The sequence below is a fragment of the Trachurus trachurus genome, assembly GCF_905171665.1.
Source record: "Trachurus trachurus genome assembly, chromosome: 16".
NCBI lineage: Eukaryota > Metazoa > Chordata > Actinopteri > Carangiformes > Carangidae > Trachurus > Trachurus trachurus.
This window is the reverse complement of record NC_139902.1, coordinates 28,250,400-28,394,578: the sequence shown is the minus strand read 5'-3', so window position 1 is coordinate 28,394,578 and position 144,179 is coordinate 28,250,400. Positions and strand designations below refer to the sequence as shown.

The 144,179-nt window shown below is 41.6% G+C and overlaps 6 protein-coding genes and 2 pseudogenes across 8 annotated transcripts in view; all 8 read right to left on the bottom strand.

The window, feature by feature from the left end:
• Nucleotides 1–46,098: 46,098 nt before the first annotated feature.
• hace1 (HECT domain and ankyrin repeat containing E3 ubiquitin protein ligase 1) lies at nt 46,099–84,683 on the bottom strand. Its single transcript, XM_083989926.1, has 24 exons — nt 84,369–84,683; nt 82,404–82,458; nt 82,202–82,291; nt 81,390–81,494; nt 78,852–78,927; nt 78,621–78,752; nt 76,492–76,574; nt 75,650–75,746; nt 74,805–74,906; nt 73,884–73,990; nt 72,963–73,113; nt 68,932–69,266; nt 65,987–66,055; nt 65,793–65,880; nt 64,897–65,008; nt 64,221–64,318; nt 60,741–60,828; nt 60,477–60,626; nt 58,797–58,993; nt 54,246–54,377; nt 50,262–50,360; nt 49,111–49,181; nt 48,898–49,011; nt 46,099–46,765 (listed from the first exon to the last, which is right to left on the bottom strand). The coding sequence occupies exons 1-24, from the start codon at nt 84,457–84,459 to the stop codon at nt 46,663–46,665; spliced, it is 2,745 nt and encodes a 914-aa protein (XP_083846052.1). The 5' UTR covers nt 84,460–84,683; the 3' UTR covers nt 46,099–46,662.
• Nucleotides 84,684–88,795: 4,112 nt separating this feature from the next.
• Nucleotides 88,796–89,798, bottom strand: LOC310999786 (chemerin-like receptor 1; annotated as a pseudogene). Its single transcript has one exon. The product of its transcript is annotated as a chemerin-like receptor 1 (transcript).
• Nucleotides 89,799–94,036: 4,238 nt separating this feature from the next.
• On the bottom strand, nt 94,037–95,050 carry LOC310999785 (chemerin-like receptor 1; annotated as a pseudogene). The gene has a single exon. The product of its transcript is annotated as a chemerin-like receptor 1 (transcript).
• A 6,006-nt stretch (nt 95,051–101,056) lies between these two features.
• LOC310999784 (chemerin-like receptor 1) lies at nt 101,057–102,085 on the bottom strand (the record flags this gene model as incomplete). The annotated part of the gene is made up of 1 exon (XM_083990338.1): nt 101,057–102,085. The coding sequence occupies one exon, from the start codon at nt 102,083–102,085 to the stop codon at nt 101,057–101,059; it is 1,029 nt and encodes a 342-aa protein (XP_083846464.1).
• Nucleotides 102,086–106,544: 4,459 nt separating this feature from the next.
• Nucleotides 106,545–107,558, bottom strand: LOC310999783 (chemerin-like receptor 1; the record flags this gene model as incomplete). Its single annotated transcript, XM_083990337.1, has 1 exon — nt 106,545–107,558. The coding sequence occupies one exon, from the start codon at nt 107,556–107,558 to the stop codon at nt 106,545–106,547; it is 1,014 nt and encodes a 337-aa protein (XP_083846463.1).
• Nucleotides 107,559–109,760: 2,202 nt separating this feature from the next.
• Nucleotides 109,761–121,642, bottom strand: popdc1 (popeye domain cAMP effector 1). The gene is made up of 8 exons (XM_083989945.1): nt 121,445–121,642; nt 119,209–119,444; nt 118,125–118,249; nt 117,642–117,829; nt 115,360–115,468; nt 115,048–115,215; nt 114,819–114,960; nt 109,761–110,546 (listed from the first exon to the last, which is right to left on the bottom strand). The coding sequence occupies exons 2-8, from the start codon at nt 119,432–119,434 to the stop codon at nt 110,419–110,421; spliced, it is 1,086 nt and encodes a 361-aa protein (XP_083846071.1). The 5' UTR covers nt 119,435–119,444; nt 121,445–121,642; the 3' UTR covers nt 109,761–110,418.
• A 1,713-nt stretch (nt 121,643–123,355) lies between these two features.
• Nucleotides 123,356–129,267, bottom strand: popdc3 (popeye domain cAMP effector 3). The gene is made up of 3 exons (XM_083989956.1): nt 128,603–129,267; nt 126,887–126,995; nt 123,356–123,983 (listed from the first exon to the last, which is right to left on the bottom strand). Exons 1-3 carry the CDS (start codon nt 129,106–129,108, stop codon nt 123,705–123,707), a joined length of 894 nt encoding a protein of 297 aa, XP_083846082.1. The 5' UTR covers nt 129,109–129,267; the 3' UTR covers nt 123,356–123,704.
• Nucleotides 129,268–140,437: 11,170 nt separating this feature from the next.
• Nucleotides 140,438–144,179, bottom strand: part of LOC310999493 (uncharacterized protein) — a 12,332-nt gene continuing 8,590 nt past the window's right edge. The window contains exon 3 of the mRNA XM_083989940.1: nt 140,438–142,390. Coding sequence (XP_083846066.1) covers nt 141,071–142,390 — 1,320 coding nt within the window. The 3' untranslated portion in view covers nt 140,438–141,070. The remainder of the gene's footprint in view (nt 142,391–144,179) is intronic.

The window sequence follows — 144,179 nt, the reverse complement described above, 5'->3', positions numbered from 1 at the left end:
TTGCGGCCTAAAATGCCTGATTTCGCGGCCACATTTTTAAAAAAGATTGCGGTGCATGTTGCGATGTTTTAAGCGCTTTTGTTGCGATTAAATTGCAGGAGACAGTGAAAATTGCAAAGAAAAAAGTTGCAGTTTTGTTCTGAATAATTAAAAATCAAAGGAAAATGTTTTGAAATGTCACAAAAGAATGTGAGGTCCTATTATACCAGCAATTTTCCAATTTTCAATTACAGAGAGTTGAAAGTTGTTTTACTTATAATTGAAATGTCTCTTTAAAAATGGTGGTAAAACAACTGTTTTGCCATTAAAACAGTCCAGTCTTTACTCACAGTGCTCGGTGTTGACGAACTGATGGACGGTTGTGTCTCAGTCGGACTTTGACGTTGTTGAATTTCTCAACGGTACGTTTTACAAAATGCTGCTTGTTTGCTAACACTGCTCGTAGACAGACTCCTGGCCTTGTGCATGTGGTTCATCTAAATCTGACAGGTACAGTAGATGGAAATCAACACAAGAGTGGACGAGCTTAGTGCGGAGGGTTTTAAACCAGAGGTCCTCAGGTCCTTCAGTGCGTTCTCTCCAACAGCTCCCAGATCTCATGTCGAGCTCGGCTTCATATCTATTAGCACAGTGAACAGGAGGGTGGAGGAGGAGGGGATTATGTGGAGATGCAACGACAGTCGAGGAATCAATCAACCTCTGTACCGTGACATTTGTGTGATCGGTTCAGACTCCACATGTAAGTAGCTGAATAACTCCCTGTAAGAGATCCATTGGTTCAGCGATGATTAAAAAAAAAGGGAACCCATGTATTATTTCTATGCCAAAGGGCGACAATAAGTCATTTGACAAGTGTTGAACGCAGATGCGCTGCATTCATATCACCAGCAGGTGGCGCCTCTCAGCAACAAGTTTAAAGGTATTTAGAAAAGAAAATTGAATTTGAGCCCACTATGGGTCATAAAATTAGTGTAATAACTCATCTATCAGACGATGTAGGCCAAACTTTGTGCAAAACTGTATTTTCGAGTAAATCCGGGGTGAAAGTGGGGTAGTTTTTTTTCCGCATTGGATAATGCAGGTGCACGGATTATGCGTCACGTTGCTCGCGATTCATCAGTCAATGATATTGGATCCGTCATCTGTCAATCAATCTTCTGAGAAAAATGAGGGGTACGATGGAGGAGACATCGACAAACTCTCCTCCGTCCCTACTCCACTCTCCTCCTCCAGATCCCTGCGGTCCATCACTTAGCCTCGCTAGCTAAGTTAGCAAGCTATAACGTAGCTAGCCTACTAGCTCACAGTTGGGTACGTTAGTTAAACACACTTGCACACACATACACACATACACACATACACACACCGAGCTCAGTCCAGCCCCAAACATTGAATATCCCGCCCGCTCGATAACAACCAATCAAATTTGTTTTCCTTACTCGGGTAAACTGCTCGCTATGTTTGTCCCTGTTGAGGAAAAACAATGAAGTCATGTAGGTACGGTGGAGCTGCAGCTTTTGAGTTCAGGTAGGCTTCAACTTTGTGGAGTTTTTTTGTGAGGAAGCCTACGTAAAAGTAAAAGAGTGAGATGTGAGAGACCCGATGATTCTGTGGATTATTAATGCAACAGTATGTTAATGTTGATAGTAAATGGCGTAAATGTTCATTTTCATCAGGCATCTCCCCATTTCTAATTCATGACATAATAAATAGGCCTACCTTTTCCTGTGTTAAAACCCAGATGGTTTCATCTTGTGCAAACACACTCTCACTCTCTCACACACATACAAACACACACACTCTGCCTCCAGCTCCGACTTCCACAAAACAAAAGACAAACTCATTCAACGCTGCAGCCTCTGACATCACAGCTTAATTCCTCAGTAAATACACAATGCAGCAACAACACCTGCTGTCGTCCTCCAACACATCTCACCAACAAAGAATCTCATTCACACGACTTCAACTTTAACATCCGTAGAGTCAAACACCCTGCGTCTACTCTACGTTCGGACGTGTCAAGGTCAAGCGAGAGTCTTTGGTTTGTTTGTTTTTACTATTATCAAAAGTTCAGACTTTCTTTTCTCACAGAGAAGAGGAAATTATCCGGCTGAGCCCAAGGTCGTCAGAATTTATTGCAATCCTTAATTAATTGGACTCTTCTTAAGCAGCTCTTTCGCAGTTATTTGTGTTTTCGCAGGATTTGTGGGAACTTGTTCCTGTGAAGTTGTGGGACCAGATCGAGCCTCAAGGTTTTGATTAACAAACTCAATATTGGACTTTTTTGTGCTTCTAATAACGATATATCAAAATTCCCTGCCTCTTATTCTCTGCTCTGCTCTGATAATTAGATTTTTTAGGGTTTTTTTTTTTTGTGCATGTGCAGGTGTGAGAGAGAAATTAAATTCAGCTTGAATCTCATGTGATAGCCATCCAGCGGGGGCTTTCGTAAACAGAAGATACAATGTTTTGCCACATCGTATGTACATCATTAATCTGCTCATTCGCAGCTAAACGGTAACTGTGAGCAAACCCTTAAATTGTTGCTATTTCTCATTTCACTCCACATCAGAGACTGGACGTATACGGAGGGTAATATCTCTCCGTCCTTCACTGGTTAGATTAAGTTTCTTAACAATCTGCTCCCGCTGTGGCTTCGAAAAGCGAAAGCTCCCAAAATTAGGTGTCATTGCAAATTACAGGCGCAGCTGAGGCCCAGTGCTCCCCCTCCTCACCCTCTCATCCCCCTCCTCACCCTCACACCCCCCATCCATTGGCTAAGCTCAGCCATCCAGGTGGCACCCACAGTAATCACTCCTGATCTGGCCCACAGTTAAGCAACGTAAATTGGTGCTGATGTAGTGTTTGTGTCAGGGGCTAAGCTGAGGAGCCTGAGGTGAGATGCATCATCACGCCCTCCCCTCCTCGTCGCCAGACTCCCAAAACAATCCACCTGTGTTGGGAAGACGAGTAAGAAAAGAGGAAGAGGAGGAGGAAGAGGAGGAGGAGGACAGTAGCTCCCACTAATGTAGAGGAGAGCGTCAACTCATAAACATTCACAAAGTATTATCTCTCATCCCTCAGGAGTCCTACTGAAGTCAATAAGGTCATTCATGACAAAAGGTATTGATATTATTGTAACTACTGATCAATAGTCCTTTTCTTCAGACAACGTAGGGGGCTTTCACACCTCCCTTGTTTCGTACAGACTTTTCCATTTGATCCAGACCAAATTTACAGGTGTGAAAGCTCCCCAGACCAAAGAGGTGGTCTCGGTCCGGATCTTTTAAAGGGGACATCTTATGGAAATATCACTTTTTGAAGACTCTTTAACATATATTTGGGCTTTTGGCTTGTCTTCTGGCCCTCAAAACAAAAAAAATCTGTAATTTTCAGGCTCCCAAAGTTAAAATCCATGTGGTTTTATGAGCTGCTTCCTCGGTTATCATTAGTTTTCAAATTTGCATAACCCCACCCCTACCTGGTACCAGTAGAAGGGGCGGGGCAAGCAGTGGCTCATTTGCATTTAAAGGGACAGGCACTGAAACCAGCCGTTCTGAACAGGGCTGTTTTGAGAGGATGAAAAGAGCCGTAATGTTTGATCCTTGGGGTATTTTGACTGAAGCATGTCACAGACATGTCTTTAAGACACCTGGGAACTATTTTAATTTGTGGAAAGGGGGCAAAATATGTCTCCTTTAATATTTAGTTGCAAATCTTTTGTTTTGTTTGACATCCAACAAACTATTGCATTCTTCTCCTTCTGTGGTGCTTGTCAGGGTTCCACTGCAGTTGTTGTTTGTTTTAATTTGTGGAAAGGGGGCAGAATATGTCTCCTTTAACAGGTCTCTCCTGATGTGGAGCCAGGGCTCCTTTCCTTTCCTGCCGGTGACGATGGAGCCTCTGCATGGCAAGGACGTTCATCTGAATCCGAACTAAGCTCCAAACTGTGCATGGTGCTGATGCTGCTGGAAGCAATGCAACAACAGTATAATTATTGTTGCTATATTGCGAATTTCATTCATTCATTTTCCTAGATTGCTTCTTTGCTAACAAGCTAATTTAAAGAGAGCTCTGGTGACTCGACTACGTCATACACACGCCTGGTTACAAAGGGTGACGCAGCATACGTAGATGATGAGGACGGGACGTCAGTGTGTCATTAAAAGTTCTTGCATTGATTTAGATTGAAACCAGAACCAACCGGATCAAATGTAAACCTTGGTTTGGACTTTCAGGTGTGAAATGAAACGTATTTACCTGACATGTTGCGACTGGCGTCTTCAGTCTTCCTCAGAGGCGTCACTGGATGTTTCTGTGACGTGTCTTCATCAGCTGATTCTCCGTCACAACAGACTGGCGTTGTGTGTACGCTAACGTGTGTTGACTAGCCAGACTGAGGCCACCTTTTGGTCGGATCATATTTCAGGTCTTTGGTCTGGATCATTAAATTTGGTTTGGATCAAACAGAAAAGTCCAAAAGTCTGGATCAAACGTGGTCGGCATGAAAGCCTCTTTAATCTTCCTTTCTATTAGATTGATCGGCGATGACTCACTTTGTGCATGTTGTGTCTTATTTGCCTCCTTCCTTTGCTGGGCAGAGTTTCTATTCTTCCACTTTAAGTTATTTCTGCTGCCTGGAGAAAGCTAAAGACTTTCACTTCACAATAATAAGTTCAAGCAAAACATTCTTCTTCTATTTGCACCATTTGGATCGTTATTTGCATATGGTAGTCGCACAGAGAAAGGACTGTTTGTTGTTTTTTCCAAAAGCTGTCACAATACACTCGACACCTCTTTATTTTTAAAAGCAGTAAAATGTTTTATTTTTGTATCTTTTTATGGTTGGCTCTTATGACTGCTTCAATTTTCCTCAGATGTCTCAGGCTCCAGTGTGTTTGTCTTTTTGTGTCTTTATACCTTTGATATTTAAAGTTCTGTATTTCATAGAAAACGCCGCTGCTCTGCAGAATCATGTCACCGATACAAGCTGTTAGGGAGGTTTGGAGAATCAGTCTCACAGTCACCGAAGCCCTCGCGCCCTCGTGTATCCAGAGCGGTGTCCAGGTGGAAACCCCCGCGGTGCCACTGATGAGTAAGAAGCCTCCCACCTCTCTGAAAATGACTGTCATTGTGATCCCGTGGAGGAGTGAGGGAGACCCCACGGCTCACCAAACACTGCTGGTGAGTGATCCTGTTGCACCAGAGAAATACCACCAAACTCCTGCATAGTTCAGAAAAAAGTCATTCACTTCACACAAAACCATGAAAAGAGCTCATAGCCGTCATCATGCTCAGGTAATGTTCACAATCACTTTCCTATCAGCACAGAGGATGTGAAGGAGTTCATGTCTCATACTGAACAGTGTAATAACAGCAGGACTGAGGGTGAAGCTGAGTCTGGATGGTTGGAGCTGATGTGCAGCATTGAATGACGAACACGACGCACAAAACGATGGTAGAGAGAAATTCTGATGCAATAAATAGTAGAGGTGGGGGATAAAATCGATACAACATTGTATTGCAATATTGTATCGACATACGGACCCCAAGTATCGATCTCAACAGACTAAGAAGTCTCCCTTATTAGAAAAACCACATTAACAAAGTTTTCATCTGGAGACATAATTTGCAGTTGAAAAAAGCTGAGAAACTCAAATATATTGCAATATTTTTAATATCGCAATAAAATCGTATCGAGACATATGTATCGCGATAATATCGTATCACAGGGCCTCTGGTGATTTACAACCCTAATAAATAATGATGATTTTCTATGTATATGAGATGTTGCATTGTAGACATTTTAAATAGCCTGCTGTCACTCACCTGTTGCTTCTAACACCAGACTGAGGAAGGTGTTTTTACCTCCAATTTCCAAGAGGCGTGACCGACTTGGAACGAGGTGATGCTAACGCAATTTATTGTTCTCTTTTTAGTGCAATAGCATTACAGTCTCTCAAAATTGAAGCGACAGCCAAATCAAACGATAGCTGACGACATGTTGCATGTAAACAAAAGCTGCTAGACGCTGTTTCTCTGTTGTCATTGCGTTAAGCCCACCTATGTAAAAGTTAATAATTGGTTCCACAGTTCTCCTGACCGATCTGCAAGACAAATGAAATAGGGAAAAACACAAAGGGTAGTTTACGCTGTGGTAACACTGACAATGTGGCAAAGACAGGAAGTGATGACACTAATCAAATCAAATCAAATCAAATTAACCTTTATTTATATTACTTTTTTCATGCATTAAGCAACACAAAGTGCCCACATTACACAGGAATCAATACAGATGTCAAAATAAAACAGGAAGTCCATAAATCAACAGTCCTCCTGTTTAATAATGTGTAATGATTAAGAAGTAACATCTCAGTCACCTCAGGATCGCTGCTGTTTTTCTGTTTTTGGATACCTTTTGCACAGTTTTAACAAATAATAGACTTATTTTTGTTCTTTCGTTTGCTCAAAGGATTGACTAAAAGAACAAGTACTGTATTACAAACTAAACAACTGCAGAAAATAACAGTGTTAAAACAGACTTTATCACATAGTTTATCTCTTTGACCTTGTGCTCTGTGCTGTTCTCGTTGATATCTGTGATTTCTTTGAGAGAGAGAAAAAAGCCTCCCTGCCTGCACCACCCAGCTGTCCTTTGGAAACAAGAGGTCATGTCATTATTGGCTCCCTACAGGACAGGAAACATCCAGACGAGCGCCCTAATCAGAACAGGACTCTGTGGCTCAATGATCCCTGTCAGGGGAAATAATTACTCCACCATCATCTTAATTAAAACTTGGCCCGGTAATTAAGAGTCATTGTTTACCTTTGCAGAGGCATCATTGATATGCATGTCATCGCTCAGCGTTCCCGGCTTTTCGTCGTTCCCTCCGCTTCGGGCTGTCGTTCTTCGTCTCTTATTTATATTCTTTTGCACTCAGAAAGGCGGCGCTGGCTGCAGGGGAACCTCCGACAACATCCAATTATCCCATATTTGCTGATTGTCCGTGAATAGATGGCAGCCAGAGCCACTTTGATGTGAGGAGCACCTTCCCAGGAGGAATGCAGAGGGACGGGGAAGGTAAATAAGGGTCAGAGATGATGCAGGCAGAAGGTCAGACAAACAGGAAGTGGAGCTGCAGGGAGAAGGTGAAAAGATGAGAGAGGAGGAAATAAGATGATGTTGTCTGACGTCCTCGTCTCCGTGACGTCTGTAGACCTGTTGCAAAAACCAACACGGGTACAACCTCAGTGGTGCATTGAAGAGAAACCGATTCTCCTGCTTCTCATGTGGCTGTAGCACCCAAACCCTTATATTAATTAATCATTTTTGTCACAATTTAAAGTCTTTGTTTTCGTATTTTGTTATTGTAAAGTCAAGATTTTAATTGACATCTAATTTTATATCAGTTAATCAGAAGTTTATTTATCAGGACAGATAATTAATGTCACTGTAACTGAACTGGGACTGAGTATGTTGATATTTGATTATATAGATTCCTTAAATAACCACGTTTTTGCTAATTGAAACATTAGATAAATATCTTTTAGAGAATTCATAATTATATTTTCTTAATTATAATTATATTATCTTTTAGAGAATTCATAATTATATTTGACCTGACTTGAATCACAAATCTACATGATATTATGTCTGTGGGACAATCTGCACTTTGTCCATCTCATCTTTTTACTGTAATTTTAACACGTTTAGCTGCAGCCTGCTCAGGTGTTTATGTCTTGATTATGTTGTATAACTGTCCTACAGTAACTTTGTGATTGGATTATGTTCCGTCTTTAGTGACTGTGAAAGACGTTAGACCTCCAGACTCTAATATAGAGGAAGATATTAGATGTCCAGTGAGACAAACGTGTGACAACAGCTCTTAAAGCGTTGAATAAATCTGTTTGTTAAGTCAAAGTGTTTCTGTGAGTTTTTCTCTGGTCGCCACAGAAACGAAACCGCGGGGCCCCGAAGGGACCAATTTCTGCCTGTTCCATGGGCCATGTCGTGTATTGGTGTTTAGTTTAAGAGGAGGACGAGGAAGGAGAGGTGACATTAGAGTAATTGCGGTGTTAAGACCTTAAACTGTTTGATGTCTGAACATCTCTACTGTTGATTTTCTGATATTGTGAGACTTTTGTCCTTCGTTAAGATGAACAGAAAAGAGATTTTAGTGATGACGATGATGTAACATTAATTTTGACAAGCAATTGCCCCATACTGAAAATTCAAATTTCAGTAGTTTGATTCGGCTTGTAGGTTTATTCAATGCTTCTGAAATTCCAACATGATTAGCTTGTTTGCTTAGATTGAACAGAGACAGCTATTTTGTCTCGTCTTTATTCGTCATTGCATCATTGCAGGATGAATGTACATAAACAAATAGGCTACTTATCGTCAGAATTGAGCTACAGGTGCTGAATCAAAAAGTTCAGTTTGATGCAACGGTCCAACTTTGGCTTCTTTCACTTTTTGAAAGCTCTTTAGCGTGTTTGGCTGACAATAAATTTGACAAAAAAATCTGTAATGTGCAGGCTCTCTATGTTAAAATCCATGTGGTTTTACGAGCTGCTCCCTCGGTTGTCCGGCAATTATGTAACTGCATAATCCCACCCCTACCTGGGACCGGTAGAAGGGGCGGGGCAAGCAGTGGTTCATTTGCATTTAAAGGAACAGACACTGAAACCAGCCGTTCTGAACAGGGCTGTTTTGAACGGATGAAAAAAGTGCTGCAATGTTTGATCCTTGGGGTATTTTGACTGAAGCATGTCACAAACATGTCTTTAAGACACCTGGGAACTATTTTAATTTGTGGAAAAGGGGCAGAATATGTCTCCTTTAAAACCAGGTCATCCAAATGAACAAGTTCAGGGTTTGTAAACAACTGTGGTCGCACAGGTGATCAGTTACCATGTCCGACAAGTTGATGTTTTTTGGGGCATTTTTTTCTTTTATTTGATAGGACAGTGTAGAGAGACATGAAGGCAGGGAAAGGGACTGGGGGGAGGACAAGTACAAGGATTATTTCGGTCGGAAGTCAACCCTGTGATCAGTACTGCAGGCATATGGCAATATGGGACGACCCCACAACCAGATGATGTTTAACGTCCCTGACAAGCTGCAGGTCGGATAGTTAGTTGCTTTTGCCTTTATTGGATGGGACAGTGCAGATATGACATCAAACAGAGAGAGAGAATGGTCAGGAGTCGAACCAGCGATCTCCTGCATGACGGCCAGAGCCCATATGGGACATGCTCACTAACCTCACCCCTGCAGTTCGGATGTAGGAGGTAAAATGACATGAACCATGTACTCTCATCAACTATCCATTGACTGGATTGCATTGTGTTTGCAGTGTGAATATAACAATATAATTGTTGGTGACGACAACATGATTTATCTTGCTTTTGTTAGGATTTAAACACACAAACACAAAAAGAATGAGTAAGGAAGTCGTGTTATAACGGGTCAGAATTTTTAGAACATTTTCTTTCTTTCTTTCTGTAATTTCCTTCGAGTTATATGAATGAAATCTACTTTGCTGCTGTGTTCAGATCTGCTGACTGGTGGGAACTCTCTCCTGTGTTGCTCTCTGCTGTTTCTTCTTCTGACTGCAGTTAAACAGATGGCGCATGGTGTTTTCATATGGAGCTCTGCCACCCGCTGCCCGGCACCCACAGACACAGGATGGGGGAGAGAGGGGAGAGGGAGAGGGGGGCGGGTATATAATCGCCTACACCACTGCAGCACCAGGCCATTGAGGTGGAAAATTGTCTTGTCATTTAATTTCCAAAAAAAAAAAAAAAGAAACCTTTGTTTTCATAGGATTAATCTGTCTGCTCCACTTATATTGAAAGCTCAGCAAAGTGAAGGAAGCTGTATCGGTGTGTACGTGATCTGTGGGACGAGTTTGAGAAGAAGAAGAAGTTTGAAATGATCAATTTCTTGCCTAAACTACTCAAAACCAAAAACTAACAAATGGTCCTTGTTATACAGGTTATGCACGTGACGTCACAGTACTCAGAAGTCGCTGCGGAACTCCCACTGAGTGGCAAAAAGACGAGTGACAGAGCCGCCAAAATTTAAAATCGATGAAAGTAACGGGGCGATTTTCTCCAAGACCATTAAAGTCTGGTATGTCTAACTTTGTAATGTACAGCATGCACGGTAAATTCATGCAAAACCGCTGATGTGCGTTCCTGTTGGGGCAGTTTTTCATCAAGCAGTCTCTGCATTTACCTCTAAAACAACTCTGTCTGGTAACGTTCAGTTGTTATCTCATAGCGTGGTGAATGTGCAGGTCACAACTTGTCCACCAGAGCGTTTTGGAGTTGTTGGATTGTGTATTTGATGAGTTTGATGAGGGAAACCAAGAAATCCCATTAGCCTCTGTAGCGTAGCTCTGAGCAGCTCACGGCTCTGCTCCGCTGTTCTAAAAATAGCTTGCACCGACAATTAAAGGTAACAAACCTACTGCTAAGACTATAGGGATTATGGCAATGGGCCAATTTGTACACTTTTTGATAATTAGAGGTGTATTTAAAGGGATATTTCAACATTTTGGCAAAGTTGCACAATTAATTCAAAATGGCCGACTTCCTGTTGGGTTTAGAGCAGAGATCCAAGAGGCTTTTTCGTAGCTCTTGATACGTTGCATCTGAAAACTGAATTTTGTGAAAGTATGTGACACACAGGGTGAGTATGTGTTTAGAATTAAAACCAATTAAAACACAAAAAATCTTAAATAACAGCTGACGTTTGGAGAGTAGAGTCGTCTGAGCTCGGCCAAGAGAGAAGATAAAGAGCTGTAGTCCATGTAAAGACTCTGTCTGGTCCCTTGTTGCCTCATTTAAAGGAAATGTATTTGACCCATGCTTATAAAACACAACATGTTTAATAAAAAATACAAACAGATGAAGATTGAGGAGCTCATCCTGCTCAACAGTGTCTCAGGACTTCAACCAGGCAGAGTGAGGGGGAACGGGGTTATACTTGTTAACCTTTCTGAAATGGCTCACGAGCCGAGCTTTTCTTCGCTGACGACCCGGGTTACGAAGTCACAATGATTTCACTTGGAAGCTGAACTGAAAGGTTGGACCGTTCATTCACATTAATTGCTCTTTGATGTCACTTATCAGCCGCCCTTTAAGATGCAGAGAGAGAGAGAGAGGAGCAGAGAGACGGAGGAGGAAGCAGGTCAGACGTTTGATGTCGGTGCTGAGCTTTCTGATGATGCTTTTAAGGAGCCTATAAATAACTCGAAAAAATAAGCACTTACAACGGCTGACAGGAATTTACATTGATTTTCCATGAATAGAGTCACATCGGTATATTTCATGCATTTAAACATGAATGTGGAGCTCATTCTTACTGTTAATGTATGTAGACTAGCCTATATATAAATAATATTCACCTCCCAGGTCTGAGTGATTGAGTTACGTAATTGTAGTTTTTGATTTAACAATTTCTTAAACAATGACACATTTTCTTCTATTGTTTATTATAATAACTTTGCATCAACAATATAGTCGTTAATGAAAATGGATTTTTTTCAATTTGATAATTTGTTAAATGATTTTTTTCCCCTTAATAACTGCCTCAGTCACTGCTTTACTTTGTTTTGTTTGGTTTTTTTTATTGAGTTTGTTCATTTATTCATTAAGTAATTCATCATTAATACAAATCTTGTCGTTATTCTGAACACTTTCACTTTTCATTCCTTCTCTCATACACACTTTTATACATCAATGTTTGGTTTTTAATCTTTTTTAATTAATTTATTCTGTTTATTGCTTTTTTTTAATGATCAGCAAACTAAAATTGACCAGGTGTGCACAACATATGTTCATTACTTATTTTTTTTTCATTCAACGATAATTAATTTTAAATGCAATTTGGAACTTCTCTTGTATTTTTCATTCATGCATTCATTCTCTTTCATTCAATTTGGTCACGACTCGCTTATGCGCACGCACACACACACACATGTACGAGCTGCTGCTGCTGCTGCTGCTGCTGCTTTCTGTGGGTCTCAGTGTGCAGTGATGTCAGCACTACTGCAGGGTGGCGACTGTGGGCGAGTGATTAGGTTTCAAGGCGAGAGCCGTCAAATCACATCAGATCTGAGACGGGGCATTATGCAGCCTTAATGGAGATTAAAAGCCCTCAGCGTCAGCAGCAGCACAGAGCAGCTCGGCCTCCCTCCGCTGCCTCCGTTCACCTCCGCTGCTTGTTTTTTTTTTTTTTTTTTTTTTTAAAGCTGACCAACAAAAAAACACTCAAAAACACACCGACTGCTGCTCCACATCAAGGCCGCTCTCTGAACAGGGTCACTCTCTCTCTCTCTGCGTCACAGCCTCAGAGAGCGCTGCATGCTTTTAGACCTCGAGTGTGAATGTGTGTGTCAATCTGTGTGTGTGTGTGTGTGTGTGTGCATGTGTCGGTGTGTTTACTGTCCGGGGGCTTCTTGGGAATTATCTGTGTTTGGACTTGTGGTAATTGTCGACATTAATTTCTTGCCTCCATCGCCTGTTTTTTTTATTTTGTTTTTACTTTTTTTTTTAATAGTGTTTGCACTATAAAACAGAACAAAAAAATGCATTAAAATCATAATCAAATTGTCGATCTTTCTATATAAGATATTGTTTTACAATGCTTGTTTACAACTATTTCCGGGTAGAAAACCAGCATGAGAATAATAGTGACGGACGAGAGTTTCGCTATATTTAACCATCTCATTTTTTAGCCTATATCACTGTTTCAACTAATCTGATGTTTGTAAAGTCTATAAAACCAATGATTGGACCAACATTACTATTTCTGTGTGCACGTTTTTGTACTTAGTCATGGTTATCGTAAATTGGCAGGGCTACTGTTAGGCTACCTGTTTAACTTTAATAACTCAGTGACTCAATAAACGGTCCATGAAAAAATATTTTTTCCAGCGGATATCTTAGTTACAACATGATTAAGCTAAGTGAAGTAGTTTCATGTCGTGTCCGACAACGGGAGGGTTTTAACAGCTGACGTCCTGGTGTTAGCTTAGCTACTGCCGTTAGTTTAGCTACCGCCGTTAGCTGTCCCTGTGGGAGCGTGCCTATGTTCCCTCAGCCCTATGTTCCCTCTGGACTCTCTCTACTTATCTGGACTCTCTCTGTCTATCTGGCCTGTCTAGCCTCTACCTGGTCTTTTTACTAAACTTAACCAACTCCTTTCTTCATTGCCTAAACCCAACCAATGGTGGGACCAAAGGGCTGTGGGAATAGGGCCTAATTTTCAGTGACAACAAAAGTTAGAAATGAGGGAACATAGGGCTGAGGGAACATAGGGCTGTGGGAACATAGGGATGACCCCGTCCCGGTCAGCTGAGCCACTGATGCTTTCTAGACACTGTGTGACGGCCTCCTGCCTGTGTATGGTTGTCTCTGCTTTGTCAAGCTGCAGGTGATGAGCTGGTGGGCGTGGCCAATTCCCCAACCTGTGTTAAGCTGGTCCTTCCTCCTGCCTCACTCTCTTCCTGACATCGCCTGGCTCCGGAGGGAGAGCTGTGTGCCGCTCCGCCGCAGCCCCTCGTTTTCTTTTGTGTTCTCTTTGTTTGCTTTGCCACTATTTTGTCCCTTTTGTTAGGGTAATAAATTATCATTTTGTTACTTTTACCGGCGTAGTTCCTTTTATTTGTCCGACCATGAGCCGGGTCGTGACAAATGTGGGGGCTCGTCTCGTTGTCCGTGTGCGCTAGTAAGCCAGAGTTGTGAATGAACTCACGGGAGTTTGTGAATGGAACCGCTTTGGCGGCGTTACTATTGAGTAGCGTGGGAACCCGGAAGTCGCGAGGGCTTGTGTGTGTGGTTTGTACGCCACGGTTTAGCTGTGAACTGCGTCGGTAAATTTTGGGCCATGGTTGTGTGGTTTCTCTGGGTCACTTGGCTTTTGTTGCTGCTTAAAGATAATTGTTTTGTCCGGGCATCCTGATCAGTTAGCCGCCGGGTGAGCAGATCTCGCCACTTTATTATTTTGCCTTTTTTGTTTTGGTCGGTAACCCTGAGGAGGGGGTGCGCTGGCTTGGGTTGTTGCAGCTGGCCAGTCTCGGTCAGATGTAATATCCTGCGGTTGGTGTCACTTCGAGCTCGGCAAGCCGACGAAGACTACGTGAGGTTTTGTAAGTATTGTGGTAGGTAGTTAGGGGTTGGGGTGTCTCGGCTTGTTTTTTTTCGTAGCTCCTCGTTTGGGAGTTACCTGGTAAGTAGCAGCAAAAGTAAGTGTCCTGGAGTTTTGTATTACTGTGTGTAGAGTATGGCGGATGTGGCGTTTTTTGTTCAGGCTCCGTCGGAGGAGTTGCTGGATAACTGCACGCGGGAACAATTGTTTAAAATAGCGGAGCATTATTGTATCGATATCCCAGATAGAAGAGTGAAAGACGCGACGATTCAGAATGTTTTGTTTGCTGCATTATGCGAGTTAGGTATATTGTCGGGTGCTGCGCGTCCTCCCCAGGTCAGGGTGGAGAGTTTGGCTCCACGGGCTGCGGGCGCGAGTGACCTCACGTTTGAGCAGCAGAAAGAGTTACTGTTGTTGCAGTTGGAGCATGCTAAGACGTTGAAGTCAGTTGAAATAGAGAAGCAGATTGCAGTGGAAAAACTCCGCTACCAGACGGAGCAAACGAAGCTGTCGGTAGAGCAGTCTCGGCTGGATTTGCTGAGGGCTGGATTTTCGGGTGGAGCCGCCTCGGGAGCGCAGGAGAGTTCCTCCGTTCGTCCCGGGGGCGGAGGTGAGTGTTTTGATGTGCTTGGCAATCTGCGGTTACTTCCGAAGTTTAATGAGCGGGATCCAGAGTCGTTTTTTTCTTTGTTTGAACGTGTGGCTGAGTCACGGAAGTGGCCTGAGTCAGCCCGCACGGTGATGCTCCAGTGCGCACTGACTGGCCGTGCACAGGAGGCTTATTCTGCTCTGTCGGTGGCTGATGGCCAGGATTATGAGTGTGTAAAGTCTGCCGTATTGAAAGTGTACGAGCTCGTGCCGGAGGCTTATCGCCAGTGCTTTCGTTCGTGGGGGAGAATGGAGAAGCAGACGCACCTTGAGTTTGCTCGTGACCTGACGGGTCATTTTGCGCGTTGGTGTGCCGCGTTAAAAGTGGAGACGTTTGAGGATTTGTCCGAGTTAATTGTGTTGGAGCAGTTCAAAAATTCCATACCTGAAAACATTGCACAACACATTAACGATCTCAAGGTAAGACGTGTGTCTGAAGCTGCTTCTGTGGCGGATGACTATGTGTTGACGCATAAACGCTCTTTTGGTGAGTGGTGCGCGCATAGTGACAGCCGTGATGGACCGTTTGCAGAGCGTGCTGAGGCAGCTCTGGGGAGTTATGTTGGTCGTTCAGGTAAATCCGACGCCTGGGAACGTAACTCGAGGGGTTTTGAAAAAACCTGCAGTTATTGTCATAAAAGAGGTCATTTCAGAGCTGATTGTTACGCACTTAATCCCAGGGTTCCCCAGGGGGGTCCCATGGCGCAGCCAGTGGGTGCTTGCTGCGCTGTCTCGTTGCCTCGCGCACCAGTGGTGAGTGAGGTGGGTGTGCCAGCTCGGGGTGAATCAGTGTCTGTGGGGTTGGCGTCTTTTCTGCCGTTCATTTCTGGGGGCCATGTTTCTCTGGTGGGGGGCAGGTTGAAGGTGCCAGTTAAAATACTGCGCGACACAGCGTCCTTTGATTCCTTCATTCAGGCTTCTGTGCTGCCTTTTTCCGCCGAGACTCACACAGGTTGTTGGGTGCCTGTTGTAGGTATGGAAATGAATGTTTTGCAAGTCCCTCTGCACAAAATCACATTACACTCTGATCTCTTCCAGGGCGAGATAGCTGTGGGTGTGAGGCCGGCGCTGCCTGTTGAGGGGGTCACTCTGATCCTAGGTAACGGTGCTGCAGGTGAGCGTGTGTGGGGTGATGTGGCCCTGTCTCCAGTGGTTTCCTCAGTTCCCCTGGTGAGGAAGCAGCCTGATGAGGATGAAATAAGTTTCCCCGAAGTGGTCACAGTGTGTGCGGTGACGCGGTCTATGTCCCAACGTTCTCCACCAGAGCCGCCTGAGTGTAGCGTGGGTGATGGTGAGGCAGTAGATGGGTTGTGTTTCTCCCTGTCTGATGTTTCCCTTTCAGTTACGCAGGAAGAGTTGGAGAGTGAGCAGCGAGCCGACGCGTCCCTGAAGGGATTGTTTGACATGGTGTTGCCTGCGTCGGAGGTAAAGAACGACTCTCACTGTTACTTTCTGTTGAAGGGATTGCTCATGAGAAAATGGGTGCCTCACGGGGACGATTTTGTAGGGGATCCCGTCCTCCAGATTGTCCTGCCTTCTAAGCTCCGTGAGACGGTGCTTCGCCGGGCCCATGATGACTCGGGTCACTGGGGGGTGAGAAAAACATACAACCGAGTGCTGAAACATTTTTTTTGGCCTAACTTAAAGAGGGATGTGTCTGAGTATGTGAAAACCTGTCATACCTGTCAACTTGCGGGGAAGCCCAATCAGGTGATTAAACCAGCTCCTCTGTTTCCGATTCCGGCTGTGGGTCAGCGTAAAGTCCGTCCCGTTGCAGAGAAAATAAGAGCTGTCCAGTTCTATCCTCCGCCCACTACTAAGAAGGAACTGATGAGGTTCCTGGGTTTGGTGGGGTATTACAGGGGGTTTTGCCGTAACTTCTCAGAAGTCGTTGCGCCATTGACTGGTCTACTTAAAATGCGTGTCCCATTTGTGTGGTCTCCTCTCTGTCAGCAGGCGTTTGAGAGGATAAAGTCTCTGCTGTGTGAAGCACCGGTCCTGGCCGCTCCGAGGTTTGACCGACCTTTTGCGCTTCAAGTCGACACTAGTCACATCGGAGTAGGTGGGGTTTTGTTGCAAGCCGATGAGTTGGGTTTGGAAAAACCAGTGTGTTTCTTTTCCAAGAAGTTTAACTTGTATCAATTGAACTATTCAACGATTGAAAAAGAGGCACTGGCCTTAGTTTGGGCTCTGAGAAACTTCAAAGTGTACTTGGGCTCTGGAGCGGTACCCGTAGTGGTGTACACTGACCACAACCCACTTTTGTTTTTGAACTCGCTGCAATGTCCTAACCAGCGTCTGATACGTTGGTCGTTATTTCTACAGTCACATTGGCTTGATATTAGACACATAAAGGGTGCGGAAAACGTCGTAGCCGACGCACTGTCTCGCGTTCCTCAGGATTGAGGTTTGAGCTAAGACTTTAGTGCTGTTATGATGATCTCTTGCTCTCCTGTTCACTCTTCTGTCGTCCTTCCCTCTTAAATTGCTTCCCACTGGTACCAGGTTGCTGAGGTGGGGGTGTGGAAGATGCCCGTGGTGAGCTGTGTGGTTCTCAACAGCAGCTGGTGTTCCTGTCCTCGGATGTGTGTGCCCTTGTGTGTGTGCCTTAAACATGGTAAACTCTATACGTGTAAAAAAAAAAAAAAAAAAGTAAAACTTCAAAGTAAGTAAAATGTATATATTTGTGAAGAAAACAAACAAACTTTGCAGTAAGTAGGATGTGTATATATTTGCGAAGTTTAAATAAAAAAAAATAAAAAAAATTGGTTTTGGTTTAATGATGAGGGGGCCATTGTCGGGTTCGGGGTTGGGCCCCGTTTTTCAGGGAGGGGGGTGTGACGGCCTCCTGCCTGTGTATGGTTGTCTCTGCTTTGTCAAGCTGCAGGTGATGAGCTGGTGGGCGTGGCCAATTCCCCAACCTGTGTTAAGCTGGTCCTTCCTCCTGCCTCACTCTCTTCCTGACATCGCCTGGCTCCGGAGGGAGAGCTGTGTGCCGCTCCGCCGCAGCCCCTCGTTTTCTTGTGTGTTCTCTTTGTTTGCTTTGCCACTATTTTGTCCCTTTTGTTAGGGTAATAAATTATCATTTTGTTACTTTTACCGGCGTAGTTCCTTTTATTTGTCCGACCATGAGCCGGGTCGTGACAAATGTGGGGGCTTGTCCGGGATTCCCCAAAACTGAATAAATACCACACATAGCAACACAAAATACACACACAGAAATAGTAATGTTTCTTCAATCATTTCAGATTTGTCTAAATGGTGATAGGGCGCGAAAGACATGATAGGCTATATATAGCTAAACTCTTGTTTGTTCGTACAGTAGCTACGACTGTTCTCATTCAAATTACGTGCTGGTTTTCTACCTGGAAGTAGTTGTAAACAACAAGGCGATTTGTTCTATATTAGATTCAGCATTGGTCAGCTACTGGCAGCCTGCCCAGCACATTTTGATCTATTCTTATTAACTTTTTTTCAGATCAAAACAGATTTTGCCTTTTTATTATGAGGCTGAGTGAATCAGTGCACAGCTCCATAAAGACGTAACAACAGGTGACAATGGAGGTGACCAACTATCTTAAAATTACATGTGCAAAAAAAGTTTGATTCTGTTTTTTTGGCATGTTAACACCAGGTGTGAACACGGCCTTGGATTATATTCTGGCTGCCAACTAATGGATATGAAAAAATAAAAAAAATAAATGGCGCCAAGGCCGATCTCTGAGTAATCTGTGGAGCTGAACGCCACCCAGCCTGTGACTCATTCTTACCTTGAAGCCAACTCTCTTTATCCCCCCTCAGGTAAATGCCACTTTATGACAAGTTTGACAGACCTTGATAGATCTCAGTCAAAGCTCCGACACTCAGGTGCTGATTTCATTTTTATATTTGGCTTGAAGGAGAGTTTTCTTTTCTTCTTCCTCACACATCTTTATCAATGGTAGTCCTCAGCTTTGTGCAGCTCGTTCTTACAAAGTGAAGTGACAAATGTGGACGGATTCAACTGGTTCTAGTTGACAAAGATTTTAGAGTTTGGACGATTTCTGTCACTACATGAATTTATTTTATTGTTAAACGTATAATATTGAACTTTTTACATACAAGTGAGTATGTGCATATTTGGCAGCTATGGAAGGATTTCATAACAAACCAACTTTTGCAAATTTTCCCCAAACTCAGCGTTGATGCCGGTATCATGTCTGTATGAACTGTGTGAGATGTCAATCAAAGTTTGATGGATCAGTGTGTGATGATTGCAGCTTTTCACTGCAGGATGCTCCCAGAGACTAATCAGAGTAATCACTTTCATTAATGAGTCCTCCATTCGGTCCAAACCACCGAGCAACATGAAGCCTTGTCTGTGTGTGTGTCTGTGTGTGTGTCTGTGTGTGTGTCTGTGTGTGTGTGTGTGTGTGTGTGGTCTGGTTTTATTCTGTCAAAACAGATGAGAGAGAAATCAAAGAGTGTCGAGACTCCAGGGAGCATGAAAGGCTGAAAAGTTGTTCTCCTCGTGCCTTCATGGGTTCTCTCCAGCTTCTCCAGCTTCATCCAACACGATGAAAACATGAACATTAGGTCGACTGGAGACTTTTAATTGCCTGAAGGTGTGAATGTGAGAGTGTGAGGTTGTTTGTTTCTCTATGTGACAGAATTGGCGACTTGTCCTCGCCTTATGTCAGCTGGGATCGGCTCCAGCCCCCCACTTCACCTCACCCCACCCCCACATGGACCCTGCATGGACAAGCAGCACAGACAATGGATGGATGGTTAAAGGGATACTTCACCCAAAAATCGATAATTCCCCATTTTTCTACTCACTGTCATGCCAAGGAAGGGTTTGGAGAACTTTCTGAGTCATCAAAACGCTTTAGGAGTTCCAGGGGGGGTCCGGCTGGCAACAGGTTTTCATATAATGGCGTCAGATAGAGTTCACTTTTGAATCGTCCAAAACACACACTATGAAACATCCAGATACCTCCATACTGCTCGTCTGTACTGACCCAAGTGTCCTGAAGCCGCCACATGAAAAAGTTATTGGGAAAAAAATAATGTGATCTCTGTTTTTATCCTTGTTGTGGTAGTAGCTCCCAGTGGCTCTGTTGATGTTTGTGCACATGTGAGATTTGCTGCCAGATGTGTGATGTAAACACAGAAGAACATCTCGCAGCAAATCTTGTGCAGCCACTGGGAGCTACTGCTACAAAAAGGCTAAAAACTGAGATCAAATACATTTTTTCTGTACAACTTTTTCATGTGGCGGCTTCAGGACACTTGGGTCGGTATGGACGAGCAGTATGGAGGTATCTAGATGTTTCATAGTGTGTGTTTTGGACGATTCAAAAGTGAACTCTATCCTCCGCCATTATATGAAAACCCGTCACCAGCCGGACCCCCCCTGGAACTCCTAAAGCGTTTTGATGACTCTGAAAGTTCTCCAAACCCTTCCTTGGCATGACGGTGAGTAGAAAATTGGTGAATTATCGATTTTGATGATTATTGACTTGAAATCGCTTAATGAACCTCGTCCGGTGACATGGAGAGCGTTAACCTGCAAGAAGATCTACCTCTACAGGTTCATCCCATGAGGATGGAGCAAAGCCCGACCAAAAGAAGCACCTGCAGCGAGTTCTGCAAGATGAAGTGCAGCACTCAGGGTGTAAACCAATGTTGAGATACAGAAGCCAAGCCCAAAGCTACCCCATAGTGTGCAGCACCTCCAAGAACAAGAAGCTCCATCATCCATTTCAACATGAATGTGCAGCTCATTCTATATGCAGGCTATATGGCAAATTCACCTCCAGGTCTGAGTGATTGAGTTACATAATAATCTGTAGTTTTTGATTTAACAATTTCACAGACAATGACACATTTACTTCTATTGTTAATCATAATAACCTTGCATTGTTAATGACTATTCATTTTTTTCAATTTCATGATTTGTTGATTGATTTTTTTGTCCCTTAACTCTTTGACTGCCAGCCATTCTCACAGCAGCTTCCTCCAGCTTGCCAGGCATTTTCCAGCTTTTTGACTGATTTCCGTAGACCCACCATCTATTATGTACTGTTACTACATACACATTCAACCCATCAAAGGAAAGATTAGGGTCTCTACCTTCCAGCAAAAAAACCTGTTTGTTTCTATCTTGTTCCAGTCTTGTGAAATTGGCGGTTGAATATAGGTTACTTTAGCCCAAAATGCCATTTTGGCACCCAAATCTTGAGAAAAAGAGGTTTTTGTGTCTGCCGTCATTTTCAGGTTTACTAGTACAATTTGCTCCATTATATTTTGCTTTAGTGACGCCTCAACATCTGTACAGTTGTTCTCTTGTAAACAACAACAAAATCAACACTGACAAATGACTTTTGATGACAAAAGACAAAACATTTAGCTACTGACACACACTACTGCAGCCTCTTTTCTTTCTTTTCTTTGAGTTTCAACTTTTTCTTTCCTTTTTTTTTAGTGTGTGTGCGTACGTGACGTATGCGTGCGTGTGCATGTAGGCCTACGTGTGCGTGTGCGTGTGTGACTGTGTGTGTGCGTGCGCTGATCAGTTCGACAGGTTTTTGTAGCCGAAACACTGCACTTTAGATCAGATCCAGCTTCCTCTGGTCAGCAGGCAGCGGTCTCACTCACTCTCTCTGTCTCACACACACATCTACACACACACACATCTACACACAGCCTACAGCTCTGGCTGACGTGCCCCCTGAACTCAGCCACAGACAGTCTCTGTACGCTCACAGACACTCCCACCATCTTTAGCTCTCCTCGTCACGTTCGCCGGTGCCGTCCGCTCCGCTCCTCATCCACACTAGATCGCGGGATTTTCAAGCTGCTATCCGAGTGATTTCTCGCAAAATCTGGCGACTTTCCAAACGCTCTTGACGACTAACGACGAGCGATCAACGAGGTTGTTGTTACTAACGTTTGTGCTTTGTATCACGGAGCTGCACGGAGCTTCGACGAGCTGCCGAGCCGCCATGAGCCCCGCCGCCGCCCCCGAAGCTCTCACCTGCGGCCAGAGTGTCACGGAGCGGCGCCGCTGCAGTCAGACACCCGCTCCGCTCCGTGAGGGGGGAAAAACACGCTATATTTTTTATATCTCTCAATCCAAATGTGTTTTTCTGCACTTTACTTTGATGATACAAGTCTGATCTTCACAGAGGAGTAGGGCAAGACATTCAACATGGCGTTGCCATTAAAAAAACGCTAAGACGAGTTATCTCGTCTTTGGCAGACTACGCTTGGATTCGCTAAGACGAGATAACTCGTCTTTGGCAGTGAAAGAGTTAATAACTGCTTCAATCAATCACTGCTTTGCTTTGTTTTGTTTTCATGTTTTTTTTATTATTATTACTGTAAATTGTTCATTTATCCATTAATTCATTAATCCCTTGTATAGATCTTGTCATTATTATATAACACACTTTTGTGCAGCACCTCCAAGAACCAGAAGCTCCATCATCCAGCAGGATAGACAAAATATGAAGATGGGTGATTTTCACAGCTGCAGCAGTTGTGAGCTATGGAGCAGAGAAGACCTGGAGAAGGAGAAGTAGAAGAAGTTAAAGCTTCTTTCATCAGGAACCAAGAGCAAAAAAAAAAAAAACATCCTCCACCATCTTTCACAAAGACCTCCGTGCCCCTCCAATCACTACACGAGAGCGGAGGAGGAGGAGAAACCAGCACTTTCTGAGCTCTTCAGCATCCTCAGGAGGAAGCTTGTGACCCCGCCGAGGGCAGAGCGGCACAGAACGGAGCTGTAAAACCTATAGTTAGTGGATCCTTCACATGCTTCAAGGAGGAAGTAGGTTGATGCATCTCATGCATCATGCAGGGAAGTCTGCAGAAATCAAAGAGCCCTTCTTGAAATCCTCAGTGCAAAAAGTTGGATTATTTTCTTAACATGCATTTCAATACAGATGGCCGCATGCACGCTCTATAATGTCATCTATAACACATTCCATCAATATAAGTAACTTATTCTACATATTTTTTGGACTATTTCACCATTTTATCTCACATCATAATCCACAGAATTGGTGTGTTATTCTATAATCCATCTGTTTTTATCTAAGACACCCTGAATTATGATAAAAGATATATAAAACTTAAAGGGATAGTTCAATATTTTGGCAAATTGGCCCATTGCCATAATTCCTATAGTCATAGCAATAGGTTCATTACCTTTAATTGTCGGTGTAAGCTATTTTTAGAACGGCCAAGCCACAAGCTGCTCAGAGCTACGCTACGGAGGCTAATGGCATTTCTTGGTTTCCCTCATCAAACTCATCAAATACACAATCCAATGCTATGCGACGGAGTTGTTATCGAGGCAAATTCATGCAAAACTGCTGATGCACGTTGCCTTCAGAGGCAGTTTATCAAGTTTCATCAAGCAGTCTCTGCATTTGCCTCTAAAACAACTCTGTCTGGTAACGTTCTGTTATTATCTCATAGCGTGGTGAATGTGCAGGTCACAACTTGTCCACCAGAGCGTTTTGGAGTTGTTGGATTGTGTATTTGATGAGTTTGATGAAGGAAACCAAGAAATCCCATGAGCCTCCGTAGCGTAGCTCTGAGCAGCTCACAGCTCTGCTCTGCTGTTCTAAAAATAGCTTGCACCGACAAATAAAGGTAACGAACCTACTGCTATGACTATAGGGATTATGGCAATGGGCCAATTTGCACAAAATGTTGAACTACCCTTTAAAGCTCAGGTGCAGTATGATATTTTTATTCTCAATCACTGTTCGAGTTCATTCATTACAGCAGAGATTCTTCTTGAATGGAGCTGTGCATCTTTTAAAGCCTTTACATTATAGATGGTTTGTAGCCTTAATGTTTCTCGGGGCGATCGGGTGTTGTGGAGTCATTCTGTCAGAGTTAATCAGAGTTAAGTGTTTCCTTAGCTCAGTTTAACCTGCAGATGTTTCTCAAGACTTTTGTCGCCACAGAAGGAAATAAATTAATGATGACTGACATTAAAATGAGTTCTGCAACGTCTCACGACAACGTCCTTAACGGCTGAAAGTAAAACAGAGAGAAAAATCTGTCAAACAAGCAGGAATTATTTAGGATAAACTCGAAAAAGACAGAGAAAGAAAAGTGTCAGACTGTCACAGGAAATAATTATGTGAGATGAATGAGAGGCAGGTAGTGTAACTGTACTCTGATTACTGTTTAAACTCACCTGTGTCGCTCTGAACCTTCACCTCATGACTATTTTATTTTTTAACTTTATTTACTTATGTAACAGAACTTAATGAAACTCTCCAAACTTTTGTGACTCTCTGTGGAGGAGTTACCTGTAAATTCAGTTTAATTATTATGTCTCATCACCACCGTCGGTTTGTTACGGAGCAAATCTGGACTATGAGGTGAATTGTAATTACATAATCAAATATTTCATTGTGTTTGCCATTCTTGCTTTTTAATTGCTTAATTTTCTTTTATGCCATTTACTTACTTAATCTTCTTTTTATACATTCTCCACTGTTTTCCTCACTGCAAATTGCAAATTGTTGAGTGTAAGATACTGTTTCGTCAGTGTTTTTAATTCAATTTGAGTGCGTTTGTGTGTGTGTGGATGTGAAATGATTCTTATTTTATTGTAAAGCACTGAAAGGCTGCTTCCTTTTGTATAGAAAGTGCTCTATAAATAAAGTTTGATTGATAAACCAGTGATATGTCCTGTTTGTTTTGCAGAGATAAAACACAAAATTTGACTAAATGCACTGATTTAGAGAAATAAGATGCAGACAAAACTTTAAATAATGTTTCAAAGGCACCAGTTTCGATATCTAAATGACAAAACTGCAATTTACATATTAGTTTTTGGCGACACCGACCCATCAGCATCATCTGTACTTTGGGAAAATACGTCCATACACATCCTCATGGAGCTACTAACATTATTTTTGTCCATAACCTTTCAAAGCCGTTATTAAAAACCTAATCACAATGTTTCCTTTGGGGTTTTGTGCCTAAAACTTAAGCTAACGCACCAATAGCAAATCAGGAAAAGGTCACATGGGTCATTTTTGAGTCAGATTGTGCTGCTTTCATGCTAAAGGAATATTAAAGTAGAGTAAATGTGTTCCTCCCTATGGAAAGTCCAATTACTTCTAATACTGATACTGTAGTATATGTAATAAATGAAACAGGTGGGAAACACTGATCTGGTTTAGTTTAAAAAAAGAAAAGAAAAATACAATATGGTCTGGATATACGGTGTTAATTATGTGTGTTGGTCCAGTTTAGCTCCCGTGTTCATTACCTGTTATTCTCCGTGTGAGTTCAGACGTGGCTCTTTAATTATCCAGGGGGTGAAACACATCAACCAAACGTCCACGGGACCTCGCAGACCACAGAATGTGTTTCACCTGTCCGCCACTAAATTAATTATCCAATTACTCTTTTCCCAGTGACTGTGCTGCCCAGATAAACTTCCCGGCTATTTACAACAGACTGCCCTGCAAAGATAACAACAGCGAAAAAAAAAAAAAGAGAGAGAGAGAGAGGCCAGTTGCCGCATAATCACCTCACATAAACACACAACTCCAGAGACTGACAAAAACTCCCAAGACCTCTGTTTTTTTTGTGTTTGTTTTGTTTTCTTGAGGAAACTGATAATAGGGTAATGAGGGAGAAAAAAATAGTGAGAATAAAACAAACTGGAGGTGATTTAACTCACTCAGGTCCATCTGGAGCCGGGCGGTTTATTGCACCGATCCATTTTGTTTTTTATCTCACACAAAAAAGCCATGAATGATGAAGGAGAGGAAGAGGAGGAGGAGAAGGTCTCTGTTTCTCCACCTCCCACATCCAAACCTGCTGCTCTATAATTCCTCCTCTGGGTCAAACTCTGGACCGACCTCAGCCACGACCTTCCAGTCTCTTGCTGCTCATCAGTGATATTTCATCTTTGTCCTTGTTTGTCTGCACATGGATTCGCTCTCTGTAGTTCTTCAAAAATACATTTAAAGGTAGTAGGGGTTGGATTTATTACATCTTAATAAACCATCCAGCATCCAGCTCTACATTGCCACCTACTAGACTTCAGTGTGGTACATTGGATTACTAGCGTTGTCTTTTCTCTGATCGCGCACACGTTTTTAGTGCATGAAAAATAGTACGCACAGAGGAGGGTCAAGTCAAGCCAGCTTTATTTATAGAGCACATTTGAAAATCAACAAACATTGACCAAAGTGCTTTACAGTTATATGCAAAATGAAGAAAAACAACGACAAAAGAATAGAAAAAGAGAGAAAAAGATGGCGCCGTAGGCTACTATGCTGAATCAAATGGAAAAGAGATGAGTTTTTAGCAGTGTTTTGAAAATATTAATAGTCACCTGTTTGTTTTTTTTACTTTGTACCTACAGTATGTGGTGTGTCCTCCTAGAACAGGTGTGAGAAGGCCATATTTACATGAACCTTTAAATTGGGACAGGCCTTGTGACACTGTGATATAATCGGCCTTCAAATATTTCGTCCCTGTGTTTCTTTGCATGGTCTCATTAATGGTACTTTTATTGATAATTTAAATGTCATATTTCCTATACATATATATACACATATTTTTAAAATATGTTTTTTAGTACTCAAGCACTTTGTCACTGGTCACTTTTATCACGTTAAGTCTTTGTTGTGTGCTGTCGTGTGTGTCGACTCACTCCACTGTAAACTGAATCTACCTACTGTACAGGAACGAATAGAGTCACCTTGACCTTGTTTTCTCTGTTTTCTCTGTCTCATCACCAACGTCTATGTGAAGGTGGAGGATGAGAAGACATTCCCCCACAGGTGGAGCCTCCGTCCCTCCCCATAGCTTCAGGTTTTAACAGGAAACATGTTAGCACACTGCTGTTTCAGGACGTCTTGATGTTGGTAAAGTTTCACATCTTAAAAGAGAAGAACTGACTTCACATGCTAAAGAAAAGAAAATATGATGAAAGTTCAAATAAAAAAGAACAAACAGGATGAATTGTAAATCGAAGTTGGAGCTCTGCCAGGAAGATTTGGCCTCAAAGGTTCAAACCGTTTGCGATTCCTTGACACGAAGCTGGAGCTGTAAAGATCAAAATGACCCGCAGGCCCGATGAAGAGTCGACGCCCCGAGGGCCGAGCTCCGCAGACCAGGACCGGAGGGGATGGAGGGGGAGGAGGAGAGAGGAGAAGGGGTGTGGGTGTCGGCGTGTCGGCGTGTGCAGCAGCAGCAACAAAGCAGCTCAAAGAGAAAACATCAGAGAAAATGTCAAACAGAGGTGCAGAGAGTTCACATTCAGAAACACGATTACTGTTTTGAACTGCTGACTTCTCCAACACCAACCGTCACTAATGTGTATTCATGAGTGTCAAGCAAAAAAAAAAGAAAAGAAAAAAAGGGAGGCAAGGCCGGGGTGTGGGAGAATCTATACACACCTACACACACACACATTATAGAGTGGTTAATCTGTGCTTTGATGGGATGACCCTTTCATGGTGCTGTGAGGCAGATAAAAAAGAAAAACCGGAGGGTGACCCTGACCACGACCCCGGCCTCTCCTTTGAGACCGGAGGCGAAAGGAGGAAGAGGAAGAGAAGGATCCATGCATAAAGAGAAAGCCCTTAGGTGTTCGCTGCACCTCTCTGCCCTTCATTGTCCACACACACCGTGGTCGAAGGTCAAGGCCGTCTCCGAGAGCCACGGGGAGCCTCTCTTTCTTTCTTTCTTTCTTTTCTATAACAGTTTTCATTCAGTCTCTTTCTTTCTTTCTTTCTTTCTTTCTTTCTTTGCTATAACAGTTTTCATTCAGTCTCTTTCTTTCTTTCTTTCTTTCTTTCTTTCTTTCTTTGCTATAACAGTTTTCATTCAGTTTTTACATGCAGTCTCAGCCACAACGTACCCTGAAGTCCTCCCTGTCTTCTTCTTGTTTGTTCTTGAGAAGTTTTTCATAAAACACGGCATCGTTTCAAGAAATGCGTAACGTTTTTGCGCACACAAAACCACCGAAGACGACTCAAGACACTGTAAATATTCAATTCAAATATTTATTATTATATATTTATATTCAAATAAAAAAACAGATGAACTATCTGTTTTTTTATTTGAAAGGGACAATACACATTAATGAATATAGATACAAGATATATATATACATGTAAATGTGTCAGAGTTAGCAAGCCTGCTAATTTACATCCGCAGTCCCTCGACAGGTAATAGACAAACGGACAGAGGAATAACAGGTAGAATTAAAAAGAAAAGAAAATACACAAAGGGTTAAACAGTAATTCACAACAAATACACATTCATACGTAGACATAGAGTGTTTATGTTTTCATTGTGTGGCGCTGTAACGGTGCCACACAATGAAAACAGAGAAGGAGACGTGCAGCATGCTGTACATAAACAAACTCCAAACACAATCAAGTCGACTAAACGTCCAGTCATTCAGATGTAATGGACAAGTTTCAGGCAAAGTAAACTGAGAAGGATTTTCCTCATGATGCTTTTTGTGTTTTGTTTTTTTTCTCTATATTTATTTAATTTATTTGTTTCATTGTGTTATTGATTGTGTTCTTATACCTGATGAAATTTAAATATATTTTATACAGTGAGCCAAAGGCAATTTTCCACCATGGTGGATAATAAAGATTTATTGGAGCGGAAGACTTTTCTGTAGAGGCCCTGAGAAGTGAGTCTGTTGTTGTTACGTGGCATTTAGCAGTGTGGCTCAGGTTTTGTTTGTTTTTTTCAGGGTTAGGGTTAGATTGGCAAGGCTGTGACATCATCGTTTCACAAAAAGTTGGGTTTTAGTTAACTGGGGTGAGATTTTGAAGAGACTTTGAAGACCCTGTTGTCAAAAGAAAAGAAAAAAACGTTTAGAGCCCCGAAAATATCGTTTCCATGTGAACGAAACGCCGAAACAATAATAAAAAAAAAAATGTTCAAGGATACTCCTAAACCCGTCTCTGTCTCTGGCTTTAAGTGTTTGGCTGATGCAAAGCTTTGGATTTCTGCCCCATCTCCATTAAAGTGCAGTGTACAGATGTTTCCTTAGGCTTTTTTCTATGAGTTCCATTTAAAGTCTTTTCGGTTTGGTTCAGTTTTTCTTTCTCTGTGTCAATAAATCAAAATGGAAGTCATACATGTAAATCTAGGGGCCGTTTGATCCCACTTTCTGTGAGGACTTTTTTTTTCATCTTCTCCTTGTTTCTGCATGTGATGGACAGGAGACGCACATGGAGGTCCGAAGAGCTGGTGGTGGACTCAAACTCTCCTCTGTCACATTAGCGGACAATGTGATCGTAGACCAGGGTGCATGTAAAGAGAAAAACTTGCTTTATCCACCACAGTGTAAAAGACTATAATGATTCATGTGAGATAAAAGACCAAAGACACTTAACATGCTTTTCATGTTCCATGACTTTATCAGAGATTTATTAAATGAACAGACGACACATGTGAGTCTCCTTTGGCCCAGTGTGGAGTTTAGTCATTAAGATAAGAGTTACCATGGGATTACTACCATAAAATGTTCGAAAATTAAATCTGATAAAAACTTAAACACTCGCTGTTATTCTCATACCTGTATTTTCTCAGTAGTTTCTACATACATGTATCTGAGTGCTATATAAATATTATATAACCCTCTCTTCTTTCTTCGTCTCTCGGTTTCAGGCCCTAAATCCACAGGACCCTTTTGAACAGGCAACAATTAGACAGGCAAATGCCATTTTAACAGATAGTTCTCATGTGTTGTGTAGAGTGAATCTGCTCTTTTGAAGTCTGGGAAGAGATATAGGCTTCTCTTGTGCAGGTACAATCGATACAAACATTCCTTTGTGCCTGTATCAACCAGCTTCTCAACAGTATGAAATTAATTTGATGTTTCTGGATATGTACTGTATATGCATGCGAACATATGTGTATATGGAAATGAAGGTGTACGTATGACTCAATCTATGGATACATGAGTGAATGGATTAATGTATGTTAGGAGATTATGTTGTCGAAATGAATGTAGGCTATATGTATGTTCCCAGTTAGTGTCTGTATGCATTTGAGTGCTGGTGTGAGTGGATATCTACATCAGTATGAGTGGGATTATCCAGTGTTGGTCTGTCAGTCCCGTAACCTGATGTATGTGTGTAATGTATGTTGTTTTTACTGTATGTTTTTTCTTATGTGTTGCAACTCGTTCCCTATCTTCAATCTAATAAAGTAACCTTAACCTTAACGCTCCAGTATGTAACTTATTTGGCTTTTTATTAGCAAAAACCAAATATTGCTTTCATAAATACGTATTTCACTGAAGTTGAATCACACCCACATACAAATGAAAGCTTTCTCGTACCTTAGAATAAGTTGTTACTACTTGTTTATCCTGTTACATGCAGCATCTGTTGTCTGTCTGACCTCTGCCCGATTTCACGTGAATGCAACATCAAGAATACGTTCCGATATGCAACCGCACCGCTAGATGGGGGGAATTCCTACATATTATGCCTTTTAACTTAGATTATCTACCTTAAAACTTCAACATGTTTTTGGTTTTTAATTGAATAATATTTCAGCAGCTTTAAAGGTTTGTCAACGGAGAGGGAAAGGTGGAGGATGAGGAAGGAGGAGATGAAGAAGGGAGGAGGCGGTTTGGGTTTCCCTGAACCAAGAGGAGACACTTCTCCTCTTTGACTGTGAGCAGATGGAGCAGCAAGAGATATTCAGTGTTATCCCCGCTCCACTTTCTCTCTCTCTCTCTCTCTCTCTCTGGCTGCCGTGGCTCAGAGTGAATTAATGAGTGAAGGCAGCTCATGTAACGAGGATGCCAGAGCACGTTAGGGCTGCGGCCTGATCCTGGTGCAGCAGCAACAGCAGCAGCAGAGAGAGTGGAGGTCTCACTCAGAGTGTGGAGTTTTAAAGGGTAAAGGCTGATACACCTGCAAACACTCCACCTGTGTGCAAAGTAAACTCCTGACGACAAAACGGGGGTTCGTTTGGGGCCACAAAAGGAAAAAATCTTTGATCTGCACTTCGAGCAGACACAATAAGGAAAACTGTGATTTTTTTATTGTGATATTTGAGACTGGTTTGAGTATTGGAGTTGTTTTTGAGGCAAATGCAGAGACTGTTTGCTGAAAAACTGCCCCCGATGAGAACACGCATCAGCTGTTTTGCATTAATTTACCTCTAAAACAACTCTGTCTCGTGTAACGTGGTGAATGTACAGGTCACAACTTGTCCACCAGAGCGTTGTGGAGTTGTTGGATTGTGTATTTGAAGAGTTTGATGAGAAAAAACAAGAAATTCCCATGAGCCTCCGTAGCGTAGCTCTGAGCAGCTCACGGCTCTGCTCCGCCGTTCTAAAAATAGCTTGCACCAACAATTAACTGTAAAGAACCTACTAAACTATAGGGATTATGGCAATGGGCCAATTTGCCAAAAAGGTTGAAGTAACAGTAAAGATCTGGGTTGGGTTTTGCACAGCTAGAGTTGCATGTTGCATAAAACAAGGAATAAAGAGTGATCCCAAAAACTAAAGGAGCTAAAAAAAAAAAAAAAAAAAACATTAGGTAGTAATGAAGTGGTTGCACTGACAACACACAATAAAAACTGAAGCTGAAATGTTTTATTGAAGGGAGGGAGAGGTCAGAGGAGAGCAGACAGACTGGTCACTAAGGTAACCACCACACGCCCAACAGCAGAACATGATGTCTGGTTGTCTGTAGCCTGCTCCGGTTTGTCCCGAGGGAGCAGATGGGAGGTCAGAGTTTGAATCCATGGTGCTGCTGCTGGTGGTGGTGGTGGTTTAGCGTAACGGTGTGGTGTTATTGACCACCAGTATTGATCATCTTCATCACCTCATTAGCACAGTTCACCACCTTCTCCTCTTTCTACATGTCACAAAGTCTCAAACCGGTTTGATCCACAAGGTGTTGAGTTCAGTAGGACTTAGACTTGTGTGTTTTCCTTGTTACCTTGTAGGACTGTGACTCCACCATACTACACCCACCTCCCCTCCTCCCCCTCCTCCTCCCCCTTCCACTGTGGCCCTCTGGTCTCTGAGGCCTCGCTGCTGACTGAATTAATGAGTGAAGGCAGCTCATGTAACGAGGATGCCAGAGCCCGTTAAGGCTGCAGCCTGATCCTGGTGCAGCAGCAGCAGCAGCAGCAGCAGAGAGAGCAGAGGTCTCAGCTGGAGAGCAGCAGCCTGGTGGGGGTTGTTGAAGGGCTGATATCTGCAGAATGCATCAACAACAACAAAGGTGGTTCAGTGGTGTATCAGAAAATATATCGACGCTCAGGATGCATATGTTGCACCAGGAGGTGGATGAGCAACAACATAACAACATAAACCATGAGACTAGGTTCCTCTTTTTAAAGGGATAGTTCAACATTTTGGCAAATTGGCTGCTCAGAGCTATACGCTACGGAGGCTCATGGGATTTCTTGGTTTCCCTCATCAAACTCATCAAATACACAATCCAACAACTCCAAAACGCTCTGGTGGACAAGTTGTGACCTGCACATTCACCACGCTATGAGATAATAACAGAACGTTACCAGACAGAGTCGTTTTAGAGGTAAATTCATGCAAAACCACTGATGCGCATTCCCGTCAGGGGCAGTTTTTCATCAAACAGTCTCTGCATTTACCTCTAAACAACTCTGTCTGGTAACGTTCTGTTATTATCTCATAGCGTGGTGAATGTGCAGGTCACAACTTGTCCACCAGAGCGTTTTGGAGTTGTTGGATTATGTATTTGATGAGTTTGATGAGGGAAACCAAGAAATCCCATTAGCCTCCGTAGCGTAGCTCTGAGCAGCTCGTGGCTCTGCTCCGCCGTTCTAAAAATAGCTTGCACCAACAATTAAAGGTAACGAACCTACTGCTATGACTATAGGGATTATGGCAATGGGTCAATTTGCCAAAATGTTGAACTATCCCTTTAAGATCAGCTTGTGATGAGTTGAAGTTGCATACACTGTAAAAAGTGTCACCCAAAAGACACTGTGTACTTTTGAAGCTCAGATTGAGCTGCTTCTCCTTCGTGCTTCCTTTCCCAACAAACATGGAGCACATCCAAAAAATGGGCAAAGAGGACGAGGGTCTGGAGCCGACACTTTTGAGCATGTTGGTTTAAAGCTCTCGAACTCTCTCCCGAAATCACATCCTCCACATGTTTTAATTGATTGAGATCTCCTGATTTATTTTGAAAAGTTCCTGTGTCTTCTTCTTCCGTTTTCCTCAGACCAGTGTTTTGTTTGGTAATTAAAACCCTTTTTTAGTCTGTGTTCCCACGTCATTTTGCATGTTTTCCCTCCATGTACCATTCTCCCTGTGAGTCCTTGGTTTTTTCTTTTGGTATTTTCCAGTTGCTTCCTGTTTTGTGTTGCACTTCTGGTTTGGAGAACATTTGTATTTCTGTTTTGTGACGTCCAGGACTGAGACCCACAGTGACCTTGTTGTTATAGAACCGATTGGAGACCTTTTGCATTTGCCCCTTTTCTGCTCTTTTAACTTCCTTTGTCACACCAGATTTATTTAGCTGCACAGACCGGCTGTAAACATGTTTATCTCTTCTGTAAAGTTGGACTTTTTATCACGACAGTCTATGGGGACTGATTCTCCAGCGGTCATTAGAAGATCCAGCATCTCACTTGTTTAACATAACACATCCTCTGTCCATCCTGGTGTCAGTTCAATGCAGGTTTTAACATTTCTCCTTCACAAAATCTGCCATCAGTTATGAAGCAACAGTAAAGTCTGGCACCTGAAAAGTGCAGACCACCGTCCCATTATCGGCCCGTCACCGGGCAGTGAAGCGATTGTTTCCGACTACTTGCTGACATTTAATTTTCACTGCCTCTGTTGTGTTGCATTTCTTATCAGTTTCATTGTAATAACACTGAACCTGAGCCTTTAAGCCTTTATTCTCAACCAGCCATGATATCCTCCTCTTTTTTTTCTTCTTTTTTCTCCTCCACAGTATAAAATGATCAGTGTTTTCCCCCACATCCCACCAGCCCTATTAGATTTTGACCACTGCAAAAAAGAAAAATTCACAGTATCATTAATATCATTGTGCTGCTTCTCCCAGACCGTGTGGGCTGCCGAGTGTTAGATAATAAAATCTGCTGCTTCTTAACACCAAGATAAGTTGTAGGTTGTTTCCCCAACTGCCGTAACATCTCCCAGAGAAAGGCTAATGTTACCTCTACCTTTTTTCTCTTTTTTAGCTGCTAATATTAAGATCCTGTGTAAATAATTCCTGCAGAGCTGGTGCTTCACAGGGAAACCTGACTTCTATTCTTCACTCCACTCATTTGTTCAGTGAATGAACATCAGCTACAGTCTTAAAGGGGACATATTATGGAAATATCTCTTTTTGAAGGCTCTTTAACATATATTTGGGTGTTTGTCTTGCCTTTCGGCCCCAAAATGCGAGGATTGACAAAAATAATCTGTAATGTGCAGGCTCCCTAGGTTGAAATCCATGTATGAGCTGTTCCCTCAGATGTCTCCCAGTGATGTAATTAGTTTTCGAATTTGCATAACCCCACCCCTACCTTTGACTGGTAGAAGGGGGCGGGGCAAGCAGTGGTTCATTTGCATTTAAAGGTACAGGCACTGAAACCAGCCGTTCTGAACAGGGCTGTTCTGAGAGGATGAAAAGAGCTGTGATGTTTGATCCTTGGGGTATTTTGACCGAAGTATGTGACAGACACCTTTAAGACACCTGGGAACTATTTGAATTCATAGAAAAGGGGCATGATATGTCTCCTTTAAACTTTAAACACCAAAAGCGTCTTTTATTTGTACAAGTTCAAAGTATTTCTTATATTTATATTTTCTCATATTAGTTCTTATATTAATACTTCAGCGACAAGTCCACCTTGCAACAGTTGATCAGTGTTGAACAAAGCATTGTCAAACGGGGCCACCGTCCAGACACAGTCCCTGAAGAAGGCAGTGAAAGTCTTTCAGCTGTTTGCACCTCCGCAGGATGTTGTGCACCCAGATATGACAGCGTTTGCTCCCTCCACTCCCATTGTTGTACCTGGGCCAAGGGCAACAAATTAATTTGACCAAGTCGTGCAGCCATGCAACATTGTCACTTTGGTGTGTACACAGCTTTAGACTACACTCAAATTGTTCCTGTAAACATAGATCTGGAAAAATTACGTTAAATTATGTTTCAATTTTCAGGTGAAACTGTTAAACTGTGGAAAGAGGAGGGTGACTATGAGGAGCTGCGGCTCTTAAAGCTGATTGGGAACGCTAACGAGTCACCTTCTGTGATAATGAGACGTTTCTATTGGATTTTAATGTGCAAATTCTCATAATGGAGTCAGTAAACACGCTGCCTATCTATAAGCTGCAGAGGATCGATCAGTGGTGCAGCCGAGGGAGGAAAGAGGAGCAGGAAGAGCCTGGTCATTCAGTCGGAAATTATTCTACCTTGCATGAAAATAATCTAGTTTTGCATCCTCGCCGACACCGACACATTAAAACTCCCCTCATCTCGTTGTCTGGATAAACAAATCCTGATACTACGGTGGCCTTGAGAGCTCAACACATGCAAATACACAAAGACACTGCAAATGTAAGTTTCTATTTGAGCAGATGAAAGCATCAAATAAGCAACTGCATGATGCACAGATGTCCTTGTGTGCTCATATATTCATCATTTGTTATGAACTGTCACACATCCTCCCATGTGATCAGTGTGTTCTTTGTCATATAAAACCTACTGTTTGGATAAAGAGGAGCCACGGGGAGAGTTCAGGCTGCCACCAAAATTAGTCCCTCTGTGTTTATTTGTGTTTAGTATGCTAATGACCGTTGGGAAGAAACAGTCTCTGTCTGAGTCTGGAGGTGTGTGTGTGTGTGTTTTCTCACACACCTGTGGCGACTGCCAGAGGGCAACAGTTCAAACAGGTGTTGAACAGGATGTGTGGAGTCAGAGGAGCTTTAGGCTACTGAGCTGGAGGCTCAAAGAGAGAGAGAGAGAGTTGTGGTGATCGAGGACCGTGGTCGTGATCTCCTTCATTTCCACCTGTCCACTCCTGCACCTGTGGCCAGCTTTGGTACTAAACTACAGTACTTTACTTTTACAGTACTCTGGAGATTGTTTCCATTACAGGATAGTTCCACTTTTAGACTAGGGAGTTAATATAGACTGATCTGTCCATTTTGAAGGGATATTTCAACATTTTGGCAAATTGGCCCATTGCCATAATCCCTATAGTCTTAGCAGTAGGATCGTTACCTTTAATTGTCGGTGCAAGCTATTTTTAGAACGGCGGAGCAGAGCCGCGAGCTGCTCAGAGCTACGCTACGGAGGCTATTGGGATTTTCTTGGTTTCCCTCATCAAACTCATCAAATACACAATCCAACAACTCCAAAACGCTCTGGTGGACAAGTTGTGACCTGCACATTTACCACGCTATGAGATAATAACAGAACGTTACCAGACAGAGTTTTTTTAGAGGTAAATTCATGCAAAACTGCTGATGCGCAGTCTCTGCATTTACCTCTAAAAAAAACTCTGTAACTCGTAACGTTCCATTATTATTTCATAGCGTGGTAAATGTGCAGGTCACAACTTGTCCACCAGAGCGTTTTGGAGTTGTTGGATTGTGTATTTGATGAGTTTGATGAGGGAAACCAAGATATCCCATTAGCCTCTGTAACGTAGCTCTGAGCAGCTCCTAAATATAGCTTTGCCAAAGTGTTGAACTATCTCTTTAATATAGACTAATCTGTTCATTTTAAAACATTTATTTATAAAAATGTGGTCATTTCTGTACATAAAGAGCCCAGAAGCAGCGCTGCTGTTCTGCCCAGCACAAACACGAAGCTTCACTTTACATTCAGACACTAATTATGGTCCCATAGGCGGCTCTTCACATCTCCAGAAATATTGGAGAAAAATGTCAAAAAAGGCGTTATTTGGATAAACTGACCACATATTGGGGATCTTGAAAAACAATAAAACTTAATAAAGTGACATATAAACAGCGCTACATTGGGAATTAAAACTGCTTTTAGCCTTAGAGAATATTCATGCATTATGACACAATGCAGTGTCTAGTGCCTCGCCCTCTTCACCACTATAGCGACACAAGTCTTTAGTTGTTCTCCACTGTCTCCTGCACCGGGCTGAAATGGACACTGCAGAGTTAAGTTAAAACAAAAGGCTTGGTAAACAGACATGATGCCGACGCGTTGATGCCAACTTCTCTGCCAAAACAGCCACGAGCATGAGAAACATGTTCCACTGGCACTGACTGTCTTTCATGAACACACCAGCAGCAGCAGCAGAGGTCTAGACTATGAAAGGAGTGGACTGGGATGTGACCTGGAAGATGTAATACACTCTGATTGCTTTGATTGTTGAGGGATTTCAGAGTGATTGGGAAATATTTCCTTTTCTCTTTAAAAAAAATGTCCATTTCTTCTTCAAAGGTAACTTCTTTTCTGTGCAGTGAAATTCCCCCTTTTAAAGCCACAGTCCTTGTTTTACTGCTCTGAGTGTGTGTCGGTCTCACACTCACTCTGGCACATTACACACACACACAAACACACAAACACACAGGTAATGACCTTCATCCTGCCACCGGGACAAAGCAGCAACAATTTCAGCCTCATTGCGTTGAGTGATATTTGAAGCTGAGGGAAATATCTGTGCAATGAATATAAACCTGAGTAAATGTGTGTTTGTTTGTGTGTAAACAGGTAAAGAAGAAGGCTGAGGAATCTGCAGAGAAGCTGTTTGGATGTTCAGACAATGAACCCATGTGTCTGGTGGAGCTAACCTGAGTTCAATTAATGACAGTAATCGACCACTGGTGACATGATCATTGAAATTTACATGGTAAATGCTATATTTCTTCTATTGAAGAATATTTAACTTATTTATTATAAACAGTTATCATCACCACTCAGAAATTATGTAATGTGTGATCAGGTGTGGAAAGGAGTGAGACATCTTTTCCTCTGAACAATCTTTGATGAACAACTATCACTGTTAGTTGGATTTGTATACTGTAAATGTGTGGTGACTTGCCTTTGTATTTGTGATGCACAATGACTTATATACAGTAGTAGATGGAGTTATTATATGTTATTTAGATGTAAATTAAATTCATTTAAAGGGATAGTTCACCCAAAATTCAAATTTCACTCATTATCTACTCACCCTCATGTAGCTTCCGCTACAAATAAGCTTAAAACATAGACTTATTTAATTTTTTTCAGAACAATTTCTCATGTTGGGGCTTCAATACAAGAGGGACATTACAGACAAGCACTATGGAGGTATTTGGATGTTTTTTGGTGTGTCTTTTTGGACAAAGAAAAGTGAGCCCCGTTCTCAACCGTCATATGGACATGCAGTGCTGCACGGAGCCCCCCTGTAACTCAGAGAAGGCACAGAGGACTCTGAAACTTCTCCCAGCCCTTAGTCGACATGAGGGTGAGTAGATAATGAGTGAAATTTGAATTTTAGGTGAACTATCCCTTTAAAATAAAATTATTTGCATACACTCCCAAATATCATGGATAATTCTTCAGTCCATGTGAGTATATTGGAAGTAAACTATTAAACAACTATTTTAGTCACTGCAATCTAGAAAAAAGTGCATAATGTATGAGATAAATATCCCATTGTAGTGCAAGGTGTGTGCACATAAGACAGAGATAATGCTTCCTTAAAACAATAGTCAAATACTGGACTGACTTCAGTGTATTTGCTGGTCAGTCACACAACTGCTTTCCACTGCCTCAAGATAACAATGCACCAATGATCCACCTGAACACACACATACACACTTACACATACACACACCTCATTTCAAGACTAAGATGCTCCCACACAGGTCTAATAAGTGTGTTTTTTCCACCAACGTGAGGCGTGAGCCCTGAAATGTGCTTCAAACAGGCCCCCAACTGTTTTTTTTACTTTTTCTTTTTTTTCTTCTTTTCTTTCTGGCAAAGACGATAAGTAAAAAAAAAAAAAAAAAAAAAAAAAACCTTTGACATGAAGGTTTCCTCCACAGGTTTGACTGTGATAACATTTTGATAATTTTAATCCCTTTAGTGAACAGTTAATTATGCGGAATTCTCATGAAAGGTTCTACCTGGTCCCCATGGCAACCCTGAACCCCCCCCCCTCCCTCTGCACTCATTCTTAAATGGAATGTTTGCCATGGCAACAACTTCTTCACAACAGTAGTCTGGTATCGCCATGGTCACAGCTTCACAAGTGCAACCACAAACATACAAGTGATGCTTTTGTCATAATGTTCTGGGTTTGATTAGTTTGGCTTTTTACACATATAATTGATTATTTGATTAGTTTAGCACGTTATTGATTATTAGTTTATTTTCAACTGTCTTTTTTTCTTGTAGTTTTTGCAGTTTATTTGGCCAACAGTTATGTGAGGCTGTAGCGATGAATGAACTGGATCAGCCAATCAGCAGCTGGGAGGTGGAGCTACAGGTGAGGATAGGTGTTAGTTTGTCATAATGTTTCATAAAAAATAATATCCAGGCCAGTTTAGTTTAAATAATGTCAAAGAATTAAACTATAAACAAAGATGAAGATGAAAGAAAGAAACAAGAGTGAGCCCTAAATGGTAACATGATTTGTTGTTTACACTTTGTGCATATAAATCAAATGTTAATGGAAGGAATGATTTGTTTTTCCTTTCATTTCTGTTTTTCATTTGTTTTTTTTGTCTTTCTTTAAAAAAGAATCTTAATGATAATTATGGTCTTTCGAATGTATGAAATTAAAAAAGGCCAAGGACACCGGTCGAGATGACCTTTGACCAAAAATGTAATTAGTTTGTCCTAGAATGGAAGTGAATTTTTGTGCTAAATATGAAGAAGTTTCCACAAAGTTGTATCACTTTTAAGAACGGGATACATTTCCAACTTTATTTATTTATTTATTTGTGTGTTTTGTTTGTTTATTACCTCCATGTCTGACTATTTAGGTTACTTATCACTTTAGTTGCACGTACAACAACTTAGCACGTAGGCCTACTGCACCTTAATCAACTGTATATACTTGTCCATACTTATTTGTACATAGCATTACTTTATATTATCGTTGTATTTATGTATATATTTTGTGCGTTATATACATACCTGCTGCTATAACAGTAATTTCTCAACCTGGGATCAATAAAGTTTATCTTAATCTCTATATAATATATGAGTCATACCGAGACTTCCACTTTGGTTCATTCACATTAAAAACAAACCTGCAGCCTCTGCAGAACCAGTCGACTCGGTGTCTTTTCTTTATCACTTAATGAACTTTGCTCACAAAGAAAAATAGTTTCAGTCGCTAAAGGACATCGCGCACACACACACACACACACACACACATAGGAATATTGAGGCGGTGTGTCCCGCATACGGCCGCCTGATATAATGGATGTGATTTATTAACCTGCTTAATGTAGTCCCTCATTAATTAAGTTTTAATAGAGTCCTGGCCTAATTAAAGAGTGGGTATCGATATGAGGCCTTTAGACGCATTAAAAAGAAAAAGGAGTGTGTGTCCATGTGTGTGCGTGTGTGTATGTGTGTGTGTGTGTGTGTGTGTTATGATGTATCACATTTTGACTTTTAGAAACCTGAAATAAAAACAGTCCGATGATGTTACACCTTCCTCACTTTGTCCATCTGCTCCCGTACAGGTGAGATCCAATCCCCGATTCAAACGCCTGAACCTCTGCTTCTTTATCTTCCGCTGTGTGTGTGTGTGTGTGCGTGTGTGTGTGTGTGTGTGTGTGTGTGTGTGTGTGTGTGTGTGTGTGTGTGTGTGTGCGTGTGTGTTTTCTGATTGCTCCATGCTTTCATGACAGAGATAGATTGACTTCTCCAACTTTCCCCCTGTGGAGTTATTGCCTCTACATCCACATACGCTGATTACATCTGTTCAAGCCTGCGCTCTCACACAGAGGTGCACTGCGCGCGCACACACACAGACACACACACATACACACACACACACAGGTTGCTGCTGAACAACAACAACAACAACCTGTTAATTCCAGCAAAACCACCTCGTCCTGCAGCTTCCTCCTCACTCTACGTCTTCTGACTTTGTCCTCACACTTCCCTTTCTCTTCATATTACAAAACAAAACATTGTCCTTCTGCGTCAAATTGACCCCAATCTGTTCCCTTCCTCCATCCTTCCTTCTTTCCTTCCTACTTCTTTCCCTTTGTCTATCCTTCCTTCCTTCCTTTCTTCCTTGACAACAGGACAACAGGAGGGTTAATCTACTCCTTTTACAGATTATACTGTATGTGTGCACAGATGCAGGTGACGTGTTCACCACTGGTGCAAACTGGATGCAACGAATCAGGGCGTGTGTGTGTGTGTGTGTGTGTGTGTGTGTGTGTGTGTGTGTGTGTGTGTGTGTGTGTGTGTGTGTGTGTGTGTGTGTGTGTGTTTTTTTGTGTGTAAGAGAGAGAGAGAGATGCTTTGTTTTGTAATCGAGTGTTTTTCAAACCTATGTCGAGGCTGCAGCTCACTCTTTCATCTCAGTGCTTCTGGTTCAACAGCACCATGCTGGGCAGGTGACAGGTGTATTGATGTGGTCTGAAGACGTCACAGCTTGAAAAATAATAAAATTAGTAGTAATGATATTGATGTATTTGCTATTCCCTTGTTAGCAGAATAGAAATGCATGCAGTTTCAGTTTCAGTTTCCTACAAAACCACAACAATGCTGATAATCCTAATGAGTTTGGTCTCTATAACTGAGCCACCCACTAATCTGAATATTATTTTAACTAGATACACAAATTAATTGATACTGGATCTGCAATCTGGGATTAAATCTCCATTTGGTGTGTGTATGTGCATGTGTATGTGTGTGTGTGAGAGAGAGATACTGTCGCCTCTAACTTCATCATCGTCATCATTTAACGAATGCACACAGCTGAAGACACAGCACAGTCTTTTGTCTTTAATGTAAGTGTATGGTAATTTATTCAGATAATGCAGCAGTTATCAAATCAGGATTTCAGTGCAGAGCAGCAGCTTAGAGAAGCTTTGGAAGTTTACATGTCGTCTTAATGGGCTGCCATTCAGTCGCTATTTAAAACCGATAAAAATATATTTAATGAGTGCAAGAATTTTAAAATAATTAATGAAGGTATTGACGACCAACAAGGATCAAAATATCCCCATGAATCTCTGAAAGCAGAGATGTATAAAGTGCATGTATTAAGATTCAAATATTCTGAGTGATACAGTCGGCAAAATTGATTTTTGTGTGGATTAAATAAACTCACCTGCATGTCAATACTAAGTTCACAACTTCATTGAAATAAATGGTTTATGATAACTGTTCATATTAATTTAACTTAAAGGATACTGTACTGTGTAATTCATTGCACAAATATCAAATGAAAAATGATTTTCAATGTATTTTAATTAAACAGTGGGTGCAGCTTCTTGCCGCTCAATCCAACTACAGACCCAGATGTGAAGTGAGAAGTAGTGACTCATATAAAACCTTGATTATCTTTGTTATCGTCACTGTTTTTAAAAAATAAAACAATGATAAGTGACATAACGAGTCCACACCATGACAGATTCAGGGTTTCATACCCTGTTTTTAGAGACTTTTTTTTACTTCTTTCAAGTAGCAGTAGCAGTAGTAGTAGTAGTAGCAGTAGCAACGAACCTAGTAATAGCAGTAGGTTCGTTACCTTTAATTGTTGGTCCAAGCTGCTTTTAGATCGGGGGAGAAGAATACCGAGCGGCGCAGCTACACTACGGAGGCTAATGGAATTTCTTGGTTTTGCTCATCAAACTCAGCAAATACACAACCAAAAAACTCAAAAACGCTGTGGTGGACAAGTTGTGACCTGCACATTCACCACGCTATGAGATAATAGCGGAAAGTTAAGAGAAGTGAAGCAAATACTCGGAACTACTTTCTTCAGTGAACCACTGGTCGGAGGGACACAGTGTGCGCACCTCAGCCAGTGCCGCGGACGTATCTGCAGTAAACAGGCGCTTTTGAAATCACTCCGCCGAGCAGCCGTCTAGAGTGTAAAGTCCGACTTTGCCTCTAAAACAACTCCATCTCGCAACTTTCCGCTATTATCTCATAGCGTGGTGAATGTGCAGGTCACAACTTGTCCACCACAGCGTTTTTGAGTTTTTTGGTTGTGTATTTGCTGAGTTTGATGAGCAAAACCAAGAAATTCCATTAGCCTCCGTAGTGTAGCTGCGCCGCTCGGTATTCTTCTCCCCCGATCTAAAAGCAGCTTGGACCAACAATTAAAGGTAACGAACCTACTGCTATTACTAGGGGGATCATGGCGATGGGCCAATTTTCAAAAATGTTGAACTATCCCTTTAAGACACCTGGGAACTATTTTAATTTGTGGAAAGGGGGCATAATATGTCTCCTTTAAGATTAAAAAGAAACTGAATTTGAACAACACAATTTTGTCTTTCTTGAATACATGTTGATCGTTTCAGATTGGAAACGATAAAACATTTCAAGGAGAGCGAAATCAAAGCACATGAATTCAGGTATAAAATGACATTGAGTTTAGCTGCTCAATCTCCGTCACAGCCTCTAAAAAGCTTTTCTGACCTTGCGGTGGATAAATATATTTCTGCTTCGAGGCTGGTGCTGTTGAACTTTGCAGCCGTTGGTGTGAGCGGTGGCCGGTCTGACGCTGTGACACCGGGGCGAGCAGCAGCGAGGCGGAGGTTGCAGCCAGTGTAATGTGCTGTCAGGACGGAGCTGCAGCAGATGTTGGACTCGCTAAACACTGGTTGGGGGCCATTTAGCAGCAGTAGACCTGCTGCTCTAAACTGGTGACCCAACACAGCACTCACGCTGTGGCCACATATGTCTATCCAGGCAAACACACACACACACACACACACACACACACACACAGAAAGCTGCACATCAGCTGCTGCTTGTACATCCTCCTCCTCTTCCCTGCACGACCGTGATGACACATGTTTTCCTCGTGCAGCTTGAAACCAACTCAAACCACCAGATAAAATCTCAAAGCACAACATTTATTCATGGTAAACTATATCATTTGACACGTTTATAATAATAATGCTCCATTTTCAATAAACCACAAATCTGTTTACAAAAGATTTTACGCGAGCAAGGCGTTCAAAAAAACAAAAAAACAAATCAATACTGCTCGATAAATGCTATTAAATGTACATATTATGTCCCTTTACAAAGTGGAATAAAAGAAAAGTGAGCTATAGAAGATACATTCATGACACGACCCAACCCCCCATTCAAAAAAAAAAAAAAAAAAGTTTCAGCATCTTTGTGAAAGGCCAAAAAAATATAAAATAAAAGTCCAGCGTTTTAGTGTTTGGCACCGAAAAAAAGCCCAAACATTGATAGATATGGGACAAATAACACACAGCCATCGTTTAAAAAAAGGAAATACAGATAAAATACAGATGACAGCAGAAAATACTGACAAAGAACCTACAATAAGCAACAGGACACATGCGACTTATAATACAGGGATGGAGTGAGTGTGTGAACGAGTTCAGACATAATGGGGGGAAAATATAAAAAAACAAAAAAAACAAACACAGTTTGGCCAGTAAACAGTATTTCCAATAACTTAATCAATATTTAAATACAGTCTTCGCTTTATGTCCTTGGCAAACACACAATCAATCCAAACTTTGATTAAGTGATATTCAACTTATAATTGATTATCCAGTATAAGAGCACTGTATCTTATTTAAACTTAATTATTCATTGTTCTGTGTTTCCCTCCAACGGGAGAGAAAGTTTATGCCTGTTTATGTTTTTGTATGTTAACATATACTGTATATGAGATGGGACAAGGCAAAAAAACAAAACAAAAAAAACTTATTTTAGAGAATAAAACAAGTTATTATTTGTCCTTGGCATTTATTTTAACGTGTTCACTGGTGGGCCACTTCCTGTATCTGCACTCTTCTTACCAATAGTCAAAGTCTTTATTGTATTGATATATATTGGTGCATATACTGGTGGGTGGGTTTTCTCACTCAAGTGTACACTCATGGTCAAAAATGTTGGCACTTTTGTTTTTAGATAATGCCCCCAGATCATTTCGTCCTAAAAACTGTTGCAACTACAAAATGTTCTTGGTGTATTTCTTTGGTTTGCAATGGAACAACACAACTCCCCCCCAAAAATGCTTCAAATCCAAGTTTTGAAAAAGGTGCCAATTATTTTGTCCAGTTCATTTTTTGGAAATGTCAGATTTAACTTTTTTTTCCTCCACTGCAAACCAAAGAAATGCACTTCTGAAGGCCAACACTTCTGTATTTGCAGTGATTTTTAGGACGCAATGGGACATTATCTGAATAAAAAAGTGCAAATGTGCCGATATATTTTTGACCATGACTGTATATTTTATGTAAATGGAATTATTTTCATGATGATTTTAAACGGTGTCACCTTTCTTTGCTCCCATGCAATGATTTTCCCACAATAAGTTATTATGAATTTGAAGTACTTTGACCTTAAGTGTCTGTAGCGTAACAACTCGTCGACGGCACCAGGAATGATACGGAAATAGTTGTTCCTATGACTTGCGGCCGAGCAGCAGCAGCAGCAGCAGCAGCCGAGAGCTCGACTCTGCCCTTGTGTTATAATTGGTCTGGTTGTTGGCGGTCGTCATCACGACAGAGAGAGAGAGAGAGAGGGGGAGAGAGAGGCTAACTCTGGATTATCATCCTCCTCCTGTTTTATATAATACAGGACTTGAGCTGCCACTGACTCAGCAGAAACACACACACACACACACACACACACACACACACACACACACAGCACTAATGGGAAAGTGAGTAAATGGAAACATCGATTGGGAATCAATGGTAAAGCTAGCAAGCTAGGCTAGGCTAACCAGCTTATTAACTATAGGAACTGAAGTGCCAAAAGGTCGAATGTTGGAGGGAAACACTGATTAAGTCACTAATGGTTGAAACTCACTTTTAAATTCATAGGGAAATAAAAAAAAAAGAAAAAGAAAAATCAGTAAATGAAATTAGTTTTTCTCATATGAGTCAAAAATCTGGTGTAAAGAAAAAGGTTTTGCCAGGTTAAAATGTCCAAAGCTCCTTAATTCCTTAATTAAACCTGTAAGGGGGGGAAAGTTTTACTCCAGGACCAAAAAAAAGAGTTGATGTTCCCTTTTCAAGTGATTTACAGTTTCTCCATCATGTTGGATCATCTGAGAAGTTTAAATTTAATTAAAAAAAAAAAAGCTGATGGACACAGAAAAAACTTGTTTTACTACACCATGTGATAATAATATTGATTGCATGTTTCAAACTGATTAATTCTAGTTTGTTGGAGTATTGAATTGAATAAATATTTGACATTCAGTAAATGTGCATGAACGTAATGTATTCATTGTGTTTTAAAGTAGAGATTTTTATAAATGCTGTTTGGTTTTGTTTTTAGTTTTTTCATTTTCTTTTTCTTCTTTTTTTTTCTTTAAATAAATGTATGCATGAAAATAGTCAAATTCTTTTTAAATATTTGCATAAATATCCAGATACCAGCTTCAGTTTTAAAGTAAAAAAAAAGAAAAAGAAAAGAAAAGAAAGAAAGAAAAAGCTCTGGCACAGGTTTGGAGTGGAGGAGATCCAGTTCTGCTCATTCATAACAATCTGGATTTCCTGTTTTGTTTTGTTTTGTATCAGTGCCCGATTACAAAAAGAGTGTCTGTGGTGGAGGAGGAGAAGAGGAGGAGAGGAGGAGGAGGAGGGGCAGCAGCAGCAGGAACCGAAGTGATAATGGGAGTTGTTCTTGTTGTATCTTTTACGCCATGGTGTAGCCGTAGCTCCCACAATGCAACGCTACCAGCAGCCGGTCTCTCAGGGTCTCCTGACTCGGGTACTCGGGTAGTTTCAGCATGTTGATGCTGTGGATGTTGGAGAGAGGAGAGAAGAGAGAGAAAACAAAAAGGGGGGGGGCGTGGGTGGACATGGTCAACGCTGAGTTAGGCTACACAGTTGTTATTATGATGATGGAGGAGGAGGAGGAGGAGGAGGAGGAGGAGGAGGAGGAGGAGGAGGAGGAAGAGGAGGAGGAGGGCTGGTATGAATATTACACCACATGCACATTGTGCTACTATGCAGAGATCTCCAAGTGCCATCGGTGTAAAAGTCAGAGTGAAGCTACCTGGTGTCAACGAGACTGGAAGAGACACACTGCCCTCTAGTGTTCACTTTAGATACATCACACAGTATCAGACTATTCAATCAAAAAATGCAGTTGGGACAGGAAATTTATCTGGTCCAGACATTGTTTTGTTTTGTTTTGTTTTTTTAAGCAGCAGCAGCAGGTGATAAGAACACGTTTCTCTTTAAAAATCTGGTCACCTTTGACACAGATGCATCAAAAAGTGAATGAAACCCGGGACTCTCTAATAACTTATGTGAACAATTTACCTCATCTGGAACAGGAACTCTGAATGATTAAACCTGCCCTTGAACAAATTATGTAATAAGAAGTATTAAGTGCACTTGTTGTTGTTTCTTTCCTCTTGTCTTTGCCTGTCTATTGTCTATGACTAGTTTGTCACGTTGATTTGGGGTTTGATCTGTCTCTGTCTATTGTCGGGACTGTTTGTTGTAGTTATTTGTCAAACAGAGAATATGATTGTTTTATATGTTAATTGGAAAATTACAAAAAAGTGTAAAAAAAAAAAAAAAAAAAAAAAAGTGAATGAAACCAAAGAATAAAACTTCAACTGAGCAGAAACAGAAAAATTAAACATTTTGGTCTTAGTATTCAGAGTCTGGGCCACTCTGAGGTTGCTATTGGGGCCACATGTGAATTTGAATATAGGCCTGGTTTAGACTTAAACCTACAACTGTGTGTCACTGCCGAGCTGCTGCTGCACCGAGACTTTAAAGATCCAACAAAGAGTCCAAAGAAACAAAACAGGGAACATTTTCTACTCCTCAGTCTGTGCTGCTGCTGTTTATCACAGTGATAGATAATCACGTCCAGGTTTAAACTCGGAGAGAAAAGAGGGAAATAACTGGTGTTGTTGGCTTATAAAATACAGTGTAGACCCGGGGTGTGTCAAACATACGGCCTGCGGGCCAAAAGCGGCCCACCAGAGGGTCTAATCCGGTCTGCAGGTGTGAAAAGACTTTTTTTTTCAAGAAATTTCAAGTTATTTATAACATGTTTTGTAAAAGGAAGGTTCATTTTCACTAAAACAAAAGGAAAAACCTCAGAGCTCTAGTTATGTACAGGTTATTGTGGAGTTATTTCATTGGTCCGGCCACTTGAGATCAAATTGCGCTGAACTAAAATGAGTTTGACACCCCTGACACCCACTGGTCTGGTTAATGCTCCCACATTAAAACATATTAAAGGTGTTTTAGAGGTAAATGTGCCTAAAGTGAAATTATTTGCTACAGTTATGATAAAAAATATGAGACGAATATTCAACAGTTCTTTATAGATCCAATCAGCTCCTATATTTTCACTTGAAAAAAAATGGAATGGAAATAATAACTTGAATCTAATTTCTTTTCATTTTTATACATTTTTACTTTTTTATTTAGTTGTCTGGATCGTGTTGATCGTGTTGACTGTTTTCAATTGTTTTAAATGTTTTATTTTACCATTTTATGTTTGAGCTTTACTGACTTTACCTGTAGAATTGCAGGTAAAATAAAAGTAACCTGAGCCTGAACCTGAACGTAATTTCATATAAGAGTTACAGGAGAATAGAACCAGTACAACTGATATTGTATCTCGTTTCTCTTTAGTGAAAGTGTGTGACTGAAAATTGTCAATTTGTGTATTGTAATTACACAGCAAAGACACACAAGGGAAAACGTCTCTATGGGGAACTAATGTCTGACTAGAAGCTACGACGTCGTTCATTAGAGTTCATGTTTGAGTCCCAGTGAGTGTCTGAGGAACATCTGTCAGTAACAAAGACCGGGAGTGGATCTGAGTCGACAAACACAGGAGGATGAAATAAACAAAAGGGTAGAATAAAGAAAAAAGAAGAGGAGGAGGGTTTGTTACCAGGTACTAGAGGTAGGCAGTAGGTTGGAGGTGAATGGCACGGCAGCAACTGTGAACTTCTGTAAACCGCTGCCCCCCATCAGGAAAGCAAAGCCCCCATGAGGAACTCTGGAGCTGAGGGAGAAGGAGAGTAAAATTACCAATCGACATAAGGATTTCTTTTTTTTTTTTTAAATCTCATAAATCATAGTGTGAATCCAGAAGCCGACGAACCTCCCAGTGACAAACTGAAGCAGAAGAACTCGTTCCTCCTGCGTCAGACTCTTCACCACCTCCCAGAACCACTGCAGAGGAAGGAGGAGATGAAGATGAAGGAGATGAAACACTGCTGGAGAACTAGATCTCCACAGAAAACCATATTCTTCATAATTTTTTAGAGATTTTCTTTAAGTTGTGAGACTATTTTACTATATTCAAAATATAATACGTGTTGCTCTGAACTTAAATCCAGTTCATTCACTTCCAGGTGAATCAGAAAATAAAATATCAAACTATGATAAACTTAAAACTTAAAGTAAATTCAATTAAATCCAAAAATGAAGCAATTTTATTACGTATTTTATTCCTCATGACCCAAAAAAATGTCAGTTTACTGGTTGGTCTAGTCTGAAACTTAAAATGTTTAATATCGGAGGAAATAAAGACACTTTTGTTCGTCATTAGTTGATAAATGTTGATTTTCTAAAACAAATCCAAGAATGCCACAAGGTAAAAATCCTGTTGCTTCGGTTTGGAAAACTCTACTGGCAAATATCAACATCAACATCCAAACAAAAACCAGGATGAGTCAAATGAGTCTATATATAATTCAGTGCATGTCAAGCTGAAGGAGGAGGAAGAAGAGGAAGAACGAGAAGGGAGGAGGAGGAGGAAGAAGATGAAGAACACGTAGAAGTAGTAGAAAACACAGAAGAGGTAAGAAGAAGCAGAGGAGGAAGGAGGACAAAGAAGATGATGAACACGTAGAGAAGGAAGGAGAAGGAGAAGTACAAGAAGGAGAAGCAGAAAGCGTAGAAGTAGTAGAAAACGCAGAGGAGGTAGAAGGAGTAGAAGTACAAGAAGGAGAATGAAGGAAGAAGAAGAAGTACAAGATGAAGCAGACAGCGTAGAAGTAGTAGAAAACACAGAGGAGGAAGAAGATGAAGAGCACGCAGAGAAGGAGAAGGAAGAAGAATAAGAAGACGAAGAAGTACACAACGGAGAAGGAAGAGAAAGAAGTACAAGAAGGAGAAGCAGAAAGCGTAGAAGTAGCAGAAAACACAGAGGAGGTAGAAGAAGGAGAAGAAGGAAGATGAAGTAGAAGACAAAATAGTAGAAGCATAAGAAGCAGAAAGCGTAGAAGAGGAAGAGGAGGAAGAGCCCACCTGGATAACCGGCTCCTGGGGGTCGTAGCCGCTGGTGTACTCTGTGTTCCTGCACCAATCCTGCACATCGATCTCTGGCATCCCCGACAGCAGCAGCTCCTGCACACACACACACACACACACACACAGAGAGAGAAGACAACAACAAATAAAGAGCTGCAGGTTTAAAGGAGGAGAAAACAGCTGATAACACATTCATCCATTAGCTTCAGCATCAACCGTAACACGGTGGCGGTGGTCGACTTCCTGCAGGTCGGGACTCAGGGCTGAGCTGCTGTTTGACACGACCACACACACTGATCAACGTGACCATAAATAAGTGACCATCTTTCATATAATACTCAATTTTTTTGATTTTTCTCACTTAATAACAATATTTTCTGTCATTTGAATGATGCTTTCTGTTCTTTGACTACATCATATAGCATCGTATAACTCTCAAAATCTGTATGAAGTCGACACAAACAAACATGGACCATAGTGAACACGGTGAACAGGAAAAAGTCTCTGACCCGCCAAAATAAAACTAGGAATGTACAGCTTAAAAACAGAGGATGTTTTATGTTTCGTTTCACTAATTTTTTCATGTTTCCAGACATGTGAACAAGGATTTAATCATTGTTGTTGTTGAGTGCATCAAAGCAACTGAAAATAAAGTGTACGTGGTCAAACTAAAATCTGGCTATAGCACTGAATTAGTCAAATTGTCAAGTACAGACATCCTGATTTAATTGGGTCTTGATTTAAATCATAATTATGTCACTTTTAAATGTTTTATTTAGACATATTAACTCGTACTGCTGTTTTTCCTGTCTTTCCTCACAATATATACACATATATTACTTATATATTGACATATTTTACATATATTTATATCTAAGATCCAATAAACGGCCGAAACAGCTGGACGCAGCAGTTTGTATCCAACATTAGTCAAACAGGGGAACACTCTGCTTTTGTTAGTTTCTAGTATTAGTATGTGGGGCAGCAGGATGATGTATGTAGGATGAAGTTATAATAAACCACAGCGTGTGTGTGTGTGTGTGTTCATGTTAATTAAAGAGTGTGCAACTCGACTGCTCACTGATGTATTTCTATTGCGTTTTTTTGGACAACGGAGCCCAGAGGAATGAGATGTATGAGGCTTTAGACTACAGTATTTTATCTTCTACAGTGAAGAGAGAGTCAAAGTTTCTCCTGCAGTCTCCATCTTACAGGTGAAATATGCAGAAATATGTCTATCTATCTGTTATTTTTACTTTTTTGTAATAAAAAAGCTAAATAAAAATGTTGTGCATGATTAAAATGTTTTGAGGATGGAAACCTTGATGCAGCATTTGTTCAGTGTGATCACATCCAATGAATTAAATTACAAGATTCAATTTCTTACCAATTTCAAAGTGACCAAACAGCCACATCTTTTTTCTTTTTTTTTCATATCACCAGAGGAACCGTTTTCAAGTTCACGTCTTTCTCAGCAAACAAGATAAATTTAATCAAATCTATTTCTTCTCCCTCTGAACATGATGTCACTATGATGATAAAATTAGAGCATGTTGGACGTTTCAGTTGGAGAGTTTGTATGAACAATATTCTCATATTCATGATACTGTAGATAAATAAACTGTATTTATTCATGTTGTTGAAGATTTGACAGAGCACGAATGTCCAGTTGATTTATTAGATTTTGGTCGTCAAAGGTTAAAAATCAAAGGTCATGGTGACCTCACAAATCACAGTTTTGTGGTATTTCTTGTGGTGTCTCTCTCTAAGGAGTACCGAAGCCACTCTGACAGTCATTACAGTCTAAAGTCTTCTTCAAAACGTTTTCACTGATGGATTTCAGAAGGTTTTCCCATCAGTTTTTTCCCATTTCCTCTCAACCTCCCTCAGATTGAAACATCCTGGAAAGACATTACTATCCGATCGCAGAGCGCCTGCTCTCTCCGCCACAGAAACACACACTTTTTCCTTGTTGTGATGATTTCTTTACAAAAAATAAACAGTCAGAGATATTATGGACATTACCACTGCACTGCTCCACCGTTTATTTTTGTAAAGAAATCATCATCACAACAAGGAAAAAGTGTTTGTTTCTGTGGCGGGGAGAGCAGGCGCTCTGCGATCGAATAGTAATGTCTTTCCAGGATGTTTCAGAGTTCGGCGATCGGAGGTGAGTGGCTACATGCAAAAACACAAAGTTTATACTGTTTATACTGTTTATACTGTACACTATATGAGTTCAGTGGTGTCTCGTAACGATTCTAGTCATGTACCATAGATATTTGATTGTTTTTTGAGTGTTTGTTGTGGTTGAAAGAATTGCCCCCATAGGTTAGCATTGTCGCTATCCCTAGCGCCAGGTAGCCATGGTGTAACTCCGGTTTGCCTGTAGCAATTTTAGGGGTCAAAAATGACCGGAATTCTCCTTTAATGTTAAGCTAATGTAATTATAACTATAGAAAGGGGCAGGTATCATACGTTTTTCTTTTCTGCTCCATTTATGGTGTTACAGTATGTAGATAAAGAAAAAAAAAAGAAAAGTTAACTTATGTAATCATGTTATGTAGTATGAATTTAATGGAATATGAAATGAAATGAGATGAGAAGAGATGTGCACATGGTGGCAAAAATGTCAGTTTTATGTTTGTTTTTTATCCATGAAAATTTTATCTAAAACACGATCAAAATAAAACATGACTTAATAAAACTAGAATTAGTTTTATTGTTTTCCGAGGTCACTGTGACTTTTTGACCTTCGACCATTAAAATCTGATCATTTCTCCCTCTGAGTCCTCGAGGCTTCACTCAGATTGTCTATATATGTGTGTGTGTGTGTGTGTGTGTGTGTGTGTGTGTGTGTGTGTGTGTGTGTGTGTGTGTGTGTGTGTGTGTGTGTGTGTGTGTGTGTGTGTGTGTGTGTGTGTATATATAAGGACGGACGACTGAAAAACATAACGCCTCCAGCTGTGGAGGCATAAAAACAGATCCCACTAATAGAGTTGGAGATAAGGGAGGAGCTTCAAGGTGACCCCCACCCCCCACCCCCCCTCCACACACACACACACAAACACACACACACACACACACACACACACACACACACACACACACACACACACACACACACACACACACACACACACACACATATATAGACACACACTCAGCACCAGCATCGCAGCAGATAGAGCTAATAAATCCCTGAATCAGAGCCGAGAACGCTGGTCGACACGGGAGGGAACAAAGACAAAAACCAATGTTTGAAAGAAGATGGAAGGAAAGGTAGAGAGAGAGGAAGGTCAGGAAGAGGAGGAGGAGGAGGAGGAGGAGGAGGAGGAGGGGGAAGATGAGATGGAAGAAGAGGGGGAAGAAAAGTAGGAGGAGGAAGGGGAGGAAGAAAAAAATAGGAGGAGGAGGAAGTGGAGAAAGAAAGGTATAGGCGTAGGATGACTAAGAGGAGGAAGAAAAAAGTAGAGGTGGAAAAGAAGGAGGAAGAAGAGGTAAAGAGAGGGAGGAGGAGGGGAAGGAGGAGAAAGAGAAAGAGTAAGAAGAGGAGGAGAAGGAGGTGGGAAGAGGAGGAGAAAGAGAAAAAGGAGGAAGAGGAGGGAGGAGGAGGAGGAAGACAAAGAGAAAGAGGAAGAGGAAGAAAAGGAGACTGAGCAGGGAGAGGGGAAGGGGGAGGAGGAGGAGGAGGAAAAAGAGGAGGAAGAAGAGGAGGAAAGTGAGGAGAAGAAGGATGAGGAGGGAGGGGGGGATGAAGAAGAAGAGGAGGAAGGAGAGGACAGAGAAGGAGGAGGAAGAGGAGGGAGAGGAGGAGGAGGAAGAAGAAGAGGAAGAGGAGGGAGAAGGAGAGAGGAAGAAGAAGAAGAGGGGGAAGAGAAGGAAGAGGGGGAAGAAGAAGAGGAGGAGGAGGAAGAAGAGGAAGAGGAGGAAGAGGGAGAGAGGAGGAGGAAGAAGAGGAGGAGGAAGAGGAGAACTCACCAGCTCGTACTCATCAAACAGCTGGATGAGCGAGGGAGGGATGAAGGTGTGGAAGCCGTGGAGGAAGGCGTTGATCTGAGGCTGGATGGCTCGAGTCATCCTCAGCTCCGTCACCAGCTGCACGTACTCGGCCTGGAGACACACACACACACACACACACACACACACACACCCGTCAGTATCAGTGTGTGTGTGTGTGTGTGTGTGTGTGTGTGTGTGTGTGTGTGTGTGTGTGTGTGTGTGTGTGTTATCGATCAGACGGCGCCTCCTGCTGGAGCCGCTGCAGCGCTGCTCCCTCTAATTAGGGCTCCAGGCAAAGAGCTGCAGGAGATCAATCGATGAAGAGGACGGAGAGGAAGGAGGAGGAAGAGGAGGAAGAGGAGGAAGAGGAGCGGCCATTAGAGTCACCTCCAGGCTCCCGGGCTCCAGGCTCCAGGCTCACAGCGTCACCGTGACAACGCAGAAATACTTTTAGAAACTTTTGTAAAATATTCTCACCAGACTGTTGGAATATACAAGTGTCAGACCGGTTCTGACCGGTTAGACCAGTCCAGTCCGGTTAGACCAGACCTGACCAGTGTTCTACTGTTTTGTCTTTATGTAAAGCACATTGAGCTGCCTTGGTATGAAATGTGATGCCTTGCCTAGTGAGACCAGATCTGCCCAGTTAGACCAGATTAGACCAGTTCTGCCCAGTGAGACCAGTCTTGACCAATAGAGAGCCTAAGCGGAAGCAGGAAGTAGCGTCGCCATGGGACCTCAACTCGGAAAAAGTCTCCATGTAAGTGAACGGGACTGAAAGTTTTATTTCGTGATCCGATCTAATTGTGCCATGAGAAACAAATATGACCTCTACCTGTTTAAAACATCACGTTTCATCCGAAAAAATCAGCAGTTTATCGTAAAACGGCAACGGAAGAATGTATTGAAGTGTGAATGTGTGAAGACGCTCTACAGACTTCTGATGCCCCACAAAAAATACGTCACCAACTGACACGGGAAAGGGCGGCATTTGGTGTGTGACGTCACCTACGCGACTTGTAGTCTTTCTGGTTACGGATAGAATTTTATTCTACAATAGTTTTACAACAAACTGCTGATTTCTCTTCATGAAACGTGATGTTTTAAACAGGTAGAGGACATATTTTTTTCTCATGACTCAATTCAATCGGATCACAAAATAAAACTTTCACTCTCGTTCATTTACATGGAGACTTTTTCTGAGTTGAGGACCCATGGGGCCGTTACTTCCTGCTTCCGCTTAGTCCTAAACAAGTAAGACCAGTCCAGTCCAGTCCAGTCCAGCTGTGGTTCAACATCAGTGTTTCTCTGCCAGTGACCTGACATTACTTCTTATATTTTGTGTCCATCTTGAATCCTCCTCCTCCTCCTCTTCTCTCTGACCCTCCAGACGTTTTTTCCGTCGAGGTCGAGGAGACGAGGTGAGTTAAAGGAAAAGGAGAATTATTTTGGCTCTTTGACTCTTTGAGTGCAGCCTGCGTCCGGCGCTGCCTCAGGCTGAAGACTTGATCTCAGACTGAACCGTCCTCCAGAGCCGAGCACTTCAGACATTCACCGTGTGATGATGGGTGTTTTCATCAGAAACTCGACGCTGCGTCTTTATATCAGGACGAGACCGGAGAGAAACATGAGGACGGAGCGAGCGTAGAAAACACAAACAGCTGCACCGTTCATACACGCCACGTTAGTGATCAATGGTCACAAACAGAAAGAAAAAAAAACGATTATCAGCTGATAGCAGGAAATAATTCATGACCTCAAAGAGCTCGATATCAGACCGAAAGCAGCAAGTAGAAAATGATCTGCCACCACATCTCCAAACCTGCGCTAAGAATTTATGAATGTGAGCTTCTTTCTGTGTTTATTTTTTATTATTATCATTATTTGGGGGGGAGTTTTTCTATGTTTGTTGTTGTTTTTTTGCCTTTTATTGATGTTGGCAGTGAAGATAGACTAGGAAAAAGGAGAGTCAGTGAGAGAAAGTGGATGATTGACCTGCAGCAGCACGACCGGGAGTCAAACCAGCGATCTCCTGCTTCGAGGCTCAATAAAGCCAGAACAGACGTGTGATATCCACTCACACAACCGAGCAGCTGTGAGCTCAGAAAGTTGAAATCGGAGAAATCATTTCAAAAGTGAAGTAAATCATTTGAAAGAAAGTGTTTCTGACTGTGGTATTAAAAAAAATCATCTTTAAATAAAAATCTAAAATGTAAGAAAGTCTAAAGGACACACTGAAGGTTTTATTTTATTTACAGTGTGCAGAGAGAGACTGAATCCAACAGGTGAAAGGGGAACTGCACAAGGATTTTCAACAAAGACTGAGGAATCCACTTCATATTAGTTGCATTAAAGGAGACATATTATGAAAATATCACCTTTTGAAGGCTCTTTAACATCTGGCCCCCAAAATGTGAGAATTGACAAATAAAAATCTGTAATTTCCCTCAGTTGTCTGACAATGATGCCATTCGTTTTTGAATTTGCATAACCCCACCACTACTTGGGACAGGTAGAAGGGGCGGGGCAAGCAGTGGCTCATTTGCATTTACAGTAAAGGGACAGGCACTGAAACCAGCCGTTCTGAGCAGGGCTGTTTTGAGAGGATGAAAAGAGCTGTGATGTTTGATCCTTGGGGGATTTTGACTAAAGCATGTCACAGATATGTCTTTAAAGGGATAGTTCAACATTTTGGTAAATTGGCCCATTGCCATAATCCCTATAGTCATAGCAGTAGGTTCGTTACCTTTAATTGTCGGTGCAAGCTATTTTTAGAACGGCGGAGCAGAGCTGTGAGCTGCTCAGAGCTACACTACGGAGGCTAATGGGATTTCTACGTTTCCGTCATCAAACTCATCAAATACACAATCCAACAACTCCACAACGCTCTGGTGGACAAGCTGTGACCTGCACATTCACCACGCTATGAGATAATAACAGAACGTTACCAGACAGGGTTGTTTTAGAGGTAAATACAGAGACTGCTTGATGAAAAACTGGCCCCAACGGGAACGCGCATCAGAGGTTTTGCATGAATTTATAGGGGCATAATATGTCTCCTTAAACAAAAAGAAAAAAGAAAGAAACAGTGGAGGAAGAATTAAAAAATCTGGGTTGGGTCCTGGACATAAAACAGGAAACTCGTGCTTGGAGTTACAAGCGTCCATGCTCTCATATTCAAGTCTCTGACTGTTTCTGTTGCTGCTGCAGAAAGAAGCCGGAGAGAGGAAGTCGTGACCGTGCAACTGAAGACAACAATAAAATGAGACGAGAAACTCCAAATCAGCGTCCGATGTGTGCAACACAAAACAAAAACAAGAATACTAGAGATTTGACCATGACAGTGGAGGCTCGACCACAACATGCAAACCCTTGGAGAGTAATAAACTGCTAATAAAAAGGAAACCAGAAACAAAACAGGATCCGCTCAAGACCGCAGACACCAAACATCTCATCTATCAAACCTCAGATAACATCAGCCAGACAAAGATCCTGATAATCAAAGAGCTGAAGGGTGCAGAGCTTCTTCACTAGATCAATAATAACACCGATCACCCAGCACAAGAATAAAATCCAGGAAAAAAAAAAGCCCAACAGTCCAAATACTGTATTTTAGGACTTGAATGCAAGGATAGTTCACCCAAAATTCAAATTTCACTCATTATCTACTCACCCTCATGCCGACTAAGGGCTGGGAGAAGTTTCAGAGTCCTCCGTGGCTTCTCTGAGTTACAGGGGGTCTCGGCGTAGCAGTGCATGTCCATATAACGGTTGCAAATGGATACCAACTGTCTTCGTAACAAAAAGACACACCAAAAAACATCCAAATACCTCCATGCTGCCCGTCTGTAATGTCCGTCTTGTATTGAAGCGCCTAATTGCGAAATTGTTCTGAAAAAAATTAAATAGTCTATATTTCAAGCTTGTTTGTAGCGGAAGCTCCTCTTCCTGGTCCGTCCAAATCTCGCGCAATTTGCGCCAGCGTCAGTAATCGCACTGACGTCGGCACAAATCTCAAGACGGACATTACATACGAGCACTATGGAGGTATTTGGATGTTTTTTGGTGTGTCTTTTTGTTACGAAGACAGTTGGTATCCATTTGCAACCGTCATATGGACATGCACTGCTACGCCGAGACCCCCTGTAACTCAGAGAAGCCACGGAGGACTCTGAAACTTCTCCCAGCCCTTAGTCGACATGAGGGGGAGGAGATAATGAGTTCAATTTTGAGCTATCCCTTTAAAGAGACAGGCTGTGTAATAACAGCACAATATGTTCTTACAGCAAAAGGTGTTTCAATTTTATGACCAAAAACTCTTTTTCTCAGATTTCTAGAGCAGCAGTTACCAAAGTCTTTTTGTTTTTCTCTTTACAACTGAAGTTAACATGAGAAAAAAGTAAAATACTGATGAAACATAATTTTGTGAATCTGAACAAAAAAACCTCCAGTAGAAAAAAAAATACTGTTCAAATGTGTGAGTTTGATTCATTATAACGAGTTTAAACCACCAGCTACTGTAGCACTGACCTTGTTGCCCTGGGTAACCAGGATGCTGGTCCCGCCCGGTTTGAGCGGCACCTCCTCCATCGCCCCGAACACGTCCGTCTCCACGGAGAAGGTGAGCTCCAGCCCCAGGTCGCTGATGTCGTTGTCCAGGATCCACTGCAGGTTCTTGGCGTACTCGGGATCGATGGACGACACGTCCTGGTAGTTCACCGGGATTCCTGCACAACACACACACACACATTTCATATAGTTATAATTAAAGGGATAGTTCAACATTTTGGCAAACTGGCCCATTGCCATAATCCCTATAGTCTTAGGAGTAGGTTCTTTAATTGTCGGTGCAAGCTATTTTTAGAACGGCGGTGTGATAATAGTGTTTGATAATAATGCAACACAAGATAATTAAAGATGCTGAATAGATGGATAAATAATTTATTTATGATTTATGGAGAAGTGTTGGGGTTAAATAAGCATTGCTTCTTCTCACATCTTTTCAAATATTATAAAGAATATAATTACTATGCTTTTGTTTTCTATTGATTTTCTATGCTTACGTTATTTACTGTTCAATAGTGCTTGAGTGTGAGCACACACGCACACATGCACGAACACACACACACAGAGATCCAAGCACTTTATTAACTCATAAGGCTTTATTTATTTTTTATCAACTTATTTTATTTATTAGCGATAGGTTACCTTTTTGTGTGCCTTGTCTTGTATCTGTTGCTGCTGTGACAAAGTGAATTTCCCCCTTGGGGGATTAATAAAGTTTTATTCTATTCTATTCTAAAAATGAACTTGTGCCTTACTTTTGCTTACATGTTCAAAATAAAAAAAATAATAATTTAAATTCAATTTAGCTGCATTAAATCATACTTTTAGATTATATATTATAATCATAGAAAATGTCATTTGTTGCATAAGGAACAAATTAGGGAATAGTTATTAATACAAGTCATGAAGCGGCAGCTGAGTTAAAAGTCTCATAAGAAACCAGGAAGTTGGTTTTCAGAGAGAGAAACAAACGTTACATGAAATTAACGTGAAAACGTCAATTTCTTAGAAGTAACAGCTCAGTTAGCAACATATCTTCTTACAAACTTAGTGACAAACACTAAATATTATAAATATTAGCCTTGATGTGAACTTTGATATTTCAATAAATCACAGATTTTTCAGACCTGTCTCAGTTTACTGTGTCGTCTACAACAATTTATAACTAATAGAAAAATTATCTTATTATGTAATGTTGCTTCACTTTCTCTCTGAGGCGAATAACAGAGTCATGCAGTGAAATACCGTTTAAGTTATGCATTTGAGAAATGCCATTATTTGATAAGTATTTTTCACTGTTGTTGCTGTTTTTTCATGGCCTTCTCCTTTGTGACAGGAAATAAATGGGTACGGAGAGGAAATAACTGCAACTGAATGGATAAAGAAAAGTGTCGAGGCTGCAGTGAAACTATAAAACATGTTGATGGGATATTCTGAGTCTTAATAATGTGATAAATTTAACCTCCATTTTAGATAAATACGACTCATTTTATAGGTTTTCTGACATTCTCAGGCGCCTCAGGTGATGTAAAAATGCAAATAATGCTGAATTAAACACCAGGACTGTGCAACATGCATCACAGAATATCACTATCTGTACTGTACACAGTGGTTTGTGTTGTTGTGTGTTTGTGTTGTTTGTACCCAGTATGTGTTTGTAGAAGGAGCGGGTGAAGTAGATGTTGACCAGCTGCCGGTGGTACAGCGCCAGACCCAGGATCTGACCCGCGAACCGGAAGTAGTTCAGATGGTCCGGGTTCACCGAGGAGTTACTGTTGGGCTGGAAAGTGGTTCCTGTGGATCACACACACACACACACACACACACACGCTCCGTCATTACACACTGCCACAAAGTCCTGTTGTTTTACACTTAAAGTTGTTGCAGTAAAGAGAAAACGTGACGTACCATCGGCCGACTGGGTGAACAGAGCGTAGTCTGGGTTGATGATCTCATTGGACAAGATGTCAAACCACTCCCGAACCACACCTTGACCCTGAAACACACACAACACAAGATAATCAGCTGAAACAGCAACAACACACATATCTTATTTGCAATGAAAACTATAGTCCTTTTCTTATCAAATAAACATTAAGTCATAGTTCAACATTTTGTCAAATTGGCCCATTGCCATAATCCCTATAGTTATAGCAGTAGGTTTGTTACCTTTAAAGGGACAACGAGGAGTTTTGGAAAAGCGAAGCGTTTTCTCACTACATTTATGAGCCTCCGCGCGCACCGTAGAATTCTTCGACCGGCGCAAGACAGACTCATGTTTTCATTAATCAAGAATTAAAGTCAGAGGTTCGAAGACGATCAGATACTGTCATAGTTCCGACCATAACAGCGATTCGGCGGCGTTATTCTCAGGACTCGCCACGAAACCGAACGTAAAGAAATGCTGGTCGGCTCGACCAGCATTTCCGCCACCACTAATAATAACAAAATAACGATAGAGACAGAACGATATATTTATCGAAAATGGGTCCATTAACAAGTGTGGGTAACGTAGATTCATCCACATTAACGTGAGACTTTTTTATAACCAAATAGAAACTCCTCGTTGTCCCTTTAATTGTCAGTGCAAGCTATATTTAGAACGGCGGAGCAGAGCCGTGAGCTGCTCGGAGCTACACTACGGATTTCTTGGTTTCCCTCATCAAACTCATCAAATACACAATCCAACAACTCCAAAACGCTCTGGTGGACAAGTTGTGACCTGCACATTCACCACGCTATGAGATAATAACAGAACGTTACCAGACAGAGTTGTTGTAGACGTAAATGCGTAAATGCGACGTAAATGAGACTGTTTGATGAAAAACTATTGTCATCATCAGTGTTGGGAACGTTACTTTTAAAAAGTAAATAGTTATAGTTACTAATTACTTCTCCCAAAAAGTAACTGAGTTAGTAACTCCACTACTTCACTATAATTGTAACTAGTTACCAGGGAAAGTAACTATTGCGTTTCTTTTTCTTTCTTTTTTTTTAAGTTTAAATATGTCGAAGAATTTTGATTTTTTTTCTCTCATTTTTAAATTGTATTTTATTGTTTTCATATATTTCACTGATCGCAATTATGGAATGCGAGTGTGTGTTTTATTGAAAGCGAGGCTGGTGTGCCTATGAAAATAGGTTACAGTGGGTTTTTTAAGTGCTGTGGCTACAAGCAAATCTCATATTGTCTCTGTACAAAGACAACAAAGACCTTTTTAAATGTGAAAACAGCGGAGACCTATTCAAGATTTGCGTTTAATAACAGGCGAAACATCGAAATTAATTTATTCATGGCCACATTAAGTGAAATTATTAACTTTACCGATTATCCATCTGATTATCTGTCCTGCTGCGAGCGCACAACAGGGTATCTGCGGATCCTTAAAAAGTCTTAAATTCATGTATCTAAAATTAAGGCCTTAAAAAGTATTAAATTTATTAGAAAATTCTAAGATGGTCTTAAATATATAATACACAGCATCATAAAATATGTATGCACTTAAACTTTTATATGAAATAACAGGGTATGCGCGCGGGGTCTTAAAAAGTCTAAAATGTGAAAATCTAAATTTTAGGTCTTAAAATGTCTTAAATTTGTTGAATTATTGTGTTCAAGTCTTAAATAATTTTAGACAGGTCTTACATTTTCTTATGCCCACCATGGGCGAGCATTTCACTCGCATTTGCCCCTAAAAAAAACAAACATGTGTGAACCGGAAAAATCACAAAAAGAAAGAGCACACGATTGGTCAAAAACTACAAATCCCACAATTATCTGGCCTCAACAATAACAGTAGTTAGTGTAAGTAAGGGAGAGTGGAGCTGTAGGTGAAAAGAGGAAACAACGCCACCTCTGGTCCTGTTCTATGTTGTTCGTTCACACCGTCACCGTTTATTCGTTACGTCCGCGGTGTAAAAGGCCGTGACGCAAAGACGCGATTAGGCGCGAGACGCAATTAGGCGCGAGACGCGGCAGACGCGACTTTTTTTTTTTTTGCGACGCTACACCCGATTCTTTTATGGCGACGGGACCTTCGCGTCTTCGTCCTTTTCGCGGGCTTCCCACCAAACACGAGGAACGCTTTTTTTTCGCTCGAGTTTATACGCGCGACCAAACGCGAGATACGCGAGAAATGCGATTTATCGCTCGTTTTGACTTTGTGTAAATTCGCGTCTTCACGAGCCCGCCCATTTTCACTACAACAACAACATTTCTGCTCTCACCAACCATGGTTGAGGTCACAACGCTGCTGTAGCTGCTCTGGAAGAGTTCCAGCTGATGAGCTACAGAGACTTTAGAGTCAAAGATTTTTGGATTTAATGAAGAAGCTGCACAGAGTCAGGTGAGCAGAAGCTCAGGACAAACACTTCGCTCCGGGACATAATGTAGCTACACCTCACATGTTCTTGTCTTTTACCTCAGGGAGATTAAAGTAGTGTCTGTTTCCACTTTCCCTCCGATCTCGGCAGCTTCCCTCTGCTAGTCCGTGTGTGTGAGGCTAAACTGCGTGCGTGTGTGGTTTGTGTACAAACTGAACACTGCCTCTGATTGGCTTAGCATGAAACCTTACTCTGCCTCAACCAATCATCATCACTTATGCAGTTGTCTCGTCCCTCCCTCCTCCCCCCTCCCCTCACCAAAGGAGAGGAGGAAAAAACAACAACAGTTTAGCAGCTTCTGTGTCTGAGATGAGCCAAGTCGGAGGACAACGGCTTCACTGAGTAGTTTGTAACGCGCCTCATTTAATTGTCGGTAACGGTAACGGCGTTGTAACGGTGGAAATAGTAATTAGTTAGATTACTCGTTACTGAAAAAGATAACGCCGTTAGTAACGCCGTTTATTTTAACGCCGTTATTCCCATCACTGGTCATCATTAATCACAGTTTAACATATGAATTTGAATTATTGTCCAAATATTAATTAACTAAAGGTTAAACACATTTCTCTTTTCATGTGCTTGAGCTCTTTTTTTAAAGAACTTCTGTCTTAGTTTTGGATTTGCACTTTTAGTCCTCTTAATTGTCTTAATACAAACCAATGCTCTATTTTAGTATAGTTTTTATTTTATTATATACTGTATATATTTTTTTTCTCTCCCTCTCTTTCCCCTGTACTTTCTTTTATTATTTTTTTCTTGCTTTTAATTGTTTCCAATTTTTATTAGTTTGGGTTTTATTTTAATTTAAAAAAATTGTTAATAATATTTTTATGTTGTTGGTTTTTTTTTCCAGTTTCCAATTCTCACTGCTAAATGTCTTGTTTTTATGTAAAGCACATTGAGTTGCGCTGTATAAATAAAGCTGCTTTGACTAAAACTGCATTTAGACTCCGACACAGGTCAACAGAAAACAACAGTTTTATTCCTGTGAATCTGTAAACTCACCATCCCTTCCTCGCCGTGGAAACGGACAGCGATTCCCTGTTTGAGCTTCTCGTTGGTGGATTTGGAAACCATCTCACAGCTGCTCCTGAATATGGAGTCTGTTGGTGACAAAGAAAGAAATTAGAGGCGCCAAACCTTCACAGACTAGAGGGAACAGAGTGAATAAAGCAGTCTGGGTTCACGCTCTGCTCTCTATTGTAAAAAATAATAAATGTTATATAATAATTATAATAACTTTAATTTATGAAGCGCCTTTCAAAAAACCCAAGGTCGCATTACAGTGAAAAAAAAACAAAAGGGAGAAAACTAAAAGACTAATTAGGAAGAAGCGGAGAAAAGGTGAAACACTTTAGAGTTTTTTTAGTCTGGAATTTAAATAAATAAATGAATAACAATTATTATTATCTTTTTAATTTATATTGATATAACATTTATATAATCATTTTATTATTATATGACTTATTCTCAGCATAGCCTTCCAATATTAATCTTGACTGACTGTCTCTCTAGTTCTCTGTTCCTTTGTAACTTCACCTTTTCTTTAAAACTGGCACAAATCAACTTATTCCCTAGTCGGTGGACAGGTGTGTGTGTGTGTGTGTGTGTGTGTGTGTGTGTATGTATGTGTGTGTGTGTGTGTGTGTGTGTGTGTGTGTGTGTGTGTGTGTGTGTGTACCTCTGTGGATGAGCAGGATGTCGTTCTCGTTGACCGGGCGATGAACCATGTCCGAGTCCGGCTGACCGGCCAGCAGGTGCTCGTAGAACCACTCGCAGCGATCCTTAAAGGGCTGAGAGAGGAGAGAAGACAACAATGACTTCATCCATCCCACATTTATTCAACTCATTATCACGTCTCTGAGCTTTTAACAACTCAGACTGTGGATTTTTTTATTTATTTATTTTTTATTCCAGCAGCTCAAAAAGCCTTTAGAGCCGTCGCAGAGAGACGGAGTCGAGGTCTATTTGCATAATATACTGTATGCTTTTGTTCTCTAAACACTGGAGGAAGAGTGAAGGATTAATGTGGAGGAGAGAGAGAGTCAGAGAGAGGCTGGGAGATGAAATCTAATTCACCAGGTTAAAGGGATAGTTCACCCAAAATTCAAATTGCACTCATTATCTACTCGCCCTCATGTGGACTAAGGGCTGGGAGAAGTTTCAGAGTCCTCCGTGGCTTCTCTGAGTTACAGGGGGTCTCTCACAAACAAGCTTGAAATATAGACTTTTTTTTTTTTCGGAACAATTTTGCATTTCGGGGCTTCAATACAAGACGGACATTACATACGAGCAGCATGGAGGTATTTGGATATTGTTTGGTGTGTCTTTTTGTTACGAAGACAGTTGGTATCCATTTGCAACCGTCATATGGACATGCACTGCTACGCCGAGACCCCCTGTAACTCAGAGAAGCCACGGAGGACTCTGAAACTTCTCACAGCCCTTAGTCCACATGAGGGTGAGTAGAAAATGAGTGCAATTTCAATTTTGGGTGAACTATTCCTTTAAAGTATCTGCAATTAAAACACAACGAGGCTCCGAGGCTGAAGCGTCGCTCCGTCACTCTGACCTCACCTGGCCCTTAATGATGTGCATGAAGCGCGACATGAGCTCCGGACACTCCAGCAGGAAGTGGAAGTGGTTGAAGATGATCTTTGGATTCCTGACGAACAGAGGAAGAAACAAGGGAGGAAGTGAGAGAGAGCAGAGAGACACAACTGCAAACAAATGGAAGTGTGTGTGTGTGTTTGTGTGTGTGTGTGACTCACCTGGTTACGAAACACTTGAGCACGTTGTCGTGTTTGCAGACGAACTCGATGAAGCGAGGGGACGTCATCCTGAGGAAGAAATACATTCACTTTTCATTTCTGAGCTCGACCATGATGACAGCGGTCCTGGTGGCCGCCGTTTGTAAATGAGTGATGTCATTGCTCAGAGGTTGTGATCTTTTATCTTATCTTATCTCCTTTTATCATGTAGACTCACTTTTACTTATTTTCTTTATCTATTTAACTACATCCTATATTTTAGTTTTGCTCCTCCTGGTCTCAACTTGCTGCTGTGTTGCTTCATCTCCTCTGGTTTTATGGCACTTGTTTGTGTTTCGTCTTCTGTGGTTCACTGGAGTCCCAAAGCTTTAAAAAAAATGACCCTGTAACACTTTCTAGATGTCAATGATTTGTTTTTTTCATCTTTTTTTTGAATTTTCATTTAGATAGCTACATGATGTGTTGCTGTTTAAGATCTTTTAATCTATTTCACTTCACTGAAATTGGTTCTATTGAAGTGATTCCTTGATTCAACAGGTAGTGGTGGTAGTGACTGGACAGTGAAATTAAACTCAGCTTTCCAAAGAAATTTGGTTTATCACAGTTAGTTCATGATTTAACAAGGTGACAATTACTTTTTCACATAGGGCCTGGTAGGTTTGGATCAGTTTTTCCCCTTAATAAATGAAATCGTCATCTAAAAACTGTATTTTATATTTATTTGTTATTTAAGCATGCCAAAAGTTCATTCTGAATTTGGTTAAGCACTGCTTTAAGTACGCTGCACATGCTGCTTGGAACGCACTGCAGAAAACTTTAAAGTTAAAGGAGCTCATCAACCTTGCATCTTTGAAAACCCGTGTGTGAGAGACACTGGAGCGGCTACATATAATCGCCCTTGCTCTTGTTTTAATGTCAATCCGGAGTCTTAGTCCTGTTACTTTTATGTTGCATGTATTTTATTCAGTTTCTGTGTCTTAATTGTTGCAGCTTTCCCATGCTGCTGTCTTGGCCAGGCTTCCCTTGGAAAAGAGGTCATTGTATCTCAACGGGACCTACCGGGTTAAATAAAGGCTAATACATTTTTAAAAAATTGGTTTATCCTTGTCTAATATAAAAATTTGTTTGATGATCCTAAACATTGAAGTGTGACAAATATGGAAAAAAAAAGTAAGAAATCAGGAAGGGGTCAAATACTTTTTCACGGCACTGTATAGTGTTCTGTGCTGTGAACTGTTTATTGAACGACATCTGTTGCTCGTCTGTTAAGAGTTTTTTCGTGAGAGTTTTTCCTCAGTCGATGTTGAGAGTCTAAGGACAGAGGATGTTGTTGTAATATTGTGTAAAGGACTTAAAGACAAACTTTTTGTAATAAATACAAGCCACACAAATAAACTAGTCTTGTCTATTCCTTGTTGTACCGACATTAGAGCAGCAGCAGCAGAACAGGTTGTAGAGACTGAGGTGCTACTCTGTTATAAATCAGCAGAAGAGGCTAATAATAATAATAATATATAACAATAATAATGTATAATATAACACCACTTCTTGTAGTTATAGATGTAGATGTAGATGTATTAGTCGTGTCTGTGGAAGTCGACCTGCACACTGAGGTCTTCATAAACTGTCAGGGTTGAAAACGTTATTATTCGCTACAGCTTTTAGCTAAATTCAATATATCATTTTAATTATTTTAATCATTCTAGTTGCTATTATTGTCTTTTACTGTCTTATGTGTTTATTTTTCTTTTAAATGTATTTTTCTGTTTTGATTTTAATGGATTTCTATGCCTCTGTAAAGCACTTTGAATTGCCTGGTGTATGAATTGTGCTATACAAATACATTCCCCTTGCCTTACCTATTATATTACAATAATATATAATAATTTTGTAAAGTTTTGTGATTTTTTTTCCTTTCGTTTTGTATTAAACTGACAGTTTACTGTTTTCCTTTATTTTATTTAGCTTATTTTTTACTTTATATTATTTTGGTAAATCATATTTATGCTTATTTTTGTTATTTTTCATTATTTCCCTTTGCATTGTCATTGTGTGTTACTGTATTTCTCATAGGTGAAGTTTTAAGATAATCCCACAGTGGGTTCCTACTTTTCTACTTTTACTTTTCTCTGATTTTTTTATTTTATTTTATTTTTTTTACAATTATGCAGATAAATAACCAAATAAACCAATAAGCTTTTAATATATAATTTCTGTGTGTGTTTTATATTGTTTTCTATGTTTTATACTTTGCTGCTTTTAAAGCAGAAGTGAGTGATATATTTGTGTTATTATAAGTCTTAAATAGTTATATCTTCCGACAGCAATCACTTACATAGAGTGTTTGGACTGAAACACGGGTCTCTCAGTCCCTCTGCTCTGCTCTGAGCTGAGGAGAAAACATTTATCGTATCCTACAGTTTTTATCCAATGAGGAGAGAGAACGGCATGCAGGGCTGTGTGTGCAGCCAAGGAACGCCGTGAATGTGGCGACGTAGCGACGAGGACTGTTATGGTGCGTTCAAGGAAACTCGTATTTTTCCGACCGTGAAGTGGTACCAGTTCGATCTGGTACGAGTTCACGGGTCAGAAGTTACGAGTGGCCGTTATAGTGACTTTCACCGGTAAAACAGGTCGGAAAAACACGAGTGGGTTGCCTGGAACGCTACAAAGTCGTAAGTTGTGACTTGAAGCTGTAATTTACGATTTCAAAATCCTGCCTGGAACGCAGCATTAGCGAAAACGACCGGACCACTCACTTCTGCTTTAACTGAATTTATATGTTTTGTGTTCTTAACTGAATTTATTGTATGTAAAGTGTCTTTGAGCTTCTGGAAAAGCGCTTATAAATAAAATGTATTATTATTATTATTATTATTAATAATCAATAATCGAACCAGCTGCAGTGATCAGTATATCTTGTGTTAGCGGTGAAGAGCACGAACCCTTGTGGCATCTGACAGGAGCAGCACATGTAGAAGGCCTGGATGACGGCGCTGAGGCGGCTGGCCGTCATGGAGATCACGTCCTCCCCGTCGACGCACGCTTCCGTTTCCATGACGATCTGCGGGTCCAGCAAGGCGGCGGGGAGCTTGGGCGGCGAGCCGGAGCCCGAGCCCGAGCCAGAGCTGGAGTGGTGTTCAGCCTCCCGCTGCTTGAGGAGCAGGGAGGCGATCTCGCTGCTGGAGGACGAGGACGACGGGTTCTTCCTGTCTCTGTCCAGCTCGGTGGAGATGAGAACCAGCCACTCGTCCAGAGAGTGCCACAGCAGCTCCAAAGGCTGAGGAGGAGGAGGAGGAGGAGGAGGAGGAAGAGAGGGACGGATGGGAAGAGGAAGTGGAAGAGGAAGAGAGAGAAGGACAGGAAGAGGAAAGGGAAAAGGAAGAAGAAGAGAGGGACGGACGGGAAGAGGAAGAGGACAGGAAGAGGAAAGGGAAAAGGAAGCGGAAGAGAGGGACGGACAGGAAGAGGAAGAGGTAAGAACAGAGAGGAGAAGCTGTGACCTGCAGGTTCCATAAAGCTTCATGAACACTTCTCAAAGAAATAGAGACACAAAGCTCAGGAGAACAAACTTTATCCAAGTCATGAAATCTTTTAAAGCAGCTGTTCTGAAACTTTTCAACATCAAGCATCATAAAGATGTATATGTACAGCTGGGAAAATAAGTATTGAACGCATCAATAGACCTGCATAGTGAGCAGCATAGAGGTAATGATGGTTAAATGCATTACTCATTGATTTTTTTTACATACTGTACAGTATGTACCTGCTAATTGCAGGTCTCTCTACAACTCTCTGTCAGTCTCCTCGGCTCTTGGACGACTCTTCTTAGTTTTCTTTTGACTCTGTCAGAGGACCTGGTTGTGGCCAGTTTATGGTGAAATAACGTTCTTTTATCTTTTTAGTTCCAGATTAAAGCAGAAGTAAGCGGAATGTTTGTGTTAATATAAGTCTTAAATAGTTCTATCTTCCGACAGCAATCACTTATATAGAGTGTTTGGTCTGAAACACGGGTCTGTCAGTCACTCTGCTCTGCTGTAAGCCGAGGAGAAAACTTTCCTTGTATCCTACAACCTTTATCCAATGAGGAGAGAGAACGGCATAAAGGGGCGGTCCTCTCTGTGTGTGCAGCCAAGGGATGCGCGTGAATGTGGTGACGTGGGGACGAGGGCGGGGACTGCTAACTCTATCGGCTGACAAGAAGTTAGCCAAAACCACCGGATCGCTTACTTCTGCTTTAACGGCATTAACGGATAAAACGGTGCATTCAGACACGTCTGTAACCGATGCATCAGGATGTTGTGCAACACAAGTTTCTGAAGGTCTGGAGAAGCTCTTTGCTTTTCCCCGTCATGAAACGCCTCGTGTGACACCTTGGTGATGAGAAACCTTTTCATAGGCGTCAGTTTGGACTAAACCAGCTGTTATTACTTTGCACTGATAGGGGACAGGATGACTTTCTAAACACTGTGAGACTCCAGCTGCTTTCTTGTCTTTTCAAACCTTTTTGCACCTCCTCCTTTTCTTCATGTGTTCAATACTTATAACTTCTTCCCTGTGTCATTTCACTCATTTTCACTCAACTTCATTTATGGACATAAACGTTTGGATTTCTTTGTATATGTGCATTACTTCACTTGGGTTGATGCCGACATCTGGTGAAAGTTTCATGTCAGTAGCTCTATTAGAAATATATTTTCTAAGAAAAATGTTGTTCAATACTTATTTTCCCCGCTGTATATACTGTAGCTATATAAGGTTATTGATGCAAAAAAAACAAACATATATGAGTACAGGTATGCATTAATATATATTCATTCAATATAATGTTTAACCAACCATAAAGGAACACGACATCTCCTGCAGAAACATCTACAAAAAAAATTGAGGTAATTATTCATATTGTTCATTATTATCTATACCAAAGACATCCCCCTTGTTGTTGTTCCAAATATTAGATTTCGGGTATTGCATGGGCCTTAATTAAAAAGGTACTTTATTGCAACACATGTCACAAAAATGGCACAGGTAAGTATATATACATGTACATGTAGGAGCAGGGTTAGAGTTAGTGCCAGCCTTTTACTCTCTGAAGATCTAACAGTGCCAGTCAGAGTAATAATGATCATGTTAATTACTATAGTGATAAAAGTTATTATAAGATAAGATCTGTGCAGCCAGATTACATCGTGCATCTCCGTCTTCATGAGCCAGCAGCGTTGTAGCAGCAGCAGCAGCGTCGAACGCACACTCAGACATTTGTTCATGTTATACTGTATGTAAACTTGCAAGTCAGGAAGCTTTCAGAGGCTCAGAGAGTTGTGGACGACACAGATCTGATCTGAGACACTGATGCACCGTCCGATCCGCCGAGTCAGGAATAAACACCACCACCACCACCACCATCTTCTCCCACGTGTGTCGTAAACGCAGCACAAATAAATCATGTCGGAGTTTTTTTCTGGTGTCAAGAGTCAAACATCTGAGTCATACCTGAGCCTGAGCATCCATCTTACTGACCAGGAGGAGCTGATCGCCCCCCCAGGCCTGAAGGAAGCACTAGAATCTCTAAGTGAACTGAGAATTGATCTGCGTAACAGACGACCAGACCGGACTGTACTGAACTGAACTGAACTGGACCTTCCCTGCAGCGCTGAGGTCACCTGAGGCTACACTGCATCCAACCACAGATGAATAATGCAGAAAAACCTCATGCTGCATGAAAATATACATGCTCAAGAACACAACTAAGACCAATTTTGGTATTTTAAACTAAAGAATTCCTTATTTTATAAGTCGTTTTTTATTAAATTACTCAAACAAGAGTGTTCTGATCTGTGCAAACAACCTGAGACCTTCAGAAACAATGTTCTGCACAGGTGGAAATAGTCAAATTATAAAGAATGAGTCTTAAAAAAAGCTCCAATTTAAAAATAATCTTTTGCAAAATGCACATCTTTAATTATACTGTTGATATCTCTGTATGTGTCTATAAACACAGAAACTTCGAGAAAAGCCTGTTCTCTATATTTTATCTCGGGTGCCATCATTGCAATAAAATTGTGTGCAAACTGTGCCGATAAATATCTGTCCCGATAGTTATCATGCATGTCAAAGAGAGAGAGGAAACCTCACAAAAAAACAAAAAATAACCCAAACCACCGCGTTAACAGAGGAAGATGATGAGCAGCTGCTCAGCGAAGTAAAATGAGCTGAGTGTTGAGATGAAGATGGACATGCAACGATGTGAATTTTGTTTATTTAACCTACAAGTATTATTTCTTCAGAGATTAAGCCATAACAAGCCTTAAAGGGTAGTTCAACATTTTGACAAATTGGCCCATTGCCATAATCCCTTTAGTCATAGCAGTAGGTTCGTTACCCTTAATTGTCGGTGCAAGCTATTTTTAGAACGGCGGAGCAGAGCCGTGAGCTGCTCAGAGCTACGCTACGGAGGCTCATGGGATTTCTTGGTTTCCCTCATCAAACTCATCAAATACACAATCCAACAACTCCAAAACGCTCTGGTGGACAAGTTGTGAGCTGCACATTCACCACGCTATGAGATAATAACACAACGTTACCAGACAGAGTTGTTTTAGAGGTAAATTCATGCAAAACCACTGATGCGCGTTCCCGTTGGGGGCAGTTTTTCAGCAAGCAGTCTCTGTATTTACCTCTAAAACAACTCTGTCTGGTAACGTTGTGTTATTATCTCATAGCGTGGTGAATGTGCAGGTCACAACTTGTCCACCAGAGCGTTGTGGAGTTGTTGGATTGTGTATTTGATGAGTTTGATGAGGGAAACCAAGAAATCCCATGAGCCTCCGTAGCGTAGCTCTGAGCAGCTCGCGGCTCTGCTCCGCCGTTCTAAAAATAGCTTGCACCGACAATTAAAGGTAACAAACCTACTGCTATGACTATAGGGATTATTATGGCGATGGGCCAATTTGCGTGTGTGAACCTCAGCACTCACCTTGAACACCTGGCTGCGCGGCGTCTTGTTGCCGTTGTAGCCCATGTCGTTCCCGTTGTTGGGCGACGACGGCCCGAGACGAAACACGTGACAGAAAATACGAACGATTCTCAGGAGACTCTTCATCTGAGCCTCGTAACTGCTGGACAGACTGAAGAGAGGAGGACGGAGAGGAGAAGAAGACGACGAAGAAGAAGAGGGATGTCAGAAGAAGTCAATAATCAATCTACAATAACAACTTGAAAGATGTGATATTAAAATGTTTCTAGGATCAGACTCTGGTTGTGCACACTGTCAGAGAGAAAGTGAATAATGATGATTTCTGACTATAAAGATGTGAATATGTAGATTTTTTTTTTCTTTTTAGATGTCTAAATCGTCAAAAAACAAAAAAGAAAAATAGAAAAAGGAAGCACAATAGATTTAATCCAGGCGTTAACAGAGCGGTCGTATCCAACAGTCTGTCAGCTTATTCAACAAAACGTATGTGAATACTAAATATATAAAATACATAGAAGACAGACTGTGATAATATTAATCCTCTCTGTTGGAGAAATTGCGGCTGTCACCTCATGAACCATTATCATTATTCTTGGAGATGCCAAAACATCCAGACTTCCTCCTCTCTGGATATCTAGAGCTTTATTATTATTATTACTATTATTCTATCTCCTGTGGCTTTGTTTTTCCCCCGAAGATGAAAAGAAGATAGACTACGAGTCGATCTTAATGTATATTTTTCCTTCTTTTCTCATGCTTTGTTTATTTTATTTGTTTATCTATGGGTGAAAAATGAATAACAAATGCGTTCTGAAGTGGAAAACAGAAAGAGGAAATGGATATTTTGTTTACAAAGAGATGCAGGAAGAAAAGTCAGATGAGTGAGGAGTTAAATAAATGAATGTGTGTGATGGATCAGACCTGAGCAGCTTGTGTCCGTTGGTCGTGGCCACTTCAGCGAGACTGGTCAGGATCCTCTGGTAATGACTGTCGCTCTGCTGGGACACATGCTCCAGAACCTGCCTGAGCTGAACACACACACACACACACACACACACACACACACATAGGCTTACACACTCTCTAAAGGAAGTGCACATGCAGGCAGGGCCGTTGCTAGGAATTCTGGGCCCCCTTAAAGAATACTAAAGTGGGCCCCTCCCCCTAACTTTTCCTTTTTTTTTCTTAGACTACGTATGTATTATCGTTTTTTATTTAGCCTACTTTGTTTTGATGCTAGTGCAGCATTACACTGCAAAAACTCAAGTATCTTAGCAAGAATATTTGTCTTATTTCTAGCCAAAATGTCATTTCTAGTCAAAACAAATCTCATTATACTTAAAATAAGACTCATCATATTAAAAGTAGCTTGTTTTTAGACACTTTTTACTTCTTTCAAGCAGATTTTCACTTGGAATAAGTAGAAAAAATCTGATAGTGGAGCAAGTTTTTCTTCCTTATTACAAACACAAAAAACTTACTTTCACTGGTAGATTTTTCTATTTATTGTGAATTTAAGTGAAAATGATCTAAAAACAAGTTAATTTTTAGGTTATGAGTCTTATTTTAAGTGGAAAGAGATTAGTTTTGACTAGAAATGAGACATTTGGACAAGAAATAAGACAAATATTCTTGGAAAGATGTTGAGTTTTTACAGTGTACTATGAGTATTAGTCAGGGTCTTACGCAGAATAAATCAGTCATACAAAGATTAGACTACTGGGGTTTTTTATGGGCCCCACTGGGCGCTGGGCCCCTAGAATTATCATCACCTTTCTCCCCTATACAACGGCCCTGCATGCAGGATTTATCAATGAACACGGAGGAGAAACTCGGCTCTACCATGTTTTCTTTAATCTCGTCGTTCTGCGTCATCTGGATGAGCGTCTGGAAGAGTCGTCCGTGGTGCTGGATGAGGATCTCGCAGGTTTCTCCGTATCCTCCCTGCAGACAGGAGGAGGAGGAAGTTAAAGGGATAGTTCACCCAATATTCAAATTTCACTCATTATTCTACTCACCCTCATGTCGACTAAGGGCTGGGAGAAGTTTCAGAGTTATCCGTGCCTTCTCGGAGTTACAGCGGGGCTCCGTGCAGCACTGCATGTCCATATGACGGTTGCGAACGGGGCTCACTTTTCTTCCTCCAAAAAGAGACACCAAAAAACATCCAAATACCTCCATAGTGCTCGTATGTAATGTCTGTCTTGTATTGAAGCCCCGACATGAGAAATTGTTCCGAAAAAAAATTAAATAAGTCTATAATTTTAAGCTTGTTTGCAGCGGAAGCTCCCAGTGTCTCAGTTCACTGCTCTTCCTGTGTCAGTGCAAATCGACCGGCGGAACAATTTCTCATGTCGGGGCTTCAATACAGGAGGGACATTACAGACGAGCAGTATAGAGGTATTTGGATGTTTTTTGGTGTGTCTTTTTGGACGAAGAAAAGTGAGCACCATTCACAACCATTATATGGACAAATACTGCTGCGCCGAGCCCCCCTGTAACTCAGAGAAGGCACGGAGGACTCTGAAAATTCTCACAGCTCTCGACTGCTCTCGACAGTCGACATGAGGGTGAGTAGATAATGAGTGAAATTAGAATTTTGGGTGAACTATCCCTTTAAGAACACGACACAAAGAGGGGAAAAAAAAAGAAGGGAGTGACGGGTGAAAAGGTGATGAGCTGCTCACCTGCACGCACAGATCCAGAGGAGTGATGCCGTTTTTGTCGGCCACGTATTTGGCACCGCGAGAGAGCAGGATCTGAGCTGTGTCTCTTTGGCCGTGGCTGCAGAGAAAAAAGTAAAATATGAGCATTTTAAGATATTACAGCACATTATAGGGACTCTGACATGGGAATTAAAGGGAAACTATGCAAGACCTGTCACTATTTTGCTGTTTTGGTCGTTTTTTCTACACGGAGCATCACCTACTGTTGTAAAAACCCACTGCTGCTAATCCTCCGTCCTCCCGGCCCGGCCATGTACATTTGTTTTGGCAGAGAGCCTCCATTCTCCCTCCTCATTTAACCATCACAATTACTCTGGAGTAATTTAATTAAGGTCATCATTATTTAACTCCCTTTTTAAAGGCGAACTATGCAAGTCTGGTCGCTTTTCCTCTGTGCTGCTAACCCTCCTCTTGGCCATGTGCATTTGTTTACAATGAAGCCGGTGAGAAAAGGAATCCATGGAGCGGTGGATAACATACTGTATACTGGTAAGATGTCACAATGTGTATTTTCTGTAGTCTTATTTGTCATAAACAAGAGATTACTGGTTACGGGACACCGGGTCAGAGGCTCTGATCTTGCACAGGTTGTTTCTTTTTTTCGGGCCAAGAGACGCTAGGTGGAAGACAGAGAGCCTCCATTCTCCCTGGAACAAGTCATTTTACCATCACAATTACTCCCAAGCTGTCTAATTAAGGTAAAAAAATAAAATGCATAGTTCCTCTTTAATAACAGGGGGAAACACAGTGTCCAAAAAAAGGAAGTAGTTATGACATTTAACACTAATGACCATTGACCACACCTGCAGGCGAAGTAAAGAGGCGTGGCTCCGGAGACGTTTGGCCGGTTGATATCGGCTCCACTGTCCAGAAGACACAGCACCGTCTGAGAAGGAAAACAATCAAATACAAAATATTCTTAAAGGGATAGTTCAACATTTTGGCAAATTGGCCCATTGCCATAATCCCTATAGTCATAGCAGTAGGTTCGTTACCTTTAATTGTCGGTGCAAGCTATTTTTAGAACGGCGGAGCAGAGCCGCGAGCTGCTCAGAGCTACGCTATGGAGGCTAATGGGATTTCTTGGTTTCCCTCATCAAACTCATCAAATACACAATCCAACAACTCCAAAACGCTCTGGTGGACAAGTTGTGACCTGCACATTCACCACGCTATGAGATAATAACAGAACGTTACCAGACAGAGTTGTTTCAGAGGGAAATACAGAGACGGCTTGCTGAAAAACTGCCCCTGACAGGCATGCACATCAGCAGTTTTGCACGAATTTACCTCGAAAACAACTCATTTTGGAGTTGTTGGATTGTGTATTTGATGAGTTTGATGAAGGAAACCAAGAAATCCCATTAGCCTCCGTAGCGTAGCTCTGAGCAGCTCGCGGCTCTGCTCCGCCGTTCTAAAAATAGCTTGCACCGACAATTAAAGGTAACAAACCTACTGCTGCTAAGACTATAGGAATTATGGAAATGGGCCAATTTGCCAAAATCTTGAACCATCCCTTTAAATTATTCTTATAATAAGTACTAAATTGCACGTTCCCACTCCAGAGACTTCTGCATATACTTTTCAAAAGGAGGAATTGTGACTTCCCTCTTTTCTCCCGTGGAGCCGAGCTCTGTCAGCAGCTACATGTGAAGCACATTAATGGCCGACGCTTCGGTCACAGCAGGTGATTCAACCACGAGGCTGCGTCATCGTGGAGCAGTTAAAAGCTGCAGCTCAGGGTGTGGTCGACACAGAAAGGAAACACAAAGGAGCAGATGGTACCGAGCCGAGCGGCTTTGTAATCTGCACAATGTGATGAGCATTTGTTGTGTGTGTGTGTGAATTGAAGTCAACGCTTTGTTGTTCAAAAGTATCGACTCATTCGTTCTGATCCACTTTGCTGTGTCGTCCTGTTTTATCCAGTCGTTGTTGCATATGGGATATCTGGATATCTGCTGCAACTCTTTCACAATAAAAGCCCCATTAAGAATCAAGGGAGTTCCTTATTAACAGTCCTCGGACACACACACTTCAGGGCTATTAATTTGAAATGATGACAGGAAGCGCTGAGTTTGCATTTGCTGCACGATGCAAAATCTCACTGTGACTCTCATTTGACTCTCTAACTCATTTCACCAACTTTGACAGGGTAAAAAATAAACAAAGGAGCAGACTGATACGAGGAGGAAGTGAATACTTCAGTGTCTCTGAACAAATCCTGTGCAAGAACGGAGAGATGATTTGTTTTAAGCTGATACCTGGCTGGCCAAGAAGTGGTTGAACCCTAACATTAGCCAGCTAACGGTTTATTATTAGTTTAATTTTTGTTTTAGCTTCATTTATTTGCACCATAAAAATCAAGGACAATTACAAAAACAGAAATGAAACAAGAATAGTAAATGCAGGAGAGGTTAAAAACGCTACATGGGCTTATACAAAATACCTCCTTGAAAAACACGCAAAGATTCAAAAACAATTCAGTTCCTTATTATAACAAAAAGAGTTGAAATAAAATTATAAGTATGTATAAGTGTAAAATTATTGTGTATGAGTGGTTGAGCATGTATAGATTCACCTGGAGCAGGATCTAACGATAACTATACTATAGTCTTGATATATCAGATAGGCTTTCAGTCTGGACTTGAAATTAATCAGGGATGAAGATATTTTTGTTTTATAAAAATTAGAATTAGATGTAGTTTTGGCTTGAAATATGGCTCGATATCCCTTCACATTTTCATTATCTACTGTTTTTTATGTTGCTAATAAATTATTGATCCATTAACTGGAGAGAATTTGTCAGAAACAGAGTCAGTTCGTCCTTTTGGTGACATCGGAAAATGTCCACAGTGTGAATTTTCTCCACAGCCATGTGAATATAAAAAAAAAGACTGTATATACAATGTGTACTACTTGTTAATCGTCTGACCGTTTTGTGTCCGTTCTGACAGGCGACGTGTAGAGCCGTCTGTCCCATGGCGTCCTCCACGTCCACGTTGGACACGTGTTGGACGAGGTCGTGGAGGAGCTCCGTCCTCCCGTTCACCGCCAACCAGTGGATCTGCAGCACACGGTCACAGAGACACAGGATCATCATGATTGATCATCACCTCGTTACCGCTGCATCATTAGTGCAACGATGGGAAACGGGTTCACTCACGGCCGTCAGCCCCTCGTTGTTGCAGATGTTGACATCTGCGTTGTATTCCAGCAGTTTGCCCATGCACTTCTTCTGTCTGAGGGGAAACAGGGAAGGAAAAGTGTCACCACAGACCATGAGTCAGTCACACCGCAGCTCGACTCACACTCTGTCACCGACTATTTAAAGACTCTCTCAGATCAAAACCAAGTGTTTGTTTACACGCAGAATAACAGGATTTCTCTCAAATTTAAGACTTTTTAAGACCTTTATGAATGAAATTTAAGACAAAAACGTATAATAGAAATGCAGAGTCACAGAAAGTACTTGCAAATTGGCTGCAATATATAAGTTGTGTGTTGGGCTAAATACATTTATAAAGCACAATGAAATGTCACAGGAGCATTTTATTGAGCATTTGAGGTGGCGTTACATGGGCATAAGAAAATTAAGACCTGTCTAAAATGATTTAAGACTTGAACACAATACTTCAGTGAATTTAAGAGTTTTTAAGGCCTAAAATTGCGATTTTTATGACTCTGCGGAAACCCTAATTAAGTTTTTATGCAAGACATACAGTATGATGAATACAATCTCAGGCACAAACCGAGCAGACAGCGTAATCACACACCGAACCAGCCACAATGAGACTCACGGCAAACACAAAATAAATACAATTTATCCACTACAGACATCATTTTTGCACTTTTACTTATTTAAATGTCTGTGTATAAAATATATTTTGGCAGCTTTATCTGTCTTTTATTCTTTAATGCCATTTATCTATCTTATTTATTAATGTATTCTTTATCTTTTTTGCCTTGACTGATTCCTTTACTGATTCTTTTAAAACTCTTTAACTCTTTTTAAATGGCTTAATAAAGTTCTTGAATCTTGAATCTTGAATCAATACCCAATAATACTGTGTCAGCTGCTGCCCAGTTACTGATTTAATAGACTTAATGATTAATTTACTTACTTATAATATCTATGGTTAGTCCGACTTTAAAGGAGCTATGTGTAAGAAATGTATGGCAAGTACAATAATCATAAAATCACCAAATATGTCACCAGAGACTAAGGAACACTTGAACACTTTGAAACACTAATCTAACTTTGCAGCCTTCAAATCATGTTGATCTTTTGATTTTGTGTTGTGGCCTGTTGTTGCGCCGGCCACCGCTATCTCCTAATCACCAAGTCGGTAGCATTTCGACATCCGGGGTTGCAAGTTACCGCTGAGCTGCAGCTACAATAAACATTGTGGATTAATGTCTGATGTTATGAACCTTAAAAGACCTCGCTATGACTCTCAAAAACATCTTGACAAATAGAAACAAAACTAGAATCTGCACCGGAGGAGATGCATTTGAAAGATGGAGACGCCTGAAAGCGGAGAAGAACTTGAGGACAGATGCCCGAGTGTCTAATTTTCTCCTGGACGCACACCTACAGTAGCTTTTTGCACAATATTTTGTTTTCCCAGTGCATGTAAACAGTTTATACGCTATTTATTTCCGTCTGTTGCTACATCGTCGCAGCTCCGGTGGCGTAGAGAGTGTGTGTGTGAGTGAGTGAGTCACCACCAGAGCCACAAAGCTGCAGCAAGGCAGAGGTTAGTGTGTGGCTAATATCTGGCAACCTCACGTCTGAGGGAGGAAACCAACGCGCTGCGGTGGTTTGAATTTGTCTGCAGTAACAGTTTTGGCCACAATCTTACATAACGCTCCTTCAACAATTACAAATAACTTCTAGTGTTTATGTCGAAAAGGAAAATCAACATCTATGGAGGGAAAAAAGCAATGAATTATAACCAAGAACAACTCCACAACATCTGTCTGACATGGAGGTGAATGTGTTGTAACAATGTAACAAGCTCCAAATATGTATTTGATGAAGATTGCAACTACTTTTACATGCATATATTTGTGATTTTTTTTTATATTTGTGTGTGTGTATCGGAAATATGTTTATGAATCTTATTTTTTATATGTGAATTTTATTATTTACTTAGACTATATGGAATGAAACTTATTTGTCTGTGCATTGAAAGTGTATTTCTATTTTTAAGTCACATATATATAAATCCCCAAATACATTTGTGAATTAATTTCTGTGTGCATTTATTAACTATGAGACTGTTCTAGCTCCATACATCAATGGCCTGCCAATCTCAAAACGTTTTTATTTAGAAAGGCTTTTAACACTGTGATGCTGTCACATCTTTTTGTTTTGCATGTTTTGATTTTGTTTCATGTTTTAATTTTAAGTTTGTTTTATTCTTGCTGTGTTCTTAAGTTTTAACCTTTATTTTATATCTTCTGTAAAGCACTTTGATCTTCATTTTAGATGCTGTAAAGTGCTATATACTGTAAATAAACTTTGATTTGATTTAGATTTTGAATCTTTACTGTCATTTACAGTTGTGTTTTATCTTCTTCAGCCCCCTCCCTCCTACAAATTCATACCAACGCTGACTCAAACGTGAACACAACACCACCATGTAAAGAGTTATTATTACACATGATGTATCTAGTATTAATGAGCTCCTCTTCCTACCCGTTCCGGGCAGCGAGGTGCAGCGGCGTGCAGCCTGAGATGTCCTGGTAGTTCGGGTTGGCTCCTCTCTTCAGCAGCAGAACGAGACACTCCACTGATCCACAGCTGCACAGAGAGAGAGTGGTCAATAATAAAAATAATAATAATAAAAACACTGTGTTGTCATCTTGTTTCCTATCTACCCCCCTGAAAAATGTCAAATAGAGCCTTGAACATCTATTTCTCCATTACAATCTAAATATCAGATATAAATCCTGTGTTTTTCACAACTTTCACAACTGAGATGAGACAATTATCCTGCTGATAATAATAACTGTGAGTGAGTGGGAGCACAATTTAATTTATTTTTTAATTTTTATTTCTAAAAATGTTATGTTTTATGTTGTTTCCAGTTCTTACTGTTAAATGTTTTGTCTTTATGTAAAGCACAATGAGTTGCCCCTTGGTATAAAATGCACTATATAAATAAAGATGCCTTGCCTTTTCAAAAAATAAAGTGTTCTGAAAATGTGTGAAAACATGTTGGCGTTGCCTTCGTTGACTTAAATTGAGCAATAATGTGCATTATCTTTCATTTGACCTGTATGTACCAAACTATATTTTTCTAGATTTCCTCATCTGCACACTGCAGCTGCAAATAAAAAGTGTTGCGAGGTCATGACTCTCCAGTGACTAATTACTATAACAACACAATATATGTACAGTATTAAACACCTGGAACGATTTTCAATTAGCTGTACTTTACCAGAAGTTCATCAGTGTAATTTCATGCCTTTGATCTTCAGCTCATGAGTGTAAAAACATAATCTCACTTGGCAGCGATGTGCAGCAGACTCCTCTTCACTCGTCCAAATGCATAGTTGACATCGAATTTGGAGTTGAGCAGCAACTCGGACACCGACCTTTAACACACAGATACAGGATGGAAGAAAATAAAGATATATAAGATATATATAAAACAAAGATAGATTCACTTCGGTAGCGGACAGCATGTAAACACACCACCGTGCTCACCTGTGCTGGTCGGCCATGACCATCGGCATCAGTGTGTAAACTGCAGTCTCATTGTCTGTGGAGGACGAAACAGAAGAGAGAGGAGGAAAAATATAAATTAGATCAATACTGTAACAACTGATATTATCAGTAGAGATAAATTAACTGATTAAATGACTGACAAGAAATAAAACGCAGCATCAGTCATTCATTAGATCATCTCAAAGAACGGTGATTGTCGACTGTTTTAACTTAATTTAATTTATTCTAATCAAATAAAATAAGACGTCTATTTGCTTTTCACAGATTAAACAATTAACTGATGAAAGGAGAAAATAAACAGCCTGGTTTAATCAATACTGAAAATGATCATTGCTGTAATTATCATCAGTGTGAGAAAAAGACTTTGTTACCCTCTCACGATCTTTTTAAATGTCTATTTTTGTATATTACTCACTATTCCTGTATGTTTTTGACATTTTTTAAATTCTTAAATCCATAAACACTGTTTTTTTACTGCGGATATGAGTCATATCTGAGTGTCACAATGAGGCGTGTTGTTGGACAGTGAACTCCAACCTCACACAGTCCCGACTCCTCCTCCATGTGGTCTGGTATGCTGCTGCTGCTGCTGTGTTTTACTTTGGTATGTTGAGCTCCACAGCTGGAACTACTGTACTGTATGTGGAAAAAACTGGGTGTGTATCACAGTTATCGGTTTCCTGTGGTGACGACGGTGGTGGTGGGAGTAAATGGTCGTGTCTTTATCACAGCACACATTTTTTTCCTCATGTTACAGCAGGAAGAGCAGGTAAATAAGTACTGTACATAGGAATGATGACTCAATGTGAGGTATGTGAGGAGAGATAACATGTTGAGAGGTTTGTCGCTCTAAGAAACAACAGCAGCACATAGAGGATCGAAATGTGTGTTTACAGAAATAAAAATATGATGTTTATGCTCCATGATTCACATAATAATCTTACAGTGACTAACGTGGATTAGCACAAACTCTCACAGGATTCATGGATGTTGATGGAGAGCGTCCTGTGCCAGATGTTTAAAAAGGCACAAGCTGCTTCATCATACAGATGTGTTTTGGAGAAGTAACACAATGGGTTTTTTCACCTGCACAGTTAGATCTCTCATCGACCAATCACTGTGGCTCCTCCTGAGTCATCATCATCATCATAATAATAACAACTCCAGTTTCAACTTTATGTCCCCATGAGGCAAGGGAGTAGGAGTGAAATGAATGATTCTTGCGCCTTTATTTTGAAATTCCACAGACCTAAAGATATAAAGTGTATAGTAAATAACTAAAGGTCTAAAAATAATTAGTTTGAGGTTCACACTTAAATCCTGCTTTTGCGTAAACCAATAGGGATTTAGGCTAATGTTCTTTTAGTTTTCTAAGATATAAGGTGAAAGCTGTATAAGGCTTTATAGATAACAGGGAGATGATGTTTATTAATAAAATAAGATTTAAATGTCTGGTTGAGGTTGAGAAATAAAGTTGTCATACAATATTTTAGTTGTTCTTTGTGATTTCATATGAATGGAAGTGATTATGTGTTCACGCCATCATCTTATATTGATCACTGATGATCCCTGAATCGTGACAGACTTTGAGATATTGATAAAGATTGAATCACTATCATATGAACTGATATAGGCCAATATCATAATAAAAACGTATGATTCCCAGCCCTCTTTGTACATGAATCCACTTCCTGATCAGGGAAGACATGTTTTTCCTCATGCCAAGTCAAACTGAAACTCCTGAAACTCCCAATAATAATAATTATAGCAATAATAACACACCACTAATACTAATCTATATAAACATGCATAGATTAGCGTGTGACTAAAGGCAGACAGCTGTAAATGTGTAGCCTATATGTAAGTGTAGCAGCATATAGTGCAGTTATGTGACAGCTCTGGTGCGTTCACGTCCCGCTGGGAAACCGCAGCATCGCTCGTTACCTTCCGGGAGTTCCACGGTCCTGGCCCGGCGCAGGGAGCGGGTCAGCCGGCTGAGCTGAACGTTGAGCTGCTCCATCGCCCGTTCCATCATAGGTGGACGGTCCTCCAGCACCGCGATCTTCCTCCTCCTCCTCCTCCTCCTCCTCCTCCTCTCGGGAAACAAAAGCCTCCACCCGCTCCGTCGGGGGGTTTATTTGTCCCTTCCGTGCTCCTGTTGGTCCCGGGCGTCGTCCATCGGTTTACCGGGGCAGCGGCAGCGGCGGCGGAGGAAGCAGCGTCTCTGTGACGGACACTGATTTTACAATACACTTCTGGTTTTTCTGACACACACACACACACACACTCACTGTGCTCGGCTCATTCACCTACAACGGCCCATGGCTGCGACTTCCTGTTATGATTACGTCCGCGCTCGATGCATTGTGGGTTTTGTAGTTCTTGTTCCTAGCCTACTTGTTCCTTTTTTTTTCATTCTTTTTTTTTGTTGCTTTATTAATAACAATAATGTACAGAACAGTACTGTTTTAGTTAAAATCACTGATTCTTGAGAGTAAGAGTAGTGACAATATCCATGAAAATGAATCACATTTTCTGATTTAGCTACAGGGTTCCTACACATTTGAAATTTCCAAATTCCATACTTTTTCCAGACCCTAATTTCCAGACTTCTCTGTAAAAAAAATTCAAATAATTTGTGATATTTTAAGTAAATAGATGTGCATAATATTTAAAAAAAAAAAAAAAAAAAAAAAAAGCATGCAATTTATCTTGTTTTCATTATTCGGAATGTGTATGCCATTATGCAACCAAATAATTTCCAGAAGATTGTAGCTAAGTACAATAGCACATACAAAATAGTTAACCCAAATAACTTTAGATAAGACCAAACCAAGATAAGATAAATAAAATAAATATATTTCCATACAATAGTTTCCATTTTCCATACTTTTCCAGACCTGGAAATGTATAAAATCAAATTCCATACTTTCCATACTTGCGTAGGAACCCTGGATTTAGAATAGGCTACTGTCACAGCCTGGCTCTTACAGCCATGACAAAGAGGGAGAGACCACCGTGGCAACAATTAACAAATGTTTATTTAACAATAAATAATAATATACTGTAACAAAGGACCGGATCATGGGGTGTGGGTGTCAGTAAATAGGTATGTAGAGCATGTTGTGTGAGTGTGAGACGTGTGTGTGTGGGGTGTTGTAAGGTGCATAACACAAAGGTGCAACTGCAACAAAGTAAACTAAGGGCACTGCATCGCTGTCACCGGTACCTGCAGGAGAGGGGAGAAGGAGAGAGAGAGAGATCACAATCAGCAGGCCTGGCTTTATACGGCAGGCCTTAATCGGGAGGGCGTGACCAGCGGTATGGCACCAGCCCACCACTGGGGACGCCACACTACTTAAAGCAGAAGTAAGCGATCCAGTCGTTTTGGCTAACTTCCTGTCAGCCGATGGAGTTAGCAGTCCCCGCCCTCGTCCCTACGTCACCACATTCACGCGCATCCCTTGGCTGCACACACAGAGAGGACCGCCCCTTTATGCCGTTCTCTCTCCTCATTGGATAAAGGTTGTAGGACACAAGGAAAGTTTTCCCCTCGGCTCAGAGCAGAGCAGAGTGACTGACAGACCCGTGTTTCAGACCAAACACTCTATGTAAGTGATTGCTGTCGGAAGATATAACTAACAAACATTCCGCTTACTTCTGTTTTAATTATTTGATTAGGCCAGTGCCCACAAAAGCACGTGTCCTCTGACAAGATCATATTATTTTAATTTTATATGAAACTGTGAAAAATGCATAGGAAGAGTATAGGGAAAAAAGACAAAAAATAAATGATCAATAAAAGTCCTAATAGACTATGATTAAGATTATGATTAAGACAACGTCATAAGAAGAAATATAAATAGCCTATATAGCCTATACACATCATATAATGTGAGTTTATTTATTTACGAATATAAATAGCCTACGTCTCCTGATATTATTAAAAGTGCCTCAGGATGTTTAGTCTTTATCCCAGCAACGACTCCATGGAGAACCTCACATGGGTGAGATGTTTTTTTGTCAATTTTCGGCTTTTCACATTAGTGCGCACTTAAGTGGTGGGTACAGCCCTTTTTATGCGTACTGGAATGCAATTGCTGCATAAACTAAGCTGCCATCCCACACTGCCCAACATGAATCCCTGAACTACTGTCTACCACTGGTCCAGCTACATCATGTGGACTGAGCTATGCCTGATGTACCATATATAATATATCTTTGTTACTGTTTGAAATGACATCTGAACATGCACAGTATTTGCAGCATTTTATACGATTTGAGGGTTGATAAGCTATTTTGTGGGCTATGCCGTCTTTGCCACTGTCCACTTGAACCACAGAGAATGCTGCCTTTGTAGATCTAAGTAAAAGAAATCTAAAGTAGGATTAGCCTAACATAGTGTTGCCACATTGCCTTTCACAAGTCTCTGTTATCTGCATGTTCCTTCCTCTTTAGATTTAAAAGTCAGATTTCCACTGAAATGTTGAAAGGTGCTATTTTTTTTTTTTTAGCTCAATACAACTGGGCAGTTGAGCAAACATCAGTGTTTTCCCACCACTACTGGTTATAGTTTTCAGACATGTAAAATTAAACTGCGAAATTGAATTCTTGAGACCTTTTCACACCGGGGACGTATTTTTCATGAAAATTATTCACGTGTCAATTTTTTTTTTTTTTTCAAACGCTGGTTTTCATTATGAATCCTTTCACACCGGCCGCGAATGTTGAAAAAGGGTCCTATGTTCCCTGTTTTCCCCAAAAAGGGTCCTATGTTCCCTGTTTTCCCCAAAAAGGGTCCTATGTTCCCCGCTGTTGCTGGTCGATGGACTCTCTTGTCTATCTGGCCTGTCCAGCCTCTACCTGGTCTTTTTACTAAACTTAACCAACTCCTTTCTTCATTGCCTAAACCCAACCAACGGGTCAATTAGCCTACACTTCTCACTCAGAGTCACAACTCAACTTCTCACTCAAAAATAGGCAAAAATCTGCAAAGTCACAACTCCACTTCCAGGTATGGGTACAAAAATGGCATGTTCCCCGGGTCCTTTTGGGGAAAAGCGGGGAACAGAGGACCCTTTTTCTAAAATAGGGTTCTACAGTATGTTCCCCGGTCCGGACACAGCGGAGAATATGTCTTATTATTGATGTGTCTCATTCTAAATTGGTCGGATAATTCATTTAAAAAATCAGTCAATCAAAAAAATAAAGAATTTACCTTAAAAGTTACACGGTTAAGGAAAAGATTTTAAAAATTTGGTAAAACAAAAATTACTTTATTTCCATATAAAGCTTTGGTCCTGGGTCTGCAGCACAGTTTTGAAATTATATTGTACAACAGCTTTGTCTGCTGGTAAATTTACATTAATAAAGAAGTTCATAATAATAATCAACATCATGTGATGCAAATAAAACACAAAATAGATTACAAATAAGTTTTTATAAACAGTTTCATCTTGGTTTTGGGGTCCCCCCGGAAGAGCTGGAGGAAGTGTCCGGGGAGAGGGAAGTCTGGGGATCCCTGCTCCGACTGCTGTCCCGCGACTCTGATCCGGATGAGCGGAAGAGAATGGATGGATGGATGGATGAAACAGTTTCATTTCACAATATTCACATCTGCAGTCTCACACATAAATATGTGTACATTTCAAGTAAGAAGTTAAGTTGGACCTCTTGAAACAGGTAAACCATACAGATGCTGCATCAAAAAACGTAAGCACCAAAGTAGAGCAGTCTTCTATCATAAAATGAACACATATGCATGTAAGAATATGTCGTAGTACTTTAATTGTGGTAGATGTGGCTGATGGAGATAAAAGTGATAAATTCATGGTAGTCAACAAACCAAAAAAGAAGAAAAACAAGATCATTTTACCAGTACATTGTTTTTATTTGATTAAAGACAGGTTAATATTAAAAGTACCAGAGTCATACAACATGTAGGGGCCTACTATTTTGACAAATTAATTCAAAGTTGATTCAATTGCAACAAGCTAAAAATGATGTCTTATGTACAAAATCACCACATATACATTAACATTGTCAGATCACAGCAGAACCTGTACATGCTGAGAATGGAGGCCAGAGACATGTCTCCTCAAGAAAAACAAACAAACAAAATGTGGCCAAAAAATGATCAAACCAAGCTAAGTTTAAAGTACAGCTTCTTCTTTACACATAATATCATATAGTCAATAACATATGTTTATATAACAAGGCTGACAGAAGTATGTTTAGACATTAGTAACATGTTTATCAAAGCTTGCAGTGGCTATAGGCAAAGGAAGTAGATTCTGTGGTGTTGCCACACACACAGTGAGAAAATATTGTTTGCACAGCGAAAGACTGAAAACTGTGTGAGCACAAGAGCATCATTCTTCCTCCTGGAAGACAGTCTTCAAATCATTCAGGATGGATTTGCAAACTTTATCTTTGAAATCTTGGCCTATGAACGCATACAGCAGTGGGTTAATGCAGCTGTTGAGACAGATCAAGATGGTGGATATAGGGCGACCAATAACAAGAACATAGCCGAATGTTGGACTGTCTGTAAAATGAAACAACCCCATTAAGCCCATAATGTGAAAGGGAGCCCACAGGAGCCCACAGGAAAAAAGTGATGATAACAGCAGCAATGATCTTAAAGGGGCGTCTAGAGCGCCTGGCCAGGGTGCGGTTCCTCCTGAGACGATGGATGATCACAGCATTAGAGGAGACAATGACAGTGAAGGGGAGAAGGAATCCAAGGAAGAGGCGGGTGATGTTCATGGCCCAACGACGTAACATCTCCGAATCAAACACATCATTGGAAAGAACAAAGACGTCTACACAGTACTCATCATCAAAAATTGACACTGTGTCCATGAAGATGAACTCTGGAGTGCTGTAAATCAGAGCCAGGACCCAAACACCAAGACTCACATAGGACGCCTTGCGTACAGTTCGGTGGTTCTGGGCCCAGACAGGCCACACAACAGTTACACATCTGTCCACACTGATCACCACCAGGATGTAGACACTGGCAAACATGTTCAGGAAGGGCACAGCACTGTAAACTTTGCACATGAAGTTGCCGAATGCCCAGTGGAAATCCAGGGCTGCATGGGTCACATGCAGGGGCAGGAAGGCTGTGAAGAGGAAATCGGCCACAGCCAAGTTGAGGAACCAAACTGTTTTAACTGTTTTCTTCATCTTGAACCCGGTCAACCAGATAACCACTCCATTCCCCAGCACACCAACAACAAAGGCCAGACAAAGACCAATGATGAGGAAGATGTCGAGAGACTTTCTCAGCTCAGCAAATTCATCAATATACATTAAAGCATTAGAGGGGCCATTTCCATCATAAAGATCTGTTGAATTATTGATCTCCATCCTTGTCTTGAACCTAGTCTGTGACAGAAAAATGTAAAAATATTAATTTTCATTTTTTTCTAAATCTTAATAAAAACTTTGATGCACTGCCTTTAATTACATCAGTTTAGAGAGGAGTCGAACCGTTTCTCTTTTTAAAGACATACCATAATCATGGTATCTGTTTATCTGTCATAGTACACTGTATCGGTCTGTATTTGTCACTGATGCCTTCATTATCTTGTTTTTCAATACAATCTGTACACATTCATCTTAAATTCATGTAAATTCAAAGGAGACAATATAGCAAAATTACCTTTCTTAAAGTTGATCAGTGGGATGAGGTTATGTCTTCAGCTGTGGTAACTCAGACTGAACTCCGTCAGGGTTAAAATCTCATTTATGTAATGTTGAAACCACAAGGAGGCGGGACTGTAACACAAGAAAAAAAAGGTTGCAATAAACGATGCAACTACAATTCTTGTCAGGATAACATAGATGTCTTATTATCAATGTATCTCATTCTAAATTGGTCAGATAATTTCAGTCAAACTTTTTGAACAGAAAGTTTCTGAGTTTGAACGGACTGTGGCCCACCTCACGGCATCTCCCCCTCATCAGCAGGCTGAACACAGGGAGAAGATTGCTACTCAACAGCTCTGGTTCAAAGAGAGGCCATGGGTGAGCCACTTTGTTCCTCAACTGGACATTATCCGGGGTAAGCTCAACCGTTTTCAATGCACTGGTTCCGGCAACACTCCCGAAGCCTCCAAGCCTTCCCCTCCTAAATCCAACGCCCTGCCCAAAGATTCTGGTTCGGAGCAAATTACTCTTTTTGAGTATTTTCGGCATCAGGTTTTAAAGACCCACCTGCCTAGCCACAACCCAACTGCCACCAACTCCCCGAAGCCCAGCAGAGGCGTCTCCTCTCGCTACCGTCAGAAGCCTAAGCCTCATCCCCAGCAACCCCAGCCTCCCTGTGCCTTGTTGGCGGTCCGGCCGACTCCTGCACCCCATGTCCAGTCGGTGGTCCGGCCGACCCCGGTTCCCCGTGCTTCGTTGGTGGTCAGGCCGCCTCCAGAACTGCAGCTTCCTCCAGCACCTCCTCCTGAGCTGCAGTCGCCCTTGGACGTCACTCCTGTTCCGGCCCAGCCAGGGGGCTCATCCACTCCTGTTTCCAGTGTCAAGCTGGTGGTTCAACCGGCCCCTCATTCCTGTGTCGAGCCGGAGGCCCGTCCGGTTGCTGCCTCCAGTGTTGAGCAGTTGGAGTGCTTGACGCCTGTATCCAGCGTCCGGCCGGTGGTCCGCTCGACTCCTGTCGCCAGTGTCCAGCCAAAGGTCTGTCCGGCTCCCGCCACTAGTGTCCAGCTGGCACCCCAGCCCATCTCTGTCCTGAGACTCCAGTCAGCGGCCAGCTGCCCCCCTGGTCCCCAGTCCCGCAAGTGGCATCGCCCGTCTGCCCAGCCTCTGGGCCGACCCCCAGACTCTCTGTGCGCTTCTGTCTGGCCTTCAGACCGACCCCCAGACTTTGCCTGACCTCCTCGCCTCCCCCCAGAATCCCTACACCCCTCGGCTCGGCCCCCAGAACGCCCTCCAGATCCCCGTTCCCCTGCTCTACCTGTCATGTCGCCTGGCCTTGCCCCTAGTGAGAGAGAGACTGCTTGCTGAAAAACTGCCCCAAACGGGAACGCACATCAGCAGTTTTGCATGAATTTACCTCTAAAACAGCTCCATCTCGCAACATTCCGTTATTATCTCATAGTGTTAGAGTGTTTCAGCACGGACTGCCCCAGGTGGGGCTCAAACCCTGGTCTCCCGCATGGCGGGCGACGAAGCAAACCGTTTTGCCAAGACATCAGTGATCGCTTACCAAACTGGTTTGCACGTCCTGTATGGGTGAGTGAGTGCACCCGGACCCTCTATTACATCTGCATGTCTAGTTTGACAAGGGACACAAACTGATCAGACAGTGAGCTCCTGTATGTTGGATATAGTGAAGTTGGTAAGACGACAGTGGCACAGCAGGTGTTGAATAGTCTACTTACCAGCCCATAAGGCTCCATTGTGAACCCAGAAATGTAGAGTATCCCAAAGTTTTGTGTTAGAAATATATAGTATGGGGCCCCAGCATTCAGAAACTGCCGGATGCTAACTTATAGGCTATTGTTGGGCAATTAGCATAATTAGCATAGTTAGCAAATGTAACTGAGGTCCGTGGGTATAGCCACAGTCTCAAGGTACCAGTGAGGAGAAGTGACGACATGTGGCGGTTAGCGGTACTGAAATTAAACTCACTCGCCCATAAAAAAAACATGCTAACCCACTTGCCAAGTGGTCATTAACCTCTTGGCGAAACAGTTAGCATCGCCACCCGTGGCGCGAGAGACCCAGGTTTGGAACCCACTCAGGGCAGACCAGTCAACATCACACATAGTATATGGGCAATATTTCGACAACTGTTTGGATTATCTGGAAAATATTGGAGTGGTTTTAGGGGTTTTAACCGCCAGTGGGCCTTTTTGATGGATTTTAAGCCAATTAGAGGATGCTGGTTGGACATATAACTCATGTATTTGAAATAATTCTAAAAAGTTGCCTATTCAATTGATACAGCATAATGTTGCTGTTGTTGTGTTGGAAGCACCACTGCCCTATAACTTGTGCATTATTTACCAACTTAACAACTCAGCCAGCATGCGTATGGCTCAGTGGTTTCCAGGCAACGACTCCAGCTGCTCGTCACAAGGCCTGTCCGCAGCCCGACCTCCGATAATCGGTTAAAGATGAAGGAATGATGTCCTTCTATTTTGCGATTTAGTACAAAAATGAATGGAAATATCTTAAATTGCAAGAAACCAATTCGATACACCAATATGGTCGCTAAATAGCACATGACATCATTACGCACGCCTTTTTATTCGCATTAATATTTTTATCGATCTTCAGATAATTCGATTGACAAGTATTGATTGTGGCTAAACCAACCTCAATGATGCCAGGAAAACAGATCTAAAGAAGGATTGTATCTTTATTATCTCTTACTCACATCAAGTGGGTTTTTGAGTCCTGGCTATCTGCATGTTTCTTCCTGTTTGCACTCTTAATCAGATTTCCACCGAACTTTAAACCTCACACACAAGATTATATTGAAAATGTTTAGAAGGCCCTAGAGTCTAGACCCTAGATGTCTTATTATTAATGTGTCTCATTCTAAAATAAATTAAATTGGTAGGATAATTTCAATTTAAAAAAATAAAGAAATTTACCTCAAAAGTTACACAGTTAAGGAAAAGATGTTAAAGATTTGGTAAAACAAAAAATACTTTATTTCCATATAAAGCTTTGGTCCTGGGTCTGCAGCACAGTTTTGAAATTATATTGTACAACAGCTTTGTCTGCTGGTAAATTTACATGAATAAAGAAGTTCATAATAATAATCAACATCATGTGATGCAATAAAACACAAAATAGATTACAAATAAGTTTTTATAAACAGTTTCATGTCACAATATTCACATCTGCAGTCTCACACATAAATGTGTGTAGCCTACATGTCAATTTTTATGAGAAGTTAAGTTGCCTGGCAGCAACCCGATGGACCTCTTGAAACAGGTAAACCATACAGATGCTGCATCAAAAAACGTAAGCACCAAATAAAGTAGAGCAGTCTTCTATCATAAAATGAACACATATGCATGTAAGAATATGTCGTAGTACTTTAATTGTGGTAGATGTGGCTGATGGAGATAAAAGTGATAAATTCATGGTAGTCAACAAACCAAAAAAGATTAAGAAGAAAAACAAGATCATTTTACCAGTACAATGTTTTTATTTGATTAAAGAAATATTAAAAGTATCAGAGTCATACAACATGTAGGGACCTTCTGTTTTGACAAATTAATTCAAAGTTGATTAAATTGCAACAAACTAAATGTCTTATGTACAAAATCGCCACATATACATTAACATTGTCAGATCACAGCAGAACCTGTACATGCTGAGAATGGAGGCTAGAGACATTATAGTAATTATTATCCTCAAGAAAAACAAACAAACAAAATGTGGTCAAAGAATGATCAAACCAAGCTCTACTTTACACATAATATCGTAACCTGTGTTTATATAACAAGGCTGACAGAAGTATGTTTAGACATTAGTAACATGTTTATTAAAGCTTGTAGTAGCTATAGGTGGTGAAGTAGATTCCTGTTTTCAGGAGAAAATAGCGAAAGACTGAAAACTGTGTGAGCACAAGATCATCATTCTTCGTCCTGGAAGACGGTCTTCAAATTATTCAGGATGGATTTGCAAACTTTATCCTTGAAATCTTGGCCTATGAACGCATACAGCAGTGGGTTAATGCAGCTGTTGAGATAGATCAGGTTGTAGGGAAACCAATATCAAGAACATAGTTGAATGTTGGACTGGTTGTTGAATGAAACAACTCTATTAACCACATGATGTGAAAGGGAGCCCACAGGAGCCCACAGGAAAAAAATGATGATAACAGCAGCAATGATCTTAAAGGTGCGTCTAGAGCGCCTGGCCAGGATGCGGTTCCTCCTGAGACGATGGATCATCACAGCATTAGAGGAGACAATGACAGTGAAGGGGAGAAGGAATCCAAGGAGGAAGCGGGTGAGGATCATGGCCTGACGACGGAACTCCTCCAAGTCAAACTCAGATTGTGTGGAATTATTGGAAGGAAAAAAGTTGTCGAAACACGCCTCTCCATCAGAAACTGACACTGTGTCCTTGAAGATGAAGTATGGAGTACTGTAAATCAGAGCCAGGACCCAAACACCAAGACTCACATAGGACGCCTTGCGTACAGTTCGGTGGTTCTGGGCCCAGACAGGCCACACAACAGATACACATCTGTCCACACTGATCACCACCAGGATGTAGACACTGGCAAACATGTTCAGGGAGGTTAAAGCACTGTTAACTTTGCACATGAAGTTACCGAATGGCCAGCGTAAACCCAGGGCTATGTAGGTCACTGTCAGGGGCAGGAAGGCTGTGAAGAGGAAATCGGCCACAGCCAAGTTGAGGAACCAAACTGTTTTAACTGTTTTCTTCATCTTGAACCCGGTCAACCAGATAACCACTCCATTCCCCAGCACACCAACAACGAAGGCCAGACAATAACCAATGATGGAGAAGATGTCGAGAGACTTATTAAGCTTATCAAAGTCAGACAAGGAGTCATCATCATGAGCATTAGAGGAGTCATTTCCATCGGAAAGATCTGTTGAATTAATGATCTCCATCCTTGTCTTGAACCTATAGCCTGTGACAGAAACATGAAAAAAAAAATTCATTATAAATTTTTTCTAAATCTTAATAACAACTTTGATGCGCTGCCTTTAATTACATCAGCTTGAGTGGTCAAACCATTTCTCTTTTTAGAGACATACCAGTATCTGTTTATCTGTCATAGTACACTGTATCGGTCTGTATTTGTCACTGATGCCTTCATTATCTTATTTTTTCAATACAATCTGTACACATTCATCTTAAATTCATGTAAATTCAAAGGAGACAATATAGCAAAATTACCTTTCTTAAAGTTGATCAGTGTTATGTCTTCAGTTGTGATAACTCTGAACTCCGTCAGGGTTAAAATCTCATTTATGTAATGTTGAAACCACAAGGAGGCGGGACTGTAACACAAGAAAAAAAAGGTTGCAATAAACGATGCAACTACAATTCTTGTCAGGATAACATAGATGTCTTATTATCAATGTATCTCATTCTAAATTGGTCAGATAGTTTCAGTCAAACTTTTTGAACAGAAAGTTTCTGAGTTTGAACGGACTGTGGCCCACCTCACGGCATCTCCCCCTCATCAACAGCTCTGGTTCAAAGAGAGGCCATGGGTGAGCCACTTTGTTCCTCGACTGGACATTATCCGGGGTAAGCTCAACCGTTTTCAATGCACTGGTTCCGGCAACACTCCCGAAGCCTCCAAGCCTTCCCCTCCTAAATCCAGCGTCCTGCCCAAAGATTCTGGTTTGGAACAAATTACTCTTTTTGAGTATTTTCGGCATCAGGTTTTAAAGACCCACCTGCCTAGCCACAACCGACTCCGGCCGACTCCTGCACCCCATGTCCAGTCGGTGGTCCGGCCGACCCCGGTTCCCCGTGCTTCGTTGGTGGTCAGGCCGCCTCCAGAACTGCAGCTTCCTCCAGCACCTCCTCCTGAGCTGCAGTCGCCCTTGGACGCCACTCCTGTTTCGGCATCGGGGGTCCCGGCAGACGCCACCCCTGTTCCTGCGTCACATGATGCAGCACCCAGCTCTCCCGTGGAGGTCAGGGTACCGAGGAGGAGACATAGGTGGCGAGGACGCCGATTCCTCAGCGTCCCACAGCTCTGATGTGCCAGAGCTCGGGGTTTCCTGTCTCCAACCTGGTGGCGAGCAGTCCCAGGTTCCCAGCCTCCAGCCAGGGGGCTCATCCACTCCTGTTTCCAGTGTCAAGCTGGTGGTTCAACCGGCCCCTCATTCCTGTGTCCAGCCGGAGGCCCGTCCGGTTGCTGCCTCCAGTGTTGAGCAGTTGGAGTGCTTGACGCCTGTATCCAGCGTCCGGCCGGTGGTCCGCTCGACTCCTGTCGCCAGTGTCCAGCCGAAGGTCTGTCCGGCTCCTGCCACTAGTGTCCAGCTGGCACCCCAGCCCATCTCTGTCCTGAGACTCCAGTCAGCGGCCAGCCGCCCCCCTGGTCCCCAGTCCCGCAAGCGGCATCACCCGTCTGCCCAGCCTCTGGGCCGACCCCCAGACTCTCTGTGCGCTTCTGTCTGGCCTTCAGACCGACCCCCAGACTTTGCCTGACCTCCTCGCCTCCCCCCAGAATCCCTACACCCCTCGGCTCAGCCCCCAGGCCGCCCTCCAGATCCCCGTTCCCCTGCTCTACCTGTCATGTTGCCTGGCCTTGCCCCTAGTGAGAGAGAGACTGCTTGCTGAAAAACTGCCCCAAACGGGAACACACATCAGCAGTTTTGCATGAATTTACCTCTAAAACAGCTCCATCTCGTAACATTCCGTTATTATCTCATAGTGTTAGAGTGTTTCAGCACGGACTGCCCCAGGTGGGGCTCGAACCCTGGTCTCCCGCATGGCGGGCGACGAAGCAAACCGTTTTGCCAAGACATCAGTGATCGCTTGGCAAACTGGTTTGCACGTCCTGTATGGGTGAGTGAGTGCACCCGGACCCTCTATTACATCTGCATGTCTTGTTTGACAAGGGACACAAACTGATCAGACAGTGAGCTGCTGTGTGTTGGATATAGTGAAGTTGGTAAGACGACAGTGGCACAGCAGGTGTTAAATATAGTCTACTTGCCAGCCCATAAGGCCCCATTGTGAACCCAGAAATGTAGAGTATCCCAAAGTTTTGTGTTAGAAATATATAGTAGGCTTATGGGTCCCCAGCATTCAGAAACTGCCGGATGCTAACTTATAGGCTATTGTTGGGCAATTAGTATAATTAGCATAGTTAGCAAATGTAACCGAGGTCCGCAGGTATAGCCACAGTCTCGAGGTACCAGTGAGGAGAAGTGACGACATGTGGCAGTTAGCGGTACTGAAATTAAACTCACTCGCCCATAAAAAAACATGCTAACCCACTTGCCAAGTGGTCATTGACCTCTTGGCGAAACAGTTAGCATCGCCGCCCGTGGCGCAGTAGACCCAGGTTTGGAACCCACTCAGGGCAGACCAGTCAACATCACACATATATGGGAAATATTTTGACAACTGTTTGGCCTATCCGGGCAATATTGGAGTGGTTTTAGGGGTTTGATTATGCTGAATCAATTTCTGACATTTTCAAAATTCAAAATGGCTGTTTAAACCGGAAGTGACCATATTTTAACGGCCATTGGGTCTTTTTGATTGATTTTAAGCCAATTAGAGGATGCTGTTTGGACATATAACTCATGTAATTGAAATAATTTTAAAAAGTATTCAATTTATTAACTAGAATGATACAGCATAATGTTGCTGTTGTTGTGTTGGAAGCACCACTGCCCTCCAACTTAAAACTCGGCTAGCGTGCGTATGGCTCAGTGGCTTCCAGGCAATGACTCCAGCTGCTCGTTACACGGCCTGTCCGCAGCCCGACCTCCGATAATCGGTTAAAGATGAAGGAATGGTGTCCTTCTATTTTGCAATTTAGTACAAAAATGAATGGAAATATCTTAAAGGTCATAGCTACAACTTTTTTGTCAAAAGGATACATTTTTCAAAAATAATGCATCCACAGAATGTCTAGAGGGGTGCAGAATAAAAGTATTAATTTTACTGAATTTTTTCTAAAAAGTATATAAATAATTGTTCAATACATTTTGGCGGGTCCCATGGGCAACGTCGGCATGGAATGATCTCTGTGGCAACAGCATTAGAATGTTGATGTCATGTGTCAACTGGCCATAGATTCGGGCTTGTTTGGAATGTCTCACAGCCGCCATCTTGAGGAGTAGTTCCTCCTGACAAGCAGTCAATAGTCAGACCGGTCAGAGGGTTTGACAGCTGTGAATCTGGCAAAATGCCAGCCTTTTGTGCCACGTACGGATGTTCCCATGAAAGAAACGCCAAAACGAAGAGACATGGAATAACTTTTCTCAAGTAATAAGTTGTTTTATATTATATTACTGTTATGAACTTGTTGAATTTGATGTAGTTAAGTTATCTGACATAAATGAAACTAACGTAACGTATCATAGGATGGGATATGTGTTACATTTAGTGCATATACCGGTAGTTAATATATCAATAGTTTGTTATTTTGTGGCTTATCAGCTGTTTCCCCCGGCTGTGGTAGTTGTGAGTTTGTGGTTGCCATGGTGATGAGGCCGGCGAGTGAGTGTAAACCACTGTAGGCTACCTATATAATTGTGCTAGGCCATATTAAATAAGTTTCATGGCACTTACATGAACCCTGACTGCTAACCTGAGTTATGTACCTGAATTGTAGTATTTATATTAAAGGCCCCATGGCATGAAAAATGTGATTTTGGTTATTTTTTCATGCATGGGGAGGTCTCTGGGCCACGTATATACTGCCCCATGCATCAAACTGGTCATAAACGGAGAAACACACACCGCCCATTTGTAGGAACATTCTCTTTAAGACGAGCAGATAGCACTTCCTCCTTTCTGTGATGTCACACACAAGGTAACTCCGCCCACCGTGACCAGTTGTTTTTTTTCAATTTGTATGAATGCAGCTTAGGTTTCAGTTACGTGCCTGTGATTGGCCCGACCACATACCACTTAAAAACAGTCAGCCAATCAGAAGAGAGGTTCTCATTCTCTCTTCTGATTGGCCAAATGACCTGTGCCTGGTAGAGCTCCAGAAAGAGGCAACAGAAAGGGGCCGTATAAACGATATTAAGCAGATCACAGGAACTCAAAACCAATGATACATCTTGTTAGGGATATCAGCAGGTAAATAAACCCAGAGAAAAGTGCACAGCATGGGGCCTTTAAAACAAACGGCTTGAAAATCGGTTGAAAATTAAGTGATAGACCTCTGCCTCTGTAGACTACAGTAAGTAAAAGTTAGACACCTCCTGCTGAAGATGGCGGCGGCGGCGACAATCCGTTCCAATGGGCAGCAGCGACAGAGGCGGCATCTACATATATACTATATCTATGTCAACTGGCAACCAGTAAAACAGAAGGTTGGAGCGAGAGCAGGCAGTGTGAGTGGAACACCTACTGGCCAGGAGGAATTAAACTTGTAGCTATCACCTTTAAATTGCAAGAAACCAATTTGATCCGACCCGTGATCCGACCCGTGCAGGGAAGTTACATAGTGCATGCCGACGCGACCCGGCTCAGGCTGCAGCGGCAGCACCATTCATCCTGTTAACCATTTTTCTACCATTGCAATGAGTCTGGAAACATTATTTGAAGGCCGATAAACTCTGCAATGTTGCTTTAAATGTATGAGTTTAAAGGTTGTAATTTATAATCGACATAGAAAAATTCAACAGATCCTTACTGTGCTGATGCCTGATTAAACCCCCATCTTAAAAAAAAATATATTTGAGTCCTGGCTATCTGCATGTTTCTTCCTGTTTGCACTCTTAATCAGATTTCCACTGAACTTTTAAACTCACACACAAGATTATATTTTGAAAATATTTAGAAGACCTAGACCCTAGAATAAGTATTATTATTGATGTGTCTCATCCTAAATTGGTCGGATAATTCGTTTAAAAAAATCAGTCAATCAAAAAAATGAAGAAATTTACCTCAAAATTAGTAAAACAAAAATTACTTTATTTCCATATAAAGCTTTGGTCCTGGGTCTGCAGCACACAGTTTTGAAATTATATTGTACAACAGCTTTGTCTGCTGGTAAATTTACATTAATAAAGAAGTTCATAATAATAATCAACATCATGCGATGCAATAAAACACAAAATAGATTACAAATAAGTTTTTATAAACAGTTTCATGTCACAATATTCACATCTGCAGTCTCACACATAAATATGTGTAGCCTACATGTCAATTTTTATGAGAAGTTAAGTTGCCTGGCAGCAACCCGATGGACCTCTTGAAACAGGTAAACCATACAGATGCTGCATCAAAAAAACCTAAACACCAAAAAAAGTAGAGCAGTCTTCTATCATAAAATGCAATGCATGTAAGAATATGTCGTAGTACTTTAATTCTGGTAGATGTGGCTGATGGAGATAAAAGTGATAGATTCATGGTAGTCAACACACCAAAAAAGAAGAAAAACAAGATCATTTTTACCAGTATATTGTTTTTATTTGATTAAAGACAGGTTAATATTAAAAGTACCAGAGTCATACAACATGTAGGGGCCTACTGTTTTGTGTATGTGACAAATTAATTCAAAGTTTATTCAATTGCAACAAGCTCATTATGATTTCTTATGAACAAAATCACCACATTAACATTGTCAGATCACAGCAGAACCTGTAAATACTGAGAATGGAGGCCAGAGACATGTCTCCTCAAGAAAAACAAAGAAACAAAATGTGGCCAAAGAATGATCAAACCAAGCTAAGTTTAAAGTACAGCTTCTACTTTACACATAATATCGTATAGTCAATAACATGTGTTTATATAACAAGGCTGACAGAAGTATGTTTACACATTAGTAACATGTTTATCAAAGCTTGTAGTAGCTATAAGCAGAGGAAGTAGATTCTGTGGTGTTGCCACACACACACACACACCGTTGTGAGAAAATATTGTTTGCAAAGCGAAAGACTGAAAACTGTGTGAGCACAAGAGCATCATTCTTCCTCCTGGAAGACAGTCTTCAAATTATTCAGGATGGATTTGCAAACTTTATCCTTGAAATCTTGGCCTATGAACACATACAGCAGTGGGTTAATGCAGCTGTTGAGATAGATCAAGATGGTGGATATAGGGATACCAATAGTGAGAACATTGTCGAATGTTGGACTGACTGTAAAATGAAGCAACTCTATTAACCACATGATGTACAAGGGGGCCCAACACAGGAGAAAAGTGATAATAACAGCAGCAATTATCTTAAAGGGGCGTCTAGAGCGGCTGGCCAGGGTGCGGTTCCTCCTGAGACGATGGATGATCACAGCATTAGAGGAGACAATGACAGTGAAGGGGAGAAGGAATCCAAGGAAGAAGCGGGTGAGGACCATGGCCTGATGACGGAACTGCGCCAATTCAATCACAGATCGTGTGAACTCATTGGAAAGTGCAAAGTTGTTGAAACAGTTGATATACTCTTCATTAAGAAACGATGGCGCTGTGTCCTTGAAGATGAACTGTGGAGTGCTGTAAATCAGAGCCAGGACCCAAACACCAAGACTCACATAGGACGCCTTGCGTACAGTTCGGTGGTTCTGGGCCCAGACAGGCCACACAACAGATACACATCTGTCCACACTGATCACCACCAGGATGTAGACACTGGCAAACATGTTCAGGGAGGTTAAAGCACTGTCAACTTTGCACATGAAGTTACCGAATGGCCAGTGGAAACCCATGGCTATGTAGGTCACTGTCAGGGGCAGGAAGGCTGTGAAGAGGAAATCGGCCACAGCCAAGTTGAGGAACCAAACTGTTTTAACTGTTTTCTTCATCTTGAACCCGGTCAACCAGATAACCACTCCATTCCCCAGCACACCGACAATGAAGGCCAGACAATAACCAATGATTGAGAAGATGTTGAGAGACTTTCTCAGCTCAGCAAATTCATCAATATACGTGTAGTCATCATCATAACCATTAAAGGAGTCATTTCCATCAAAATAATCTGTAGAATTATTGATCTCCATCCTTGTCTTGAACCTAGTCTGTGACAGAAAAATGAAAAAATACTCATTTTAATTTTTTCTTAAATCTTAATAACAACTTTGATGCACTGCCTTTAATTACATAAGTTTAGAGAGTAGTCAAATCGTTCCTCTTTTTAAAGACATACCATAACCATCCGGTATCTGTTTATCTGTCATAGTACACTATATCTGTCTGTATTTGTCACTGATGCTTTCATTATCTTATTTTTTCAATACAATCTGTACACATTCATCTTGAATTCATGTAAATTCAAAGGAGACAATATAGCAAAATTACCTTTCTTAAAGTTGATCAGTGGGATGAGGTTATGTCTTCAGCTGTGGTAACTCAGACTGAACTCCGTCAGGGTTAAAATCTCATTTATGTAATGTTGAAACCACAAGGAGGCGGGACTATAACACAAGAAAAAAAATGTTGCAATAAACGATGCAACTACAATTTTTGTCAGGATAACATAGATGTCTTATTATCAATGAATCTCATTCTAAATTGGTCAGATAATTTCAGTCAAACTTTTTGAACAGAAAGTTTCTGAGTTTGAACGGACTGTGGCTCACCTCATGGCATCTCCCCCTCATCAGCAGGCTGAACACAAGGAGAGGATTGCTACTCAACAGCTCTGGTTCAAAGAGAGGCCATGGGTGAGCCACTTTGTTCCTCAACTGGACATTATCCGGGGTAAGCTCAACCGTTTTCAATGCACTGGTTCCGGCAACACTCCCGAAGCCTCCAAGCCTTCCCCTCCTAAATCCAGCGTCCTGCCCAAAGATTCTGGTTTGGAACAAATTACTCTTTTTGAGTATTTTCGGCTTCAGGTTTTAAAGACCCACCTGCCTAGCCACAACCGACTCCGGCTGACTCCTGCACCCCATGTCCAGTCGGTGGTCCGGCCGACCCCGGTTCCCCGTGCTTCGTTGGTGGTCAGGCCGCCTCCAGAACTGCAGCTTCCTCCAGCACCTCCTCCTGAGCTGCAGTCGCCCTTGGACGTCACTCCTGTTCCGGCGTCGGGGGTCCCGGCAGACGCCACCCCTGTTCCTGCGTTACATCATGCAGCACCCAGCTCTCCCGTGGAGGTCAGGGTACCGAGGAGGAGACATAGGTGGCGAGGACGCCGATTCCTCAGCGTCCCACAGCTCTGATGTGCCAGAGCTCGGGGTTTCCTGTCTCCAACCTGGTGGCGAGCAGTCCCAGGTTCCCAGCCTCCAGCCAGGGGGCTCATCCACTCCTGTTTCCAGTGTCAAGCTGGTGGTTCAACCGGCCCCTCATTCCTGTGTCCAGCCGGAGGCCCGTCCGGTTGCTGCCTCCAGTGTTGAGCAGTTGGAGTGCTTGACGCCTGTATCCAGCGTCCGGCCGGTGGTCCGCTCGACTCCTGTCGCCAGTGTCCAGCCGAAGGTCTGTCCGGCTCCTGCCACTAGTGTCCAGCTGGCACCCCAGCCCATCTCTGTCCTGAGACTCCAGTCGGCGGCCAGCCGCCCCCCTGGTCCCCAGTCCCGCAAGTGGCATCGCCTGTCTGCCCAGCCTCTGGGCCGACCCCCAGACTCTCTGTGCGCTTCTGTCTGGCCTTCAGGCCGACCCCCAGACTTTGCCTGACCTCCTCGCCTCCCTCCAGAATCCCTACACCCCTCGGCTCAGCCCCCAGGCCGCCCTCCAGATCCCCGTTCCCCTGCTCTACCTGTCATGTCGCCTGGTCTTGCCCCTAGTGAGAGAGAGACTGCTTGCTGAAAAACTGCCCCAAACGGGAACGCACATCAGCAGTTTTGCATGAATTTACCTCTAAAACAGCTCCATCTCGTAACATTCCATTATTATCTCATAGTGTTAGAGTGTTTCAGCACGGACTGCCCCAGGTGGGGCTCGAACCCTGGTCTCCCGCATGGCATGCCAAGACATCAGTGATCGCTTGGCAAACTGGTTTGCACGTCCTGTATGGGTGAGTGAGTGCACCCGGACCCTCTATTACATCTGCATGTCTTGTTTGACAAGGGACACAAACTGATCAGACAGTGAGCTGCTGTGTGTTGGATATAGTGAAGTTGGTAAGACGACAGTGGCACAGCAGGTGTTGAATAGTCTACTTGCCAGCCCATAAGGCCCCATTGTGAACCCAGAAATGTAGAGTATCCCAAAGTTTTGTGTTAGAAATATATAGTAGGCCTATGGGTCCCCAGCATTCAGAAACTGCCGGATGCTAACTTATAGGCTATTGTTGGGCAATTAGCATAATTAGCATAGTTAGCAAATGTAACCGAGGTCCGTGGGTATAGCCACAGTCTCAAGGTACCAGTGAGGAGAAGTGACGACATGTGGCGGTTAGCGGTACTGAAATTAAACTCACTCGCCCATAAAAAAACATGCTAACCCACTTGCCAAGTGGTCATTGACCTCTTGGCGAAACAGTTAGCATCGCCGCCTGTGGCGCGGGAGACCCAGGGTCGGAACCCACTCAGGGCAGACCAGTCAACATCACACATATATGGGAAATATTTTGACAACTGTTTGGCCTATCCGGGCAATATTGGAGTCGTTTTAGGGGTTTGATTATGCTGAATCAATTTCTGACATTTTCAAAATTCAAAATGGCTGTTTAAACCGGAAGTGACCATATTTTAACCGCCAATGGGTCTTTTTGATTGATTTTAAGCCAATTAGAGGACATATAACTCATGCATTTGAAATAATTTTTAAAAGTATTCAATTTATTAACTAGAATGATACAGCATAATGTTGCTGTTGTTGTGTTGGAAGCACCACTGCCCTCCAACTTAAAACTCGGCTAGCGTGCGTATGGGCTCAGTGGTTTCCAGGCAACGACTCCAGCTGCTCGTTACACGGCCTGTCCGCAGCCCGACCTCCGATAATTGGTTAAAGATGAAGGAATGGTGTCCTTCTATTTTGCAATTTAGTACAAAAATGAATGCAAGAAACCAATTTGATCCGACCCGTGATCCGACCCGTGCAGGGAAGTTACATAGTGCATTCAGACGCGACCCGGCTCAGGCTGCAGCGGCAGCACCATTCATCCTGTTAACCATTTTTCTACCATTGCAATGAGTCTGGAAACATTATTTGAAGGCCGATAAACTCTGCAATGTTGCTTTAAATGTATGAGTTTAAAGGTTGTAATTTATAATCGACATAGAAAAATTCAACAGATCATTACTGTGCTGATGCCTGATTAAACCCCCCATCTTAAAAAAAAAAAAATTGAGTCCTGGCTATCTGCATGTTTCTTCCTGTTTGCACTCTTAATCAGATTTCCACTGAACTTTTAAACTCACACACAAGATTATATTTTGAAAATATTTAGAAGACCTAGACCCTATTATTGATGTGTCTCATTCTAAATTGGTCGGATAATTCATTTTAAAAAATCAGTCAATCAAAAAAATAAAGAAATTTACCTCAAAAGTTACACGGTTAAGGAAAAGATGTTAAAGATTTGGTAAAACAAAAATTACTTTATTTCCATAATAAAGCTTTAGTCCTGTGTCTGCAGCACACAGTTTTGAAATTATATTGTACAACAGCTTTGTCTGCTGGTAAATTTACATTAATAAAGAAGTTCATAATAATAATCAACATCATGTGATGCAATAAAACACAAAATAGATTACAAATAAGTTTTTATAAACAGTTTCATGTCACAATATTCACATCTACAGTCTCACACATAAATATGTATTAAGTTAAGTTGCCATGGCAGCAGCCTGATGGACCTCTTGAAACAGGTAAACCATACAGATGCTGCATCAAAAAACGTAAGCACCAAAGTAGAGCAGTCTTCTATCATAAAAGGAACACATTTGCATGTGCATGTAAGAATATGTTGTAATACTTTAATTGTGGTAGATGTGGCTGATGGAGATAAAAGTGATAAATTCATGGTAGTCAACAAACCAAAAAAGAAGAAAAACAAGATCATTTTACCAGTACAATGTTTTTATTTGATTAAAGACGGGTAAATATTAAAAGTACCAGAGTCATACAACATGTAGGCGCCTACTGTTTTGTGTATGTGACAAATTAATTCAAAGTTTACTCAATTGCAACAAGCTTATTATGATTTCTTATGAACAAAATACATTAACATTGTCAGATCACAGCAGAACATGTAAATACTGAGAATGGAGGCCAGAGACATGTCTCCTCAAGAAAAACAAACAAACAAAATGTGGCCAAAGAATGATCAAACCAGGCTAAGTTTAAAGTACAGCTTCTACTTTACACATAATATCGTATAGTCAATAACATGTGTTTATATAACAAGGCGGGCAGAAGTATGTTTACACATTAGTAACATGTTTATCAAAGCTTGTAGTAGCTATAGGCGGTGAAGTAGATCCTGTGGTGTTGCCACACACACACACACACACACACAGTCATGAGAAAATATTGTTTGCACAGCGAAAGACTGAAAACTGTGTGAGCACAATATCATCATTCTTCGTCCTGGAAGACAGTCTTCAAATTATTCAGGATGGATTTGCAAACTTTATCTTTGAAATCTTGGCCTATGAATGCATACAGCAGTGGGTTAATGCAGCTGTTGAGATAGATCAAGATGGTGGATATAGAGAAACCAATAGCAAGAACATAGTAGAATCTTGGACTGGTTGTAAAATGAAGCAACTCTATTAAGCTCATGATGTGATAGGGGGCCCAGCACAGGAAAAAAGTGATAATAACAGCAGCAATGATCTTAAAGGGGCGTCTAGAGCGCCTGGCCAGGATGAGGTTCCTCCTGAGACGATGGATCATCACAGCATTAGAGGAGACAATGACAGTGAAGGGGAGAAGGAATCCAAGGAAGAAACGGGTGATGGTCAAGGCCTGATAACGTAACTCCTCCAAGTCAAACTCAGATTGTGTGAAATTATTGGAAAGAGAAAAGTCGGTCAAACAGTAGATTTTCTCTTCATCAGAATATGTGTCCTTGAAGATGAAGGATGGAGTGCTGTAAATCAGAGCCAGGACCCAAACACCAAGACTCACATAGGACGCCTTGCGTACAGTTCGGTGGTTCTGGGCCCAGACAGGCCACACAACAGATACACATCTGTCCACACTGATCACCACCAGGATGTAGACACTGGCAAACATGTTCAGGAAGGTTAAAGCACCGTTAACTCTGCACATGAAGTTGCCGAATGGCCAGTGGAAACCCAGGGCTATGTAGGTCACTGTCAGGGGCAGGTAGGCTGTGAAGAGGAAATCGGCCACAGCCAAGTTGAGGAACCAAACTGTTTTAACTGTTTTCTTCATCTTGAACCCGGTCAACCAGATAACCACTCCATTCCCAATCATACCAAGAACGAAGACCAGAGAAAGACCAATGATGGAGAAGATGGTGAGAGACTTTCTCAGCTCAGCAAAGTCAGACATGAAGTCATCATCATAAGCATTAGAGGAGTCATTCCCATCAGAAAGATCTGTAGAATTATTGATCTCCATCCTTGTCTTGAACCTAGCCTGTGACAGAAAAATGAAAAAATATTCATTTTAATTTTTTTCTAAATCTTAATAACAACTTTGATGCGCTGCCTTTAATTACATCAGCTTGAGTGGTCAAACCGTTTCTCTTTTTAGAGACATACCATGATCATGGTATCTGTCATAGTACACTGTATCTGTCTGTATTTGTCACTGATGCCTTATCTTATTTTTTCAATACAATCTTTACACATTCATCTTAAATTCATGTAAATTCAAAGGAGACAATATAGCAAAATTACCTTTCTTAAAGTTGATCAGTGGGATGAGGTTATGTCTTCAGCTGTGATAACTCAGACTGAACTCCGTCAGGGTTAAAATCTCATTTATGTAATGTTGAAACCGCAAGGAGGCGGGACTATAACACAAGAAAAAAAAAGGTTGCAACAAACAATGCAACTACAATTTTGGTCAGGATAACATAGATGTCTTATTATCAATGTGTCTCATTCTCAATTGGTCAGATCATTTCAGTCAAAAAATAAAGAAATTTACCTCAAAAGTTACATAATTAAAGGGATAGTTCAATATTTTGGCCCATTGCCAATTTGTTGCCTTTAATTGTCGGTGCAAGCTATTTTTAGAACGGTGGAGCAGAGCCGCGAGCTACTCAGAGCAACGCTATGGAGGCTAATGGGATTTCTTGGTCTCACCCGGTTCCTTCACACCTCCGCCGGCTTTCCCGTCAACATCAGCGCGCCCCTGATAACACACTCTGGACTTCATCATCAGTTTTTTTAATGACCCGCCCCGCCCCGCAAATAAAGTAAACATGTCTTGACCCACACCGCGCGTCACTAGTGTACAGACCTCCTCAGCCTGAGAAGGCAGATATGATTATCTTCTTAAACAAAAACTGTTTTTGATTTGTCATCATGACTGCTCCAGTGTTTGTTTTATTTTGTTGCATATACATTCACCTGTTCTGCAGCTCTTTGTATGTTAGACTGCTTGCCAAGTTTCAGTTTTATAGTTACAGTTCGGGACCCTCCCTTTTAATTGAATACCATAGTTGGCTAAATCTATTTTTGGAGGCCTTTTGGAGGTCTTACAAGCTGTGTAAGATGTATGTTTGAAGTCCAAGCATGCATGCAAAAATGGCCTGTGTGAAGAGTTTGTCAAATAAAAAAACATCCTGTGAAATAAGTTGTGACCTGTTGACCTGCACCTCAAAGAATCGGAATCGAGAATCGTTTAGAACAGAAATCGAAATAGGGAATCGGAATCGGAATCGGAATCGTTAAAATCCAAACGATGCCCAACCCTGCTCATAGCGTGGTGAATGTGCAGGTCACAACTTGAGCGTTTTTTGGAGGGTTGGATTGTGTATTTGATCAGTTTGATGAGGGAAACCAAGAAATCCCATTAGCCTTCGTAGCGTAGCTCTGAGCAGCTCGCGGCTCTGCTCCGCTGTTTTAAAACGTGGGTGAGTTTTAAAGTTGGAAACTTTCTGTTCTGATTTTTGTTTCATCTCTATTTCTGTCAGATTCTTTAATCTTCCCGTTGCTTTTCCCACCTTTCCTTCAGTCCTGGCTTTATAATGCCTTTAATTTCTATTTCATTCTCTATTTGTCTATTGTCTCCTTAATTGTCTTTCATTCCCTTTCCTTGCCTGGTGTGCTGGTATCTTTTAAAAATGTCCCACTATGATCATTTAAATAGTGTTTGTGGTTCTTCGAAAAGATATCAGAGCCAGTGTTCACAAAGCATATTATCTTAGCACTAAGAGTATTTCTAAGTTGCACTATACTGGCATCAAAGGGAACGTTTTGTGCTAAATCCCACAACTATAAGCTCCTATAAAAATAAAAAATTAAGACCGTTGCAATAGTGAAGTCTAGAAGTTATAAAGTCAGGAGGAGAGAGGAATGAGAGTGCTTCAGAGTCGAACAGCAATAGATTATTTTTTTTGGACAGCCACTTTTTCAATTTCACAACATTATGTGTGAAACAAAAGCATTGCCAGGTTTGAATTGGATGTATGTTGTATGTGGGTATCATCGTTTACTGATATAATGTGAATCATCTCCAGTTTCTCACAAATTGAGATGTGCATTTGTCATGATTTATTGCTTTAAACAATTATCAGACTTGACTAAAAAATATAAATGTAAAAGATGTTCTCAGAAAACACAAGAATAGTTGCAGTTGTGTGACACAATTTATTATCCATAAAACATACATTTAATTATCTTGGTGTGTTATAACTGAACAGACAAAAAGTAACAAAAGATAGTGACTGCACAGAGAATATACATACAGTATGGTAATTACACACACCAACAATCTCACAAGTCCGTTAATATATTACTGATTCCTGTGTAAAATCCTAAAAGTTATCAGAGGTGATAATTCTACTTAAATTAAAAAATGATAGAAAAATCTTCACACAAAATGAACACATTTATTTCAAGTCTTTTCTATAAAGTCAATATTATATTGATGTCTCCAGACATAACAAAAGCAGAAACAGCCTCTGGAATAGAAGTTTGTTTTCCCTTTGGTAGGTTTTATTTCTCTCTCAGAGGTCCTGAAGCAAAGATTACACATTGTGACCACAGGGGGGCGCTCCACTCACACAAATGTAGACTGATCACACCTTTACCTATTTTCAGTCTATAGAGCAGGGGAAATGTACTATGATTCACTTTTAGAGCATAAAACTACATCAAAGTTCTGTGTTTTACAGAGGGTAAATAAACAAGACACCAATTCCCACATGAACACAAACATATCTGACCTCTAGATTAGTATCAGTCATGTTGGTGATCAATCAGGCTCAAGGTTGTGAAGCAGACACACACACCTACATTACACCACATTACACTTCCTCAGTGGACGTGCTGGGTTTACACTGAGACTCAGAGGGAGCGGGGTCTTTGAACACGTCGTCCTCCATCCCTTCTTCTATGGGTTTCATCTTGGAGGTCTTGGTGCTAGGGGATTTTTCTAGAAATCAAATATGTTACAACCCAAATTGATTAGACATGTTTATACATAAATTGCATTGTGTGTACTTAAGGATGAAATAATGCATGATCATGGCTCGTAGTTAATTAAAGAGGTCACATGATCACAAAGGAGACAAACTGTCGTCCAACAGTTCACAGTAGGAGAATACACTCAGAAATATACGCTGCATTGAAATAAAGCAGTAATATCAGTGTTTCGACCATTTACTCAGGACTGAGACGAAGTGTCTTTGGCAGAAATCACAGCCTCACATCTGGATTTAAGTATTTACAGCCATTTTAATTGAGTTCGATTGACCTTCTGACTGACTCCAGATCTGCAAGATTGTCCCTAAGCCACTCCTGTGTTGTCTTGGTTGTATGTTTTCACAGTTATTGCCTAGTTGGAAGCTGAATCTTCAAGGAAGAGCATAAGAGTATTCAAGCTAAAAGTAATGTGATATTGTGTATTTACAGGAGTTAAGCTGCTAAGGTTAAAGTTAGTTAAGGTTAAAATCATAATTGAACAGTGCTTTAATATGTCTTTCATTAACTTTGGGTACTGTAAATATGGGTTTTTTTCTATTTATTTTCAAGATTAATTTCTAGTAGTTTAAATTAAGTATTTGATCTTGGATTATGTTGATTAATCATGGGTTCTTGGGTTACATTTTCCTTGAATTTCTATTTGTGTCTGTGTTTTAGGTTTTTCACCTGTTCTTGGCCTTTACGACTTTCAAAATAAAAGAAAGAAAAGAAAGAAAGATGATTTTGGTCCAGTCCTATTTTCCAAAGCAAGCTGCCTTTTCAAGTGTTTTCAAGTCTCCTAGTGTTGTGGTACTGAGGACCACATTTATCAAGGTCTTGGTCTTGACCAAGACTAAAGCCAAGGTTAAATGTCTTGGTCTTGGTCTTGGTCTTGGTCTTGGTCTTGGTCTTGGTCTTGTCTCGGAATCAACTAGATTTTTACTCTTTCTAACCTAACAATAAACCCCTTGGTCTTGCCTAAGTCTAAACCCCCTCAAAGTCTTGGTTGTGGTATGCTCTGGTCTTGGTCTGGTCTTGGTCTTGGTATGCTCTGGTCTTGGTCTCGTCTTGGTCTTGGTATGCTCTGGTCTTGGTCTCGTCTTGGTCTTGGTCTCGTCTTGGTCTTGGTCTTGGTATGCTCTGGTCTTGGTCTGGTCTTGGTCTGGTCTTGGTCTTGGTCTTGGTCTTGTCTTGGTCTTGGTATGCTCTGGTCTTGGTCTTGGTCTTGTCTTGGTATGCTCTGGTCTTGGTCTTGGTCTCGTCTTGGTCTTGGTATGCTCTGGTCTTGGTCTCGTCTTGGTCTTGGTCTTGGTCTTGGTCTTGTCTTGGTCTTGGTCTTGGTATGCTCTGGTCTTGGTCTCGTCTTGGTCTTGGTCTTGGTCTTGGTCTTGGTCTTGGTCTTGGTATGCTCTGGTCTTGGTCTTGGTATGCTCTGGTCTTGGTCTGGTCTTGGTATGCTCTGGTCTTGGTCTCGTCTTGGTCTTGGTCTTGGTCTTGGTCTTGGTCTTGGTCTTGGTCTTGGTCTTGGTCTTGGTCTTGGTCTTGGTATGCTCTGGTCTTGGTCTTGGTATGCTCTGGTCTTGGTATGCTCTTGGTCTTGGTCTGGTCTTGGTCTTGGTATGCTCTGGTCTTGGTATGCTCTGGTCTTGGTCTGGTCTTGGTCTTGGTCTGGTCTTGGTCTTGGTATGCTCTGGTCTTGGTCTGGTCTTGGTCTTGGTATGCTCTGGTCTTGGTATGCTCTTGGTCTTGGTCTTGGTCTTGGTATGCTCTGGTCTTGGTCTCGTCTTGGTCTTGTCTTGGTCTTGGTATGCTCTGGTCTTGGTCTTGGTCTTGTCTTGGTATGCTCTGGTCTTGGTCTTGGTCTCGTCTTGGTCTTGGTATGCTCTGGTCTTGGTCTCGTCTTGGTCTTGGTCTTGGTCTTGGTCTTGTCTTGGTCTTGGTCTTGGTATGCTCTGGTCTTGGTCTCGTCTTGGTCTTGGTCTTGGTCTTGGTCTTGGTCTTGGTCTCGTCTTGGTCTTGTCTTGGTCTTGTTATGCTCTGGTCTTAGTCTTGGTCTTGGTCTGGTCTGGTCTGGTCTTGGTCTTGGTCTTGGTCTTGGTCTTGGTCTTGTCTTGGTCTTGGTATGCTCTGGTCTTGGTCTTGGTCTTGTCTTGGTATGCTCTGGTCTTGGTCTTGGTCTCGTCTTGGTCTTGGTATGCTCTGGTCTTGGTCTCGTCTTGGTCTTGGTCTTGGTCTTGGTCTTGTCTTGGTCTTGGTCTTGGTATGCTCTGGTCTTGGTCTCGTCTTGGTCTTGGTCTTGGTCTTGGTCTTGGTCTTGGTCTTGGTCTTGGTATGCTCTGGTCTTGGTCTTGGTATGCTCTGGTCTTGGTCTGGTCTTGGTATGCTCTGGTCTTGGTCTCGTCTTGGTCTTGGTCTTGGTCTTGGTCTTGGTCTTGGTATGCTCTGGTCTTGGTCTTGGTATGCTCTGGTCTTGGTATGCTCTTGGTCTTGGTCTGGTCTTGGTCTTGGTATGCTCTGGTCTTGGTATGCTCTGGTCTTGGTCTGGTCTTGGTCTTGGTATGCTCTGGTCTTGGTCTGGTCTTGGTCTTGGTATGCTCTGGTCTTGGTATGCTCTTGGTCTTGGTCTTGGTCTTGGTATGCTCTGGTCTTGGTCTCGTCTTGGTCTTGGTATGCTCTGGTCTTGGTCTCGTCTTGGTCTTGGTATGCTCTGGTCTTGGTCTCGTCTTGGTCTTGGTCTTGGTATGCTCTGGTCTTGGTCTTGGTATGCTCTGGTCTTGGTATGCTCTGGTCTTGGTCTGGTCTTGGTCTGGTCTTGGTCTGGTCTTGGTCTTGGTCTTGTCTTGGTCTTGGTATGCTCTGGTCTTGGTCTCGTCTTGGTCTTGGTATGCTCTGGTCTTGGTCTGGTCTTGGTCTTGGTCTTGGTCTTGGTCTTGGTCTTGGTCTTGGTCTTGGTCTTGTCTTGGTCTTGGTATGCTCTGGTCTTGGTCTGGTCTTGGTCTTGGTCTTGGTCTTGGTTCCCGTCTTGGTCTTGGTCCCCGTCTTGGTCTTGGTCTTGGTCTTGGTCTTGGTCTTGGTCTTGGTCTTGGTATGCTCTGGTCTTGGTCTCGTCTTGGTCTTGGTCTTGGTCTTGGTCTTGGTCTTGGTCTTGGTCTTGGTATGCTCTGGTCTTGGTCTGGTCTTGGTCTGGTTTTGGTCTTGGTATGCTCTGGTCTTGGTCTGGTCTTGGTCTGGTTTTGGTCTTGGTATGCTCTGGTCTTGGTCTCGTCTTGGTCTTGGTCTTGGTCTTGGTCTTGGTCTTGGTCTTGGTCTTGGTCTTGGTATGCTCTGGTCTTGGTCTTGGTATGCTCTGGTCTTGGTATGCTCTTGGTCTTTGTCTTGGTCTGGTCTTGGTCTTGGTATGCTCTGGTCTTGGTCTGGTCTTGGTCTTGGTATGCTCTGGTCTTGGTCTTGGTATGCTCTGGTCTTGGTCTGGTCTTGGTCTTGGTCTTGGTATGCTCTGGTCTTGGTATGCTCTGGTCTTGGTATGCTCTTGGTCTTGGTCTTGGTCTTGGTCTGGTCTTGGTCTTGGTATGCTCTGGTCTTGGTATGCTCTGGTCTTGGTCTGGTCTTGGTCTTGGTATGCTCTGGTCTTGGTCTCGTCTTGGTCTTGGTCTTGGTCTTGGTCTTGGTCTTGGTCTTGGTCTTGGTCTTGGTCTTGGTCTTGGTATGCTCTGGTCTTGGTCTTGGTATGCTCTGGTCTTGGTATGCTCTTGGTCTTTGTCTTGGTCTGGTCTTGGTCTTGGTATGCTCTGGTCTTGGTCTGGTCTTGGTCTTGGTATGCTCTGGTCTTGGTCTTGGTATGCTCTGGTCTTGGTCTGGTCTTGGTCTTGGTCTTGGTATGCTCTGGTCTTGGTATGCTCTGGTCTTGGTATGCTCTTGGTCTTGGTCTTGGTCTGGTCTTGGTCTTGGTATGCTCTGGTCTTGGTCTGGTCTTGGTCTTGGTATGCTCTGGTCTTGGTCTGGTCTTGGTCTTGGTATGCTCTGGTCTTGGTCTCGTCTTGGTCTTGGTCTTGGTCTTGGTATGCTCTGGTCTTGGTCTTGACTCGTTCTTGGGTAAGGTGGTCTTGACCACAACACTACTCTCTCCAGTCAAACTTACCCCAAAATGAATGCCTCCCTCCTACTGGAGCATGGAGGAGGTACAACTAAATCAATAGAAATACCTGTAATAGCTGTAATCTTATCAGCTGACGAGGCGACTTACGGAGCGATGATCCAGTGGATCCTCCTCGTAGGATCTGGTTGAGAACGTCATCGGTGTCGTTGGTGCTTGCCAGGCTGTTCCTCATCTGCGTCATGGACAGCTGAGAGCAGAGGCTGGGCTGACGTTCCATCTTCTTCACCGCCTGGGTGTGATGTTATCAAAGTGTTACAACTGAAACACAACGTTTGTGCTAAAACGAACAGTAACCTAACCGCAGAACCTGGCCTACCTTGTCACTGAGTGTGGGGTCGTTCAGAGAGTACAGTTTATTGGTGATGTCTTTGCCGATGAGGTACCTGAACACCTCATTGAGGAAAGTGTCTGACTCCAGGAAGAAGGTGAGCCTCTCGCGAGACCAACACATGTACCTACAGTCCTCCTCTGCCACGATCGTCACCTTTCAAATCAATCAAACACAGTAACGGAACAATCAATCCATGGTCAGACAAGTCTTTTTTACTTGAACACAGTTAAGCACTGGCAACATGAATGGTGTACAGCCGTCTAATTCATTGGTCTGTTTTTATTTTTTTTATTTTACCTGAAACTTCTCTCCTCTGTGCATCTCAGTGGACCTGAACTCTGGAGAATCAATGAATGCATGGTTGTAGATGTTGTGGAGGAAATGGCCTCTGTACGACACCTTCATCCTGTCACAGAGAAATGTCAAAGTCAAAACTCTGATCAATCATGAATACAACAATTCAAACAATAACATTTACCAGACCTAGATGTTGTATTACTGTCTTGGAAACGGTGCTGTGGGTGTAATCATGTAATGTTGCAGTGCTTTCATGTGTTAGTGGAATGACTGGTACAACTGAAAAGTGTGTGAATGTGAGCAATTATCGAACTAAGCACCTGCTTAGGGCCCCTTGACCGTTAGGAGGCCCCCAAGAGCAATAATGAAAGGTGAATGTGGCTGCGGCTGAGGATGCGATGCGGTCATATAATGCAAATAACAGTGGTGAATATTCCTGCAAATCCAACATCTTGGCATCGTGTGGAGACAAATGACACATGTGAGGTCAGATAACAGCATGGTGGAACTGAAGGTCCCACGCATGTGGCTGGATTGGTCAGTAGGCAAAGCTGTAGATTTTTAAATGAATGGCTGTGGGTTCAAATCCCACTCATGGCATGCAGGTATCCTAGGTTTGTTAGATTTTTTCAAATTACCTTGAGTTTTTAAAACACTGCAAGACAAAGAGTACCGGGCGTTCCAGTTTTAAAGACTCGGGCCCTGAACCCTCACTGACTTAGAGTAAATGACGTCGGCTTTAAAGGGATAGTTCAACATTTTGGCAAATTGGCCCATTGCCATAATCCCTATAGTTTTAGGAGTAGGTTTGTTACCTTGAATTGTCTGTGCAAGCTATTTTTAGAACGGCGGAGCAGAGCCGTGAGCTGCTCAGAGCTACGCTACAGAGGCTAATGGGATTTCTTGGTTTCCTTCATCAAACTCATCAAATACACAATCCAACAACTCCAAAACGCTCAGGTGGACAAGTTGTGACCTGCACATTCACCACGCTATGAGATAATAACAGAATGTTACGAGAGAGAGTGAGACGACAAGAGCGTTTTGGAGTTGTTGGATTGTGTATTTGATGAGTGGGATGAGGTAAACCAAGAAATCCCATCCCAAATGCCAGTTTTAAGTGACTGAGTGTGAAAGGGCTCCAGATGCTGTGATAGGAATGGGACAGCATTTATCCCCCTTTTTGGACCAAGACCAGGAAAAGGACTGGTACCCGGGCCAGAACCACCGATTCTGAAACCGGGACCAGAACTAGAACCAGAACCAGGTAGGGAAAAGGGAGCAAAAAATGGGACCAGAACTAGGACTGGTACTGGAACCCCAAACCAGATCGGGACTGGAAACAGGAATCAATCAGGACCCCAACCAGCCCCAACCACCTGAACGAGACCGAACGATACTGAAAACGTGATTCCCATGTTGACAGAGATCATACCATGACAATGCCATGGTAGTTTTCACGTTTCTTAAAACACATCAAGGTCAGAACCACAAGGTCCATATTCAGTATCAGTATGTATCACACCAACAATATTAAAGGGATAGTTCACCCAAAATTGAAATTTTACTCATTATCTACTCACCCTCATGTGGACTAAGGGCTGGGAGAAGTTTCAGAGTCCTCCGTGGCTTCTCTGAGTTACAGGGGGTCTCGGCGTAGCAGTGCATGTCAATATAACGGTTGCAAATGGATACCAACTGTCTTCGTAACAAGAAGACACACCAAAAAACATCCAAATACCTCCATGCTGCTCGTATGTAATGTCCGTCTTGTATTGAAGCCTCGAAATGCGAAATTGTCCCGAAAAAAATTAAATAAGTCTATATTACAAGCTTGTTTTGTAGCGGAAGCTTCTAGAAGCTCCTCTTCCCAGTTCGTCTTCCGCTACAAACAAGCTTGAAATATAGACTTATTTAATTTTTTTTGGGACAATTTCGCATTTCGGGGCTTCAATACAAGCCGGACGTTACGTACGAGCAGCATGGAGGTATTTGGATGTTTTTTGGTGTGTCTTCTTGTTACGAAGACAGTTGGTATCCATTTGCAACCGTTATATGGACATGCACCGCTATGCCGAGACCCCCTGTAACTCAGAGAAGCCACGGAGGACTCTGAAACTTCTCCCAGCCCTTAGTCGACATGAGGGTGAGTAGATAATGAGTGAAATTTCAATTTTGGGTGAGCTATCCCTTTAATCAAACACTTAAGGCCTGTACATCACATGAAAGATGACTGTAAGAAGAACAACAGCAACACCCAGAGTCCAACAAACAGCACATACTTTCCTTTGAGGAGGATGCTGAGACGTTCGTCCACCGAGGTCTTGTCCTCAGCAGCGTAGGCCTGGCCCTTCTTCACCGTCTGGATGGTGCAGAACTGGCCCGTCAGCCTCTGAAACTGAGCCTCCTTCACATGGAGGGGCTCGAACATCCGCTTGTAGACTGTGCGCAGCGCCCGGTCGATCTTTATCTGAAAGAACAGAGCAGAGCAGAGCTGAGCAGAGCCACAACACTTGGATTATCTTTTGCTTCTGTGCTCAAGATGAAATAACATTCAAAGAGCTGGTGAATTAATAGTCGTAAAGGAAACAAATCCTCAAGTGGCCTGCATGGATTTGATGAAACCTGCATCTTATTAACATAAAACCATGGAGTGAACCCAGGAGGACATGCTGCTGCTTCCTGCCTGACAGTAAAAACTCGGATGGCCTGAATATAAAGTGACTATTGTGAGTGTGAATGAGGACGGACATGTTGTAACTCACTGGCCTTCGCTTGTACACGAGGAAGAAGAAGTGCATGAAGTTGACGACCAGAAACACCACATTCCAGACCATCACGTCCAGGTTGCATCGGTACAGAGTCGCCCAGGAAATCAACAGGCCACATCCTGTTTTGGGTTAAAGACACGGGACAAAGTCAGAAGATACAATTTAATTCAAAGATTTCAAACTTCAAATCTTCGATCTGACTTAAAAATCAACATTATGTGTAGCTGCAGTGGTTGTTCGTCCAAGTTATAGTATTTTATCACAACAGTGGAATGAAAAGTCACTAAAATACTTAAAATATCCTAGCATTATAAGTATAAACTGATTATACTTGGAATTTATTACTATAATTATTATAATATGGTAAATTGGAGTCAATCATGAATTGCATTAAATGTGTCAGGAATTAACAACTCTGCTAGAATTAGCTAAAAGCTTTACATGTTTATTACTTTATTGTTATAACATTTGTCTAAAATAATGTAATTTATTACATTAACATAATTGAATCAAAATTAACATTAAAATATTATTTAATTGTGCATTTTATTCTACAATTATGATGCATCTAGACTAAAAAAGGATGTTTTAAAGTTGTCTAAGAGGACTAACTACTGTAGCTCTGTGAGTTTACTCTTCCTCTTTACTCTGTTCTTTTTCTCTAGAGACCGGCTTTGGCTAAAGGTCAATGTAAATAAATGAACTGTCAAAATTACAACCACATTTCCCATAAATCTACTGCTTCCTGTCTCCACTCTCCTTCCAAGTGGAGGATAAACATGTTGGAAGTGCTTTTTTTCTTTTTTCCATCCCTCTGCCATTTTCTCCTTCAACTTCCTTTATCTCTGCTGTATCTCGGCTCTGCTGAAGGGAGATCGCTCTGAAACGTCCAAATCTTCTGCACAATGTTAAATAAACTAAAGCAAATCCTCAACAGCAGGCTGGTATAATAAAGAATTAATGCTTTGATGCACAGGAGAGTTTAGATGACAGTAAAGAACTGTTTTTTAAGCCGTCTCTCTTCTCTACTCTGCAGCTCGGCACAGGAATGCCATCGACGGGGCGACGGCGGACGGACCTGTCATCAGGAGGAGGCGCAGCGTGATCATGTGCAGGGCCAGAGTGGTGGGGATGAGCAGGCCCAGCAGCAGAGACAGGTTCCCCAGATGGAAGAGGAGGTGGTGGGCTTGTTCCCACTCCTGGCACTCGGTAACGTTGGCCATAGCCGGGACCTCGGTGGTGGATAAGAGGAACGAGGGCATGGTGCTGTAGAGAGGGGGGTGGTGCCCCGAGGTGGACGCCATCCTCTAAAGACTGTAGGACAAGGTCGGAGGAAATAGGCTTGGATGAAATGTTGAAGGTTTTTTTTAGGACATAATGATGTTACAATGAAGGAAAATAAATAAAAGCATGTGTTTATCCACACCAACTATGTTTTACTGTGTATTGTTCCTATTAAAAGGGAATTTGCTTTGCTGCTTTTTGGCAGTTATTATGGTAATAACATTACCAGTTTCATCAGCCACATTTTTCCTGGTGCAACATTATCATTCACTTAGAGTTAAAGAGGAACTATGCTACATTTTTAACAGCTTTGGAGTAATTGTGATGGTTAAATAAATGACTTTTGCAAAACAACTTTGCAAAATCAGAGCCTCTGACCCGGTGTCCCAGCTCTCGTATCTGCAGCACCGCGCCCCATAACCTGTAATCTCTTGCTTATGACAGACAAGACTACATAAATATACACATTATAACATTGTATATGATAAATAATGTTGTCCGCCGCTCTACTGATTGATTTCTCGCCGCGCTCCATTGAAAACAAATGCACATGGCTGAGAGGAGGGTTAGCAAAAATGGACTTGCATAGTTCCTCTTTAAATTACATTTCTATATTCAGGCTTCTTAAAGCTGTGGTGTAGTTATCGATATATCCTGCAATTTTTGTCGCTGTTGAAAAGACTCAGTGTCCTGGAAGCCCTCCTCCTCTTCTTCCCTGCAGCTCCAAAACCATCAGAAACCAGTGCAGCTGAGTAAACTGTGTTTCAGCATAATGGTTGTTGACCAATGATGTAAATATCATCACTCAGTCAGTCAGTCAGAGGCTGTGTCTGAAATCACTCTCTACTCACTGTATAGTGACTATTCCTACTCCATAGTGCTGTCCGAATGTATAGTGAGAGTTAATTAATATACCCTATGTGGACAAAAGTAGTGTACAGTACAACTGATGGTCACTAACCAAGCAATGAAAACCATAATGCATTGCAGTTGTGCGTTGCAGGAATGTTTTAATTATGTGGCAGTATAATAATAATTAACTGTGTTCGAAAGTGTTTTCATTAGCTCACTAATATAGAATTCCTTTTATAATGAGTAGGGAGAAGTGAATGAGTGAGTGAGTTATTTCAGACACAGCCAGAGACTTTCATAATTACAGGGCTGACCTCTTGACCCCTATATAGTATCTACAGAACAGATTAAATGGCCCCAGTTATGATGTTTTAGACTGTTATCATCAGATTGTATTTATAGCACAAGGATCTCCACATATAAGGCAACACTATTGTGTCCCTAAGGTTAATTTATATCCAAACAGGGATCAACATTAATGCTGTCTGCAAAATATCACAGAAGCAGAGTTTTCTACAGGTTTTGAACAGGAGGCAGCGAGGGACAAAAGGGGTTATTGTCTGGACCATTTTATAATAATCAGCTTTTATAGTATCAGCCGATTAATCAGGTAAACTATCATGATCATATCAGGCTTTTAAAAATCCTCTATCAGTCGACCTCTAATCTAAAGTATCTACAATAGCCTATAGGTCTGCTTCTTTAAATAGTAATACTTACAAATATATAAATCTTGTTAGGCTAGTTAATGCAAACTATAAACCAACCACTTGTTATTAAACATTTATAATGCATTTATACATGTTTTTTTTAACTTCATGCACAATTTTCATCTGAATTTCAATGCATTTTCTATCTTTTGAAATGTAACTGTGAGTCTTGAGATAATCCTGACTATAGGCTTGTGCATGGAGCCGCTCGTGTTTTAACATTTGACCGTTTCCACTGCATCGTTCTGCTTTGGTTCATTAACGATGACACATTATCTGATTAAAAAAAACAAAAACATTTTGCTGAATAAAGTTGTGTTGACTTTCCGCCTGTGAGCGCCTCCACTCTGTCCCTGTCTGTGTAACAGTATCTGTCGCTGTCTTTCCCGTCACATGTAAAAATAGATGCTCTCACGCTGCAGCAGAGCAGACAATTCTTCACAGATACAACTAAGAAGAAAACCTTACCGATTCAGCAGCTGTCGTTAAATCTACGGGTCAGTGCGACAGAGGAAGAAGAGGAAGAAGAGGAAGAGGAGGAAGAGGAGGAAGAGGAGGAGGAGTGGTGGTGTGGATGAAGGAGCAGCGGACTCGGTGCTGTGTGGTGACCGCAGCCTGGACCCTCAGCTCGGGCTCTGCTCAGTGTGACCCGCACATTCCTCACCCTGACAGTCACTGACTAAAATAGGCAAGAAGCGGAGGAGCAGAGGAGCTGCAGCGACCACGAGCTCCGACAGGGGGCGACACACACACACACACACACACACACACACACACACACACACACACACACACACACACACACACACACACACACACACACACACACACACAGGCATGAAGCGTGTGTTACTGTAATGTCTAATATCTGATCCATCCGAGTTATTATCTAGCATCAAATAGATCCATATTATTATCTGGTATCAGAAAACACTGATGTCCAGGAAATATGTGTGTGTAAATATACAGGTATGACCAAACCACTGAAATAGCTACTTGTGTATATAGAGCCTTAATGAGTGGGTGTGTACATACATACACATACACACACATATACATATGCATATTTCCAATATATCCCCTACATATATATATATACACATTACACACACACATGGTGCATACACACACATACTATATATATGTCACACACACACACACACACACACACATAAATGTCACATTCACACACGCACATCAAATACACACATATATGCCGCATACACACATAAACATATGCATATTTCCCATTTATACACACACACATATGGTGCATACACACACGTATGCCACATACACACCCATACTCATGTCACATTAACACACGTCACATACACACACACAGACACATAGTCACACATACACAGGTGCATATTTTCCATAAATAAACACACACATCTCATATACACACACACATGGTGCATACGCACACACATCACATACACACATACTGTATATATGATAGATAGATAGATAGATAGATAGATAGATAGATAGATAGATAGATAGATAGATAGATAGATAGATAGATAGATAGATAGATAGATAGATAGATAGATAGATAGATAGATAGATAGAAATAACACATCTACACTGTAAAATAAAGTATAATTTATTACACCACTGGTTTATTTACATCTACATTTTGCATTTTGTACAGTCACTACATCCATAAAACACTCAAACATCTACTGATCCTGAATCCTACTCAACGTTACACAATCTTTTCCTATTAAGACTTCTGCAGTCACATTCATAACACACATAATTAACAGCTTTTAATTAAACCTTAAGGAGCCTAAAGCTGATTGACCGTAACATTATTTAAACAGCACAATCTGAAGCGCAATTCTGGGCAAATTCAACTCAGGGCTGTATTTTCCTAACACTTTAGGTCCTGTTTTGCGCTAGTTGTGTCTGTTCCCGCATCGCCACGGCAGCAATGAATGGGAGCAGATGGAAGTTCCGCTGTTTAGGCTGTTCACATCCCTCAAAGCCGCAATTTTTTTCCACAGACAGTGTCAGATGGCTCCTCAAACATGCACCGAGAAGTTTATTCACTTCAAGCAAGCCGACATGTTTGTAAAACTAGATCTAATTCAAAGTCTCGCCAAGTTGACGCTCGGTGTGTTTACGTGCAGTCGGAAGCTCCCGTTTGTGTCATAAACACAGGAATATCAACTCTTGACTTGCTTGAAGTAAATAAACTTCTCGGTGCATGTTGTGGAAAAAAAAATTGCGGCTTTGAGGGATGTAAACAGCCTAAGCAGCAGAACTTGCATCCACTCCCATTCATCGCTGCCGTGGCGATGCGGGGACAGACACAACTACCGCAAAACAGGAGCAATTAAACTGAAAATCTTCAGATTCCTTCTTTTTTTAGACCTAAAATGTTAGGAAAATACACCCCCGAGTTGAATTTGCCCGGAATTGTCCTTTAATATTTGGTGTTGTTTTGCTCTGTTTTGTTTTCCTTCATGAATCCCAGCTATTGTTTTGTTCTTTGCACTTTTATACTGCACTTTATTCCCACCTGTATTATTGTAATTATCCGCTTTGAGAGTTTGTATCTTCAATTGCTCAATAAATATGTTTTGCACTATATGCCTATGAGCTAGTTTACTTCCAGGTCTGTGTACTGTATATGTGTGTGTATGTGTGTGCATGTGTGTGTGTGTGTGTGTGTGTGTGTGTGTGTGTGTGTGTGTGTGTGTGTGTGTGTGTGTGTTCAGGCAGTCCTTCCGCCCTGTCCCGGCACTTGCAGGAGGACGTCTGCCTTTTCTAATTCTGTCGCGGGCATGTGGCAGCAGCTCGGCAGGCGCAGGTCGAAGCGGTGGCCGGACTTGTTGGAGGCCTTGTCGCTGAGGGAGTACAACTTCTCCGTGATGTCGTTGCGCACGACCAGAGCGAAGATCTTGGCGATGTAGCGGTGCTTGGCGAACAGCAGGTAGAGCTTCTTCCTCCTCCACGCCACGTACCTGCACGGGTTGTCGGCTCGCAGCGTCACCTGTGGAGAATCAAACATGATGATGATTATGATGATGTGTTATTATTATTATTATTACAAATTAGGTCGGAAAGTTTTCCCCCTTTTATTTCAATCAAGTTTTTGAGGCCAATAGCTAAACTCACACAGAAACTTACATTCAAAAAGCAAATGAAAAAATATCTTGGAATTTCATATCTGTAAAATAACATAGGCTACGCGCACATACACACAAACATACGGGTTTTATGTAGGGTCGTAGGTTTTCTTCTTGTCATTTTCATTAATTTTACCATTTTATTTTATTTTATCACCACTGTGCATTGGAGTATCTTACAGTACATACGTTCTTTGATGCAGATGATCATCCAACTGTGTAGATTTAAAGGGATAGTTCACCCAAAATTGAAATTGCACTCATTATCTACTCACCCTCATGTCGACTAAGGACTGGGAGAAGTTTCAGAGTCCTCCGTGGCTTCTCTGAGTTACAGGGGGTCTCGGCGTAGCAGTGCATGTCCATATGACGGTTGCAAATGGATACCAACTGTCTTCGTAACAAAAAGACACACCAAAAAACATCCAAATACCTCCATGCTGCTCGTATGTAATGTCCGTCTTGTATTGAAGCCCCGAAATGCGAAATTGTCCCGAAAAAAAATTAAATAAGTCTATATTTCAAGCTTGTTTTGTAGTGGAAGCTTCTCGAAGCTCCTCTTCCCGGTTCGTCCAACTGGGAAGATTCGTCCAACCCAAACCCGATTCGGAGAGGAGCTTCGAGAAGCTTCCCCTAGAAGACGGACATTACATACGAGCAGCATGGAGGTATTTGGATGTTTTTTGGTGTGTCTTTTTGTTACGAAGACAGTTGGTATCCATTTGTAACCGTTATATGGACATGCACTGCTACGCCGAGACCACCTGTAACTCAGAGAAGCCACGGAGGACTCTGAAACTTCTCCCAGCCCTTAGTCGACATGAGGGTGAGTAGATAATGAGTAAAATTTCAATTTTGGGTGAAGTATCCCTTTAATGTAAACTTTTGTTGACTTTTTTGTGTTGTGATTGTTAATGTATGTTTAAATGTACTGGTTTTAAATGTGGAGTATTTATTTATTTATTTATTTATTTATTTCGGGCATGTTAGTTAGATCAATCATCATCACACTTCATCTTAGTTCAAATAATACAAACACATGGCCGAAAGGGAAAGCGGGAGAAGCAAAAGCTTGTCTAGTCCCGCCCCCGTTGCCCACAGAATACATTATCTTCATCATACTTTTTTCTTATCACAAGTATGATAAGTAAGAATGATAATGACAGTGAAACTCTAAAAAAAAAAATGCTCTAATTTATACAGTTACATCATAAAATTAACATTTTAATCATATAAATGCAATATTTTATCAAACGGATCAATGATACTTGACTCATTATTCACTGCCTGGATGTAATAAACCACTTTTTGTCCCTAAACTGTTATTAGTGAGGACTTGTGGGATGGCAGCTGTTACTGATGGAGACTATTCGACCTCCCGCTGCTGCTGCTGCTGCTGCTGCTGCTGTGGAGGTAAATCTTTTAAACGCAGCTGCTAAACTCATAGTTTCATCTTGAAAACAGGGTCAATACTCACTAAAGTAGCTGGTGGGTATTTAGGGCAGCAGTGTAGTGTATGTGCGCTTCAGTCAAAATAACCTGCAGTGTGTGTCTGTGTGTGTTCTTGGGTAAAGAGGGAACATCTACCACAGTGCAACAGAATGACTAAACAACTTCCATTACTAATAATAATGACATAACTTTATTTCGGACACACGGATTAGGTCCGTAGAGACAAGACAATGAGACAATAAAAACAAAAAAGAAAAGAAAAAACTGTAAAACAATGAATCAATTTTAAAAGCTCTTATAGAGACTGTTGTGCCTGTGTTTAAGGAAACCAGATGTAAACCGACAGCAGCTCTGCTTAGTTAATTAATGCCTTTAAAATAGCGTTCTTGGACATGTCCAAACTAGACATGAGTTTGTCGGTATAATCACTTTGGAAAACGACACATCTGTTGCAAAACATTAAAAATGTTACTAAAAAAAAGATCTGTAGCACAAAGAATTAAGGCAATTTTGATTTTTTTTTTTAGCTAAAATTTGATAAACACAGAAAACCTTAAAGGTCCAGTGTGTAATAACTGGTGAGGTTTATTGGCAAAATCTGAATCTACTACCCATGAATATATTTGTATCAGTGTACAATCGCTGTAAAATAAAATTTGTTTGGTTTCCGTAGCCTTATAATCCTTTTATAGCTACATCTAACAAGGGTCTTGCTTTAGAGAGCGTCGCCATCTTGCACCGCCATGTTTGTATGGCAGCCCAAACGGAAAATCCAGCCAGCCAGAGAGCATGTTTCAAGAGTTTCGCATTCATAAATAAACCAAAGAAACGAAGTAGAAGGTGGAAGGAAAGAAGGAGGAGGAGGAAACAGCAGAAATATGGTAAAATGGTTTAAATCTTCACCTCATCGCTCCATGCTCCTGAAATACTCCCAGTCGTCCCAGTTGTGTTTTTTTTGTCCTCGGAGGCCACCGTCACTTTGCCGACGGGAAGGGTGAGCGCTGCAATCTAGAATCTGAACGCTCGATATCACGGTTTTATCCCCATTTTACACACTGGACCTTTAAGTGTTTTTCTTTTTGTTGCTGTTGTTTTTTTGGATATGCATAAGTTTCAAAATTCAGTGTGAGCTCATGCACACCTGTAAAAAGTCTTATCGACAGGTGCGCAGATCAAAAACGGAAAAAGATTCCTGCACACTGTGAACTTGCAAAATGAAACGTTGCTCTGTCTTTCCAGGATTAAAAATCATTCTGCAGGTTCACAGCGTGTAGGAATCTTTTTTTCTGGTTATGCAGAAGAAGTTACAACGAACCTGGAAGACGCCCTCCTCTGACGGTCGGAGAGAGTCCCACTCGGGTGAATCCATAAACTGGAAGGGGTAGATGTAATGCAGGAACTCTCCGTTAACGGTCACACGGACTCTGCAGGAGAACGGATGAGAAGTTACAAGAAACAGGACACAAAATGATCTTCAGTCATACTGTATTGTTTTTTTTGGGCACATTGAGACACAAAATGCCGCTGTTGTATCTGATGCTCATGTGTGATACAGATGTGCTGTGAATAAACCGACCACTGTGAATGTGAAAAGCACTTTGCCTGGTTGTTGAGACTTGAAAAGCACAATATAAATTCAGTCCATTTCATTTTCATGCTGAGGTTTTTCAATTTGTTTTTTTGGCTTCGGGTCTTCCAGAGCAAAATGTTGGATGAAGAAACCGTGTTGAAGGAGTGAACTTCGCTCCAGATACATTACATTCAACAGGCTTTAGCTGCACATGCTGTGATGCTGTGAAAGGGTTGAATCAACAGAGCAAATACAGCCACTGGAGTTTGAAGTTAGGGTTTTCAACTACGCCTCTTTATCCAGCTACTTGAGTTATTTTGTATTTTTGTAAATGTGTCATTGTTTCGGCCTGCAGCATCTGTGACTGTGACGTCTCAGCTGTGGATGAGGTCATCTCTGATCTCTGGAGAGGAGCATCAGAGATAAAGTGAGCGCTTCCTTATCTGAGGTTTGGAAAGCTCGTCTTCAGAGACACATGTGGGCGTGGGTGTGAGACGTCTCGCCTCGGCACCGTAGACACAGTGACATAAGTTTTTGTTTTATTTTGACTCTTTGGGTTATTTGCGCGATGCAGTTGTTTTAGAGGTAAATGCAGAGACTGCTTGTCGAAAAACTGCCCCCGACGGGAACGTGCATCAGCGGTTTTACATGAATTAACCTCTAAAACAACTCGAAGTTTGGGTTTGTTGATTATCAGTTTATTGTCCTACAGAGAGGACATTTGTTTTGCTGTGGCTGTAAAGTAAAAGTAAGGAACTTTATTAAAACTTTAAAGGGATAGTTCAATATTTTTGGCTAATTGGCACATTGCCATAATCCCTATAGTCATAGCAGTAGGTCCGCTGCCTTTAATTGTCGGTGCAAGCTGTTTTTAGAACGGTGGAGCAGAGCCACAAGCTGCTCACAGCTACGCTACGGAGTTGTTTTAGAGGTAAATGCAGAGACTGCTTGTCAAAAAACTGCCCCAGACGGGAACGTGCATCAGTGGTTTTGCATGAATTTACCTCTAAAACAACTCAGTCTGGTAACGTTCTGTTATTATCTCGTAGCGTGGTGAATGTGCAGGTCACAACTTGTCCACCAGAGCGTTTTGGAGTTGTTGGATTGTGTATTTGATAAGTTTGATGAGGGAAACCCAAGAAATCCCATTAGCCTCCGTAGCGTAGCTCTGAGCAGCTCGCGGCTCTGCTCTGCCGTTCTAAAAACAGCTTGCACCGACAATTAAAGGTAACGAACCTTCTACTGCTATGACTATAGGGATTATGGCAATGGGCCAATTTGCTGAAATGTTGATCTATCTATCCCTTTAAAGTTCTTATAAAGTTCCTTACTTTTACTTTACAGCCACAGCAAAACAAATGTCCTCTCTGTAGGACAATAAAAACTCTGATAATCAACAAACCCAAACGTTCATACCTACAGATCTACAGTATAAGTGTGTGAGGCTTTGTGGACGGTCACCTTCCGGCCAGCAGCACTGACAGTTTGTCTATGGGAGTTTTCCCCTCGATGGCGAAGCAGTGGTTCTGCTCCAGGCTGTGGATCTCTCCGTCGCAACACTCCACGATCTTCCCAAACTGGGTGAGCGACACGCCCAGCCTCTTGAACATGCACTGGTACAGCTCCTGAAACTCCCTCTCGAAGGACACGCTCCGCAGCCGGTAGGCCACGTGCACCACCTGCCCCAAACACGCGCAGAAGAGCGCGAAGGTCCACAGGAAGGTGTCGGTGGTGCAGGGGTCGGTCCATGCCCACAGCGTGGAGCAGAAGAAGCCCAGCGTGAGGAAGGAGAAGAGGTAGAGCAGTCCGTAGAAGCCGCTGCCGCCCATGAAGCCGAGCACCAGGAACATGTGTCCCAGGTGGAAGACGGAGCCCTCGACGCCGTCTCTCCACGAGTCGCACAGCGGGTAGGTCGGCTCCTCCGGCTCCACGGTGTAGTTCATGGCTTCGAAGTCCGGAGGCTCCATCGGAAAGTGCGTAAAAGTGTGCGTAAAATGTGCGTAAAAGTGGATCAGAAGAACCAGCGGAGGAGAGGAGAGGAGAGGAGAGGAGAGGAGAGGAGGCAGCAGCCCGGACGGAGACTGGAGCGGCTGAGGCACGAGACACACACACACAAACACACACACACACACGGTGTCAGTCCAACGGTGGCACACACACTTACACACATAGATACAAACACACACACATACACTCACTAGTCTGTGGAGTCAATAAACGACCGGAAATAGTTTTGATAGAAAAAATAAAACACTTTAGTTGACGTTCACTCATCTGTTACTGTCTGTGCCAAGAATTAAGGATTATTTATTTATTTATTTGCTTATTTCTTTGTTCGTTTGTTTGAAAAGACAGACTCATTTTATTCTGTAGTCCCTCTGTCAGATGTTAAAGAGCATGCTAAAATAAACAAGAACAATAATACATAGTCTGGGGTTTGCCTTTTCTCCTCCCCTCTCCTCATGTTATTCTGTATTTCTTTCAAACTGTAATTGCAATGGGATCAATAAAGTATCTATCTATCTATCTATCTATCTATCTATCTATCTATCTATCTATCTATCTATCTATCTATCTATCTATCTATCTATAACAATAAAATACGACATTTCAGACATAAAAAGGTAACACATTATTACATGTACACAATTTGAAAGACAATAAAGACACATCCACTTTGCATGATGCTCTTATATGATAATAATAAATAATAATAAAATAAACATCAATGTTCACATTCTTGTTTGTTAACCAGAAAAAATAAGCAGGTAAGTGAATGGATGAAATTCAACCTTAGGTTAAATGAATAAATATGATTTGTTTAGTAGCAATATCATGTTATAAATGAAAAATCTGCGTTTTAAAGTTTCAATTGCTCTATTAATATTAAGTGGGCTCAATGTGGCATCTCAGATATATAGATATATAAAGATAAGATAAGAATATTCCCTATTAGTCCAAGGATGGTGAAATTTGCAGTGTTGCAACAGCAAAGTAAGATAAAAGAGTAGTAGAGTATTTTATTAAGAATAAAAAGAAAATAAAAACCAATAGAATATTAAATATAAAAGCACTAAAAAGTGACAATACACCTGAGTTTGATATCGTTATTGTACATATTTGAGTTGAGAAATATATATAACGCCTATGCATATCGCACAGTTGGGATGAAAAACAGTAGTTAACATGAATATCGGATAATTATATTTATACGTCCAGATGTTTATGAGCTTCTTTATAATCTGCATTGTATTGTGTGACTTTGTATTTTTTGGTATTTTTAAGTGTCAGGTCAGGAAAATGTTTGTGTGATCTAGAAAAATACATATCAAAGTAGCAAAGCTTTTATTTTGACAGGCAAAGCAACAACACAACTCTGTGTGTGTGTGTGTGTGTGTGTGTGTGTGTGTGTGTGTGTGTGTGTGTGTGTGTGTGTGTGTGTGTGTGTGTGTGTGTGTGTGTGTGTGTGTGTGTGTGTGTGTGTGTGTGTGTGTGTGAGACCTGGCAGCAGCAGCAGCCATGTGTCTTTTTATAACCAGTTCAAAAGATGGAGGTGGACGTGTTCCCCATGCGAGCAGTGAGTGGCCCCAGACTCTGAATGATGAATATAGAAATGGTGATGAACAACATGAATAAATTAATGAATAAATCAACAAATACAACAGTTTTTTTTTTTAAGTGGAAAAGCAGCTTTTAATGAGTTCATTCAGTCAGAGAGTGAACCGATTTCCTGTGGTTGGCTCATTAATCAGAGCTGAGGAGACGCTGGGTTGATGATCTTTATGGACCAGAATAGAAGTGGTGTGTGTGTGTCGTCGTCCCTCTGTATCTACCTGGCCAAGGTGACTCTGACTGTGTGTGTATGTGTGTGTGTCTGTGTGTGTGTGTGTGTGGATGGCAGATCTGGGGCACCAGCAGCAGCGGCAGAGAAGGACGGACAGAAACCCCCGGGTGTGTTTCACATCATGTCATAAGGACGAACAGAGCCGGTCCAGGTCTGACTGACCCAGTTTCATTCAGACGAGCGCTGAAGGATCCCCAGAACCAGATTGTGTGTGTGTGTGTGTGTGTGTGTGTGTGTGTGTGTGTGTGTGTGTGTGTGTGTGTGTGTGTGTGTGTGTGTGTGTGTGTGTGTGTGGGGGTGTGTCTGTGTGTGTGTGTGTGTATGTGTGCGTGTGTTCTCCATTCATGTTTGATTGCATGTTTAAGCCTCATAAGGGAATTTATCCGTATGTGAGCAGCAGCAGGCAGCAGACACCTAACACCGGCTATTTATAGAGGATTTCCACCCTGGACAGCCTCTGTGTGTGTTTGTATGATAGTGTACAGTACATAGGTAGTAAAGTGTGTGTGTATGTATCTATATTAGGCTACATAACTTATTATTAAGTTTGACTGAGATCAGATATCAACAGTCTTTACTCATGTTGGTGTGTAAACAGAGAAAAAAGCACATGTGTCAATCATCACAAACCACTTTTCAACACAAAAAAACACACGTGAGAAACAAATGACCATTATAAATCTCCCCGGGTGTTTTCTGTCAGCCCTCGGTTTATTTTTAGTTCTCCCTGGATAGTAGCAGCTCCTCAACTGTTGGCAGGCCGGTCGTCACTGGACTCCTCTGGTCTCAGGTTCAGTAACTGCTGCTCAACTTCAACTGTCCCGACAAACAAACTGGAACATCTATATATATACAGTATATGTGTGTATATATAAAATGATATAGTGGGAAATTAAAGACCCCACAATGGAATAAAAGTGTGCTAAAATAGTTTTTCATGAGCTAAAAGTGTTAAAAAGCTGTTAAAGGTGCATTATGTTCACTCACCAGCAGGGGGCGCCTGTTTTTCTTTGCTCACAACGCTAAACATGTTTCGTTTAAAGTCACTAATGAATGGTAGTTTTTCTGTAAACACACCGTTGATGGACTGGAACACTTAGCCTATATATGTATATATAAAATGACATAATGGGAAATGAAAGACCCAACAATGGAATAAAAGTGTGTTAAAATGGTTTTTCATGAGATAAAAGTGTTAAAAAGCTGCTCAAGATGCACTACATTCATCTCGCCAGCAGGGGGCGCCTGTTTACGATTTCAGCAGGAGTTTTTCTTTGCTCACAATGCTAAACATGTTTGGTTTAAAGTCACTAATGAATGGTTGTTTTTCTGTGAACACACTGTTGATAATGACATTTAAGATTAGCCTATTGATATCCTAACAAAGAAACAACCACATGCTCGTGGTGTTGAACTTAACTCTGTCATGATCGGTGAGTTGAGTCTTCGGCAGCCCTGGTTAAACAGCTCAGTTTATAGTCTGGATAACATGAAACACTCATCTGGTGCTTCACAGACTCTGGAGACTATTTTAGGAAGCTCAGTTTCAGAGGGGGAGAGGAAGAAGACGTGAAGGCCGGACTGAGACATAAACACTAGAGGGCTGTAAAGAAACGTCCCTTTAGATCTACAGCACTAGGACCTTTATAGGTGCTACACTGGTCTGACAGATCTACGGTATATAATTACATTGTCTGGGCTCACTATCAGATGTTGAATTGGAAATTATAGGTCAAAAGTTATTGATTTGAAGGTTTAAACTGTCAGATACATCCAGTGAAGTTAAAGGGATAGTTCAATATTTTGGCAAATTGGCCCATTGCCATAATCCCTATAGTCATAGCAGTAGGTTCAATACCTTTACGGTGCAAGCTATTTTTAGAACGGCGGAGCAGAGCCGCCAGCTCCTCAGAGCTACGCTACGGAGGCTCATGGGATTTCTTGGTTTCCCTCGTCAAACTCATCAAATATAGGCTACACAATCCAACAACTCCACAACGCTCTGGTGGACAAGTTGTGACCTGCACATTCACCACGCTATGAGATAATAATGTAATGTTACGAGACAGAGTTGTTTTTGAGGTAAATACAGAGACTGCTTGATGAAAAACTGGCGCCCGACGGGAACGTGCATCAGCGGTCTTGCATGAATTTACTATTTCCGTCTCGTAACGTTGTGTTATTATCTCATAGCGTGGTGAATGTGCAGGTCACAACTTGTCCACCAGAGCGTTGTGGAGTTGTTGGATTGTGTATTTGATGAGTTTGATGAGGGAAACCAAGAAATCCCATGAGCCTCCGTAGTAGTGTAGCTCTGAGCAGCTCGCGGCTCTGCTCCGCCGTTCTAAAAATAGCTTGCACCGACAATTAAAGGTAACTAACAAATCACTCAATGGGCCAATTTGCCAAAATGTTGAACTATCGCTTTAAGATGTTGTCCTTTCATGTTCTTTACTTTTGATCTTTCTTTTATCCTGTTGTGATAATGTGAGAAAAGCAGTTGAGGATAAGACTCAGGAGGAAGAGGCCGTTTGCCGTCAGACGTGAGTTTGATCTTAAACAGTTTTTACAGCCGTTCATCTCATCTCGTAACCAACCCAACCCCCCCGTCAAACCACTAGTGTCCAGAGATATGAAGTCTGCTCCCTATCATTTACCACAATCAGGAGTCATTGTGTCCTCTCTTCATACATAAAGAAAGAGAGGAGAAAATCCCTGTCACTCTCTCTTGTTGCCTGTCCATCAGTGATACAGATGATGAGTGTTCAAGTCTTTAACAACAGAGGAAATGAAAGAAAAGCCTCGGCGATCAGCTCAGAGAAAAAAAGAAAGAATATGGAAAGCAGATTCACTCTCCTTTTGTCCTCCTCCTCCTGCATGATGGAAGAAAAGCTGACAGGTGATTTCTATCTGCCCTTTTTCCCTTTTATTCGTGGGATACCCCTGGAGAGTCGTCTATTCTTCCATGAAACACACTTCCTCCGCTTTACAGAGTCGGAGGGAAAAGAGACGGAGCAGTGAACTGAGCTACAGGACCTTTGTCCATTAAACTGTATGATGAATTATTTATTTATAATAATTATTACAGTCTGACAAAATGGCATTTTTCATGGTACGACATGAGCAACGCATTCGATTATTATTGTTTTAACATTCAAGATAATAAACACACTCTTACTGAGATGTGTAAAACTTTTGATGCTGTTTTTCTCTGGAAGAATTGTATTCCTTTAAAGGGGACATATTATATGGAAATGTCACTTTTTGAAGGCTCTTTAACATATATTTGGGTGTTTGTCTTGCTCTCCGGTCTCCAAAATGTGAGAATTGACAAAAAAAATCAGTAATTTGCAGCCTCCCTAGGTTAAAATCCATGTGTTTTTACAAGCTGTTCCCTCAGTTGTCATCCAGTGATTTGCATTTAAAGGGACAGGCACTGAAACCAGCCGTTCTGAACAGGGCTGTATTGAGAGGATGAAAAGAGCTGTGATGTTTGATCCTTGGGGTATTTTGACCAAAGCATGTCACAGACATGTCTTTAAGACACCTGGGAACTATTTTAATTTGTGGGAAAGGGGGCATAATATGTCTCCTTTAAATTGCAAATCTCAAGGGTCAAAGGTCAGGAAAATATCAGCAGAAAACCCACTGTTGCTACAATAAGGTTTCTGTTATCCATTGATCAACATCTTTACAACTATTTACTGCAAAAACATAAAAATAAAATACGCAAAAAATGGAATAGGTGATTAAAACTAAAAAAAAAAGATTAAAACTAAAACGTAAATAACAACTAAATCTATAAAGAACAGTGCAGGCTATTTGATCTTTGAACACTTTAGCCCCATGTAACCTGCCATGTTTGTGTTTGATTCCTCATCTTCTTTTAACCTACACCCCGTTCTTTGTTTTTATGTTGAAGAGTGTTTTTCTGTTTTATGAGTTTCCTGTTTTTATGATGATTGTATGTGTATATCTCAATTGTTGTTGTTATTTGAGTTAGTCAGGTAGTAGTCTGTGAGTCCATGTAGCTGCCAAAGTGACACGAACATCATCTGTCAGGAGGAATCCAACTGATAACAACAAAAATAGAGAGAAAAGGAGGAAAGATGGTGGAAAAAAAGGTGAAAGAACGAAGGAAGGGAGAAAAAAATCACAAATCCTGGTGCATATCCAGTCAGGACGTTGTGACAGTGACAAACCACAATCATGAACATTGTTATGTGTTAATCTCAAGCACCGGTGTCTCCAACCAGGAGCAGCAGCGTCCTCTACTGTTTGCAAAGGGAAGTGAAAAAGCTTACAGCACCTACTGTATAGGTTTGTATTTTATTTGTAAACACTTGGTGCAGTGAGTGCCGGTAAAAGAGCCTCGGTTTATTAATATTAAACGATGCAAATGCATTTTGGCAGATAAATATACAAAGTCATTTTATTGCAAATTCTCATTCAAATCATTCACATTTATACAGAGTATTTACAATTAACATGGACGTCGCTGTTCTGTACATACCGTATATGTCTCTTCAACATGTTAAACATCATCAATTTGCCCATCTTACCCCCAAAAAACCCATGAAAACATAACAAAAAGTACCGTTTTCATATAACAAAACAACATTTTTAAGTAAGTAACACTAAAAAACACAATAAATCCTCGTGTCGTCTCAGTTGGAAATTCTTCCTCAAGTCGTTGCAAAACCAGAGAATTTGTATTTGAATCTGCAGGAAATTAAATATTCTGCACATTTCTGAATCACATCTATTCAACGATGTTCAACTAAAACTCAAAGTCAAACGAAAAAAACAAAAACAAGCACCTCAGTAACAAGTGTCTCAGCCCTTTTTGGGATAAGTACCAGGAAGTCCAGTCCGTCACAACGTCTATAATTAATGATCATAATGACCAATGAGTGCTTTGTTTTAAACACCTTTGTTATTTTAGTGTTTCATAATTACTACAACAAAGCAGCTGCAGTTCGACGTGTTTGAATCACATCAATAATGATTATTTTTATGGTTTTTGTGGAAGACCCTGAAGTGGAAGAGCGTTCAGATTTAAAGGTCTCACACAGTAATAAAGGTCCATGTTGTAGTGTGATTATTGATCAGCTCTAGGTTCGATAATAATAATACTGTCAAAGTATCAAAGCCTCGGTCCACAGAGAAATGCACACAGCCTGTATTAAAAAACTGAGCCTTTAAGAAAAAAAAAAAAAAAAAAAGCTGTCAAGACTTCCTGTGACTTTGTGATGTCATTCAGTGCACACAGCCAAGCCCCGCCCACCTGGACCCACAGGCCGGACTTGCAGGATTTTGGTTTCTCTGAGTGTTTCTATACCTGAAATCTGCTTCTTTCTTCTTCTTTTTTTAAATTGTATCATTGAGTCACCAATTAATTAATTCACCATATTTTCCCTTCACATCAATCAGGTCTTTGTTAACTCATTTTATTTAATATTTCCATAGTTTTTCCACCACCCATTCTTGTACCAAACTTTACAAAAGCACACGTGTTTATTTAATTAAATGTCTGCCGTTCCACCACCACCTCACAAAAACACACATATATCCTTCTGTATCTACAAATACACATCAACACGTAGCTTCCTCTCCTCTTCCTCCTCCTCCTCCTCCTCCTCACAGAAGATAAAAAGTCTGTTGTTTTCTCTTTGTCTGGGAGAATAAACTAAACAAAACACTAATGTACAGAGCTGTAGGCAGTGGTACAGACGGTACGGACATAAAAAACAAAACAGAAAAAAACAGAAAAAGAGAATAAATAAAGTAGGAACAACAGCAGGTTTGCACTAACGTCCAGTAAACACGTTATTGGGCTGGTGAGTGTGCAGCTGGTTTTACACATCGGGTCATGATGGGAGGTCAGGGTGGGTGCGGATGTAGTGGATTACTTAAAAAGGAAAGGTTCATATTTTCCGACACATAATGAACATGATAAAAAACAAAATAAAACAACAAAAAAAAACACCTTTGTTCACGTGAACCCAGTAAAACGATAAACACAAGACCTATAGGAAGTTATAGGAGACTTGAGTTACACCTTTTACACCACAATTACCGGGGTAGCAGGTATAAACTTATTCTAATCCTCCTTTCATAGTCAGCGATGTTTACCCAACAGGACACACATGTAATATCACTACATTCAGTTACAGAGCACACACATACCGTATATACAGTATAGGTAAAGAAACAGTGAGCTGCTTGTGATTGTTAAGTTAATAAAACTAATGTCAGGGGCTGCAGCTCACTGTGGAGATGGGTGTGTTTACAGTGTGTGTGCTCTGAAAGATGGAAAAATTGATGGAAAATTTAAATCCTGACTAGTCGCTAATTATCTGTGATTTCTTTTGACTTGAGTGAATCAGACTGAAACCTAAAAGCCCAATGTTTGCAGCTGGACTGTGGGAAAACACAGATATTTCGGACAGAAATGGAGATTTTAGTCTTTGATCACTTCACTAGACTGAAATCAATGTAGGGAAGGACGATGTGAACAGGAGTTATTACCAGTTTCATTGTTCATATACATGTTTGCAGATTGAAATCTGAACCTATCCTTTAATCGTAGATGAAACAGTACAGATAATTCCCTTTAAATTAAATTAAAGTGGCAGTGTAGGTTGATTCTCAGGACTGAGAGACCAAACGGCACCAGAGCAAAAAGGCATGTAGCTCTAAAACATGACGTGACCTCCTCTTCCTCTTCCTATAGGTGAGCTACTGAAAACTGTTCAGCAGAAAAAAACTCTCTAGTTATATAATAGTATGTGCTTTTAATTTAAAAAATAAAAAGTGCCTTCTCCTGGTGGTTAATAATAACAAATATCAACCTACAGTTTCACATACAACAGGGAAGCATCGAATCACTATACAGTGCACTATACAACATTATGCTGTGTGTCTTCCAATCAATTATTTATTTTAAAAAAAAAAACCCACTCCCACTGAGAGATGTAGAGAAACAAAATAATAAAACCATGGTCACTACGTCACTATAAACCCAGCCAACAACCGCCATCGCGCACCGCTGCCTACCATCAACAGTATCCAGTGTTTTTGTCTTCAGTACGACTTCTCAGGTCATGTGCACACGCAGCCGGGTATTTATTTAGAAAAACGAACATCCTCCCTCTCTGCCTTCGTTTCTGATTGTTTTTCATAAAATATCTTCATCTGCACAAACCCGGATAAATACGCAACCGATTTATTGGGATTTATTTGATTATCTGCGGAGAGAAAGTTCTCCTTTGCTCCTCAACATAATGATGCACCAAAAAAAAAAGCGTTTGGACGAATGTTAATTAAAAGCGCCGCTTGATCTCACTGTGAATAGCTGAAAGATGAAAGATCGCACAGTGAACAAAGGTTAGCTTTGATCGATCGAGCTGAAACCTTCGCACCTACTGGATGAGCCCAGAGAACTACAAGCTACCATGATGACAGCTGTGTATAAACTGTTTTCTCTTCTGTATCTGTAACATCTATTGCACATCTGTCCGTCCTGGGTGAGGGATCCCTCCTCTGTTGCTTAGCCTGAGGTTTCTCCACATTTTTCCCTGTTAAAAGGGTTTTCTATGGAGTTTTTCCTCAGTTGATGTGAAGGTCTAAGGGCAGAGGATGTTGTTATGATGCCGTGTAAAGCCCTCTGAGACAAACTGTTTGTAAAAATGGGCTATACAAATAAAATTGCCTATGAAGTGAGATTGTACAACGTGAATGACAGATTACTTTGTCTCTCTGAGGTTGATTTGCTGTTCAACATTACTCCGTGTTTGTAGAACAGATGTGTTGTATCATAAAATGTTGCAGTTTTCCAACCTACATGACTAACTGGCGTGCACAAGGAAGACGGAGTATGTGGAAATTGAAAATATACACTCCCACTGGCCATTTAACTATTCACTGAGATGTTTCCAAGATATTTCTATATTCTTAGATAAGAGATTCCCTTCAGCGATTGGTCATTCCTATGGACTTGGCAGTGACGCAACTAAAATTCAGTTTACGGCTCATTTACTGTTGTAACTCAGAGCACTGAGACCGACACTTAAGATTCAGTCCTACATTTCCTTAAAAGCGTGAGTAAAACGCTTGATAAATAACTCTTAAGTGCGTCTTTCAGCCAAGAATTTTTCTACTCATAAGTCGTGTGTTGTTAGGAGTAATTCTAGGAAGCTTGGTAAATACGGCCCCAGGAACCTAAAAATCCTGTTTTCCCTCGTTTATACACGGAAGCATAAAACCAGAGTTCACCCAAACCTCCACGTTGGCCAGAGATTTCAGAAATAATAATTTTCATTTACCTAAGTCTAGGGACGGGTCGGCTACCTTCCACATTTGAATCGATACGGTACCAATACTTGGTACCTGGGAACCAGTACAGGTATTTCACTTTTTGTGTGTATGTGTGGTAATTAAAGTTATTTTGTATATAAAAAAAATAGTTCAAATTTTTTATATTTATTTCCTTAGCCTTTAAGAGTATTTTATGTTTTAAGGATGGGAATCGAATAGTTATTCAATTAAAAAAAGAATTTGAATAGTTCATGACTATCTTGTCTTGTTATCTTGTCAAAAATGTAAATGTTCCTTTTTACTGTGGCAGAAGGAGAAACACGGAGAAACTCCTACAGCCTCAGAAAGTTCTGTGTGAAACTCTGTAGGTTAAATAAAAAAACTAATGAAACTGAGGCGCAGCGCAAACTCTACAAGGTGCCGACTTTGATGAGAACCGGAGAATATTCACGTATTGACGAGAGGAAGAGACTTCGTCCTCGTTTAGATGAGCTCTCATTACGTGACGAGGACTTTATTCCCGCTGTGATGAGAAGCGCCGCTGCCGTTTACGATATTCTCCGGTACCGATTCTCATAAACAGATGTAATAACAGTGTTTTATTTTCAAATGACGGACGGCTGTTTTTCAGGCGAAGGTGCGTTCAGGTACCGAAATGTGGAACCGTTAGCCTAGAAATCTAGACGCACCCTAGCGGTAGGTGGGTCTAGAAACGAGCCATAGGACCTTTTTGAGTCTCGAACACCGTTTGTGTTCACCAATCACAGCACTCTATCTGTTTAGAGAGTCGTTGGGCGGGCTTAACGCGATGACGACATACTTGCGACCGTGAAAAACATGACAAGATGGCTTTGGCAAAGGAATCGTTTGAATCGGCGTTGGCATCAACTTTGAAAGAATTAAACTTGTCATTTTCTTTAAAAGTTGAGCAAGAAACTGCACTGAAGTCGTTCATTTCGAAGAAGGATGTATTTGGTGTTTTGCCGACGGGATATGGGAAAAGTTTAATCTACCAACGTGACTTCATCCTGCTCTTTGCTCTGATTGGTCGTAGCGCTACCCTATTGCGTGCAGAGGCAGTTTGAAAGACAGCCTTCATCCCGCCCCCTGGATTGAGCCGAGGTCTACCAGTCGTTGCCAAACTAGACATTTTAACAGGGTTCCTACACATTTGAAATTTCCAAATTCCATACTTTTTCCAGACCCTAATTAAAAAAAAAATTCAAATAATTTGTGATATTTGAGTAAATAGTTGTGCATTATATAAAAAAAAATCATGCAATTAATCATTTGTTTTCATTATTCTGAATGTGTATGCCATTATGTCACCAAATCATTTCCAGGAGATTGTAGCTAGGTACAATAGCGTGTACAAAATAATTAACCCAAATAACTTCAGATAAGACCAAACCCAGATAAGTATTAATAAATAAATATATTTCCATACAATAGTTTCCATTTTCCATACTTTTCCAGACCTGGAAATGTATAAAATCAAATTCCATACTTTCCATACTTGCATAGGAACCCTGTTTTAATGATATAATCTGGCTTGTCGGGCTATGGAACCGTTTGACTTCACGTGAATCGATACTCGGTACTTTGGTGGGAATTCGGGTCGGTACCAATAGAAGAACCAAATTCGGTTCCCATCCCTTCCTAAATCTGAGTTTCCTTGGGGACAAAAGACGAAAACACATTCAAAGACGTTTGTGTTTTTTCCCCCCCGATACCCGGCGCCGTGTGCACGCGGCCTCAGCGGTCCGTTAGCGCTTCAGAAGGACCCTGGGGCTGGTCCTGGTCTTCATGGCTGAGGTAGTAGACTTGGTCTGGGCGAGGCCCCTCGTCGAGCCCTTGGAAGCGTTGGAGTCGCTACAGACGGGCGGACCACCACCGTCGTTCTCCCCCGTCGAGTCCGCCGCGGTTCCGTTGGAAGAGGCGTCTTTTGCAGCACCTTTGGAATTATGGGTCGAGTAACCGCTGGCTGGTGAAGTACACTTGGTAACGTTGTCTCTGCTCGCGCCTTTGTCTGGGTCGGCGTGGACGTCCGTCGATGTCGCCGAGTCGATAGCAGCTTTAGTTACAGTAGTCCTCGCCGTCGCCGTCGCCGTCGCGGTCGTGGACTCGGCGGTCGCGGTCGTGGCGGACGAGTCGGTCTGATTCCTGTGGTGGAGCCGTTTCTCTCGCACCTGTCGGCACATGACCTCGCTGACGGGGCCGAGGTCGTAGTCCGTGATGGTGACGTCGGTCAGGTTCGCCACCTCCTGAGGCGCCAAACTCAACTTCCCGTCACCTACCTGCTCCTTCACGTCTTCGCCGACACAACCGGCGTCGGGCGTCGTCGTCTCTCCGATTTCAACCGTATGGCTCACGTACTCCTCTTTAACGTCTTTATCTCTGTTGGCCTCCTCCTCCTCCTTCACCTCCTCCTCCTTCTTTTCCTTCTTCTCCGGTCCGACCTCGCCAACATGGCGGCGACCGTCCAGTGAGACGTCCCCGTTGTTGCACTGCAGCGGCGGCGGCCTACACGTCTTTGTTGAGCTGCTGCTGCCGCCTGGAGGAGCCGCGGTGGCGTTGGTGTTGTCTGGCGGGAGGCCTCGCCGCCGCCTGGACAGTCTCAGGACTCCTCCTCCTCCTCCTCCGGGACTTTCTTCGTCCGTCCGTCCGATGGCGGCGGCGCCGTTGGTCAGCGGCGGCGGCGGCGGTGTCTGAGTCGTCCTGCCTGGATTTCTCCCTGAGTTCTGGAGACCAGCGAAGGTCCTGGTGTTGTTGCTATAGAGGTTGGTGGAGGCCGACGGCCGCGGCCCGTGCAGAGGAAGGTGGTGGTGGTCTTTGCGAGGCAGCTGGTGGTTGCTATGCCGCGAGAGGTGTTTGTTGGTGTTGTTGTTCGTGTTGTTGTTGTTGCTTTGGAGATGGCCTCTTGGTTTACTGGTATTGCTCGGCCTCGTGCACGGCCTCGGTGATCGTCTGCTGCTGCTGCTGCTGCTGCTGCCGCTGCCGCCGACCCCTGAGCCCGGCTTCGGGGTCGCGACCGACCTGACGGAGGAGGAGGTTCTCTGTTGAGGGAGTCTGGTTACCATGGTAACCTGCAACAGAAAAATAAAGGACGTGGAGGTCAGCAGCGAATAATTACACAAACAAGTCTGCCAATGGATGACCAATGTTTTGGTGGAGGTGCAATGAGAGAGAGAGAGAGAGAGAGAGAGAGAGAGAGAGAGAGAGAGAGAGAGAGAGAGAGAGAGAGAGAGAGAGAGAGAGAGAGAGAGAGAGAGAGAGAGAGAGAGAGAGAGAGAGAGAGAGAGAGAGAGAGAGAGATAGATAGATAGATAGATAGATAGATAGATAGATAGAGAGATAGATAGATAGATAGATAGATAGATAGATAGATAGATAGATAGATAGATAGATAGATAGATAGATAGATAGATAGATAGATAGTCTTTTTTTCCCATCTGCACAATCTTATTGTGCAAATTACAGATGAATGACTTTTTATGCTGAATTTTGAGTTCATTTTCTATTAAATATTGAAGTTTTCTAGAGAAATTACAATAATTGCTCAGGGAAAAGAGAGTCAATGTCACAAACTGTAGCGCCCATTTATCAGAGTTTATTTTTTATTTTATTTGCATATTTATTCTTACTACTTGTGCAATTATTTACTTTTTCCATTACCATTAATGTATGTTATTTATCATGTCTGTATTTCTGTTTGGTACAGTTGCTATTAATTAATTATACTCTATTTTATCTATCCATAACTTATCTTCTCTGTATGGACAGATAGTTTTATAGCATTAGCTTCTGATGGATGGATAGATGTTTTATTTATCACATACAAGGCTAAAACCAGGGTTAAAAACATTGCAGTGAAATGTAAAAACCAAGCCCACGACTCTACCAGTATAAACACAAGAATGTTATGTGATTCAATTTCAATGTAAAATCAAAATAATTATGATTTCATCTGATTGCACAAAGGTGAAAGTGACTTTCTCTGTCAGTCTATGTTCATTATGTATTGGGAAAATACACTCTTGGAGGTTTTTCTTATATGGTCTGTACTCTATTTTAGCTTTTCTCTGTACATTCTATGTAAAGCTGTTACAAGGGTTTAAGTCTATGTATGGTAAAACCTTGAAATGTATGTTTAGTGTTTTACGACCCCCCGTGGCTGTTTTTGTTACACTCAGCACGGTGCCAGACCATCTAGGGGGAACAGCTGTCAGGAAGTGACGTATGTACTGACAGGTGTTCAAGTGATGTGAGGTGTATATAAGCAAGTTCTGCTTCAGAGACAGTGCGCATCTTTCCAACTGGTGACTTAACTGTTGCTGTTCGGGAACGCCCACTTGCAAGTGAATAAACTGGCAAGACGTTCATCTTGTTTGCGAGTACTCAGTTTGTGAAAGTTCCCACTACAATTTGGTGTCAGAAGTGGGATTTCCTTGGCGTGAGTCGATATTGGACTCAGGACCACCGGGAAGAGTGCACGCCCAAAACCTCCCCAAGAAAAACTGGGTAGAGATGTGGGACCCGGAGGGACTGAGGCCGTGGTCGACTCACGGCAGGAAACCTTGGTGGAAAGCAAACAGGAAGCGTCTTTCTGGTCAGTATTCCACTGTGATTCTCAGAATGTCGAACTGATAAACAACAAATTATGGTTATCAATTACGGTTCTGTAGTATGATCAGGGAAGACTTGTGTGTAGGGATTTAGTCAGCCTGGGGCACTAGGACAGGTCAGGGACCGCTAGAAGACGAATCACCTTGGGATTCCACAGCCTTTGGCTACTAGGGCAGGTCAGGGACCGCTAGGGAATTGCCTAAAGAGGCCTCAAAAAGAAAACGGGTTCTAGCCAGGGGCTACTAGGGC

Bases quoted from the DNA above. Each gene is read 5' to 3' on its own strand.
- hace1 (XM_083989926.1), bottom strand. From the start codon at position 84,459: ATGATGGAACGGGCGATGGAGCAGCTCAACGTTCAGCTCAGCCGGCTG. The intron at 81,495-82,201 runs GTGAGATTATGT...CTCTCTGTGCAG, and splicing joins CTGCTGCACATCGCTGCCAA to CTGTGGATCAGTGGAGTGTC. The intron at 50,361-54,245 runs GTGAGTTCTCCT...GTGTGTGTGCAG, and splicing joins TGTTTGATGAGTACGAGCTG to GAGCTGCTGCTGTCGGGGAT.
- popdc1 (XM_083989945.1), bottom strand. From the start codon at position 119,434: ATGGCGTCCACCTCGGGGCACCACCCCCCTCTCTACAGCACCATGCCC. The intron at 115,469-117,641 runs GTATGTGCTGTT...TCTCTGTGACAG, and splicing joins AGCATCCTCCTCAAAGGAAA to GATGAAGGTGTCGTACAGAG. The intron at 114,961-115,047 runs GTAGGCCAGGTT...CATCACACCCAG, and splicing joins ACCCCACACTCAGTGACAAG to GCGGTGAAGAAGATGGAACG.
- popdc3 (XM_083989956.1), bottom strand. From the start codon at position 129,108: ATGGAGCCTCCGGACTTCGAAGCCATGAACTACACCGTGGAGCCGGAG. The intron at 126,996-128,602 runs GTGACCGTCCAC...GTTCTCCTGCAG, and splicing joins TCAGTGCTGCTGGCCGGAAG to AGTCCGTGTGACCGTTAACG. The intron at 123,984-126,886 runs GTTCGTTGTAAC...GATTCTCCACAG, and splicing joins CAGAGGAGGGCGTCTTCCAG to GTGACGCTGCGAGCCGACAA.